The sequence below is a fragment of the Mus caroli genome, unplaced genomic scaffold (assembly GCF_978045245.1).
Source record: "Mus caroli unplaced genomic scaffold, Mus_caroli_1 scaffold_17, whole genome shotgun sequence".
Classification (NCBI taxonomy): Eukaryota; Metazoa; Chordata; class Mammalia; order Rodentia; family Muridae; genus Mus; species Mus caroli.
In genome coordinates, this window is record NW_028227272.1 from 81,673,010 (window position 1) to 81,817,188 (window position 144,179).

A 144,179-nucleotide genomic window follows, 5' to 3' on the forward strand; every position below is an offset into this window, starting at 1 on the left:
ATTACAATTACAGATGTGCACATCTATGCCTAGTGCATCTCTCTTACCCTTTACCTTTTTTTTTTTTTTTCTTGGTTTGTTTTTCCAGACAGGGTCTTTCTGTATAGCCCATGTCCTGGAACTCACTCTGTAGACCAGGCTGGCCTCGAACTCAGAAATCTGCCCACCTCTGTCTCCCAAGGGCTGGGATTAAAAGTGTACACCACCATTACCCAGCCACCCTTTACATTTCTATCTGTTCATTTTTTGTGGGGAGGGGACCTCACTCAAGCCATGTTCATATGGAGGTCAAAGGAAGGCTTGTTTTCAATGTTGCTTCTTTCTTGGCACCTTATTGCTGAAGGCCAGTAAACACCACAGGGTAAACTGAGGAGTGTGGAGTCAGTGGCTGATCACTCAGCAGACTCTTCTCTGAGGGAAAAAAAATCTTGATTCACTGGGGCTGGTGTTCCCTGTGATGAGCAAGATACGCTCTGAATTCTTTAAACACTTTGAGGGCCAGTGAGAAGGAGAAGAGGAAAGGGGGAGAAGTCATACACACACACACACACACACACACACACACACACACACTGAGTAGATAAAGCAAGACAATCTCCAGCAACTTCACATACATACACATGTACAGACAGACAGACAGACAGACAGATTGGATGGATGGAGCAAATCTCCAATGAGCTGCTTCCAACTCTCTTTCATACATACACATACACATGCACACATTTGGTGGGTGAAGCAAGCTCTAACAAATCACATACAAACATATATACACATTAAATATTTGGTGGATAGAGAAAAGTTCAACAGGTTGACTTGGTTGTTGGAGCCTCTCAGCTTTTTTTTTTTTTTTTTGGTTTTTTGAGACAGGGTTTCTCTGTGTAGCCCTGGCTGTCCTGGAACTCACTTTGTAGATCAGGCTGGCCTCGAACTCAGAAATCCACCTGCCTCTGCCTCCCAAGTGCTGGGATTAAAGGCGTGCGCCACCACGCCCGGCTCTCTCTCAGGTTTTTTGTACCACCAAAAGCAGCTCTCTGTGTAAGAGAAAGATTACCTCATAGCCATAAGCTACATATTCTCTAAAATTAATCACCATAAAACATATTCTTCATAAGCAGATTAAAATCATTATACAAAAGGAACTTACAGCAGGATTATTGATTATGCATTCTTCTCTTGAAACTCCCACCTAACTAAACATTTCCCATCTACTGTTCTCTCTGCAAGCTCATCATAACCCCAAAGTAATAATTCTTTTGTCACAGATTAACAATGTTTAAGCAAGCCAGCCTATAGTAGCAATTTTTTCCCTATGCTTGGCTGTTGACAATTTGTATTTACCAAGAAATACATAATTACCTATTTTATTTCTTATCTTTGAAGTCTTGTTCAGCTACACTGGCGAATCATCTGTTCTTTGTTCTTATACTCATAATAGAGCTATTTATTCCTTATTCATAACTTTGTCTTTTCATGGTGCTCACTGAAACCTGTGGCTGCCTCCCTAGATCACAAGATCCAGGAACTCAGGCCCAACCTAGAATGAAATGGTTTCTTTGATCATTAACTTGTCCCAAGCCTATGTTTCTCTTCTAAGAACAACCATGTGTTTGCAAAGCATGAAAACTTACTGTACGTCCTTTCTAACCTATGCAGACCTCACTATTTTACCAGGGAGGAGACCTATTCTGCTCTTGATTCTAATTATTATCTATTTCTTGGCAAAACAATGTTAACCTTTCTATCAACTAATCTAACTTCCTAAAACAATTTAAATCAAGCCAGGAAATCAAACCATCAGATCATTAATTCATCTGAACCATATCATTTTATGAACCTTCATCTTGATGTTGATCTACAGAAAAATGGCCCAATAGAGTGACCTATCACCCAGGAAGTAATCACACTCGGCTATGTAGGCAGTGAGGGTCTTCCCATGCTCACTCACACCTTGCCAGATATACGAGGACCATAGCAGTTACAATCACAAGAAGCACAGCAGGTGCAATAAGCAATCCTGAGATGAAGCCTCTAGGCTGAGCCTCTCCAGGCACAGTCACTGTGAAACCAGTGGAGCATCTTCCAGAAGCTCTCTTGCCCACTGCAGCTCCTCTGTCATGGTGTCTGGACCAGATTCTGAAGCAGACTACCCTTTGTTTCCATTACTCCGATGTCTACTTCAGGTTATCTGGCCCATGCACTTCTGCCTTTGCCTCCACCTCCCAGTAGGAGTGTAGAGATGACAAATGCAAACCATCACATTTAACTTTTCACAAGTTTCAGGGATTGAGCTCAGGGCTTTGGGATTGCGTAGCTAGCGACCTTCAAACTGAGCCATCTCCCTGGACCCAATATTCTTATGAAAGACTCCGAAAGGAGCCCCTCGCTCAGGCCTCAGGACAATAGCGGACACCCAAGAACTCACGACAGACCGAGCTTGTTGCAAACCACATGAGGCTTTATTCAGAGAAAGCCAGAGCTCTGGGGATGGCTCATATCCCATGCAGGGGTAGAGGAGTCGACCTCGAGGGGAAAGAGGTCTCACTTTTTATAGGCCCTCAGTGGGGGAAGGAGAAGGGGGAGAGTAGGGGATTTCCAGATCTAAACAATGTCTATTCTCAAGAAATGGGTATGGGAGGGGTACAAGGAAAGAGTCTAATGAAGGTGCAGCAATGGGCACACACCTGGTCAGAACATTGGCAGACACACAGGTTCGAGGAGTGGCCAGAGCATTGTGCACCTCTATTTTTCTAAACCAGTGAAGCTAATTCTGCTAACACTGACGTCTATCTTGCCAATTTCAGGGCTTCTGTGTCCTTTTACATTCTGCCAGGATCTTTCACTTACTTTGTAGGGAGTGGAGAATCCTGTGTGAGCCCTGAAAGTATGTGTCTTGTTAACAAGGGTATGGCCATGTCAAGGACTCTGTACCTTGGTCCCACGGTAATGACAAAGCTCTACCTAGGTGATGTTCAAGAGAAATGGCAACGTCTTCCTCAGAAGGTCTGAGTGTGAGTACTTATGAAGGTTTCACAGTATGTACAAAACTCGAAAAGGCAACCTTCACCTCTGGGACGTTGACAGCCAGAGACTGCTCACCTCCAGAGATCTCCTACCAAGCAAGACCAGCTAACCCCTCCTGCTGAGATGTGCCTAATAAACACACTAGGGTTCTGGGTTGCAATGGCAGCAGATGCCCACCAGATCTCAACTTAAGATTTTATCTCTCCTTCCACAAGCACAGCCAATCTCTCAACATGCCTAGAGGAAACCATTATCATTATATTTTAGAATGTCCTGTGGGATGGGATCCAAATGGAAGAATGGCTGAATATATCCAAGATCCATTGAGCATCTCCTTATTTAGGTTATAGCACCTCTGTTCAATACACTGAGTTAAACTGCCTAGTTCCCTGTAACACATGAAGAGTGATACCCTCTGTCACTCCCATCAAGATTGTTTAGTTGACCTAAGCAAGGCATAAGGTGGGTTACACTTACATTTATAAATGTAAGTGTTACAGCTCTGAGCAAAAGCTTTCTCTAATACAAGTGTTGGAACTCTTTAGGCAAAATCCTCAATGTAAAAGTGTACAGCTATGAAGGGAAAGGTATCCTGGCAATCGGGAGCAAAGGAACACCACAAAGTCATACTGAACAACAAACCCCACACAACAGATTCATTGGGAACGACACAAGTGGACGACTAACCGCCTCTACCCCAGCAAGAAGCAAAAGGGCGCTGCGTGGGAGGGATGCTTAAATAAGGTTTGGGGTGGAACAGAGTTTTCCAACATTGTGGTTGGTGAGATTTCAAGTCCTGAGCTCAGGGCAAGGCCAAGGATTGGTGGGATTTTGTGGTCTAGATTGGTGAGTTTTGTGTTCAGGGAATGGTAGATTTTGGTCAGCTTTTAAACCTGGAAGTGGGCTCGGACCTTTTACCCTACAATAATCAAATTGGCAAATCCCTTCCCAGTCTATACAGGATTTGTGCTGAGAAATTGCTTCAAAGCAGGGCCCTTTCCTGACCTTGTAGGATCGCAAACAGATAATAAAACCAGGGCCTTGTTTTCCTAACATATCAAGTGAAGGAGATGAGAATGTTGGTTAGGGCATGGGATTGAAAACCATCTCTAGCTGGGCATCGTGGCGCACGCCTTTAATCCCAGCACTCCGGAGGCAAAGGCAGGCGGATTTCTGAGTTCGAGGCCAGCCTGGTCTACAAAGTGAGTTCCAAGACAGCCAGGGCTATACAGAGAAACCCTGTCTCGAAAAAAACAAACAAACAGAAAAGAAAAGGAAAGGAAACCATCTCTAGATTTCCCAACTCGTGGTGATTCTGATTCCGTGAACACCCCTGTGTTTGACACTGGTAACCTTTACTTTGTTTTGTTTTTTTTTTCCCCAAAGAAATTCTATATAAAATATTTTCCTATCACTTAATTCTCCGTCATTTTGCTAATAAAGACTCCAGCGACTCAACTGGTAATAAATATGCTTTTTAAGTAAGAAAAAATGTCAATACCTTTATTAACCGATTGCTAATGAACTTCCCTTAAATTGAAAGGTCAAAGTTTTTCAGTGATGATATCTAATTTAGGAACAAAGAGCACAAAAGAAAGACTACCGGATGGGCAGGCATTCAAATATATGCGCCCACGAGGGCCATTCTTATTCAAACTACCACACATTTTCACTGCCTGGAAGACCTTTTACTTGGCCCCACCTCCTAAAAGTCCACAGCCCCTCCCAGGATCATCCCCTCTCTGGACCAAACATCCATGTGGGGACTTTTGGGAGGAAGCAAGGTCATCTCGTGTACTGGGGGTGGTGGAATGCTGAGCCAAGGGACACTCACGTCTGAGGTCTGAGGAGGTGACATGCCCTAGGGAAGCTGGGTAACGAGGGACTTTCAAAAAGACCTTGACTCTTATTCATAGAAGGTTAAACTTTATCTGTGAGATAGTTGAGAATTCGCGTGGTACTGGAAACAGGAGATTTGTTTTCTGCTCTCTGAAAATCACAGCGTGGGCACACTTCCCAGCACCTTCTCCACACCCATGAGGAAAAATAACCCTTGCAACACAGAGACACCAACTCTGAGACCCTGTGAGAAGTCACTCGGTTTAGACCCAGCCCTTTCCTTCGTTGTTTGTTTTAAGAAATACGCCTCCACACCTCTTCAAGGCTATTTGAATTCAGAATTAGAGTGGGTGGAAGGGAGAGAAATGGTGTTGAGTCCCAAAATACCAAGTCTCCATTTGTGTTTACCTGAAAAATCCTGTTTATAAAATTAAAGCGAAAGTGAGTCTGACAAGCGGGAGGGGGTTTGGGGGATGGGAGCAGAGAGCAGAGGGGCGGGGCTTCAGAGGGCTATGGGTGTTTATTTCTGTAACTAGTTTCAGTAACACTATGTACATGCTCCCACTTTTTCCTTTCCTTCGGGCCTCTCTCACCCTCACCTACAGCTAATTGGAAGCATAATCTTGCTTATCAGGTTTGTGAAAAAGCAACAGACTTCGCTGTCCATTCCTACGTTCTGTCTGCCGTCCAGTTCCTCGGTGGTTTACACCTTTGTCTTTTTCATGGACGATAACAATGGCTTTAGGCTTGCCTAGGGCACTGTTTCTCTCATCTCCAACCTACCCTTCATGGTCTGTGATAACAGAAACATTTTATGCTTGCGTAATTCTAGATCGCACCTCCTTTTCCACCAAAGTGTCTATTGGAAACAACAAGTGTGGCAAGTAGGACCGAAGAATTGAATTTTAAAATAAAATTAAATTCAAAGTTATATAGTCATCTGGTTCTACAGCCTACTATACTGGATAATGAAAGACCCACAACGTGAGAACTCCCCCACGTTCTGACTCAGGAGAGGCGACACCCCAAATCACACAAGAAACGGTCTTACTGCAACTGCAAGAGGATTTTTATTCAAGAGCGTTCTTGGGCCCATGGTCATACACCACGCAGGGGTATAGGACCATGGCGCCCCGAGTAGCTGAGTAAGGGGGTATTTAAAGGAAGAAACCACAACTCATGGAGGTGGGGAGGGCGTTGTTGGAAAATACCAAAAATACCAGTTAAGAGTCACAAGGAAGTATAAAGTCACAAGTGTCAGGTTATCTCTCAAGACAGTTTCTAAGAGCAAGAGCCCCTAACAATCTAAGAGCCCCTAAAGATAGCACATTTGCATTGCAGGTTCCAGTAATGGTCAGGGTGCCATTCTTTGAATTGAACCCAGGAAGCAGGTGGGTGGAGGAAGGAATGGCGCTATCTGTTTTATGACCAGCACCTGGAGCACTAAGCCACAAAGGCTACACTCCCAAGCCTGGGCCCAAAAGCCTCGAATTTTGTTTTTACTTTGCTATACTTCTTCAATAACAGAGTTCTAACATACGGTGCGTATGCTGGTCATGGTCGCAGAGGCAGGGGGATTGAAAGTTTGAGGCAGGAGACAGTCTGGAAGACAAAGGAAGCTGTGAAAGTCAATGAGATCAAACTGTGTGTGTGTGTGTGTGTGTGTGTGTGTGTGTGTGTGTGTGTGTGTGTTGGGGGGCACATAAGTAGCTACAGTAAGAAGTGAGATGAGAGCCAGCTGGGGGAGGGTGGGCGGCACATGTCTTGAATCCCAGCAGTTAGGCTGCAGAGGCAGGCAAATCTCTGAAGCTCTGTGTTTAAAGCCAGCTTGGTCTACAGAGTGAAGTCCAGGACAGCCAGGGCTACAACAGTGATACCTTGTCTGAAAGACAAAATAAGGAAGGGAAGGGGGAAGGAAGGAGAGGAGGAGGAAGAAGAAGAGGGTGGAGGGGGAGGGGAGAGAGGGAAAGGAAAACCCAGAGGAAGAACACAGGAAAGATAAATCTAAACTGTAAGGAATGAGTTAGGAGCAAACCAGCCATCCCAGGTGGCCTTGTTAATAGTGCCTGAGCTATGTGGTATGACACTGCTTTAGTTAACTTGTATCTTCTCCTCCCCTACCACATTGCTTTCAAAGGACTCATTTCCTGCAGCATGACGTCCAGAGTCAGTAGTACCGTGCTGAATAGCATTCGTATGTAACCCAGTCTTTTGCTTTTCCACCGCTATGTCCTCGGTCCAATTCCATTTATATTCTAGGGCTGGAGAGTCTTGTTTCTCCTAAGCAAACCCCAGTTTTAGATCTCCCAGCTATCACCACTACTATTTGTCCTACCTGAAATGTCCCCCCTTTACTTCTTTCCTTTCCAATAGTCCATATTTGAAGACCTAAGAAATGCAGCCCTGACCTCATGCCCATCAGGGAGACCATCCCCTTTTCCTTGACTTTGGGTGAGCACCTTTCAGCCCAGTTTTCCTCGTCTGTAAAGTGGGAATGCTAACATTTCCTCCTTTGGGGAAGATTAAGTATTGCTACTTTTAAACTCTACCATTAAGAAAGCATAAAATAAAGCCAGCTGTTGTGGCCCCCATCCCAACAGTTATCATGTGATGTTAGAAATATTTACAAATGGAACTGTCTCACTCCTGGAGACTGTGAGTTTATTAAGAGCAAAGCTTGGTCTTACTCAGTGCTCTCCCTGGAGATACACTGTAGCCATTGGACAGATGCCTTGGTCAGCTTGTTAATGAATGAGTCAATGACTAAATAGAATGTCACAGAATAAGCTCTCTGTCTTTTTTTTTTTTTAAAGGAAGAACAAAGAAGACAGAGTTATAGCAAAGATGAGGGAGAAGGACTATAACAACTTCGTCTTTTAAAAATGTATTAAAATTTTGGGTCAGCTGTGATGGTATGAGGAAAGAGAGGGAAGCAGATCTCTATGAGTTCAAGGCCAGCCTGGTCTACAGAGTGAGTTCCAGGACAGCCAGAGCTATATATAGAGAGAGCTTGTCTCAAATAACCAACAGCAACTATGATGGTTGACATTGCATTTAAAGTTTATACTTACTTGAGAGATCAAAAAAAAAAATGCCTCTAACATGCAAGGTCTTAGCTTGTACAGGCTCTACCCTACAAGCCCACTTCTCCCAGACATTAAAGATTAATTTTAAAGAGACTGATCTTATAAAATTTGCTGTTCTAGCAAGTAGTAGGTCATAATACTAACTTCAGTTTCTGCCTTCGTAATCAAACTTGATTACTCTGCTCAAAAAATATGACTAGGACCAATACAAAACATACATGTTAAATTAGACCCTACCTATAGATATAATCTTGTGGGGTTTGCCTTTGTATGCCTGAGGCTGCTTTGTCTAGAGGCTGCATCTTGGGATCACTCTCAGGTGCTGTTCTGGCTCCCCATTGGATGCTAGTACCAAAAACAAACAAACAAAAACAAAAAAAAAGCAACCCACCTTCTTCCTATTAAAATTTATTTATGGTCATGGTGAATCTCTGAGTGACCCCAGACCCATAAAACACCAACAACAAAATGACAGATTAATCTAAGAAATCAGATTAAACAGTCTCTAAAGAGGCACATGCATCTCTCACCCTCAACATCAGAACTACTGAAGCAAAGAATGCCAAGGCAATGGATATTTCCCCAAGGCATTTCATCCCGAGAGAAGGAGGAGGCACCATCTAGAGGGGCCACTCAGAATTCCCATGGTTCTAAGAACTTGTCTTAACCATCCTATAGGATGAGACTGAAGACCAGACAATAGCAATGATGGCTTAGATGTGGGCTGCATAGATGTGTGGATCCTTGGCCCTGTATTTTATCTCATGTCAGGACCCCAAAGACAGACTTGGGGTTCACTGGGACTCTACAATGTGGCTACATCGAATCAATCAATCAATCGATCGATCAATATCTCTCCCTTTCTCTCTCTTCTCAGTTTTCACGACTAATTTGACTCAATTGGATTGTCAAGGACAATTGACTTAACCCGTCTCTGAGCACAGGCCTTAAGTCTTTTTTTTTTTTTTTTTCTTTTTTCCGCCTTAAGTCTTAAGTTAGATGACACCCTTACTCTCTTACTGTTTGTGCGTTTGGGCTACCAGCTCCATTTTTTGCCTTTTTTTTTTTTTTTTTGCCTTTGCTTTTTTTTTTTGCCCCCAGGGGTCTTCTATCCCCTCCCCTTCCCCATGAGGGCCAAAGCTTTCATCACTGTTGCCCAGGCAACAGTGGGGATGCCTCATTCCTCACAGCTCTGCATATCTAAGTATATCTTAAGCCTTTGTCCGCAAGGCTGGCTCAATTCTTTGTAAGTGGTCCATCACTAAATCGGCCATCCTCTACACATAATTATTCATTATTTAGCTTTATTTAAAGAGTTTTTTAAAAAATGTCTTCACCTGAAAACGGCCTTTACACAGACGGGACAATTTTCTTGAATGCCCGAGACCTCAGTTCTGGAGAGGAAATGTGAAAATCGCCTTTGCAAGTGCACGCTTCCGAAGTGCGGGTCAATTTTAAAGCACGCACTGGAGCATTCATAATGGATTTCCCTTTTAAAAGCACATGAGACCAAAAATAAACCTGACAAAAGGGCAGCTGTAGAGTTTTAACATGTGGAAAACTCCACAGGCGGCAGTTACATAACGGGGAAGAAACAAGATAAATATTTCACACCGTTAGATGAACTTCCAGATGACAACGAAGAAGCCAAGAGCCCAGAACACACCTTAACTCTCTAAGGGGTTGGGGGGACGGGGAGGAAGGACTTGAAGCCAAAAGAGGATAAGCCTGATGATAAAATTTGGGACCTGACTTGCAACTTGAGTGATGGCTTTGTCCCCGTCCGTCGTCCCCCACCCCCGTCCCCCACCCCCGCTTTCTAGAGGCAGGGGCTGAGCTCATGCCCCTATACTTTAAGAGCGCTTTGCCAGCGGTTTTGTCCACTAGATAGAAAATTTCCAAAAAAAATCTCCCACGCTAGGCAAAACACTGAAAAGTAAGTTTTTTTTTGCGCCAAGAGAAGGAGAGACATGGCGAGACAGACCGAGCCACCACCGCTCCCAACACACACACACACACACACACACACACACACACACACACACACCCTGCCCATCCCACCCGGCTGCGCTCTTCCCGCCCCCAGTTCCTCGCCCTGGGGACAGCTGGCAGCCTATAGCGGGACTAGACACAAAGCGGATCAGTCTGGGGGCGGGGGGCCGACCTGCAGGGTTCTTCCTCAAGAGGCTAGTCCTCTGCCGCCACTCGCTTAGGACCCTGCGGACACCGCGTCCCGCGTCCACGCCCTCCCCTCAACCCTCTTCCACCCTTCAAAAGAAGGACTGTCCCAGACACCACGTCCTAGGGCCAGAAGACCTGCCCCCACGACAGCCGCTGGAGACACCCCAGACCGGAGAGACTGACATCGGGACAGGACCCGCCCCTCTGCTTCCACCTCTCAGGGACCTCCTCTGCTCCGCCGCCGGGCGAAGTGCTGGGGGACCCAGCCGCCTGTCGCGCTCCTGCAGGGGGACCCTCAGCTAGGCAGCCAGCTGGCGCCCGCGTAGATGGCGAGGAGCCCCCAAGGCCTCCTGATGCTGCTGCTGCTACACTATTTGATCGTCGCCCTGGACTGTAAGTCTCTGGGGTAACAGTCTCCCACCCTCCGGTCTCGCTATACCAGCCTCCCGGACCCTCGCCTGCAGGCATGGCGCTCAGTGCTAGGGGGTCTGTCTCGGGGCGCCAGGTTTTGCAGTCTGGGAGCACGGAGGGTAATCTGGATGAGGGCAGGCTCTGGGCGGGGAGAGTGAAGTCCTGTGCGTCTTGTAAATAGTGTTGGATCTGGGCAGTTAAGAATTGAAGAAAACAGACGATCCTCATCTCCTTGCAAAGTCCGAGGAAGTTTGCAAAGACACCGGGACGTGATCAGAATGCAAAACTCTCTAAGTATTCAAGATGCGAAGAGCCCAAGAAAGATGGCATCCGGGGTTGGCAAAGGCCACTCTTAAGTAGCTGCGGCTGAGGGATCAGTGCTTTGGTCCCAGCTGCCCCGGGCAAGGTGCTGGGTAAAGCACTTTAGAGGCGGTAGCGGGTGAAGTTAGCTGAGCCCCAGTAGCTTTTCGCCTTTACGCCTGCAAAACCGGCTTAGAGAAGTCTTGTCTGCCCGCTCCAGCCAGCTGCCGTGTCCTCAGGGGATGTCCAGCCAGCAGGACTGGCTGTTAGGATTGTTAGAAAGGCGCAGGAGATGAATGAGCGATCTGGCAGCTGGCATAGCCGCGGAGGCGTCCCAAAGCCAGTTTAGTTTCTCTGGGTGCTTTGAAAGAGGATTTGCGCGGGTGCTGGCCTAGTGTGATTTGAAATTTGATTTTTGTTTTCTTCGCGTTAACTTTTTAGGAAAAGGTAGGAAATTACTATCGACTTTTAAGCGATGAAGTCCTTGGTTGTTGTTGTTGTTGATGATGTTGATGATGATGATGATGATGATGATAAACACCCTCCCCTCCCCGTTATCTTTTGTTCTGTTGGTTTCTTCACTCGGGAGCGTTAAATGTGTTATGGTTGAGGTTCAAGTTCTAGTCACAGTACTTAATAGTAGTTCAATTATTCTGCCCGACGAATGTCTTAACACTAACGCTAAGGCTTTTTCTCAGACCAAAGTGATGGGAGCTCACAAAACGATTTGCCGCTCAGTACCCGAATGGGGTGCCTGCTGACTCAGGGGGAGGTATATATCAAGCCAGGAAGTTGAGATTCGCAATGAAATCTTTATGCATTCTGAAATATCAGCTGGTATCAAACGGAACACTCGGGTTGAGAGGTAATGTACTCAGTATGAAAATCAGCGACGAAGCTGGAATCTGGAGGTAGCGTAACTAAAAAAAAAAAAAAAAAAAGTTAAAGTGAAAAGTTGTGTGTTCCTCTGAGCTTTTAAGTCTCACTTCAACAGGAGTCATTAAAAAAAATAGTTTTTCTCTGTTATTCCCATTCTGTCATCAAAATAGAAACAATAGATACTGTTTGTCATTCCAGCGTAGTCAATCCAGAAGCCAGCGAAGGCTTACTGAATGTGTAGAATGAGTTCTTCCATATCTAGGTTATCGGCAGGCTCCACTAACTCTGATACCTGTAAGGAAGAAGTTGGGTCGCAGCGCGGAACCTTTCTCATACCATTCCCTCAGTGCCAGAAAGTCTGGCATTTCAAGGGTGTTTTTTAACACATTTAAGACTTTCAAAAACAAGTCAGCTGTAAAGAAAAGGGACATTAGCATAGAGAGTTCCCATATGCTCTATGCCCAGTTACCACCATTACAGTCTTATTATAATATAGTGTTCCATGGGATACTCTGCTTAGATCGTCCTCATTCTTATGGAATGCCCTTTTTTTGTCCCGGGATACCACATTTGGATCAAGGGTCCTCTCCCTTTATGCTCCTCTTGGCTGTGGCAGTATTTCAGACACCCCTGGTTTTTTATGACCTTGACAGGTGCTGGTTAATTATGCTGTTAAATTTCCTTCAACTGGTATATCTCAGATGCTTCATTTGTGGTTAGATGACGTCATAGGATTTTTGGAGGAAGAAGGAAGAGAAAGGAAAGACATTTTCAGCCTCTCCTAATCCAGGGAACATGACCTGTCACTATGCTTTTAACCTTCATGGCCTGGTGGAGGCAGTGTGTGTCAGCTTGCTGCAAGGGCTCCCTACTGTGTTATCCTCAATTCCATACTATACTGTTTTAAAGGAATGTCGATATTTTCAGCTCACACTAACGGACAGAGGCTGGGTTGGTTGGTGATACATGACTATAATCTCAGCAGGCAGGCAAGAGGCAGACAGACCATTCAAGGCCACAAAGGATTCAAGAACAGCCTGGATTATGGTGAGAATATCTCCAAAAATTATCAAGGAATGAGGGCGGCAGTTGGTCTCGGAGGTAGGAAGCAAGGGCTAGAAATGAGGACTTACGTGACATGAACACACATGTATGAGCATGTGCACATGCACAGAGCACATATACACACACATAGGAATGTATTTCATTTTCTCCAGGGTCAAATTTCTTCATAGATTATTTCGGGCTTGTATGCACTAGAAATATGTCTTCTCAAACTTCTTTACACACCTGTTTTTAGGATCTCATTTAATCACTTATTTTAATATCAGCCTGGGCTTATTAATAAATACACAACTAATATGTGTTTAGGTGGTGATAGAATCGTATTTTTTATTTATTAAAGAACTAGAGCATCCCTTATGCTGAAATTGCACCCTAGTACTTTAATATCCCTCTCAGATACAGCTGCACTGCTGCTTTGTCCCAGCCCAACCATGTGTTCCTATAATATCTTACTTACCACATTCTTCCTACATCTGCCAGTTTCTAATGCCGCTCACAGAAAGTAGTCTAGGAAATTTTTTGTTATTTTGTGTGTGTGTGTGTGTGTTTAACATGAGTTATTGAACTATGGGCATTTACTTTTGTATTTAGTTGATGTATTGGTCCCCTATCAGCTACTGTAACAAAGTATCCAGGGTGATCATGAAAGACCCACAACGTGAGGACTCCCTCACGTTCTGACTCAGGAGAGGCGACACCCCAAAATCACCCACAAGAAACGATCTTGCTGCAACTGCAAGAGGATTTTTATTCGAGAGCGTTCTCGGGCCCATGGTCATACACCACGCAGGGGTAGAGGACCATGGCGCCCCGAGTAGCTGAGTAAGGGGGTATTTAAAGGAAGAAACCACAATTCATGGAGGTGGGGAGGGCGTTGTTGGAAAATACCAAAAATACCAGTTAAGAGTCACAAGGAAGTATAAAGTCACAAGTGTCAGGTTATCTCTCAAGACAGTTTCTAAGAGCCCCTAACAATCTAAGAGCCCCTAAAGATAGCACATTTGCATTGCAGGTTCCAGTAATGGTCAGGGTGCCATTCTTTGAATTGAACCCAGGAAGAGGGTAGGTGGAGGAATGTCGCTATCTGTTTTATGACCAGTACCTGGAGCACTAAGCCACAAAGGCTACACTCCCAAGCCTGGGCCCAAAAGCCTCGAATTTTGTTTTTACTTTGCTATACTTTTTTAATACTTCTTCAATCATATTAGAAAGAGCAAAGGTTTGTTTTGCCTCCCACTTCCAGAGATTTCAGTCTCTGTCTGGCTTTTGCTTTTGTAGCTATATTGACACAGCACGTAGGGAACATGAGGAAGACAGTTCTGGCCCCAACAAGGGACCCAAAGAGAGGAAAGAATAACGTTCCTGTCCAAGAGCACACTGACAATGGTAGGTGGTAGAACACCCAGGTAGCTTCACCCCTTACAGGTGCCACCATTTCCCAATAGCACCACAGGCCTTTAACACACAGGTCTTTGGAGAATACTCATCCAAGCTATAAACAGTTTCCTTCTCCAGTGAGGCAGAACTCTTTTGATCTTTCACTGCCGTTCTTATTCTCCTGTGACTGAACAAAGCACCCAGTCTTTGTTCTAGTAGATGTGAGTATATATCTGACAATCAGATGACTTGAGTCCATGCAGCCTGCAATGACAAAATATCATAAACTAGGTAGTTTATTTTTAAAAGATTTTTTTTCCTCTTACAGTTATAGATGCTGAAAGTTCACAATCAAGACAGAAGCATGTCCAATGTCTGATGAAGGCCCAGTGTCTGGTTCATAGATGAGTCCTCATGGCATCCTCATGTGTTAGAAGGGGCAGGGCAGCTCTGACCTATTGTATAAGGGCTCTAATGTCCTTTGCAAGGGCTCCCTTTATGACCTAATCCCTTTCAAACAGTCTCATGTCCTAATGCCATCTATCATATTGATCATATTGGTAATCTGGTTTCCACCTATGGCTTCGGTAGACGTTAACATTCAGACTATAGAATGGAATGGGGATGACATTGGATACAGATATGGTGGACAGCATGAAGTGATGATAATCCTGTAAATCACTAAGACCAACTTTAGACTGAGTGGATGGAGCATCACATTTCTGTAAAGTGATAGGCTGTTATTAAAAAAAAAAAAAAACAGGAGGAATGAGTGGTACTGAGAATGGGGCTCTCGTGAGTATTTCAATCTCTCAGAGAGCACTTCTGGTCACTTAATAGACCAGTTGCAGCTGGGTTTTCAGATGTGGATTGGACCCCTAGCCAGCTGCTTGGCCTGAGTCTGTAATCTCTCATAAAGTAATCACAGATGTGGTAGGAAAGAAAGGTCTGGGTCCTTCATGGCATCATAGACTCAAGGGGGACCACTGACTAGAAATGTCTGCCTTCTGTGAATGTTGTCAAGGACGAACATCACAATCAGTTAGCTGAAGGGAATTATGTGAGCTGGTGCAGTCTCGATTATCTGAAGAGCATAAAGGTCACAAAGGAGACTTTGTTGGCGGAGCTGACAACCATTGAAGGACTATGTCAGAGACTGCATCTCAAAATGGCTCAACCAAAAGCTCCTGCCTAAAACAGAAAAGGTGAGCTGTCATTGACCAAGAACTTGCATTTATCCTTTCACCTGTGCGTGAGGAATGAAGCCTGCCAAGGACCAGCCAGCCTTGGCTTGGAGCAGCATTCTTAGGAAGGGATGTCTGGGAGTGGCGAAACAGATGATTCAAAGTCAAATTGTGGGTTACAAGCTGATGGCCTATGTTCTCCTTGAGACAGCTTTCCAGATAGCTCTCTCTATATTTGGCTTTCTCTGGAGAGCTCCAGACAGCTCTCTGCTCTAAACAACCTTTTTTTTTTTTTTTTTTTAATTCCGAAGTAGCTCATAACTTGCAGACCAAAGCCCTGTCTTTTATTTACATATCAATTCAGTCATTACCCCAGGTTCCCTTTTGATTAGCCCATGAATCAGCACCCCCTGACCCCAGCCCCTTGATTCTAATAAAGAGACAGCAAGCCCAAGCACAGACAATAATATAGCTGGGCGGGACCCTGCACCCCCAAATTACCATTCCTACCATACCTGGGCCTGGACCTAAACTCCCTCCATCCCAGACTGACCTTGAACTCAGTAATGTGTTCGCGCCTTTGTAAGCATAAACAAAATACTAAGCAGGGTGGGATCTTGCCCTGTGATCGCCACTCCCTAAATCTCTTTATCTCCTCTTTTCTGACAAGCTGGCTCACAGTACAGCTGCCCCTATACCTTTAGGTCTGTGAAACTCCTTGTAGAGTTCATATTGCATCCTTATATTTTGCAAAGTTGAGGAATTATATATTTTTGAGCTCATGTTTTCAGAGTCCTTTCCCACAGCCCTAAGGGCTGTCCCGAAGGTCACAGCCTTCTACCATTTGGCTGAGACATTAGACACAACCTCACCTCCCAGACCCATGCTGTCTCTGATTGTTACAGAGACATTAACCTTGGCTGAGAGGAGAGGACATTCCTCAATGGAGGAGCATGAAAATATGTACATTATTATACAGACAAGCCTTAAACCCACAGCAGCCTTCAACACTTGTGGAGGCCCACGCCCTGCTGGCTCTGTTCCCAAGTTGTGGCGGGAACCAAGTCATTCAGTCCCTTACAAGGTCAAGCAGGACTGAACTGGAGCCCATAGAGAATGTGGATGTTGGCCACCCACACCTTCCTTTGTGATGGAGTGTTCCCAAGGGGCTTGTCAGCGGAGGAATAGGCAAAAGCTGCTGTCCTTTTTCTTTCTTTCTTTTTTTTTTTTTTTTAAGTCAAGGACCACCAAGGATAAGGTTGTAGTATCAAATACTTTGGTTTGTTTGTCTGGCTGCCTGTTTGTCTCATTGGTGGCAGATTGCTAAATCCATGCTACAGGACTCCTAGAGGAAGGTGAGGGTGAATTTAGAGAAGAGGAATTCAGACTGGCTTAGGTGTTTCCTTTGACAAGGCTAGGTAAGGAAGTCTTAAAACTGAGTACTGCTTTCTTGGAAGGCCTTAGTGTGCTTAAGTGCAGGATTCAGAAAACGTATCCAAATGATAAGTTGTCCGTTGCTGTGGAGATAAAGGCCACGACAATACAACACTAATTCGTCATGTTCACATTCTGGAAGTCTGAAATAGACCTCACTGGGAGAAAATCAATGTATCAATAAGCATGACTCCTTCTGCTAGTCACCATGGAGAACTTGTTTCTCAGCCTTGTCCAGCTTTTAGAAGCCACCACAGGGCCCACCCATCTATCTTCAAAGCCAGCACTAAGGCCAAGCAGCTGCCTCTGTGGGTCCCATCCTTTTCTCTGTTTCACCTGAGTAATTCAGGCTTCTGTAGTCATTTCAAAGTCAACTAATTAGCAACTTCATTTCCATCATACCCTTAATTCCTCCTTCCAGTGTAAAGTAACATTTATAGGTTGGGGTCGTAGAATATGGGCATATATATGCACTGCCGAGGTGTGGTTAGTGTCATGGTCAAGAACATCTTCTAGGGGGAAGCATGACTTTCAGCTGTAGACTGTCGTTCACAGTAACTTAAAGCTATATTCTTGCTTTGCATTTGACTATGTGGTACAGTGGTAAAGAATGTGTACTATGGTCCAGAGTGATGGCTCAGTCAGTAAAGGCACATGCTGCCAAGTCTAATGCCTTGAGTTTGGTCCCTGGGACCTATGCTATAGAGAAAATTAACCTCTAAAGGGTGCCTCTGATCACCACATGCACCCCCATACAATAATAAATAAATATTAAAGAAACCACGACATGTTCTGTGGTGATGAACTCTGTTCTGCTCCCCAGCTAGGTGCCCTGATACCAATTATTTAATTTCTCTGTCAGTTCACTCATTAGTGATGGTGATAATCCCGATAATGACACTGACCTTATAGCAGTTGGCGGGGAATTAAATGTGCAGCAGTTGGGGGAGAATTAAGTGTGTTGACACAGTTAGGAAATTGGAGCAGCCAGCCAGACGTATTATACACACGTAATCAGTTAAAAGTTACATTTGGAAGAAGGCATACTGTGTGGAGTATGGAGAACACACAGGTAGGGGTGACTATCAAGTTGGCAATTACTTCTAGAATTATTTCTTAACAGTTTATTAAAATACACACATACTTAATCAGACAATTTATACGCCCACAGAGAATTGTCTTATATTTGAAAAGTACTTAAATCTAATGAGGAACTTGAAAAATTACCCTTGGATCTTTATGGTTCTCCTGCTTCTCCCTTCCCTTCCCCTCCCCTTCCCTCTCTCCTCTCCCCTTTCCCTCCCCCCACCCCTCTCCTTGAGCCTAGCACCTGGGACATGTTAAACATTAAGTCTACCAGTGATCAACTTCTCAAGTCCCTAAGGAATTTTTAAAAATATGTCTGCCATAGGTGTGTCCAACTTCCTGTTCACCTCGGATATGAAGCAATTAGCTCTTTGACTACTATTTAACTTCTTCAGTTTAGTTCCCTTTCTCAGCCCTCGGTCCATCATTCTTCAGCATTTATTTAAGTGTTTCTAAAAGTCCCTGAGTTAAGGCCCTTAGGAAGGTTATTTTGTTTTGTGTATAGTTTCTCTCTCTCTCTCTCTCTCTCTCTCTCTCTCTCTCTCTCTCTCTCTCACACACACACACACACACACATACACACACATATACACACACACACATATACACACCAACACATGAGAGAGAGAGTATAAATATCCATAAATATCCACCAGTTTAAATAGATATTTAAATGGATAAATACATGTCTGTTCTGCTCAGTGGGCATGTCACCAAACAGCCACCTTTGGATAGGCCAGGGAGTGGGTAAGAAGTGTTCTGTGGTTTGAATTGTTCCTACAGTTTTGAGCACCTGAACAAGGGACCACACTGGCCCAGTGCTGTGAATGTGAAGTATTCAAGAGTACACATGTTTCGCTGTTCACTGTCTTGGCTCCAAAAGTCTTGAACAAAAATCCTTGTGACCTTAACTGACAGGAAATTTGGCTCTTTATTGGAATCTCTGTCTCTCTGTCTCTCTCTTTGTCCCTCTCATCATCATCGTCTTCTTCTTCTTCTTCTTCTTCTTCTTCTTCATCAACACCCAGCTTTTAATTAGTTGTATAAGATTTTATGTTTTGTTTTAGTTACCAACACTGGCCTTTTCCTGAGGGACAATTCATCTAGGGATTTTTTTTTTTTTTTGATGATGATGGTTTATCTTTTACTCATTGACCTCCTTGACATGAATTTTTTCAGTGCTCAAAATTCTTGGGTTAATGCCAGAAGTTGAAGATTCTACAGGAGACACAGGTACAATGAAAACAGTGTATAAATTACCTTCAGGTCACAAGGTGCACACAGAATAGGAACAGATGTTATATTGAGAGTTGGATCTTTTCCCTAAGATATCTCATTATGTCTGTGCAAATATGCTAGGAACCAAAACAGTTCTGGTGCCTAACCTTTTAGACAAAGCAGTGTTTAGCCCATAGAGTACACCACTCCTAGTCTCCTTCTTGCTTGGAGTGTCCAGTTTGCTTGCTCTCAGGTCTGTTGCACTGTTTGATCTGTTCTCAGAACCTCTTCCCATCGTAAGGACCCAAAAAATATTATATATATATATATATATATATATATATATATATATATATATGACTTAGTAATCTATTTACTTATATAATACATATGTAAAAATAACATATACACATGGTAAAGCCACATAGCATGCAAAGGCCTCCTTTGTAGCATCTGAAAACTGCTGGTGACTTACAGGTAATTGCTCTTAAGTTCTTGCATACAGGTTCAGGAAATAGAAAACAACTTCAGTGAAATACAAATACAACTATGTAGTTTCTTTACAAAGGAAAAAGACAAGCAAGGCGCTGCACACTGAGACAAATAAATGGCCATCCATCCGTGCTAAGCCAGTTTGGGCTGTGTAAGGAATTCCATGCCGGTTGAGGCTGTTTGCAGAGACCATGTCTCAAAACGGAGTTAAGATCAAAGTCTGCTACTTTGTGTCTCCTAGCAAATAAAATGATACTGTGTAGCATGGTAGAAAACCTTCCTACTAAAGGTTCTTTTTGTTAACAAGGCAGTGAAGCAAACCCCTATGCAAAGTTAGGCCTCGGGCTTGGGAAGACAGTGCTGTAGAGAGAAGCCTTCAATGTTTTTCTGCCAAAATGCAACAAAAGCAATCCACTCACAAAACCAAATAATGGCAGAGAGTAATTAACACAATGGAGGGAAGTAGACTTCCAAACCAGCTACCAAAGCTGAGGGGGGAAAAATGCCAACCTAGATCCAATTAGAAAGTCCAGGGAAGTGTGTGTGTGCTGGAGCCAGAGAGCACCCAGGCTACAGCTAAGACTGACAGACAAGGGCAAACGGCTGCTATTTAAAGAGACCAGACAAGAAGTAATGACCACAAGTAAAAAGAGAAAGTGGCTAGCTGCTGGAGAAGTGCTAATTTTGAAAGGGAGGCTGGTGTTTACATTTTAGAAAACTGCTCTAGAGGTATTTTAAAATAGGGATGGGTTCTGAGTAGCAGCCGATGTGACTCAACAGAATGAACTGTGACTCCACTCAATTTTTTTTTTTTTCTTTTTTGGATAAACCTAAACCTGCAGCCATTTATATCATAAAAAATTAATAACATGCTGGATAAATGTATTTGGAGCTGTGAGATCATTTCAGTTGGGCTCATAATGGTTTGAGAACAGGTGAGGTGTGTGTGTGTGTGTGTGTGTGTGTGTGTAGCTTCTATTAGTATGTATTTTTGTTGCCATGTGTTTTAATCCTTAGCTAAATAAAAATATGTAAAACTGGAGTTTGTTTTGTTTTTTTGCATCATAAAATTATATGACCTTTTCCTGATAAGAATCCTAGGACACATGTTAAATGGATAAATCCTGATAGCTCATGTTGTGGTGGGCCAGAAAACAGACAGGGCAATCTTTTTTTCTTCCCTTTTATTCTGCCCAGGCCTGTAACCAATGGACTGGTGCCAACCGTTTCAAGATAGGTCTTTCCCTTCAATAATGCTCTCTGGAAATGCCCCCCACCCCAGACAGACTCTCACCAGAGGCTTAGGTGTTTTTTATTCTAAGCTCTTTAATTATGAAGACTATCCATCATACCTTCCTACAGTTAGAAAGAAATGTATTCACTGGCCTGCCTTTCAGAGCTATAAGACATTTTACTTCTTGTCTAATTGTAGAGGCACACACATCTCTTGTGTTGGTTAGGACTGGCAACAAACTCAGATGAATCCAGCACTACATCTCGGTGAAGTGGGTCTTTGCCACTCAACTAGGATTGCAAAAAATCTGCGTCCCATCATTGACAAAAGATTATTAAAAGGGGTGAAAAATAAGCCTGATAAAGTGGCCTTTGTTTCCAAAACTCCTCGTAATGTTGTTAGACATTCTTGCCAAATATTCATAACATATTCTGGCATCAACCTGCTCCTTAGTGAGAAAAACGTCCTCTGATCCATCTGACTCATGACCTCCCTTCGAGGGTATGGTTATCTCCCAAATGGCCGAGATTAGGTCCATCCTGAGACACTCTGCCCTTGATATACCACTCCCTGTAACTGTCTGAGGGTCTTAGAATGCTTGCAAGTAAAAATGTCACTGTCTGGGGCAATAATCTTCAAATATAATTATTACAAAAGACCATGACCCAACCTAAACCTTAGATATTGCCCCTGATACAGGAAGTGTTCACTTAAAATTGCACAAAAAGCCGGGCGTGGTGGCGCACGCCTTTAATCCCAGCACTCGGGAGGCAGAGGCAGGCGGATTTCTGAGTTCGAGGCCAGCCTGGTCTACAAAGTGAGTTCCAGGACAGCCAGAGCTATACAGAGAAACCCTGTCTCGAAAAACCAAAAAAAAAAAAAAAAAATTGCACAAAAAGGGTTTAAAATACAAGGTACAAACTTCATTTTGTTAAAAGTGCTCTGTTTGCTTGTTTGTTTTTTGTTTTTGTTTTTTTAATATTTGGAACTTTCACACGTGAATACAATGTATCTAGGACCAAATTGACCTCTAACTCTTCCTGACCCTGTCCACACTCTCCTTTTAGCTTTATACTCGACTCCTTTTTAAGTATTAATTTATTTTTATAACTCACTGGGTTCAACTAATGCCACCCATACACGGGTGTGAGGCTGGAGAGTGGACACCCTCCTAGAGGCCACGCCCCTGAAGAAAACCTGACTCTCCCCCGCCCCCAGTCCCCAGCATCTTTCAGCTGGAGGTGCTGAGGAGGGAGGCAGACTCCTGAACCCCTCCCAATTGCTTCCTGGAACACTGAGTCCTTTGAGAACGCAGGGGTCCTCTGTAGGTGACAAGGCTCCAGTGCATTCATGACTGGTTTTAGAGGCAAAAGGAACCGACCAGAGTGAGTTCTGTGGTTGAAGGACCGCATCAACCTTTTTATGCCCATCCTCCGTGCTTATATTGATTGCTAAACCCAAGGCCACCGTGCTAAGAGAGGCGGGCCTCTGGGACATAATCAGGTTGTGAGGGAACAGCCTTTGGGAATGGGTTTAGCGCCCTCACAGAAAAGACCAGAAAAGAAAAGGAGAGGAAGAAAGGACAAAAAGAGATAGGAAGTAAATGAAGAAAGAGAAGGAGACCTGGGGGCCTGGCTCACTTTATCCTCTCTCTGTTGTGTGACAACAGAGATATGTTTTCTAAGCCTGTTTATAAGGAGCTGACCCTCCTAGACTTCATATCTGCCTGTCCCTCTGTCTTGGACTTTCCTGATTCCAGACCATAAATAATAGAATTCTGCTGTTTATAAATACCCAGTCTAAGGCTATTTATCATAGCAATAAGAACAAACTAACATTAGCTTCTAAAGCTTCAGTGGGGTGGTCTATATTTTAAGAAAAATATAGAGAGCAAGGAAGGAAGGAAGAAAGAAAAAGAAAAGAGAATTATCTTTATGTAATGCTTTTTTAAATGTATTCAGTCTATTTCAGTCTAACAGAAAATGAAACCCCTTTAAAAATACTATCGTCGTCTGGAACTTGAAGATCCCGCGCATAGGACAAAGGCCATTAGTCCCCACTGCATGTCAGCTTGTAAGTGTTGTTCTTGCTACCAGACTTCTTGCTGCACTGCTTTCAAAGGGGGCTTCCACATTCGGTCCCCAGGACATAAAATTGCTGAGACAACAGCGCGCATGGCGTGCACCCACTGATTGATGGCAAGAAGAGTCGAATACTTTAAAGTTGATTTATTCTCAAAAAATATCTGAAAATTTCCCCTTGGTTTGCTAAAAGAAGACAATTTGACTGAGCCTTTCTTGTCGACCCTCTGGCTCGTCTGATCACAAAAGAAAATACTTACAGAGATCTTCCTATAGGACCATACAGCCAACATCTGACATAAACTCTAGCACACTTAAAATGATTCATACTTCCTGAAATAACTCATTTAACATTCTAATTCATTAATACTCAAATTTTTTTTTTTTTTTTGGTTTTTCGAGACAGGGTCTCTCTGTATAGCCCTGGCTGTCCTGGAACTCACTTTGTAGAACAGGCTGGCCTCGAACTCAGAAATCCACCTGCCTCTGCCTCCCGAGTGCTGGGATTAAAGACGTGTGCCACCACGCCCGGCCCAATACTCAAACTTTTAATGTTGAGATCCATACAGGTTCTCTCTCTCTCTCTCTCTCTCTCTCTCTCTCTCTCTCTCGCTCTCTCCCCCCCCTCTCTGTGTGTATGAGTGTGTTCCGATAGGTGCACAAGTGTGTAATATGCATGTGGAAGCCAGAGGTCAGCTTTGAGTACCACTCACCAAGAGCTATTCACCCTGAGTTCTGAGAGAGGGTTTTCAGTTGACCTTTAGCTTTCCTAAGAGGAAAGTCTGGTTACTGACTGCAAGCCCCTGGGATCTTCCTGCCTCACATCCTCAGTCTTGACATCACAAACCTACCACCATGCCTGGCTTTCCCCTCACAGGCCCAGGGATTGAACTGAAGTCCTCATTCCCACAGCAAGTGCATGACTAACTGAGCAACCTCCTGAGGGCCATTTGCAGTCTTTATGTAAGTGAGTTGACACACTTGCTTTAACCTTGAAGACACACAAGCTCCTTGGAATGTTTTCAACAAGATAGTGGTTGTGGGGGAAAGTGGAAGAAGTCAAGGCTTTGGTTGCCAAATTAGAAGCAGTCTAAAGCCTGTGTCAGCGACATCTACACATTCTCCAGCCATTTATGTCAGAAGCTATTTCCATACTGGGTACCACTTTCCCCAAATACACTGTGAATTCATGAGCAAGGGATGGGACCAGCAGAACAACTTTCACTCCAGTCCTTTTCTGCGTCTCACTTTTAGAGTAGAAACAGCATGCACCAGCCTTTTCATAGAACATACATTCTGAGCCTTCGTGATTTGAATAAGCAGCCGTGTCTCTCTCACCTTCACCATTTCTGTGCTCAATGATTTATCTCCAGTTGGAAGATACTAAAAATCTTCTAATCCGTAGCCAGAGCACTTGTGGGTAGACTTTTATTATGAGGACCAGAATGATGTAGGAACCCTTACTAACTATTAGAAACTGTTACACAACAGTTGTGAAGGGGACTAGAGAAATACTGTCTTTATAGAACAAAGCTATTTCATTGATGTGTTGACTTCCAACTCGTCTCTGCAGAGGGACAGGGGGCACCTTTCACTAGGAGCAACACTGGTCCTACCATCTCTGACATGGCTGTCTCAGAGTGAGGGGTAGTAGGCAGAATTACTTTCACTTCTTAAGTTCATTGATTTCATGAATTTTGCAAGTAATATATACTTTATTAATAATACTTTATTCATCATCTAAATGGTTTGTGTAATAGATCTACTGGCTATCCCCCTTTGGATACAAAGAATCTCTTTATGCCTCAGTCATAAATGTGAAATTTGTTCAAAAAGCATAATATCAATAAAATAGAGCTAACATTCTAAGATTGATGGCCTTAGAAAAGTTACTTTAATTCACTTGGGGTTTGTTTTTCTTATTTGTACAATAAAAGAGTTTGATCTAATGGGGATTCGTGACTTCTGACATTTGACTTAACATTTCTGAGTGGGAAAATATACCATAATTAGTCTTTCAAAAGTGTATTTCCTGTATACATGAATTCATTTTATTTTTAAATTTGAAACTATCTCCTTCAGAATCATTACGGGTTAGAGAGGTTTTTGGGAAGAAGCGGAAAAAGTGGGAGGAGGGCGTCTGATGTTTGTTTGGTGGAGTGGTTTGCATATTATGCTGATGAGTCTCTATTGGGAGCAATAGGCAACAGGAAGATCCTGGATAGTTAGAAGACTGAAGCAATATGATAAAAATGGTATTTATGGTGGTGTCTTAGTTAGGGTTTTACTGTTGAGAACAGACACCATGACCAAGGCAAGTCTTATGAAAAACAACATTTAATTGAGGCTGGCTTACATGTTCAGAGGTTCAGTCTATTATCATTGAAGTGAGAGCATGGCAGCATCCAGGCAGGCATGGCAAAGGCAGAGATTAGAGTTCTACGTCTTCATCCAAAGGCTGCTAGTGGAAGACTGACTTCCAGGCAACTAGGGTGAGGATCTTAAGTCCACACCCACAGTGACACACCTACTCCAACCAGGTCACACCTATTCCAATCAGGTCACACCTCCAAATGATGCCACTCCCTGGTCCAAGAATATACAAACTATGACAATGGTAAACAATAATTTTTACTCTGGAGAGGAAAGCATTGTACTGCAACTCAATGAAGCATTAGATAAGGGATTCCAGGATTAAAGTAGCAACTGTTCAATTGGTTTAGTACAAGTTAGAATTGGCAGGTATTGTGTTCCATTACTGCAGTCCCAGATGCCAGGAAGATCACAAATTAGAGGCCAGCCTAGAACTGCACAGTAAGATTCCCTTACCATTATCAAACTGATGATGATGGTGACGATGATTCCCAAAGCTATTGAAAATAGAAATTAAGATTTAGTGATTGGTTAGATTCGATAAGCAATCATTAATAAAAGAAAAATAGAAGTTTTGGGGCTGTAAATGCATAGAACCAGAGGAAAGATGGTGTGTGTTTAGTGGATAAGGAATGGATATTTTTTTCTATTTCAGAAACTGTGTGGGTCATTGGAAACGAGACAGGATAAAGACAGAGAACTAGGAAGTCATGGAAAGGAAAGGAGCCCCTCATCCCAGTAGAATGTGGCCGAAGCCTTAGAAGCCAAGAGTCATGAGTTCTAGCAGAACATTTGCTGTGAAGGTTAAGGATAGTCACAGTGTTTCCTTTATGCAGAGCTATTTCCAATATAAATGTTTAAACAGCAATGAATGCTTAAGGCCCAAGCATATGCGACTCTTCTCCTTTCCCAGATGGAAACCTGTTATGTTTTAGGAATCTCACAAGAAACATCAATGGTAAAGGGCACATCAAGGCCTGTGTGTAATTCTTATGACTCGTGATTTTACCTTATCAGGCTACAGTCCTATCTGACATACCTATGGAACTACCCCATAATCTCACTAACGGTGAAGAGGGACTGGGGGCTTAGCGATTCTTCGAGACATAACATGGGAGCCCCCAAAATAGTACTTATAGTGATGACTAAGACACTTTAAGCACCATTCTTTTTGTTGAGAAAACCATACCTATATATGGGCATACCTCCCCTCCCCCCCCCCACACACCTCTGAGTACCTCTCTTCCCCACACTCTTGTGCTTAAATCTTTGTTAAAATCTCTTCATAAACTCCAAGTCTACTTTATACTGGGTTGTCTTGATATTATTTTCTACAGTGAAGTCCAGAATCTTAACTTTACCTAAGATCTCTAAAATTAATTCCTCAAACTGTCACAAAAGGCAGCATGGAATAGTATCTTTGGGTTCCAATCCTGTGACACAGAGGATGAGAAGTGGTCGTCTATACACACCCTCTGTTTTAAGGTGGTAGATCAAGACAGACATATGAGAGCACTCTATAGAGGAACATGGGATGATTAGCAGGAACAAAACTGCACTCTAGGGGATGTGCTTGGTTAAAGATCATGGAAGAATGAAGGGAAGCAGGAAAGAGTGCAGAGAAATAATGCACTCACAATACCAATGTCCTGGTCACCTGACAGGAATTCTGTGAAGCCACTTGTCTGCAGGTCAGGGAGAAGGGAGGGAAAGGGGTGGCCAAATGAAGGAAGGAGCACCCAGAGGACTAAAGGCAAAGAAGGAGCCAACATACCACGTGTCCCACTGTTCAGAATACCCTTCAGAGGGATCTTTCATTCTTCAGTCTCATATCAGCATGACGCTTGGGCACATAAAACGATTGTATCTCACTGCTTCATAAATGAGAGCCCCATGCTCCCCTTTGATCTAGAGTATGAGGAATATTCTGGAAAGCACGAGGAAAGGGAGGAGGCTGAGATTTCAGGAGAAATGATGGTGTTTATCTTTGGTGTCCCTTATCAGTGTGAAAGCAATGGGTAGAATCTTTCTTTCCATATGTAGATTTATAGTCAGCATGAGTACCTGCAGAGATGTTGTAAGTGTGCGTGACTCATGTTCTGTCCTAGTAATAGAGGACTCTACTTAGGAATGTGGTGGATGGTTTAAAATATCTTAGTGCATCCTTAAAATATTTTTGAGCACTAAGTATTTTTGGACCATAGCTGTCTCAACATAATTAAATGTCTTCTGTATTCACAAACCAATCTCAAAGCAATATTAAAATGAAGCACAAGCCATAAACCTACAATAAATATTTTATTGTAGGAACTATTTAACTAAATGGAATTTCTAGATATAAGCACATCCAATATTTTGAGAGATTTATTATTCAATTATGTCATCTAATAGGATCACAGATTGTATTAAAAGGGAAGTAGAAAAAGGCCATTAAAGATATATATTAAAGAAAACATTAATATTTTCTTTTTCAGAAAACTTTTTATTGATTCTTTGTAGAGGAATTTTAATCCAACAACATGGCTTCTCTGGAAATGGATCACATCCAAAGATATGATCCAGCCACAACTCAGACACCCAGGAATACAGTATGACATGCCTGGAATACAGACATGCCCTTAGCACACACCTTTAATCTCTAACACTGAAGATAAGGTTAGTTTGTAGAAGGAAGCAGCCGTGTCTGAAAGTGACCTCTAATTGAGGGGCAGACAAAGTGATGAGACAGAGAAAGATTTGCAGAATGAGTCAGGGAGAGGACATGCACAACTCACAGAAGAACAGCAGAGGAAGAATGGGTACTAAAGAGCATCAAGAGAGCATAAAGGGGTGGGGTAGAAGGGGCATCTCAGTTGTGCTCCACCTGCCATCATGCTCCACCTGCCAGTGTGCTCCACTTGTCAGCACCACATGGCACCTATTAATATTTTCTTAAAGTTAAATGTTTTTTGTGGCATAGGTTTCCTAGGTTTGTGCGCTCTCTCTCTCTCTCTCTCTCTCTCTCTCTCTCTCTCTCTCTCTCTCTCTCTCTCCTCTCTCTCTCTGTCTCCCCGCCTCGTGTGTGTGTGTGCGCGTGCACGCGCGCGCGCGCGCGCGCGCACAACTTCCATTCAACTCATCATTTCTCTTTTTGTACTGTGAGGGTTCTTAGAACCAAACTAAGATATGGCAAGTGCCCTTACCCATGAACCATCTCCCTGGCTCCCCTACCTTTTCTTACGTCTACATATGTGCAAAGTTTTATAGCTGCAGTGTGCTATCTGAGGGAAGGATGCAAGCTGCATTTTGAAACAAAAGATATCTTTTTTCACTAATTCCCTTTGGTCATATTTCACAATGTCTTTTGTATTCTACCACTTCCCAACTTTAGTTTCTGTGGCAACAGGATAAATAAGAAAGTACTTGGAACTATTTGAAAGTATTGTGTCCAGGATTTCTAACTTGGGTCCAGACTATTGCAGTTTAGTTATTATGGCTGTCTGTGTAGCATCTTTTAAAGTAGAAAAACACTCAGAGGGTGATTTAATAATATGTATGTATTGTCGAATATTTCCTTAAAGATTTTAAGATAACTTTAAAATATAATAGTACATCCTTGAAAAACTAAATATTGAAATATACAGTAATTATCCTGTTAAATAAATGAAAATTATTTAACATTTTCTCAGGTGGAAATGTGATCCCTTATGTGGCTTAGATTGAAAATCTGGAATGGTCAGACAGAAAATAAGAGTCAAAAAGCCTCCAACTGTACAAACAGTGGCTGTGAATAAATCCTGTGTCCTCTACAGTGTGCCTTTTGTAATTGTGAAAACAAGTAGATCCCACAGAACATAGTGGAAAGGATGGGTTTTAGTCTTTAAAAATCAACTTAAAGTCATGTTCTATTACCATGTAGGTTTAAAAAAATGTTTCATGAAACAAAACTCTCAAGGTTTTCTAGGTAAAAGTGTGTTCATGAATTAAACCAGGAGCTATCAACAAGAGACAGAGAGTGTTGGCCATTTGGCATGGTAATACAGACGGGGTGGGGGGCAGTGGGGGGGGGAACTCCACAGGTCCCATTCTTACATGAAGAGTTATAGGTAGTCAGTGGCTGTTGAAGAGGAAGAACTAGTCTCCTACAGGAACAAGCTCCCATATAAGACTGTTCAATCCTATGGAGTCATCCCCGGATACATGGACATGCAGGCAATGTTAGACTCCATATATATGTATATACATATGTACATATATACATATATATGCATATATATATATCTATATACATCAAAGAATGATAATAGAAAAGAGAATTGTGAATTTTAGGGTGGGGCATAGGTAAACAGTTGGATGGGGGAGGAAGATAGGAGTGGTGTAAATTCAACACTCATGTATGTGCCTCCCAAATAAAATAAATGTATGCTCTGAAGCTATGGCTCAGCAGCTAAGCACACGTGGAGAGGATGCAATCACATAGGGGTTTACAACCAACTGTAACTTAAATTGCAGGGAATCTGCTCTCCTTGGACACTCATACACATAAAATGAAAATAAATAAGTCATTGAAAAAAATCCAGCCATCCTTAAAAAGCAAAATGATTAAATTTTTAAAAAGGAGGGAGGATTGTGCTTTTTGGGAGAATTATTTGAGTGCCATTGCAGTAAGTAGATGCTGTGCAGTTACTGGGCAGCGGCGGGATTTTAATCAGCATTTAGTGGATCAATCTTGTATAAAAATGAAGAATTCCCCTCACATGCCCTTCAATCCTCATGATTTCCCAAAATCCAACTGCATATTCATGTAAGGGAAAAGTGTGTAATTATCGAAGCCTGTAATTTGCACTATTTAACCTCTAAGCAATTTTGTAGGTCTCATCTAACTAAATATACAAATTCCTATTTTAATATCTGTAGTGATGAGATTCTTAATTTTATTTGGAAGGGTTTTTGATCCTCTTGATCGAATCTAGATATAACTTTCTAAGATATAATTTTCCAGTATAATCATGAATGATCATTGATTAATTGAAATGTCTACTGTTTTGTTTTCTTCCTATTTCTACTTAACCTTAAGGAATGTCACATTTAGGTTTTGAATATATATATATATATATATATATATATATATATATATATATAGTTTCAAAGGGTGTAGTCAGCATCTTTTACAGAGAGCACCTGGGCTGAGGAAATGGCTCAGTCGCTGAAGTGCTTAAGTTCAAGCCCGAGGACTTGAGTTTGATTCCTTGTGACAACATAAAAAGTCAGGTTTGGTGAGTCACACTCGTAGTCCTAGCCCCAGAATGGTAGAGACAGGAAAATCTCTGGGACTCACTGGTTGGCCATTCTAGCTGAATTGTCGAGCTCCGGGTTCCAGTGATAGACCATCTCTCTACAGACAAGGTTCACAGCTTCCGAGGAACAGTATTTAAGGTCAGCCTCTGTCTCCACACTCACGTGCATACACAGCGCATGTACCGGTACTCCCCTCCCTTGACTTCCACCAGCGAGCCTTTCTTGATGTGATGGAGTCAGAGAAAGCCTCTACAGCCAATGTGTTGTTGAGAGGAGAAGCAGAATGCCACGCCCAGGCTACTGCAAGAGCGCTTCGTGCTCAGACCTTATTGGTGGGAGTCGGAACAGTTGGAAGCATTCAGGTTGTAGCTGCACCTCCAAAGTGGAGTGAAGAGAGCTTACTAATAGGTTGAATTTGTCTTCAATCAGTGGAATAATTAAGGAAAACTTCCCAAATTTTGGCCAGAGCAACTGCAGCAGTTAAGAGTGTCACTGTCTAGGGTGGGAAAGATGGAGTAAGCTTAGAAGATAATATTTAGATACAGGGTTGGGAATGTCTAAAGTCTTCAAGTGGCGAGGCTGAATAGACACTTGTATCTGAGCCCAGAGATCAGCAAAGATGTCTAGACGGAAGATAAATATTTATGAGTTGTTGGCACGTGTTGGTGCTTACAATTTTAGGATTGCTGGATCACATCGTTGTGAAAAGAAAAATGGATAGAGAAGAGGAGGTAAGCCCAAGATCAATGGGAAGAAAGATCAGAGAAGTCCCGTTTTGGGTGCTAAGTGCAGAGCTTGTGTGGAGAAAAGTGTGATGAAGTGGGCAGTGTGGAAGCGCTGTCACCATCATCGATTCTGTTTCACAGGTGCTACATCAGGCCAAAACGCCAGGAGCTGTTAGAACATGTCATCAAGAATGAAGGAAGAGAAAGAATGTAAACCCAGGCCCTCCCACTGAGTGGCCACTACAGTGAAGCTGTCCTAACCATTTTTTTTTTAAAGAAAGAGGAAAGCATACACCTACCAGTTGGTTGTGTTTTTTTTTGTTTGTTTGTTTTTTGTTTTGGTTTTTTCGAGACAGGGTTTCTCTGTATAGTCCTGGCTGTCCTGGAACTCACTTTGTAGACCAGGCTGGCCTCGAACTCAGAAATCCGCCTGCCTCTGCCTCCCGAGTGCTGGGATTAAAGGCGTGCGCCACCATGCCCGGCTCAGTTGGTTGTTTTGATAGTCCATCCTAGTGTGTGATTATTGTGGAGGCACTTTGGAACACTAAATTTGCATGATCACATTGTATAAAAAGCATCAAGCATCGAGGAAAAGGGAAGAAGCCAGAAGTATTTATAGAGAAGCTATTATGTTCCAGGAACTAGGCTAAGCAATTAGAGACTTTAATTGAATCTTTACAAACCAGTGAAGGAAGGCATCGTTCCCTTCATTTTATCTGAAAGCAAACCAACTTTGTATCTTACCCAAACTGACACGGATCACACTTGATCTTGTTCCTTCTTGGTTGGTTCTAAGAAGCCAGGCATATACCTCTAGTGCTAGCTCAAAGGGCTGAAGCCACAGGATTCAGAGTCTGGGGTCAGCCCAGGGAACATAGAAAGATTATACTTCAAAAACTAAATAAACGAGGTTTGTTTAAAGATTGCACTCTGGGCTTGCAAGATGGCCCAGCAGGTAAAAACCACGCCAAAGCAAACCAGTGCTTCCATTATGTGCATGGGTGTGGAGTCATTCCCTTGTGAAGTGTAGTCTCAGGCTGGAGATATGGTTCAGTGGGTAAGAGCACTGACTGCTCTTCCAAAGGTCCTGGGTTCAAATCCCAGCAACCATGTGGGATTTGAACCACCCATCATGAGATCTAACTCCCTCTCCTGGTGCATCTGAAGTCAGCTACAGTGTACTCATGTATAATAATAAATAAATCTTTGGGCCTGAGCGAGCCAAGTTGACCGGAGCGAGCGGGGTTGACTGAAGCAAGCAGAGGTCCTAAAAATTCCCAACAAACACATGAAGGCTCACAACCATCTGTACAGCTACAGTGTACTCACACACATAAAATAAGTAAGTATATCTTTAAAAAAGAAAGAAAGAAAGAAGTGTAGTCTCACTATTTTGCTCAGACAGGTCTTAAACTTCTGGGATAAAAGCAAACCTTAATACACACACACACACACACACATACACACACACACATACACACACACACACATACACACACACACATACACACACACATACACACATACACACACACATACACACACACACATACACACACATACACACATACACACACACATACACACACACATACACACACATACACACATACACACACACATACACACACACATACAACACACACACACACACACACACACCAGGGTTCTCTGTAGCCCAGGATGGCCTTTATAAAAGTGTCTATGTAGCTAAGGATGAAGTAATGTCCTATCCCTCTGCCTCCATGTCCTAAGTTACTACAGTCAAGCACCATCATGCCTGGCGCAACATTCTTCTGTGCATACATCTATCTGAATGGAAAAAGAAAAAAAGTTGAATTGGTAGAACAACGTAGGCAAAACATACAAGGATTTAGAGTCTTTTGTTTGTATATTTTATGTACTTAGTTTTAACTGATATATAAAAATATAAGAATGGTACCCGTCAGAGGAGCTAACAAGCACTGTTTTGTTACATATAGACATTATGCAATGTCTAAACCAGGTTAAACACATCTATCTCCTCAAACATCCTTTCTTTATCATAAAATTTCTAAAATAAAATGTCTCCATCATACAAAGAAAATCCTTTCTTCTAGCTTTAAAAGAAAAATACAATGATATTGCTGCTGCTTGCAGTCATCAATAGCACACCAGAACTCCTTGCTTCTCTTAAAACTTCACTTAATACCTGTGGACCAGTATCTTCCCCATCCTACCCTCAATTTCTCAGTGGCCACCTTTTGCAGATTCCATGTAAATGTGGCAGCATATAGTGCTTATCATTCTGGCTTGGCTTATTGCACCTTACATAACCCCTCTCCAGTTCATGTTTCTACAAATGACAAGATTCCTTTTTTATGACTGAATAGTATTCCAGAGTGAGTATGCGCCACATTTTTTTACTCATTCATCAGCTGATGGACAAGTAGGTTCTGTCACTTCCTGTCCACTGTGAGTGTTGCTGCAATGGACACTGGAGCACAGATGTCTCTCATGTCTGCTTTATTTCTGGCGGATATGTATCCGGTATTGAAGATCTGTTTGAATATATCAATATACAGGTAGTTGGTTTTGGTAGTTAATAGTAGTAAGATATAGGAAATATAGGTAAGGTTGGTAGCTATGTTTACTTCTTTGACTTTAAGAATCATCTTTGGCTACTGTAGTTCTCTTAATTCCATCTCCTTTTTTTTTTTTTTTTTTTTTTTTTTTTGGTTTTTCGAGACAGGGTTTCTCTTTATAGCTCTGGCTGTCCTGGAGCTCACTTTGTAGACCAGGCTGGCCTCGAACTCAGAAATCCGCCTGCCTCTGCCTCCCAAGTGCTGGGATTAAAGGCGTGCGCCACCACGCCCGGCTAATTCCATCTCCTTAAAAGATGGCTTGCAAATGAAATAAAAACATTTAATGTATGGCCACTGTACTGGCTGGTTTTGTGTGTTAACTTGACACAAGCTGGAGTTATCACAGAGAAAGGAGCCTCCCTTGAGGAAATGCCTCCATGAGATCCAGCTGCAAGGCATTTTCTCAATTAGTGATCAACAGTGGGAGGGCCCATTGTGGGTGGTTCCATCCTTGGGCTGGTAGTCCTGGGTTCTATAAGAGGGCAAGCTGAGCAAGCCAGGGGGAGCAAGCTAGTCCCCTCCAGGGTTTTTGCATCCACTCCTGCCTCCACATTCCTACCCCTTGTGAGTTCCTGTCCTGACTTCCTTGGTGATGAACAGCAGTGTGGAAGTGTAAGCAGAATAAACCCTTTCCTCCACAACTTGCTTCTTGCTCAAGATGTTTGTGCAGGAATAGAAACCCTGACTAAGGCAGCCACTTAGATTCAGCTTACCTAAACAGGAAAAGGTCCTAATCTTATCTTAATACTTTTAAATCACTAACATGTCTGCCTTGCCTCAGCCGTTCCCATTCAGATTTCACTTTTGAAAGCTTGTACCTAATAATTCTGTTTATCCAGATGAAGTGTTGGATTCCACCTCAGCATTCCATCAGCAGGTGTTAGCAATAGCCTCTGTTGGCTTCTTCACTCGACCAAGATTTTCTTTTTCGGAATAAAGTAGGAAAATTAGCAAAAAGTTGTTATGTAGGCCTGATGGTTTGAGGTTGTTTTAAAGTTAGCTACAGAGCATTGTCAATTCTTATGGACGTATTCTAAAACCACTGGCAGAAGTTCACACACACACACACACACAAAGGCAGACATGATTATTTCCACTACAGTGAACAGCTCCTGCTGACGTCCTTGGAGAGGACCCTGTTCCTCTCCACCCATGGCCCCACAACTGAAGAATAAAAGTTCTTGTATTTCTCTCTTACTTAGATAACCTGCTAGGATGAAGAATAAATATTTACTTTATACTACAATGATTTTTAAACTACTGTATTATTTAAATTAATATACTTCATTGAAAGCATGATTCAAATGATGAAGTATGATGGGTTTTTTTATATTAAAAGTGAAGTACAGGCAATATCTTGTATAAAATCATTATGAAATTGGACATAAATTATCTTATATTTTAAAATAAATATTTAAGTCATTATGTATTTTTAGAATAACTGGTAATGGTTGCAGTGCTAGGACACATTGCACTGGTTCATCAGGAGGAAGCCGGCACTGTAGAATTTATTATGGACATTATCTACCTATGTGGCTAGAAAGTATCCCCATGAGGTAGGAATTAGAAGTTAGATAACATGGGCATCTCTCTTCCAGTCATTCAACCATACTAGATCTAGGGAGTAGGAGGAAAGAAAAAAGGGGGGGATGGAGAGAGAGAGAGAGAGAGAGAGAGAGAGAGAGAGAGAGAGAGAGAGAGCCTAGGACATAAGAAGCACTTAACTTTGCTTAAGAAAATACTAGAAAAAGAAAGAAAGAAAGAGAAAGAAAGAAAAGAAAAGAAAAGAAAAGAAAGAAGAAACTAGTGGTGCTGGCATGTGGAGCACACTGGCAGGTGGAGCACGGTGGCAGGTGGGCCTGTTAATAAGCACATTTTTGTAAATTTTTCAAGAATAGTATGTTTCTTTTTTATTTCTTCACAGTACTAGGAATTAAACCAAGGGCCAGGTGTATGCTAGGCAGGCGCTCTTATGTAGCTATGTGCCTAGCTTTAGGAGGACTCTTTCTTATACTGTCTTTCACAGAGCATATTCTTATGGGCTTCTTACTAACAGGTTTATTTAGCTCCCCAGTTCGACTACCATAGGGCTTGCTTGGATAGATGGTCTCCAAAGACTGTGGTCTGATAATTCCATCTTTAAAACACTGAGGACTGAGGTCTATCGACCTTCGATCGATAACGTAGAGGGATGTCTATATTTTATGTTGCAAGTCTCTGGTGAGATGAAGACTTCAAGAATCTGAGCCTTTGCATTTCCCACGTGTGGTACCAGACATAGTCGACTGACAGAAATGCTTACGGGAGGCTTCTGCAAGCCAAGGGAGACTGCCCTGCTTATTGTTGCTTCAGGTTTCCTTTGATTAGTCTTCAGGAAGCTGAAAGGACAAGAACCATTTATTTTAAAGGGCAGAACGTGGAAACAATGGTCTGGCATTGTTGGCCTGTCATGGTTGTGATCAGTAGGCAAAGATCATTCACATTTAACTACCCTTATTTCTCGTAAATCCAGGGATTATAATTTCCTTTTTCTTTTGATAAAGTCACTTCTCTGACGTACTCTCATTTAAAAAATGGTCCTAGGACATCGCCATCCTAGGGGGCTCACGCAAAACGGACAGGTGCTCGGGGCAGTCAAACAGCAGATTTAAAAAATGGCTTGATGAATATTTGCACGTATTTGAATCTCTGGGACTTTAGGATCTGTGTCCTGAAACAATGAAAGGACATCAGGATAGTGTGCACAACTAGAGGAAGTTCCCAAGTTTCAAAATCACTCAAACCAAATATTAAAAAACTGTAGCAAAAGTTTTAATGCCAAGTATGGCGTGGGAAAGATCACTTGTCATAATTGAGGTGAATCGGCTGTTTGGGATGTTCATGACGGGATTTGTGGTGGAATCAAAGGGACAACTTAAAATCTGGAAGACCCCAGCCTCGGCGGCACAGCGCACAGTGAAGCAGGAGAAGAACACTCATGCTCATTAGGATAAAAAAACTCACCAGGTTTCCATCGCCACTGCTATCAGTTGGATATTTTATTATTATTTATCATCTCCAATCAAAATTATAACACAAAGGAAGTCCAGATTTGTGGGAAGACTAATGTCTATAAAACACAACCCAAGTCTATTATAGGCCAAAGTAAAACTTTTTCATTGTGTGTGTGTGTAAATGTGTGTCTGTTTTTTCCTTCTACTATGGGGTTCTGGAATCAAACTCAGCTCACCAGTTCACACACATTCACAGAACATGTAGTTAGAAGGGGAAAGGATATGTTTTGAGGATACAGGAAGATTTAGAGGGGAGTAAATGGAGATGGATATGATCATATTTTATTTTATGTGTATGCACTTCCTCTTGATGTATGCAATTATTAGACTAAATCAAATTCATATTTAAAATGAAAGAATTAATAAATTCATAAAGGTTTTAAAATTTCAAATACATGCATGTAAAATTTATGAGTGAGTACAACTTGTGAATAAAGTTATTTTCCATAGAACTTTTAGTGACCTTTGAAAATTTTTAAAAATATTCTTTTTCTTTTTCCTTTTTGAGACAGGGTCACTCTGTGTAGTCCTTGCTGTCCTGGAACTCACTCTGTAGACCAGGCTGGCCTCGAACTCAGAAATCTGCCTGCCTCTGCCTCCCAAGTGCTAGGATTAAAGATGTGGGCCACCACTGCCCGGCTTAAAAATATTCTTTAAAACAAGTTTTTGTTAAGTAGAAAATTAGAATTGACAAAAAAGAAGAAGAAAATCATGTTCCTATTTGAGTCATATAACCTAGCTTCCAAACCTCCCAGTCTCAGATTGTATTGAAGTGTTCCTGGATAAATGGCAATCTTCAAGGCAGCTGAAGAAATTAAACACTCTCGGTAGGCATGTGGAGTTTGGAGAGTTCAAAGCCAGGACCATGTGAAGGGAAGCAAGAATTATCTCTCCCGCTTCTGCTCAGATCTCCCCTTTAACTGATTTCCAGAGAATATCAGTCTTTATTGTTTTGTCTAAAAAGCCCAGTTAACATACTTCAAAAAACTCAACAAGATTTGTTAGTCATGACCAAGACCTGCTGTGGGACACTAACTCAGATGTTTCAAAATGTCCTTTGTAAGTCTCAAAACCCTTCACGTTTGGAGACATGATTATTACAGATATATCCAGAGCTGCTCTCATTAAATGGAGGACAACACAAGGAGGTCCTGCCTTTTCCTATGCTCCTTGATGAAAATATGGTTTAGCTGTAGTCTTGACCCATCTTCTGCTCTCTGAAGGTCCACGCTCTGTCTTTGAACCCTAGAGAATAAAACTGGGGAGGGAAAGATGTCAAGAAAAAAGGGCTCTGGGGGAGGCACAGGGGTTGGGGAGAGGCTTGCATGGGAAGGAAATCCATGGGAAAAGCAGAAAGGAGATTTAAAGAGATTCCCTGGACCTTTTTCATGGTTCTTGAAATATAGGAGCCAAAAGGATTGTTTTAAATTTGCTCTGTGGTGGCCCTGACTCCTTCCTCTGTATCACTGAGTGCAGTGGCTTGCTGCCTTCCTTCTACACCTTAATGTTTGTGTCCCTTAGTACTGAGGGGGGGGGGGAAGGCAAAAGAGAAGAAGCCACCACACAAGAGGGTTTTTTTCCTTCCCAGAAATTATCTTTGATCATTACTAAATTTCAGTTTCCCAAGAACGTTAACATCCTTGAACTCACCATTCTCTGTTCCCCTTTAGTCTGTTGGCTGATTTCTATACATGGTTCTTAAGCTAGCCTGACTGGAGCAGGAGTTTTCATCCAGGAATGATTTCCACGCCACACTTCTGATACAGATTTATTTGTCCCTCTTTACAGTTTTAGATGTCAGGACAATGGGCAGGGTGAGCCCTGCCTCTAGTGGATAGAAGCCAGAGATGGTATAAGCACCAGACAGTGTATAAGACTATAAGAAACTATCTGACCCTAAAGGCCATAGCATAGCAATATTGAGAAACCCTGTCAAGAACCTTCTGAGAGTCCCATGGTTCTTTTATCTTTGGGCACTGGTGTAGCTGTAACCAAGACACTTGAGAAAAACCTTAAGGTGGGAACGTCTTATTTTAGCTCATGGTTTCATGATTGGCTGGACCAAAGAGCTTGGGCAGAACCTTATGGCAGCACAGTTATGGGGTGGACAGCCTTCTTCAACCCATGGTGAACAGAAAGCAGTAGACAAGAAAAGGCCAAGGGCAAGTTAGCTCCAATACCCCACCCCAGTGACTAATTTCCTACAACTAGGCCACACCTAATAAAGTTTCCAGGGCCCCCCAAAGTACAACCACAAGCTGGGTATCTATCCTGGGGGAACATTTCATAGTCGATCTATAACCACAGATAATTCATAGGAGTTAAGTGAATATATACTTAGGAAGCACTGGAGATGTTTGCCTGACACATAAGAACTATGTACATGCTAACCATTATTGTTTTACTCTAGAGTAGCCTGCTGACTCACTTCCTCTGTCTACCACAGGTCTGGAAAGCAGGTGTATTTTAGTAATGGTGGTTTTCTCAAATGCTTGCCTAAGCTGTCAAATTTTTCCATGACCTGTGGGTTTTTTTTTTTTTTTTTAAGGTGATGAGGCAAGGGGTGTCTATTTTTTTTCATGCTGAATTTTGGGTATTTATGTGCCCTCTTGAGACCAAGAACATTGATGAATGTAGCAAAGGGCAAAGGGCAAAGGGCAAAAGGGACAAAAAGCCCAAATCATCGAAGTGGGTGGCAGATGCTCAGCCTGTATGGATGCAAAGATCCAGATAGATCCTGGGAAATGTGTGAGCTTTTGGCAGCAGCCACCCTGTGTGCTGTGATGATGCCCTTCATTGTAATTAAATCTGTATAAATAAGAGAAAGTTTGCATCCAAGCTGATGTGTGATTTTTGCCCATGAATTTGTGGTGGAAGTAGAGAAAGGAGATACAGGTGTCTAGTGGAAAGAGAGGTTTGCCTCTCTTTCTGATAGCCAGAAGAGCTATCAGAACTAGTGATAAGGATTTGTGAAGGGTTTTATAGGAGGGAGTTGTTGTTGTTTGTGTTTGAAAAAAAAAAAAAGTAATCGAGCCAGTGAATAAAAGACTATAAGCCGGGCGTGGTGGCACACGCCTTTAATCCCAGCACTCGGGAGGCAGAGGCAGGTGGATTTCTGAGTTCGAGGCCAGCCTGGTCTACAAAGTGAGTTCCAGGGCAGCCAGGGCTGTACAGAGAAACCCTGTCTCGAAAAACCAAAAAAAAAAAAAAAAAAAAAAAAAAAAAAAAAAAAGACTATAAAAAGATGGTTGAGTCTTCTCTAACAAGCTATTTCTGGATGGATGGATGGATGGATGGATGGATGGATGGATGGACTGTGGGTGGGTGGGCAGATGGATAGGTGGGTGGATGGATATGTGAGTGAGTGAATAGATGGATGGGTGGATGAGTGGGTGGGAGGGTGGATGAATGTTAGGTGGGTAGATATGTGGGTGGAGAGATGGGTGGGTGAATGGGCAGATAGATGGATGGGAGGTGAATGGTGGGTGGATAGATGCAGGAATTGGTGGATGGACACTATATTGCACAGATAAGGTAAATTAAGGGCATGCTTGTTTTCAGAGGGGCTGAGGAGAGTGCACTTCTGATGTCTGTTCTGCTTGGGAAATATCTAAAAGCCTAAGCCACCACAAAGAAAGGAAGGCGACTGTGTGGCATGTTTTCCCTGTTCTCATATTTTAAGTTTTATGTGGTATGAATTATGTAACAATGGTTACTCCGTTTAGACTGGCTTTGTAGAATGCTGTATCCCAGTGAAATATTTGAAAGCAAACTTCCGTATTGATTACCCATTGATTTTATTCTTTTCAGATCATAAGGCAAATGGATTTTCTGCATCAAAAGACCACCGTCAAGAAGTCACAGTAATAGAGTTCCAAGGTATAGCATCCTACAGGTTCAAGTGCATTGATCTGTTTGCATGACAATGTTATACGCATGATGCTGTCTAGTTTTTAGATCTTCTGCCCACTCCTCTCGGTCTCTCTGTCTGTCTCTGCCTGTCTGTCTGTCTGTCTGTCTCTGTCTGTCTCTGTCTCTTTGTCTCTGTCTCTTTGTGTGTGTGTGTGTGTGTGTGTGTGTGTGTGTGTGTTTGGTGTCAGTTTTATCTTTTATCTCATGTGGATTCCAGAGACCAAACTCAGGACTCTGGGCTTCTGTAGCCAGACTTTTAACTGCTGAGCCATTTTACTGCCTGCTCATACCTTGTTTTTCTTCTTGTATGGTCTGTCGCGTTCTTTTGATGGCATTTATCTTATACTTGGAGCTTCTCTAGTGGCCACTCTGGCAGCCATGTTATAGCCAGTCAGGTTTTGGTCTGTTCACCTGAAGAGGAACTTTTGGCTTTCAGGCATACTGTCTTCAAAGATTAGCAAGATAAGGGTTGCTTAGATGCTCTGTTCGGTCTCCTCAGCGGTTGGCAGTATGTGATTAGGTTGGTCAAAGGTAAAGCCCTTGGCTTTTTCAGTTAAGGTCTTTGAGTTGTAATATACTACATAATTAAGCTGAGACAACACACTTTCGTGTGGGTCAGTTTCAAAGGAGGAAGGTGGCTAAGAGGAAGTAAACGCCCAAGAGTGATTTGATGTCTGGCGCACTTGCAGGAGGGTAAGCAGAGCTAGGCAGTGTGCCAGACAGGAGACTGGAAAAGCAATGAGTTCTCAGCAGAAGAGTGTGACCTCCAGAGTCAAAGAAAGTGAAGCTCCGACTTTTAGCTTTTCCCCCAGGTCTGGTCAGGTCCAGTCAGCCGCAGGCCATACCTGGATGGGTTTGAATATCCCTATTAAAATGTCCCGGAGCTCTTGACTCTAGCTGAATATGTATCAAAAGATGGCCTAGTTGGCCATCACTGGAAAGAGAGGCCCATTGGACTTGCAAACTTTATATGCCCCAGTACAGGGGAACGCCAGGGCCAAAAAGTGGGAGTGGGTGGGTAGGGGGGTGTGGGGAAGGGTATGGGGGACTTTTGGGATAACATTGAAAATGAAAACGAGGAAAATACCTAATAAAAAATTTAATAAAATAAAATGTCAAAATGGCACCCTTTGTTCTTACACGACTTTTGAAACACTGAGGCAAAATCAGGACAACTTTACCAACTGACATCTTAAAATGTAAACACTTCAGTGGTACTCAGTATCTCCAGGACATTCGTGAAGCCACCACCCCTCTCTAGACTCAAAACGCTTCCTCCACTCTGAAGTGACGTCCTGTGCCTACTTGGCATTACTTTTTAAAGATGTGCTTTATTTTTAATATAGAAAGATCCTTCCATAATTTATTGCCATCAAAAGTTAATCTCAGGGATGAAGTTACTATGCCCAATGAGAAATTGCTTTATGGCAAGGCCGGTGCCTATCATGTACAAAGCTCTGGGCTTGATGCCTCCGTGCACAGACAAACAGACAGACAGACAGACAGTCTGACTCCAGAGTAACTGCTTACTGTTTTCTTCCTTTGTTTCTGTTCTTTTACTTAGAGCATGCTTTCACTCAATTTTATCTGTCCCTTGCTTATTCCAACTTGGCTTTCCATTAAGCAAAAATCAATTTCCAGTTTCTCTCTTTCTTTCTTTCTTTCTTTCTTTCTTTCTTTCTTTCTTTCTTTCTTTCTTTCTTTCTTTTCTTTTGGTTTCTTCGGGACAGTGTTTCTCTGTATAGCCCTGGCTGTCCTGGAGCTCACTTTGTAGACCAAGCTGGCCTCGAACTCAGAAATCCACCTGCCTCTGCTGGGATTAAAGGCATGTGCAATTTCCAGTTTCTTACATATTTTTGTTTAGGGGTATTTTTTTGAAGTAACCTTAAAGTCTGTGACATTTTGTGATTTGTACATGTGGAACATATTTCATTCAGGTTTTTCCCCCTAACATGATTCTCTGATGTCAAAAGATTGTAAATTAATCCCTGTTCCTCGGGACTGCTGGTCTGTCTCTCTTCCCATGGCACGGCCAAAAGCAGATTAAGCTGGAAATTGGGACAGCACTGCCAGGCTTGCCCATCTCATGAGCAGTTCTCTGCAGCATCTGAACCTGAAAGCTATTAGTCAGCATTTAATGTCTTTTACAATATCTAATTTCTTAAGCAATAATTATTTTTTCGATGAAGATTAGACAGATGTTTTGACAACATAATCCACCTTAGAAGAAAATGTTTGCACCTTTTTGTGCATTAAGTGTGTCTTGTGTGCAAAAAATATGATTTATGTCAAAACTGTTTTACTATCAAAAACAGAGGTGAAATTTTAGTTCAGGTTTGGGCAATATAGGTATAAGATGTGGTGGTGCTGTGTATGGACTTCTATCATATGGAGGCAAGCATACAGTTAAACCTAATTTCCCCATGGATGAAAACAACAAAGACCCTTCATAGAGCATGTGCAGTACACAAGATATAATGTACATCAAACAATATACATGTTTGCAACAATATGCATATTCATGTGTATATACATATACATATATGTATATATAATTGTGACATGAATCATTAGTTTATCATTTCAGTGATATAAGTATGATGGCCACATCATCTTTGGCCTTTTATGTGACAAAAGGTCTAACTTGATGGCCTGTGCTGCGAGCGACCATGTCCACAACCCAGAAGCCAGATGTGGAAAATTCTGCTAGCTGTGAGCTTTGAATTTTGTTGAAGACAAGAGGGAAAGTTGTCCTCTAGGTTCTTTATCCTGGGAGGTTAGCTTCATGATTCAGGTGCTTACACTGTCTATATTAATACTGAATGTCAAGGTGCTGATGACTTAGGTCCTCGGTCTTGACCCTTCTCTTATGCAGGACGCTTTTCTCAGAGGCTGTTAGAACTAAGTTCCCTGCTTTCTAAAGCTTTGGTCTGACCTTGCCTCCTGAAAGAGGCCGTCTTTGATTTGTACACTGTGTCCTTGTCCCTGAGATTCCTCATCCCCCCTGATGCTGCTTTCGTCTCCTTCAGTCTTCTGGTGGACTTGTTGCTTGTGAGCCTGACTTTCTCTGCTAGGTCGTCAGATACCAAATGGCAAAGGATTCCTGCTCTACTCACTGACCATAGCTCAAGAACAATGTTGGCCATGCAATATTACTGAGCATATATTGGAGAACTGGATAGATCACTTCTTCACATTATATATGCTCAGTGAGAAGGAGACTAAAGTGTCAAATCAGTAGGTAGGGAGAAAAAAAGGGTCCCATTTTCTACTAGGATTTTCTCAGTTTTTTTCCACGAAACGGTGAGGGGAGAGTTAGGAGAAACTCACCCAAAGCTATGGTATTTGTGTATGTGTGTGTTTGGTTAAATATCCAAGATAATGTGGCATGGTGTAAAATTATCTCTTAAGATATAGGAGTAAGTCACAGAGAAATAGTGAAAACGAAGGTGGGTGTGTGTGTAATTGTTGGAAAACTCAACAAAACTACAGGAAGGAAACCTATCTAAAACGCAAGCCTCCGGAAGTCACCACCCTTTCTCCTTAATCAACAGAACAGAACTGTTTCCTCAGACAGGTCCCTTAGCACACATTTGTCTTTGTAGCTAGTTGTAAACACCTCTGAAAATGATCACTCTGTGGTGCGGAAGCTTAAAGCTTCCAGCATCCTAAAAAAAGCTCCTGGTTCTGTTTTTTCCTTGCCTTTCTTTTCCCCAGCCAGTCTCCTACTACCTTTCTATTTTATTTCTGTCAGTAGAAGTACAATAGAAAATGTACACACACAGCAAAGGCTACACATAACAACTGAGACCCCTTACTACTGTTTGTTTGTTTGTTTGTTTTAGGTCAAGCCCCAGGCCTTAGGGGTAAAAAAATACTCAGAAATATGAAGTTGACACTCCAAGGAGCCTGGTTGAGAAATACTTCTAAATTATTTATAACTGGAGTTTCTGCTTGGCAGCTTGGAGTAGCATTGAGACCAGTGCTGGTCTACTGTCTCCTAGTCATCTTGTTTGGACAGTCAAAAAGGGTGACTCCCTCAGAGGTTTCAGGGATTCTTAAATGATGCAAGTGTCATAAATTCACTGTAATAAAAGTGACCTTTGCCACTGGAGTCAAATTGATGAGAAGATTAATCTTTTAATAGTTTATCTAGGTTGAGGCAAAGTTATAGGCAGTCATTTTGCAGTAGGAGCCTATAATATAAAATATAGCCGCATATTAATATATTCATAGAGCGAGTCACAAGGAAGCTGAGGAGAATGTAACCTGTGAGGAGCATCTGTCCATTTTCCCAGCATAGCCTGGAATGAAATAAGTGTCTTTCTCAGGCACAAATGCAAAGCACTCTCCCTAGACCTTTATTTATTTATTTATTTATTTATTTATTTATTTATTTATTTGGTTTTGTTCAAGACAGAGATTCTCTGTCTTGGATATCCTGGAACTAGCTCTATAGCCCAGGCTAGTCTCAAACTCTCAGAGATTCACTTCCCTCTGTCTCCCATATGCTGGGATCAGAGCTAGTCTCAAACTCTCAGAGATTCACTTCCCTCTGTCTCCCATATGCTGGGATCAGAGATGTGTGCCACCACTGCCCAGCTTAGACCCCACTCTCTTTTTTTTAATGTTTAATTTCTTATTAAACAATAAATATTTAATTTTTTTGTAATTGATTGGAGTAAGAAAAACTTTCTAGAACTCACCCTCCTGTGACGTGACCAGGTCTGATCTCCTACAGCATGACCTTGACATATACTACTGGTGTCTGCTTAGACCCCACTCGTGATGCCCACCAATTTTTGCCTAGAATGATCTTATCTTACCTGCATCTCCCAGCAAACTGTAGACTCGGCAGATGCTGGGATTTGGAATAACACGTAAATAATTAATTATGCGGCTGTTTGTAAAGCACAAACAGTGTTTAGACATGTATGTTTTGCATATGTTGCTACTTTTGAGGACTCACAATTCTGTGAACTGCTATCCTATTTCAATGGTGAGGACTCAGATTCCACAGCTAGAGAAAGTAGGATTGTGCCACATAATTATCACAGAGAAGAGCCGTCATGCTCCCAATTCGTCTTTGGGTTAAATCAACATGAACCCTACAGACATGATGTATTTATGCATGTGTTTGTTTGTCTGGGTAGAAGTGAGTGGATGAATGGAAATGAAAAAAAAAAAAGGTAATTTAGAGATGTTTTAGTGGGTTTTTTTAGTTAAATAAAGGTGCAAATTCATAGGAACCATTTAAAAAAACCTATTTTTTCCTGTTGTTCCTAGAGGCTATTTTGGCTTGTAAAACCCCAAAGAAGACTACTTCCTCCAGACTGGAGTGGAAGAAGGTGGGACAGGGGGTCTCCTTGGTCTACTACCAACAGGCTCTCCAAGGTAAGAACGTGTAGGCTCCAGGAGGCCAGAGTGAGACGACACCAGGCACAGCCCAGATCCTTTAACTCAGAAATGGGGACAGGACAGGACAGGACTGATTACTGAAAACGTGTTCCTGCAAGTGTGAGATAAAGTGAGTAGTGACTGAGACTAAAATATCACAGCGATGAACACTAGACAGAGCAAAAAAGGTGAGGTTCCCTGAGCCCTGGGACCATTGCTCGCTTAACACAAAAGGCGATCATTCTGCTGGTCTAGTAAATTAAGCTGTTGATAGAAGGGGAAAAAGAAAAAGGCTGATCTGAGATTGGTCCAGGGATGATGGTGCATGCGTTTAATCTCAGCACATTTCTGAGAAAGGCAGGAGGATGTTCTCTGTGAGTTTAAGGCCAGCGTAGTCTGCATTAGCAGGACAGCCAGGACTATAAAGAGAGACTCTGTCTCAAAAGAAAAAAAGAAAGAAAGAAAGAAAGAAAGAAAGAAAGAAAGAAAGAAAGAAAGAAAGAAAGAAAGAAAGAAAGAAAGAGAAAAGCAAACAAACAAAAAAGAACAAAAGGTATGAGATTGGGATGTATGGTTTTTGCTCACCAATACCAGCCTTGCCCTGTTTTCCCATTTCTCTCTAGAAAGCAAGCCTACCACTGAGTAACCTGGAGAGTTAGGACTGTATATGGACTAACAGTTACAGTGGAGACTGGAAGGTTAGACCATTAGCTAAAATAACTGTTAGCAAGTACTTGTCACTTTTTTTTTTTTTTTTTTTATTTATTATATGTAAGTACACTGTAGCTGTCCTCAGACACTCCAGAAGAGAGGGCGCCAGATCTCGTTACGGATGGTTGTGAGCCACCATGTGGTTGCTGGGATTTGAACTCTGGACCTCTGGAAGAGCAGTCGGGTGCTCTTACCCACTGAGCCATCTCACCAGCCCCTACTTGTCACTTTTTGCACATGTTTTTCACTCTCTACTCTTCCTGCTAATTATATAATTTATTAATTAAAATGTGATAGTGGTGGATGAACTATGGCATTAGTTTGTGTATTGGTAACTTTCCTGTCGCTGGGACAAAATGCTATGGCAAAAGCAACTTAAAGAAGAAAGCATTTATTTTGGCTCACAGTTCCAGAGGGGGAGAGGCCATCGTAGCAGTGAAGGCAGGGCAGCCAGAGCAGAAAGCTTGCTGATCACATTTTTATCTGTACGCAGAAAGTAGAGATGTACAAAAGGAAGTGGGTGAAGCTATAATCCTTCAGGGCTCAAGTCCAGTGACGCATTTCCTCTAGCAAGGCTCCACCTCCTATCTGTTTGATAACCTCCTAAGTTACAGGGCCAAGTATTCAAAGTCATGAGCCTATGAGCCGATGAGGGACATTTCTCATTCAAATTATCATATCCACTGAAGGCCACATGCCCGTCTACAGTGCCAGTTACTCCACAGGTAGAGGAAGCCAGAGCTCTATGAGTTCAAGGCCAAGCTGGTCTACATAATGAGTCCTAGGATACTCAACACTTCATGGTAAAACTCTGTATCAAAAATCAAATAAATAAAACATGTCATCTGATTCTATTCCATTGAGACAGGACTGTATGTTTCAAATGGCTAACAGTGAAGGGATTTTCACTTTAGTGTTCTACAGCTATCAATTCAGGCACCTGCATATAACACAAAACCCCATTTTATTTTATTTCTTATTACATGCATTTATCTTGGGGGATGGGGAAATGTGTGCTGTAGGCTAACTAGCAGGAGTTGGCTCTCCTTCCACCATGTGGAACTCAGGGATGAAGCTCAGCTTACTGGGCTTGGCAACAAGCACTCTTACCCACTAAGCCATCACCAGTCCACAAGAGCTAACTCTAATTCAGTGCTTGTTAGTGTCAAAGTCAAATCAAGATAACATTTGTTTGTTTGTTTGTTTGTTTATTTTTTAAGATCTTTGCCACTTACCTTTTCTTCTCTGGTATCATTTGAATATATATATATAACATTTATATTTAATATTTTATATTACATTTATATATAAATATATAATATATACTTTTCTGGCCAGTTGAATCAAGGTCTTCATTTGTTGATGGCAAGGCAGGCAATTGATGGAGTATTTTTTTTTTAAAGCAAACACGGTGCCAGGTGTGATGGTGCACACTTTTAATCCCAGCACTTAGGAGGCAGAGGTAGTAATCTCTGAGTTCAAGACCAACCTGGTCTACTTAGAGAGCCCCAGGCTTGCCAGGGCTATAAAGTGAGATCCTTTCTCAGAGAGAGAGAAACAGAGAGACAGAGACAAAGACACCGAGGGAAAGATTTTTAAAATGTCCTACAAAATGTATAAAATGAACATGTAAGTTCAAAGTTTAAAATTAAGGTTTTTTTTAACCAAGAAAACAAACGCTTTAGTTTTAAACAAAATGACTTGAGGAGGATACTACATAGAAAGTTGCTTGATTATTTCTAATGTCATTGTCTTTTGTCTCCCCCCCCCCCCAAAGGTGACTTTAAAGACCGTGCTGAGATGATAGATTTCAATATACGAATCAAAAATGTTACAAGAAATGATGCTGGAGAGTATCGCTGTGAAGTCAGTGCTCCGACTGAACAAGGCCAGAACCTCCAGGAAGATACAGTCATGCTGGAAGTACTAGGTACAGCACACACACATATGTAATGGCTCTCAGCTGTCCCGTCCTCGTCCCCCAGCCCCGCGGAAAGATTTTGGCTTTGTTTGTTTTTCAGCAGCCTGGATGGTATTACATAAGTTTCCTGTCTCCTCTCCCTTTCATCTTCCGTCTAACAGAAGCATACTGGATCCTTTTTGTACTTTGAATTACTTGACACTTCCTTCAGTAATTAGCCAGTGTGAACCCCCAGTTTTAAAAGTCCATGCTAGGGTCTGGAGAAATGGGCCAGCAGTGGTTAAGAGCACTTGATACTCCTGCAGATGACCCAGTTTGTCCCAAGTCCATTTCCCAGCATCTATATGGTGGTTCAAAAACTTCTGTCACTCCAGGTCCTGAAGATCTTCTACCCTCTTCTTCTGACTTCCATTAGCATTGCATGCATTTGGGGCATATACATACATACAGGCAAAACATTCATACACATTAAATATACATAAATAAATCATTAAAGCCACCATGTTGTGTGGTCATATCCACATTTCTATATTACTGAGAATGGATTTGAAATCTTAATTATATCTTCCAGATTTCTTCATAGTACTTTATAAATATAATTTTATATAAAATATATAAATAATAATTTTAAGTACTGAGAGACCATGTATGTATACTGAAGATGGGAATGTTGTAGGACTGCCAGGATTCTGCCTACCATCTTCAGTCCTGAATTTTCAAGGAGATTTTTTTTTTTTTTTTTAGGTTTTTTGGGCTTTTTTTTTTTTTTTTAAGACATCCAATTTATTTATTTATTTTTAACTAGAGAATGTCCTCAGATATTGTTACGGATATGCATCAGATTTTGTTACGGATGGTTGTGAGCCACCATGTGGTTGCTGGGACTTGAACTCGGGACCTTTGGAAGAGCAGTCGGCGCTCTTAACCACTGAGCCATCTCCCCAGCCCTTCAAGGAGATTATTAATAGTTATCTACGGTCTTACTTAGGGTTTTCTTGCTGTGAAGAGACATCACGGTCATCCAACTCCTTGTAAGGGAAAGCATTTAATTGGGGCTGGCTTATAGGTTCAGAGGTTCAGTCCATTTATCATCATGGTGGGAAGCATGGCAGCATCCAGGCAGACATGGTACTGGAAAAGGAGCCAAGAGTTCTACATCTTAATCCACAGGGAGTAGAAGGAAACTATGTGTCATACTGGGTGACCTCAAAACCCACCCCCACAGTGACACACTTCCTCCAACAAGGCCTCACCTACTCCAACAAGGCCACAACTCTTAATAATGCCACTTTCTATGGGACAAGCATTCAAGCACAGGAGTCTGTGGAGACCGCTCCTATTCAAACCACCACACCCACTACATTCTATTTAGTTCAAGTCTCTAAGACCCAAATTCCCCAATGAGACCCTACTTTTTTCCTTTACTTAAAAAGTATTATATAATATAATACGATAAGATAAAAGATCCCACTTCTTAAAGTTTCCACAACCTCTTCGAAAGCATCAAGAGCTGGAAACCAAGTGTTCAGACACATGAGTCCATGAGTCACTCCATATTCAGATCTTATTGTTCTGCTCCTGAGTTCCAAACACTCACGGATATTTAATAAGGGAAATCCAGTAAGTCTAACTTCAAAAGTCACTAGTCTCATGGTTCAAACCCTGTTCTAAAGTCTGAAGTCTTAAATTGTTCAGGCAATCGCTTAACTGTCAACCCTTATGAAATAAAATTAAAAAACAATGCAGTCTTCAGAATAAACATTCCTATTCCAAAAGAGACTAGTGGGGCCTAGCAAGGAAAGGCTGGGCCGAAGCAAGGCCAAGACAAGGAAAAGTACCAACTCCTCAGCCGCATGTCTACTACCCGGAGCTCTTGCTGGTGTCTTCTGGGATCAGTGACTTTGGACAGCCCCATCCTGGGGCACATGTGGCTTCTCCTTGGCAATAGCTCTGTGTTGGTGCCTGAATGGTTTTTCATTGAGAGCCTTTTACAATTTTAATATCCCAGGTTTTCACTACAACTCGGGCTTTGCCTTCACGGCTTCACCCACTGCTCACACAGCCATTCCATGCACAGAACTGGACAGGCTACGCGGATATTGCAGCAGCTCTCTGGGATGCTGGCATTGTTGCCAAGAACTGTATCCTGCTCCAGATGTGTCCTGACTTTCTTGGACCACAGATCCTTGTGTGCCTTTGCTACTGAACTCAGGAAAAACTCTTCCCTTGATGCCCGTTTTACAGACTGATATCTATGAGACTGTGTTTTCAGGAACGCTCCTTCCACTTGGATTTGAATTGTTACAGTTTGGAGCTCTTCTTGATAAATGGGTTTCCCCTCAAGGCACCCTTTCTTCCTCCGGGGTGCCAATGTGTTTAACAATTACAACTGCTTTGTCTGAACCCCCTTTGGCCTCCCTGCCTACAGTTTAAATGTCTCTGTGCACCTCTGTTGCTAACCTTCACTTTCACATCTTTCTACCTTTCCCTTGTAAATCTGACAAGAATTGCTGGGGTTACCATGGCTACCATGCACAGCTTGCATGCTAGGCTGTCTTGACATTTCCTCTGCCAAACAACTTGGTCCACCACTTTGAAGCTCAGTCTCACTCCAGTTTTCAGGACACTGGCGGAAAGAAGCCAGATTCGTTGTCAATTTGTCATATTAATGCACTCTACTCTAATTTCTGATATAAGTCAAGTCCTTGACAACCTCCCCCCCACCCTCCAAGTCTTAAAAAAGCAGTCTTCCATCGCCACACTTCCAAACAGGAAGACCAGAATGACCCATTAAGCTCCGTTTATAGCATTATTGCACTTTACAGCTCCAAACTCTATTACAATCCTGCAAATCAGTTCCTAAGGCGTATGAGCCATGCGGTCAGGGACCACTACAATGGTTCCAGTTCCTGGTGATAATTTTTGTTATTAGTCACTTTCCTGATTTCTGTGACCACCTACATAATAAGGAGCGACTTAAGGAAGGCTCATGTTTTGAGTAGATGTAAGTCCAGCATGGTGGGGAAGCCGTGGAGATGGGACCAGCTCCTCGGTGAAAGTGGGAACATGAGGCTACTTGCTCACATCTTGGCAGACCAGAAAGCAGAGAGGGGCCAGAAGCAGGATTAGGCTATAAACATTCAGGGGAGTCTTCAGTGACACACTTCCTCACAAGTGTCCTAGAACCTCCCCCCAAACACCAGCAGCAACTGCGGGCCAGGTGTTCAAACACATGAGCTACCCCATGGAGGATATTCATACTCACACCGCAACATCCTACTTTATGAAATGAAGAGACTCAGAAAAAAGACATGACTGGCCCCCTCAATCCATGGCTTTTGAAGTTCAAGTGTACTGATAACTACTGGGTAGTAGATGAGAATAAGGGGAGCAAATGAAGCATAGGTCAGATATAAAAATGGCCATATCACTTTAACCTATATTCCTTTGGCCAAAGTAATGTATATAACCTACCTGGGAGCCAGAAGGGTGAAAATATGGTATATTGAGGGCTCAAGAAAAAAAGAAAACGCATACAGTGGCCCCATCTGTTTCTCAGTCGTCCACTCGATACAGGCTATTGAAACCCATGGTCAGCTAATGAATAGTCTGTACCATTTGGCTTCCATTGTCCAGTGGCTCCTGCTGTTCCTGCCTGTGAAGTGCCCACTTCTGTTATGACTGGAAGTGTGGTGGAGCTACGATGCCAGGATAAAGAAGGAAACCCAGCTCCGGAGTACATCTGGTTTAAAGATGGCACAAGTTTGCTAGGGAATCCAAAAGGCGGCACACACAACAACAGCTCATACACAATGAACACCAAGTCTGGAATTCTGGTAAGGTCATTTCAGGCATTAAACTTCTGTCGGTCACCATGAGAAAAAAGGTTAATAGATCTTTAAATTATACATAATAGGAGGTCAAGCTCATTGCTTACTAAGTGGAGAGAGGGGGGTGGTAGCAGGCAAGAGGATGGTACATGTGCTAAGATATGATGGAACAGACTACTTACTGTGGGAAGTGGGAAGATGGGGTTGGAAACCGGGGAGCCAAGCAGACAGGGCGTGACCAGCAACTCAGGGCAGGCCCACCCTTTTTCATGATGGATCAGGCAGCACTCTATAGTACCTCCCTCTATGTCCTGGAAAGTCACCAATCTCAATCTCAATCTTAACCACAGAGGAAATGCACCAAAAACTCGGAGATACCTGACCCTCAGGGCTAACTGTGTGGAAGCAGTGACCATAGGAAAACCACGCTAGGGTGTCCTAGCCATTAAACTTTCTCCTGGCTCCAGATCCTTCACTGTAGTCTCTGCGACTTACCTCTCTGCTGTTACCTCATCTGTAAACTTAGCCCAGATTATCCGATTGTTCCCTTCCCTAGAGATAACCGATATAGCTCCTTAAGCAAGCTGTTCAAGCTTCATGACTATTTTTACTTTTCCATCTGTGATTTTTTTTTTCAGAGTAGAGGAAGGATCATTTAATTTGAAACCTTTTGCTTCCAATTGCAATAATATTGTGTTGGGTTTTAAATATTTTTGTTTCCAACAATGCAAAATCACGACCACAAGTGTTATGAAAAAAAAAAAAAAAACCCTTATAGGTAAGGTAATACTAACGAGTCTTAGGAATTTGGAAACAGAGGTAGGTCGTCTCCATTTATTCTTTCTCCTGGTGCAGTATCAGTAGAAGTCACATCCTCTGGTCCTCAGGAAAGCACGCTGCCTCTGTAGCTAAGTGAAAGAAGGAGTGGCGGGCGCTGCCCTCAAAATCAGGTCATGTGCTAGCGTTCCCAGTCTTCAGGAGCAGTCAGCAGGTCCGAGCCATTTTACACTGTGAAATTGGGCACTAAACCTGCCTTCGCACGCTGCTATATTTACTCTTCAGATTTATTTTTTTTCTGAGTGGGTGATAAAAGCCCTGAGGCAGGTCTGAAGTGCTGGTGCTCTCTCCTCAGGGAGTCAGCCCTTGGGGTATGTGGTAAGGACACCTTATGCCCAAGGGCAGCTTAAACTGGAGCGAGGAGCTCTTCCTCCTTCTGTCAGCTCCCTCCCGGTTCTTCTTTCCCACCAGAAACGCTCCAAGGGTATAAAACTGCTGGTACAAATGATAAAGTCTTTCCCACCAAATTCTTACCTCTCATTATATGGCAGGGAGAAGTAGTGAGGGTTGAACTTTTGTTGTTGGGTTTTTGATTTTTTTGTTTGAGACAGGATTGCTCCGTGTAGCCCTGGCTGTTCTCAAACTCATGGAGATGCGCCTGCCTTGGTGTCCAGGGTGATGGGATTAAAGGGGGTGCCACCACCGCCCAGGAGGGTTGAACTTTTCTTTTCAGAATTTTCAAGGACTCTGGACTTGCTGTAATTTACAATCCTAAAAACCTCAGTTGTGGTTTCGTGGGCCGGGAGCTACTTACTTCCTGGCCATAGTCCTAACTCTGGGGAGAAAGTGCTGTGGTTTGCTCCTGCAGTGACCTCACTGTGTCTGAGAAAGTACACTCGCCCTTTCACTTCGGAGGTCTTCTTTTATGAATGGCACTTCCCAGAAATTAGAGATGCTGAGGGGCCACATACCTGTGATGCTGGCTGCGTGAAGACATTAAAGTGGGAATCAATGGTTTGAGACCAGCCTGGGCAACATAGTGGGATACTGTTGAAGGTGCCAGGAGGAATGGAGAAGAGGGAAACAGACTTCCTCAGGTATGCCTGTCTTTCTCTGCCAAATTAAACAGGCTACTACAGACCTTGCAGGTTCTGGTAGATACCTCAATTCACAAGAGAAATATAAGTTTCTGGGTCATTACAAAAGGACAGATCCCCTTGTTGACAAACTTCCATATTAGGAGCCTCCTCATAGATTTACAGCCTAAGGGTCCGTTTATTTTTCCTCGTATACATAGCAATTCAACATGATTTCCAAGATGGACAGTGGAGAATATTACTGCGAAGCCCGGAACTCTGTTGGACACCGCAGATGCCCTGGGAAGCGAATGCAAGTAGGTAAGCCTGGGGACTTGAGAAGGACGTGTGTGTGGACAGAGTATGGAAGAGCTGATGGGTAAGGGAGCAAGGGGACAGACACGCTGGAAGAAATGTTTAAAATGAGCTTAATATTAAAAAAACAAAAAACAAAAAAACAAAAACAAAAAACAACCCAACACTGTTGCTTTCTGTCTGTCTTCTACTCATGGCAAGACAATTTAGCCTATATATATATATATATATATACATGTTTTTAATTTATCAAAATGCTTTTCTAAGCAATCTGTCTTGCAAATCACTGTTAAGTGTGCTATAGTATGGACTGCTGGGGTCCCACCGACTTGATACATGCAGCAGAGACTCTTTCTTCCTGGAGTCACACTACAATAACACAGCAGCACGTGTGTGCTGTGAGCACTATGTGAGTGTTAGCCATCTGGGTCACTGGCAGTAAGTCATGGATGAGGGCTGAGTCAAGGCCCTGACACACTGAGCTTATACTAATTGCAGGCTGGGTTTTCCGAAAGACACACGGAATAGTTATCGAGCTAGATTGTCCAAAGTGTAACTACAACATATTGTATTTCACAAAATGACTTTTGGAATTAAGAGAGGGAGAGCGTTAATCTTTTCTAGGATATATGATTTTCAGAGCATACCCCCTCCCACCCACAACAATAAGGATCAAACCAAAGGCTTGATCCCTAGCTGTGAAAGGCAGGTTTCAGGGCTGGAACTCAGGTGTCCAGGCTAGATGGCCAGCACCTTTACCCACTGTGCCATCTTGCCGGTCCTCACATTTAAGATTTTGTAAAAGCTTGGTTCTCTGAATATTTCCAATCCATTTGAGCCATGCATTGAAATTAACTAGGTAAGTAGGCTTCAGAAGCACACAGTTATCATTGGCATAGCTACCAAGGAGAGTTTTTATGACTGTTGGATTTAACGACAGCATCTGTCCGTCTCCTTAACAAGAATGCACACATGCTTTCTTTCACATTCCAGATGTTCTCAACATAAGCGGCATCATAGCAACTGTGGTGGTGGTGGCCTTCGTGATTTCTGTATGTGGCCTTAGCACGTGCTATGCTCAGAGGAAAGGCTACTTTTCAAGTAAGTTAAATTCGTCCTTCTCAGGTACATGATAGTCTCTATGTTCTTCTGAACAGCGAGGCTTCTTTTCAAGGTATTGTTTCCCCTATGAAGTTCTACCAACTCTGGAGAGAGTACTTTTATGGCTGCTGTGCTACAATGTTCACAATGACGCGCACATGCGCTGTGATACACCTCGGCAACCAAATAACGCGCCCTTTTTTGTGAAATTCTGGAACTCTATGGACTGTGTGAGAGTCATCCTGAGAGCATAGCAGCACGAAGATATTCAGTGTAGACAAATGTTTATAGTGCAGTAACCTATGGTATGAGATCCTTATATTTTATGTTAGAAATTAATGCCTTTCATTAAAATAAACCATCAGTGAAATGTTTTGGTATAGAACTGTGTAATATCTAATTTAATACCAGGATAAGAAAACTGCCAGCCACAGGTAGAAACCTAGTTGGGTGTGTTGGTATCTGCCTGTGGTCCCAGTACTGGAGGGTAGCCCAGTCACGAGAATAGTCAGTTTGGGCTATATAGTGAGATCCTGTTTCAAAAACATCACAAAACAAAACCAACGAGCATACACAGGCCCTGCGGAGTTAGAGCTGCTTCCAGACACGGCTCTTAGTGCTTCCTGGTCAGAACTTTTGTAACTTCAAACTACATTTGATTACGCAATTGGTCTGATGTAAATTTTTGATTTTTAAACATTTCATTATCTTAATATATGCCTTCAGTCCCAGTGTTTAAATCTATGAAACCTTAAAAGCCTCCTGCACTAACAAAAGGACGTGAAGTTGAATTTTTAAATGAAATACTAAACTATAGCATGAAGATGTTTTTCGAGACAGGGTGTATCCCTGCTGGCTGTCCTGGAACTCAGTTTGTAGATCAGGCTGGCCTTGAACTCAGAAATCCACCTGCCTCTGCCTCCCAAGTGCTGGGATTAAAGGCGTGTGCCACCATCACCCGGCTAGAGCCATCTTTTAATAATGGGTATCAGTTTTAGAATTTAGGTTGAAAATGATTCACATTGAAATGAAATCCAAAGGCGCTTCCAATATCATTTATAAGTAATTATACATCATTTCTACATTATACATTAGCATTTATACATCAAAAATATTTCCATGAAAATTGATTCAAGGTAATTCTTTCTGCATAGCTATTGGGTATGGAGCTCACATGTGGGGATTACAGCACGCACAGAGGTGGAGGCAATAGCGTCTTAAGTTCAAGGCCCATGTGGTCTGCAAATTAAGACTCTGTATCAAGAAAGAAAAAGGGTGAACTGTGTTGTGAATGAGAGCCCAGACTGTCCTAGCCTTTCCTATTCAATCAATAGACTCTAGCGGTGTCCCCCTGCTGGTCAATAGTGAAAGTGTAAATGAAATCATGCAAAATTCTTGTCATTTTTACCTACTTAGGAAAAATACCTGATGATTTTTAAATGAGGAATCAGTAAATCTATTTCTTAAAATACTGAAAGAGTCGACACAGGTATTAGGAGCTGTTCATTAGCTTAGATTATTACTTCCTTCTTCATATGGCAGAAAACCTGTTTTTGAACTTCTGTTTGGAATCAGCATTAGCAAATTATAAGCTCTGGCCATGACCAGTTTATATTGTTTTTCTTTACTGGGCGGGTGTGTGTGTTCTGGTACCGAGGAATGAACCTAGGACATTGTACATGATAGACAACCGCTCTGCAACTAAACAACATGGCCAACTTTTTAAAAAAATTTTTTTTTTTTTTTTTTTTTTTTTTTTTTGGTTTTTCGAGACAGGGTTTCTCTGTGTAGCCCTGGCTGTCCTGGAACTTACTTTGTAGACCAGGCTGGCCTTGAACTCAGAAATCCACCTGCCTCTGCCTCCCAAGTGCTGGGATTAAAGGCGTGCGCCACCACGCCCGGCTAAAAAATTTATTATGTATTTACTATATTTATCGGCCATACCACCCTGAATGTGCTGGACCTCATCTGATCTTGGAAGCTAAGCAGGGTCGGGCCTGGTTAGTACTTGAATCGGAGGCCAGTTTTTTTTTTTTTTTTTTTTTTTTTTTTTTTTAACTTTTACTTTGTATTTTGAGACAGGGTCTCACTAAGTTGCCCAGGCTGGCTTTGAACTTACGATCACCCTGCCTTAGCTTCCCAAGTACATGGGATTCCAGGGTACACCACCAGGCTCAGTTGCCTACCTGGTTGTCTCTAGGGCCTGTAAGCTCATTTTTTAGCAAGGCAAATTTGTAATTACTTAATAGTAGTAACACTACCTTGAGACAGTCAAAGATATGTGAACCCTACACGAAAAGACTCCTATTCTTTTCATTTATAAGCTGATGAGACTTTAGTATTATTAAACTTTAAATATTAATGACTTTTGGTTTTTTTTTTATCTTTTGTTTTTTTTCAAGATAGGGTTTCTCTGTATAGCCCTGGCTGTCCTAGAACTCACTTTGTAGACCAGGCTGGCCTCGAACTCAGAAATCCACCTGCCTCTGCCTTAGTCCTGGGATTAAAGGTGTGGGCCACCACGCCTGGCTCTTAATGACATTTTCAAAAGCTTGTTTTCTTGGTTATATAATTAACTCCAAAGCATCCTTGATTTTATCCCTCCCTGAGCCCTCAAAGCCCAAACATTTGCTGTATGTATGACCCTTTATAGGAAAACTTGCATTTAGAAGGTACAAATGTTAACAGGTAAGGCTTAAAAGAAAATCAACCCAAAGCCACTGTGGCTAGAGCTGCATATGAATCCTTGCATTAATGATCTATACCTATTCTTTTGCAGAAGAAACTTCCTTCCAGTAAGTATTCTTTCTTAATGCTTACTTTTTCTTCCCGTCTTTTAGTTTTAAACCATCTGTTAAATGGCAAAAGTAGTTTATTTGTCTAGAGTAATCCTGTGAGAGGCTAATCAGCTTCATCAAGAAAAACATCCTTCAGCTGTCCTGGGGCCTACCTGTCAATGACAAGAGGAGACATATGGTCTCTAACCGTGAGGACATTTCAGTAGTACAACTTTAAAAACACATTTCTATGTATCACTAACTAAACTAAGTTTTCAAATGAGCTTTCACGTAGCAACTGTCACACTTAACTGAAATGTAATCAGTTTCGTGCCCTACACTGCTCTAGGCGCAGCCACTATATTAGTTTAAAAGGTGAGGCAAACACCCACAAAATCTGTATTGGAAATCAGTATCAAAATTAGCATCATTGTGGAGCTTCCATTGCACTAACTAAGCAGGAAATGACTAAACCTGTACACTGGGCCGCACTCCAGAGTGTGTGACAAGAACGAGGGAGAAAAGAGCAAGTAAGAAAGCAGAGAATACAAGGTCGGGGAGTGGAGACTGCCATTTTAAATACAGGATCGAGAAAGGACACAGGCAATGTTTGCTGAAGACTGAGGGAGGAAGCCAGCCAAGCAGATATCCATAATGGTGTTCTTGCAGAAGGGAGAGAGGAAAACGGAACAGCTCCAGGTCAGGATGCTCGGGATATCTCATGATATGAAGATGAGCATCGTGCCTAGAGCAGTATGGGAAAGAGAGGCAGGGAGCAGACGGAAGTACTGGGTGGGGGCGGGGGGGGGGGGACTATGTGGAGACGTTGCCCAGCAGTTCTGAGGATTTTGAGGCATTTGGAAGTCCAGGAAGGACTGTAAGCAGCTTTAAACGTTTTAATTCTTTAACGCTTACCGTGGTTTCTCTGTTAAGAATAAACTTGAAAGGGGAAAAGGTTAGGTCAATTACAGAATGACAGCCAGGGAGCCAAGACAAACATGGCATATGCTGTATGCTGATGTGGTGGTGTTGGAGTGCTTGACGGATTAGTGTATAGGGGATATATTTTCAGCCACCAGTTGATCCAGATTCAGGCTGGTAGGAAGAGAGTCACATGGGGGTGGCTTCGGGGTTACAAGGACATACACTTTCCTGAATGTGGAAGACTGCAGATGGTGTGGCTCGGAGGAGGAGCAGAGATGTGCGGAGCACCGCAATGCTCCGCAACTTTCAGTATTAGACAAGCTTACTAGACTGTTAAGTAGAGAGCGTCACTGATAGTATGCGTAGGAATCTAGAGTTTGGGGGATTTACTTAAGTGTCTGTTCTGCTCGAATGTATGTCTGTGTGCCCAGTGCATACGGTATCCATGGAGACTAGAAGAGGGTGTCAGACCTCCACAAGTTGGAATTACAGACCGTTGTGAGCCACTACGTGGGCGCTGGCAGCTGAACTCTGGCTCTCTGCAAGATCAAATGCTCTATATCACCAAGATATCTCTCTAACCCCTTAACCAATGATAAGAATGTTAAAGTCCTGCAGGAGACACGGATAAGGTCATCCAAGCCCCAGCTGTGCTGCACTGGATCTGTGACTGAGCTCCCTTCCCACATGGACGTGGCACATCCCTCTTCACACTCCTCCTCCTTCTCCGCTGCCATGGCTTCTCTTAGACCCTTTGCCGACTCCTGCTGTCACTGAGTTCCTATCCCTAGATAGATAGATAGAGATAGACACCTTGGTGTCTGGATCTCGTGATATCCTAGTGCAAGTACAGGATCAAGTCTAAGAGATCAGGATTAGCACAGAGGCCAGGCCATTCAGGACAGAGCATGGGACATGTAGCCACTACCCAATCCCACCCCAGCCCCAGCCAATTGTGAGCACTTATTTTTTTTATTAAGATGCGAAGTGATTGAGGGTTTTGAGCAGAGTGATCTATGATCTTAAACAAAGAGCGAGGAAGATTTACACTCTCTGAATTTGAGCCTCTGTGAAATCCGGCAGGAATCTTTAGAATCCAGGAAGGAGCAGTTTATTGCCTTTATACCTTCTATCCATTCATAACATGTATAGTTTTCAAATTCACTGAGCTTCGACTAGAAGCCTGTCCAACACACAAAACTTGCCGTGGACAAATGAAATGTCAGGTGATAATAATCCAAATGTTTAAAAACATTTAATGTTAATACAGTAGGTTGAAAATAAGTCTCTTGTGTGTGTGTTCCACAAAAATAAAATAAAATAAAATAAAGACAAAATTACCTTGTTAGCCTTAGATTACATTCTGCTGCTAGGGTTTGACATAAACCTGTCCGTTATTGCATGGCTTGTCTGGATACTGTCTGTAAGTGTCTGGCATCCAGTTTGGGCTGCTGGTTTTTCTTCCTGCTTGGCTGAGATAGTCCTGCTGGATGAGGATGGGCACCAGGATTGGAAGGGGTAATGTAGTAAATGCTGTCTTTATGTTCTTCAAACAGGAAGGGCAGTCCTGCATCTAAAGTCACTACGATGAGCGAAAATGTGAGTACTACTGAAGCATGTTTATTGAATAGGACATTTGGGGACTGTGGCAGGAAAGTGAAGCAAGCATGTGGATATTGTGACCTCACTTTTAATACACTTTAGACTGGTGTCTGCTACTGCTACATTAAAAGACCTAGGTAACTGTTAGTCTCTTTTCTGTCTGGGTTGACACAATGAGGATGTGTGGCATTTGCAGAGCAATTACTGGACGTGACTTCATGCCACAGAGTCTGGCATTCTCAGCCATTGTTGCTAGATGAGGAAACTGTTAACCTTGGGACGTGTGCTCACGGGCTAACCCTGGCAAAGGTGGAGACCAGCCTGGCCAGGATATGGCTCCCGGCATGCTGTTATAGAGCTTGCCCTTGGTTGTTCCAAACGCTTGGAAATGTTAGGGATATAAAATATCATATGTAACTGCTGAAAAGGAGCATTTCAAAACCCTTAAAAGGACATTATCATCTAGTTGAGATTACTCGGGAACCATCTTTTGGACCAGCTGGACTACTCTTTGGTAATTTAATAGAGGTGGGACATCCAACATTCTCACAGGCTTAAACACTTTCTCAAGGAAGGAGGACTCCCAGAACGCCTTAGTTCTTCAGGCAAGGGATTCTCAGACATCTTAGAGCAGACCTCAGGTGACGGCACTTTAAACATTTAAGTTTAAACATTCTCAAAGACACTAGTATTTCACACCCACACACCGCTCTTTAACCTCCTGCCTCATAAGTTATTTTAAAAGTTACCTACTTTAGGATAAATGACTAAAGTTACTGATTTTGTAGTTGACTACGCAGAGCATGCTCTTTAATTAGGGGACAAATATCACATCTTACCTTCTACAATTTACAGAGAAAGCCTTTACGACTGGAATAAAATAATTCTATCAAACAATAAAAGGGACTTTGTCTCTGAATTAAAAAGAAAAACTGTTTCTTTTTCCCTCTTAGTCGCCCTCTCCAGCTGCACACACATCTCTAGTTCAGCTTTGCTCTGCGGTAGGTAGATGTGAGTGTTTCCCAGTTCACAGTTTTGGCCGCACTGCTGTGAGCTCCTGAGCACGTATTATCAGTGAGCAGCAGTAGTGCCCTAGCTCCAAACAAGCCAAATTCCCCTGGCTCTAACTTCAATCCAAGTTCTTTATTCTCAGCCAAGTTCAAGTCTCTTGGCTTCTAGCATTTACTTAACTGTCCATAAAATTAGATTTACTTAGATACATACTGTAACTTGACTGTCCATAAAACTAGATTTAGTTAAGATACATACTGACTGTAATTTGAAGAATCTCAGTTCAATATTCATCAGATTTATATGAATGTATTTAAATATCAGATAGCATGTCGTTTTTAAACTTACTTTGTTTTCTTTTTTTTTTCTAGGATTTCAAGCACACAAAATCCTTTATAATTTAAAAGAATTCCAGTTTTGAGCTGCACCTAAACCAGTTGTCACACGTTATTAAAATATTATAAAACTTGTCTTACACTTGCAAAGTGATGAAGAAATGAAAGTGGGAATTCATCATAATATTTATGATCTCTAACTCACAAGAGATATTTTAAGCAAAATGTTCTTGCCATCACTAAATTACAATCTGGCATCTTGTGTCTGACCTAAAGTGAAATGTCTGGTAATATTCTGAGTTTTTGAAATGCAAATGAATGTCAGTTTGGAGTTGACTATATCATACTGACTGTAAGGCTAATCCAAGAAGCAAGAATATACTCTGTGTTCTCTCCATGCAAGGATGGCTTATGTGTTCAGGAAGTACTCTAACGAATGGAAACCATGCTCGCAAACTTCCTACCAGAATCCTCTTCTTACCTCTAAATAACTTGGGTTCCATTGTCCTGTGTCTCTATATCTCCGGAAGGGAATCCCAGGGCTGGGTCTTACGTCTAAAGATTTGCACTTTATATTTTCTTTCACTTCTCAGAACCAAAAGCAGCATGGAGGGAGCCGCTACTGCCATTTCCTTGGAGGCTTTTGGAGAGGCTCAGCAACCTGGACATTAGAATGCACTACTAGAGCCTCCACAACTCCACAGACACCCTTTTTGTGCTTGAGTGGTGACCTGTTATCTGTCTCTAAAAGCAATTCTGAACTGGGCTAGTTCCTCCCTGGTGAAGATGAAGGGTTCCCAGTTAGCTTATGATGGAACAGGGGCACTGGGGAGTGAAGCATTTGCCCCATGAGGCAAAGGTAGATGAACAAGCTCATTTTGAGTCTTGATCCAGCAAAGGCACAGGGGAAACCATAGCTGAAATGAGATGGGTCTAACGTCTTCTGAACTGGTTATCCACAAAGGCCACCAACCAGCTAGTGTCAGAATTGGAAATTCCCAGGGCTCAGCAGGAAACCCAGTCCTGTTGGGGACTACTTTACCCATATTAAAAAAACAAAACAAAACAAAACAAACATAAACGCAACCGGGAATGTCTAGTTCTGGGTAAATAAGCATGAAAGGTCATTTACTCCCTCTATGAGCTTTGAACATGGTCAAGTTGGCTTTGTACCCAAAAGGCAAGGCAGATTCTCAGGATTCGCAAATGGGTAAGTGGTCAGAGAGTACCTGGTAGTATCTGGTCACAGGGGTGATGCCCACTGCCATACTCCTCCCCTTTAACTTTGTGGCCTTGAGTCCTTCCTAACCAGTAGACACCTTTCCAAAGGGCTGACTTGTGTAAAATGGCTCAGCCCTCAAGCTCAGATTCACACTTAATTGAGCCAGCAAGCGACAAGGAAAAAGACAGTACATAATTCAACCCACATGGTTCTTGTTACAACCACTTTATGTAGAGAACAAGTGTGTCCTCAATGAAGGTGGGATTCGCCCACAGATCCAAGCTCCTTGCTCCTGGTAGCCAACAAACACCTGTGGTGTATAAGAAATCAGGGTAAATGTTGCCTAGGCTGGGACTATGAGCTCTGCTTTGATAGGAGGACTGCTATCCTTCTGCAGTGCCAAGCAGACATACAACTCTCAAGGATGCCTCTTCAGGCCCACCTAGCATCACAAGGCCCCTGCATCAATTTAAACGACACAAATCCACCCGTGAGGACAGTTACGCAGTGCCTTACCTTCACCAACACATGAGAAGCTTCCTTTTAAGACACTGAAGCCTAAAGGTTCACTTTATGCAGTGTGAACATCTAACAAAGTCCGTGCCAAACACCTACTAGACGTTCTTAACTACTGTATACAGCTACGCAGAAATCATTGTATTAAGAATGCTTTCTTCTACACAAAGGACCTAACTATGCACACTAGTCTTCTAGCTATTAAGTCTATCCGGGAGTCACTGCCATGAAGCCCCCCTGTCTGTTTGCTGTTTTCTGTGACTTGAACTCTAACATTGTGTCAAAATCTAATTGTAGTTTCTAGAACATGTTGATTTTATTTTTCCGCAGTGAAAGTGCAGTAAGGTTCTAGAAACTATGTGAACGAGTTTTGTTTTGGTATTGTTGCTGTTGTAACTAGATCCAGCTCATTTTCCCTGGGGATAGGGGTTAACTCAAGCACTAAGGCTGGATGTTTATTTTTCAATACAACTTTACAAAGAACTTCCTTCACTCTACAACTCACTTTGTTTGATTAAAGTTCACGCTACAAAAATAGCTATGCACAGCTCAACTTTTTAGTCTCATTCAACAGAGGGGGAAGTCACTCAGCTATTGTTCAGGAACCCCAGGAAACTCCTCCCTCCCTTCCACCTGCTGCTGTGAGGTGGCAGCTCTAGCAGTTTGTCTCTCAGAATGGATAAAAGTCAGAAAAAAAAGAGGGTAAGCTACTTACTGGCTGTTTTGTGTATGGCAGAGGTGGGGTTGAAATCCGCCAAGATCCCCAAACCTATCTTTGTCAAACTTCAGCATTTAAAAAGAAAAAGATAGCTGGGCGTGGTGACGCACACCTTTAGTCCCAGCACTCGGAGAGGCAGGCGGATTTCTGAGTTCAAGGCCAGCCTGGTCTACAAAGTGAGTTCCAGGACAGCCAGGGCTATACAGAGAAACCCTGTCTCGAAAAACCAAAAAAAAAAAAAAAAAAAAAAAAAAAAAAGATGCAACAGAATTTTATACACAACCAACCCAGGACCCACTTTCGTTTGTTGCCTTATTATTCAGCAAACTGAGCTATGTTTGTCTTTACAATTAATTCTGCCCTTTTGTATACATTTGTACTACTTCCCCAGACATTAGTCCTTATCACAAGCTATGGAAATTCTATTTACTCCCGAAGGATCAGTCAAATTCAACTCTCTGTGAGACAGACTTCTCCCATTTTCCAGCTGTGAGTTTTGTCTCTGAATTCTGATGGCATTTGATTCTTTTGTGATATTTATTGATTTCTGTGTACAGGTAGGTATGTATATGTCTGACATCTCTACCAACCTGAAACCCTGAGAAAAGACCCATGTTGTACAGGTCTTGATAAGCCCTAAGGTATTTAAGAGTATCTGAAAGTGGTCAATACCTGTGAAACACAAAGAGATTAAATATAAACATCTACTTAGGAATTAATAAAACATTGTATTCTGATACAACTCATTTATGTTCTATGAATTATTACTATATGAACTAAGGATAGACAAAAATTATTTTCCCTTTTAGCAATTAGTTGTCCATTTCCACACAATTCATTTTTACGCACGGGTGGTTTACCTACCTGTGTTTGCACTGCATGCGAGCCTGGACATAGAGGGAGGAAAGCAGACTCCCTGGAAATGGAACTCCAGATGGTTGTAAGCCGCCGCCGCCTAAGTGCTGGAAGCAAACTCACGTCCTCTGGAAGAGCGGATTGCTAACCATGAAGGCATCTCTCCAGCCTTATCCACACAATTCTTAAATAGTTTTCATCTCTTGTTTCTTGTTAAGATTTGGAACATTTTAGCTGTAATAACTGGTAAAGAAATTTAAGGTGAACTATCATTGGTTGGTTTTACTTCCTCAAATTTGAAGAAATAAAAACAAACAAAAAACATACTATGCTTTTTTGCTTTCTGAAAAAACTGCCTTCAGAATAATGAGCAGTGTGTTGGCAAAGGCCCCCTTGAAGATTAAAGGTACTTTTTACTCTTTTTTTTTTTTTTTTTTAGATTTATTTATTTATTTATTATATGTAAGTACACTGTCGCTGTCTTCAGACACTCCAGAAGAGGGAGTCAGATCTAGTTACGGATGGTTGTGAGCCACCATGTGGTTGCTGGGATTTGAACTCCGGACCTTCGGAAGAGCAGTTGGGTGCTCTTACCCACTGAGCCATCTCTCCAGCCCCACTTTTTACTCTTTTTAATGATCAATTTTCTACTTTTAATGTGGCACCTAGAAATGCTCTTAAAGATACACAAAAATTTAACATGTTCCCATGATATTTAACTACTGCTGCTCAATTTCTGTTGTTTTGAAACAGAGTCTCAATATGTAACCCAGGCTGGCCTTGAACACTCAATCCTCCTGTCTTCATTTGCTTTGATTACAGGAACATGATTTTATCTCAATTTATTCATTTTTTAAAAAAATTATTTGCACCGAGCGTGGTGGCGCATGCATTTAATCCCAGCACTTGGGAGGCAGAGACAGGGGGATTTCTGAGTTCGAGACCAACCTGGTCTACAAAGTGAGTTCCAGGACAGCCAAGACTATACAGAGAAACCCTATCTCGAAAAATCAAAAAAAAAAATATATATTTATTTATTATATGTAAGTACACTGTAGCTGTCTTCAGACACACCAGAAGAGGGCATCAGATCTTGTTACGGATGGTTGTGAGCCGCCATGTGGTTGCTGGGATTTGAACTCGGGACCTTTGGAAGAGCAGTCAGTGCTCCTACCCGCTGAACCATCGCGCCAGCCCCAATTTATTCATTTTTAAACCGACTTTTCCTTCCAAAAAATATTCACTGAATTGGATTCAAACCATTGAATCGCCTGAAGTAACTGAAGATCCAAAATATCTCTCTAGATTTCAGGATAATATATAGCAAAGAAATAAGCTGTAGTCCTGAAGACTGGCTTATGTAGCAGTGTTAGCAGGACTGTTCTGCTGCTCAGCGACTCAAGTATTGCGCTTTCTACAAAAGATGATGACGGGACTGGGTATGAATAGCCCTGTTACTTGAAGACAGCTACCTTGAGATTTCTAGTCTCCAACTCCTGCATTCCATAATGGCTTAAGTGTTTATAGCTCTATTAGTGATGAGAAGATCTGAGGAGACGTAAGAGTCAGACTGAGAATAACTTGGTTAGAGACCTCACATGTATGAGGATTCTGAGTCTCCAATTGGCCCTCAAGGGAGCTAAAGGTTTAATAAACACGGACATTTTCCCTTTAGAAGTCTAACTTCCTTGAGTGCCACCTATAGTTGCTGAACCTTGATGTAAAAGCCCCTACTTTACCACATCCCCAGGAAATAACTATTGGCTCTTTTACGGCTGGGCAAAAGATTGTTTTCTATAGTACATCTTTCAAGGCCTTTGGTTCCAAGCCACCATCTCTCCTGAATCCATACATCTATATATATCTCACAGGCAAAAATGAATGGTACCAGTTTGAGCTGACAGTGGCTACGACACAACAGACATTCTGTACATAATAAGTTACAGATTTCCTAAGACAGCCATGGCAAAGGATGTAAAACCCACTGCTTCACGAAGACAAATGAAGATCCTCCCTACCCAGCACACGCTCGCTCGCTCGCTCGCTCGCTCCCTCAGGGGATGAGCTCCACCATGAAGGAGGGCAGCACAGCACTGCACACGGGAAGAGTCTAGCTAGGGAGAGGGCAGTTTCATCCAATTTACCCAACATCTCCAGCTGGTTCATCTACCAGAATCAAACGACTTAGAAACAACGGAGACAGAGCACTGCCTCTCACCAAAGAATTTAAAGGACATTTGATAACTGTGAAATGAATGTTTATTCGAATTTTTTGATTAGTTGTACAACTAATTCATGACAAATTATCACATGGATTTTATATGTTCCTCAGGACTGGGGTTTGTCGATGACTTCAAATTTGGGATCTAAAAAGAGGGAAACATTTCAGGCTTAGTCATACTGCAATAACAAGATTAGGCATCATGCTGAAATTTGTCAGTTTTAAGATTTAAAAAAAAAATCTGTTTTTAAACATGTGCAGAGAAACACAAGAGGTGATAAACTTTCAACACCTTCTGTGATTGGGGCTCCCTATTAATCTGTTACATACACGCGCTGCATAATTAGACCAATCGAGTGAGAGAGGTCTCATAATTCACGAACATTGATCCAAGTGCTCTCTCTCCCTGCTATAGGAACCTCTCATGCAATTGTCATTAACTTCCAAACACCCCAAAACCTCTCTAGGATGAGTGACAGCATGCCATTAACAGGAGCATAGTCCTAGCTCTAGAGAAAAACGGACATATTCTCCACCTACAATAATCCCCAAATTTTGTTTGTGACAAAACTTACCATCAAATTTGAAGGTAGGAAACGTATCCATCTCTCCTTTACCATACATTTGTTTAAGCTTATAAAGCTCTCTGTCCAGATCTTGCTGATACTCTGGGCCAACATCAACAGGTCCTCCAGATGCCCTGGTGTATAATTGAACAAAGAAAACTAATTTATGCACAAGTTAAAATGAAACCAACTAACCAAAAAACCCTAAAACTACTCTTTATCATCAAGTCTTAATAAGGTACACAGGTAGGGAAAAAGAAAAGGTTAGAAAAATGACTATTCTCTCTGCATCACAATTCAAATTATTTTAGAACAAGGTTTCAGAGAGGAGGTACTTCAAACAAGTCTCTAACCCTCATGGTTTGTTAGCATCAAAGACACTTACTAAGCAGATTTTTCTCAGGATCTGAGTTGCAGTATATGGAAAACGATGCAGTCCAGATTTGGAAAGGAAAGGAAAGGAAGGGGCTGGAGACAGAGACAGCTCACTGACTCGGAACACTCAGTGCACTTGCACAGGACTCGGGCTCTGCTCCCATTACCCACATAGTGTGCTCACAACTCTCCATGAACACAACACTGTCCTGACCTTCAGAGCTACTAGGCATACATGTGGTGTGCTGACATGCACACACACACAGGGGCCAAACATACACATTAAATATGAGGTAACAAGAGTTAATTATTACGAATACATGGTTTCTGAAGCTGTGTATTGTATACATGTGTGAACACCAGAGGTCCACGAGGATATCCACTGACTTTATCTTTTCCTATCTCTCCACCTCACTTTCAGAGACATTGCTTCCTACTGAACTTGAGCCCATGAACTGGCTGGCCTGGCTGGCCAGAAAGACCTCAAGGATGGATAATGGTCAGATTAGGCAAATGCTGCTGTGGCTACTGCATCTGGCTTTTACACTGGTACTGGGGATCCAGGAGCTGGTCTCTCTTTATTATGTAGCAAGCACTTTACCAACTGAACTGTCATCCAGGTCCTCAAGACTTTTTTTTTTTTTTTTTTTTTTTTTTTTTTTTTTTTTGGTTTTTCGAGACAGGGTTTCTCTGTGTAGCCCTGGCTGTCCTGGCACTCACTTTGTAGACCAGGCTGGCCTCGAACTCAGAAATCCGCCTGCCTCTGCCTCCCGAGTGCTGGGATTAAAGGCGTGCGCCACCACGCCCGGCTCCTCAAGACTTTTAATGACTGCCTGGTTAGCTGCCTTTATCTGGCACTGACACTTCAACCCTCTGCCATTTGTCTCAGTTAGGGTTACTACTGTTATGATGAAACACCATCAGCACAGCAATGTGGGAAGGAAAGGGTTGATTTTGCTTTAAGCTTCCATATATTGTTCATCATCAGAGAAAGTGAGACCAGGAACTCAGGCAGCTGGGAACCTGGAGGCAGGAGCTGAGGAAGAGGACGTGGAAGGGCGCCGTTACTGTCTTATTAAACAAGGCTGCCTCAGACTGCTTTCTCATAGACTGCATGACTTTCAGTCCAGGGCTGTTCCCCCAGTGGTCTGGGCCCTTCTACATCAATCACCGATCTAGAAAATGCCCCACAAGCTTGCCTATGGTCTTTGCTTATGGACACATTTTCTCAGCTGAGGCTACCTCCTCTCTGATGACTCAAACCTGACCTCAGGTGTCAGGCCGACATAAAACACCAGCATAACATTTTTCTTGTTGCTCTTTTTTGTTTTTTGTTTTTTGTAGACAGGGTTTCTCTGTGTAGCCCTGGCTGTCCTGGAACTCACTCTGTAGACCAGGCTGGCCTCGAATTCAGAAATCCACCTGCCTCTGCCTCCCGAGTGCTGGGATTAAAGGCGTGAGTCACCACCACGCCCAGCACCAGCTTAACATTTTAACTCAATGTCATCATCTACAGAGTTAATACTTCAGACTGAGCAGACTCCTCCTGTATCCTATACCTCAGGGATCAAAAGTGTGTAATCTCCAAACAAATTTTGTGCTTTCTAGCTTTGATACCTTACGTGACATCATTTTTCTACCCTAAAAGATACAGATAGCCCTCTACTCCCATTTACCTGTCCGGTCTTTAAAACAACTATTTTTAACCTGGTAGAGTCTCCTAGGGGTGTCTTCCAAAGGTTATTGAAAACAAGCAAAATCATTAGTAAACTTCTTTCCTTCCTTTAACACTGGGGAGATAATTTATAGCTGCCCAAGAGACACTCAAAAGGGCAGAGTGAGCCAAGCACTGCCTTCAAAGCCCTAATATGATCTTCCCGAAACACCTTTCACACTGTCTCCAGTTAGGAATGTTTATTCCTTCCAACCCTCCAAACACTCACCCTGCACCTCACAAATTCCCTTATATTTACTTGTTTATAAGCTTTCTACTTCTATCAGACTTTTAAGAATCTGAACAATATGGCCCGTATCAGTAAACCTTCTCTGTAAATGACAGATGACCAAACAAAAGAATTATAAACTGCTGTGTATTATTTTCCTAAGATTTCGGGGTTAAATGAAATGATAGCTATACTGGACATTCATCTCAAATATGTAGTTTGTGCCTCTGTTTTCCCAAGTTTTACTTCATGCTACTTTGAGTCTTTTGATAGATCACCATGGAAACAGACTTAAAGAGAAAAATGCTGTTATACACATGCTTCAAATCACATCCCAGAAGGGCTGAAAACCAGGTGAAATCCTGATTGTATGCCTTGCCCAATCATTCTTTTTTTTCTTTTTTTTCCCGAGACAGGGTTTCTCTGTGTAGCCCTGGCTGTCCTGGAACTCACTTTGTAGACCAGGCTGGCCTCGAACTCAGAAATCCGCCTGCCTCTGCCTCCCAAATGCTGGGATTAAAGGCGTGCGCAACCACGCCCGGCTGCCCAATCATTCTTAAAGTAATTAGTGTCTAAGATACTTAATTTTCTTAAATAGTTATTAAATGATTTCAAGATCCTGCGTACTTCTGTGACTTATTTCATTGTAATGACATAATTGTGCCTATACTTCAAATGACAACAGACTTACTGGAAATGCCTCCTGGAGCCCTTACAAAGAAGACACAGTTAGGACTTACATCTTGAAGTTTACATGCTCTGAACATTTATATTCAAAATGGGCTTCGTCATCTACCCACTTACTGTCGCTTTGATTTGTACTCTCTTATCTTGTCCACGAAGAGTTTCTGTACAGGATCAAGTTCCTTATTAAAGGCCACAGCTGTAACACCAATGTTCCTCTTGAGATGCACAGAGACTGCTGACCGAAGGACAGAGGAGAGCCTGAAGATCCTCTGCAGAATCATGGCTGAGTCTCTGAACTAGAGAAGCATTAGAAGTTAATGTGCTTTTCATACAACACCTGAAATCCATCATGTGCTGAGAACTCAATTCTATGAATCAGGTTACAGCACTAAATTGCATTGGAACGCAAGCTATGTCTGACCAGTCATGTTACCCTTCCATTATAAGGCCTTTCCTTCTTACCAAGAGGCCCTGGGACCTAGGAATAGCTGAGAGTTCTGTTAGAGTTAAACAGAAAGAGAAAACACCTGATTTGGGGTAGTGCCTTTCTTTTCTCCCATGATCTTAGTCTCGGGCCTGAGGAAACAGTGAGGTGAGGCTGTTTAAGAACAGTGCTTCTCACCAGCAGGAAAAGACAAACTGCCTCTACTGTGCCAGCTTCCATGACCTCTTGAAGGGACAACGAGAGTCAAGACAGTTTTCTTAGCCAGGAGTGAGAGGCTGGAAGTTTCCACTTCACAGACTCATAGGAAGGAAAACAGCTTGCCTGCTAACAACGCAGGATTCCAGCCCCTTCACACTGGAACCAATCAACTTCCAAAAGAAACAGCAAAGAAAAACAACTACAAGGCCAAGTGAGCCCTGCAGTAACAGAAAGATTAGATGATACAAGCTCATCTGAGTTTACTGAGGATCTAGGTCAATCGTTTAAACATCGAGCTTAAAGCCTCTCTACTCTTCAGACCCTTGAAGCTAAACCAAATAATTTTCTAGCTCAAAGCACTGATAGATGCACTAAAGGAGGGGATAATTCTTTTTGAGAGCTGAGTAAAATAGGAATTTAAAGATCAAAATCAAATGTATTCCAAATTACAAAAAAAAAATATATCCAAGCAAGAGGTCCAAAAGGAAGAGATAGAGAGGCTGAAACTTAGATGAAAAAATGTCTTCCCATCTAGACTTAGCTTATAAAATGAAGGGTGCCCCAAACGCTAGTGAGCTATCAACAGGAGAGCCACAGCGCAATGAACAGCTTCGGAACATTTCATGAGACAGTAAAATAAAGACGACCCTCTCCGGCCACACTCCTATAATATCCGCTGTGCTACAGTGCTCACGGGGTCTTACACTCCAAGCTTCTCAGGATGGCGTGATAAAGGCCACACAACCCCTGAGGAAATCCGGCCAAAATGCTTCCCATGCTTCCACCAACTAGTTATCTGCTGCCGACGCCTTACTTCTACTAGATGAGAGAGAACCGTGGTAGTGAGCACAAGGCCACTACTTCCTATTTAGAGAAAGTACGGACAAGAATTTAAAAATCTTTATGTTAATTTGACAGAGTAATTTGTCTTGAATTTAGTAGTATCACCAATTACAAAAATGGTGGTGGAGGGGTAGTGTTGTTTTGTTCCGTTTTGATTTTAAAGCCAGGACTGGCATCAAGCTTATGAGGCTGGCACTGGGGAGGCACGCAAAGGCCAATCTTCTGGAGCTCACTTGGCAACCTAGTCTTTTTGGCAAGATCTTGGATACTGACTGACCCTGTCTCAAAAGCAATGTGCACAATCTGAAGATAAACAGCGGAGGCTGACCCTGGCCATTGGAGAAACACGGGCAGAAGTGTCCACATATATATGCACACATAGATACATAGATGGATGGATGGACAGATGGAAGGGTGGACTGACAGAAATGCACAGAGGGGTTTGAGTGGTACCACTAATAGTTCAAGAATCGTTAACTACATGCCAGCTGACTGGCATAATGGCTATTAAACATATGTGAAGGGAGAGAGTGTGTAATTTTTGCCACAAGGGCACAATTCCTGTCTGAAGATAATTTTGGCTGTCCTGAATAAGTTGAATGAAGGTGGCCTATAGTGGGTAAAGTTTGGGCACACTGCTATACTCCCTGTAATATGAAAGATAGCAATCTTCCCTATTCTCATTTCGAAGAGTTATCTAAAGTATCAATATCACCAATTTCAACAAACCTGGTATAACATTTAGTACTGCTGAAAAAAAAAATCAAATAAGCACTGAGTTTTCATTCACCGATCCCGATAAAAATAAAACATTTGAGGAAATCAATGTCATTCATACTCTACCAGAGAATTATACAGGCGAAAGAGCTACAGGCAAGTAGACAAGACTTTATAATAAGGAAACCACACTCAATTCATCCTGGAAATCTAAGAACACTCTTAAGACATAATCAGTAAGGTATCAATAATTCTTTAGCCTTAAAAATACTATAAAATACTTCCATATTGTCCACTTAGGAAATACTCTCTGAAGTGTTAGGGGAAGGTGTTTCTTTCAGTCTTGCTTATAGATGATTTAAAAAAAAAATATGTCTAAAGGTTGTTTACCTAACATTCTACCATCAACGTGCTCCCAATCTAACTGCAAAGACGGTCATTTCTTCTACAAGACAGGGAAAATACATTTTCACTTTCAATAATGCACCATCCAAACAATGCTTTCCAATTCCCACTTCTAATTTAGCGTACTCTCTGAACCCCAAACATACATGTGCACGTTCTAACAGAGACCACATTCTCGATTACCAAAACTACTTGTTGCTTCTCCTTCACTGCCTTTCACTTTGTCAGATTAAATAGAGAATGCGATCTGTTCATGATCACACAGAAGACAAATGTCATCCTAAGTGTCGAACACCATCTGGGACAAATTCTGTACTGAATTAATATCCTGTACTAGTTTGCTGCTTGTCAGAGGTCTGATATTAACAATATTGGGGAAAGCATGGGGGGAGGGGGAGGAATCAAAGTTCAAACCCAGAGGTGTAGTCTTGGGAAGGCGCATGGCTCTCCTATTTATAGCGGTTGACTGACCAGCCTAGCCGAAGGCTAGTAGTCCCTTTGCTGCCTGTGAGTATCTAATCATAAAGTCAATCGACAAAGCATGACTTCTAGATTGGATATAAACTTTTAGGATATCACCATCGCCCTTTCCTGTCTTAGGAGGCTCGATCGCCGCCTGCATTATTCACAAGCCTGGGCGTGCCGTGACCTTGGGTTGCCCCAGGCTGGCTGCAGGCTCACCACCCTGTCTTTTCTGCTTTTCGTGTCGGCCCGCTCTGCTCCCAGGAGAGCATTCAAGGTCTTATTTAGTGGGCGTAAGGCAAATTTGAATACCCAGCAGGGCCGAGGTCACCTGTGACCCCCAGCCAGGCCAGGACGGTGCCAAGGACACAGGGCTGCGCTCTACTCCCAGGGCAAAGGTAACGGGCAGCCCTCTCTCCTCGTGAAGAAACCCAGAAGCTCAGTCCCAGGAGGCCGAGCTAGCCCAGTTACCCTCCCAGTCACCTTGCACTGAGTCCCGAGCTTCCAGAGTCACCGCCGCCGCCACCGTTCTACTTCCGGCCCTGGCTCCGCCTACACACGCCTACCCGCCATCGCAAGGCACTATGGGCCGCGGCTTCAGTCGTTCGACGCTCACCGGACAGGAAGCGCCTCGAAGGGAGTCTGCGACCGGACGCCTCTAGGTGAGACAGAAGCCAAACAGGAGGAGGAAGTGGAGGGTAAGTGCTTCCGGGTCCCTCAGCTAAGACTCCGCCATCTTTTCTACACTTTAACTTCACCCCCTTTTCCCTCTTGGAGACACTGCACTGTACGCATGCGTTTTCTGGCCTGTCCCCTAGTTCAAGCTCCCTTCGGAGTCAGCGTCCCGATCCTTGGGGTTGGGGAGGTGGCTGTAATGTGGGGGTAAAAGGAGCGCGTAAAAGAAAAAAAAAAAAAAACCAAAGCGGCTGGGGGGCGTTTGTGCCTCGTGAGCCCCGTCGTCGCGGGCGTTTCGGGCCGCGCAGCCTGCTGGGAGTTGTAGTTCCAGGCCCAGGGGTGCCTGGGAGGCGGGAGAGGGGCTGGGGTTCCTTAGCGCCGATTCCACGGGAAGGGCCCCGGGACCTCACCCTGCTACTCGCGGGAGCCGCGCGGCTCGCCTGGAGAGGCGCTGTACCTGGAGCCCGCGCCGCCGCCGTTCCCAGCCGGCTGTGGAAGCGCGGGCTAGGGCCACGGGACGGATTCCGGAGCTGGTGAGTTGCGGACGCGGGCTGGCGGGGAGCGCGGGCCCGCGCGGGCGGCCTGGTTCCGGGGCTTGTCCCCCCCCGCGGCCGCCTCTGTGTTTTGTTTCCGCTGGGTCCCCGGCGCTGCGACTCCCATTTCCGTTCGTGGAGACTTGAGGGAGCCGGGTGGGGAGGGGCGGGAGAGGCTGTGCGGGGAGCCGAGGGGAGGGGCGCGGGGAGCGGCGTGGCCGGGGCCGCGCTGCGGGACGCGGCGGAGTCGCCCGTCGCTCGGGCGCGGTCCAGGCAAACAGCCCCGGGTGCTCCCGGGTCTCTTGGGAAGATGCCAGACCTGTCTGTCACCCGAGTCAGCCATCCCCGCACTAGCAGTACGGATTGCCCTTCTGGAACTGTCCTAGAGTCGCATCGGTGCAATCGTTCTGATGCATAGGATGACTTTCTGCGTCTTTCCCGAAGATGTCAGTGAAAGTTACTGTACCTTGCCAACTTCCCCCCACCCGCCCCCCTTTTTTGGGGGTTGGTGTAGTGCAGTGAACACAACGATGGAGTTTAGGGGATTCCACCCCTAGGGTCCACAGCATAGAGAACGGTGCCAGCGCATCGTTTCACGGTGATAAACAGTCATTTGAAACTAAATCCTTAGGTAGGCCTGTGAGATGGTTCGACAGGTAAAGGCACTTGCTGCCGAGCCTGACTGTTCAGCCTCTGGAATCCAGATGGAAGGAGGAGAGAACTGTCTGCTCTCTGACCTCCACAAGTGCGCATGCGCATCTTATAAGTGTTGTCTGTGTGTACGTGTAAGTTTGTGTTGGGTGTCACATTCTAGCCTGGCTGATCTTGAACTTGCTTTGTAGATTAGACCGGCCTAGAGTTTAGAGGTCTATCTGCCTCTATTTTCAGAGCGCCGGCATTAAAGGTGTGCACTACCATGCCTAGCAAAATAAGTGCATTTTTAATTGGTTATTTTATTTATTTAAATTTCAAATGTTGTCCCCTTTCCTGGCCTCTCCACCTCAATTTTTTAAAAACCGGTAGATTGAGCTAATGACACATCTGACCGCTGGCAAGAGTAAAACATTTATACAGATCCCCCATTGATTGTCACATTCTTAGGTACCCCATGCCACTAGACACTGGCCACTTTGTTAGCATTTCTTTTGTATTTGTATTACTACCTGGATGCCAACTGGATTTAAGTCCATTTTATCTTTACTACAAGTACAGAAGCGTAACTTGGGGATACATAGTCGTGACTGAGTCAGCTAAGTAAGTACTGAGTGAGGTAGTAAGTTTGAGGAGCCCAGGGGAGCCAAGTACTGGATTAACCTGAGTCTCTGGCAACTGTACAACAAACCTACAGGACCGAAAAAAGTAATGATAGTTTTGAGAACTCATATGCCTTTCCCCAGAAGGAGGATTTTTGGGGGAGTGAGGGGATTTCAGACAGGGTTTTCCTGTGTTTGGCTGGCCTTGAACTCTGATGCACTTGCCACTGCTTCCCAAGTGGTGGGATTAAAGGCTTGGACCACTGCCTTCTGGCTCAGTTTTTAACTTTTTAAAAAAGTAATGAATTCATTCACTTTATATCCCAATCGTCTCCCTCCCTGCCCTCTCCTCACCCCATTACTCCTTCGAAGGGGAAGCCCCCCTTTAGGTCCAGCCCCTGCCTGTGCTTTGGTGGGTGGTTCATCCTCCATGGGTCCAGGTTAGTCTTCCTTAACCCCTCCAACTCCCTCATTCCCATTCCCAACTCGTCCATGAGACTCCCTGAGCTCCGCTGATGTTTGGCTGTGCGTCTCTGCATCTGTTTCCATCAGCGGCTGGGATGAAGCCTCTGAGGAGACAGCTATGCTAGGCTCCCGTCTGCAGGCATGGCAGAGCATCATTAACAGTGCCGCGGCAGTGTTTAACTTCTAATCAGATTGGGTTTCTGTCCTTTCCTCATGAGACACAGATGTACATGCTATCCCTTCCCAAATGTCGACCATATTTCCTAGGCAATGCAATGCCGTGTGGAGAGTTACATTTACACTTCATTTTGGAATGATGTCCGTTGATGCTTTTCTTCATACCCTGGAGTCTTTAATTTACTTTGGTTGGAGTTTCCTTTTTCTGTGCTGTGCTTTGCCAGTGTTGATAGTTTGTCTTAACCCTTTTTTTTTCTATCAGTTAATTGAAGATTTGATCTATTCCACTTATTAGTCCCTTGTCACTTTAAGGCATTGTAGATACCTTTTCTGTTCTGTAACTTGAATTTTAATCATTATGTAATCAAATCAGATTTCTAGCTAAGCAGTTGTTGTAATCGATCTCCATGCTCAGCTTCAGGTTTGAATCCAAACTGCTTTAATACAGTTGATGTATCTTTTATTTGTTTTTGTAGTGACTTGAATTAACTTACTGATTTAGACTAGGCCAACATGTAATTCTCCTGAGGTAATTGTTGTCTCGGAGGCTTACTGCCTCTGCCTGCTAACCTAGGCCTAGCCTTGGAGGATTCTAGCATCCGAACAGTCTTATCTAGGCCTAGAATGTTTTCAGCCTCTGAGACTTACTGCTGAATAAACTCATCCTTTCTAGCTCTCTCTGAGCTCTGGCTGGCTGGTTCACTCAGCTGTTCTGGCTCAAACTCCTCACCACGATAACTGATCCAGTGTGGCTTCTCTCTCAGCCTCTTCTGAGTTCCTGCTTTGCCTCAGAGTAGCTCTAGCAATCTGTTCTGGTCTTCTGGCTTCTTACTCTCCAGCCTGTTCTGTCTTTACCTATGTCTGTCTATCTTGTTATCTCTTCAACCTGGCTATAGCTGTCTTTGTAAAGCTGTATCCTCTCTTCTTTTTACTTCGTGCACTGCTCTTTTCATGAGCGTTGGGCACGTATTCTGTCAAATCTTTCTAATTCATTACATTGTCTGCCACCGTATTAGACATCACTTACAAACATGGGTCCTTCCCTCTACGAACTAACAACTTTACCTTCATTGTTTGGATTAAAGGTGTGTCCTAAGGGCTTGTCTATATTCCTGCTAAAGGAATTAAAGCTAAGGGCTGAGCCACACTACAACTAGATACAGGCCCTCCCCCCAAGTAAAAGACTCACGGTGTGATTAAATACCAACAAGTTCCAATACATAGAGTAATGGAGTCACCATATCAGGCTAACAGATGCCACTCTAAACAAACTGGCTTATAAATGCTGTATGTGAGCTTTTACATATAGAGAGTACCTCTCTCCCTCTGATTTAATTCAGTCTTGGTCTCTTGCATATCATTTTTGTTTGTATACATGAAGTTTAAAAAAGAAAATCTCTTAACATTTAACTCTTCCAGGACTGAACTTGTGAAATTCTTCAACCATGACTAAGAGAGAAGCAGAAGAACTGATAGAAATTGAGATCGATGGGACTGAGAAAGCAGAGTGCACAGAAGAAAGGTTGATATTTCTGAATTGATCAATTTTAATATTATCAGTATGCCAAGTTATAGTCAAGGAGTAGGCCAGTGTGCTTGTTTTTAACCTGACCTCACAGTTTAGAGGAATAACGTTTTGTAGTTTGGTTTTTGTAGTCCCCATCTGACTTCGTAGCTCAGAGAGGAAGGCATTTCTGAAATACAGGCAGCAGTGAGGTTAGTTGATCCATGTCACATGGTTACAGTAGTCTGCACCCACCCCATCTAAGGATACTCTTTTTTTTTTCTCCCATTTAAGTGCTGGTGACTTTTATGACAAAGACCATTTAATTCAACCTGAACTTACTTAACAATAGTTACTTATGGATAACTGTAGAGGATGACTAGAAAGGATAGGCTGCTGTGCTTATAGCCAAAAATATGCCAGTAGTCCTCACTTAGTCAAAAAAAATTTTTTTACATTAACCAAGTATACTATTATTCTAAAGCAATATTATCATTAGTGGATTTGATTTATAAACTTTAAATGTTTTAAGAAAAAAATGTGATGTATATGTGGTGTGTGTATGTTCACTAAATTTCATAAGTATATCATTATACTTGGAAAATATGTAAATATAAAATGACATTTATCTTTATGCACACTTATGCATTTATATACTTGTATGTATGTGTTAAATGTGTGCACCTGCATGCCAGAACACACATTCAGAGGTCAGCCTCAGGCATTGGTCCTCATCATCCATCCCATTTAGACAGGATCCTCCTGTGTTTGCTGCTGCATAGGCCCATCCAGCTGCCTGTGAGCTTCTGGGGAGTTTCCTGTCTTGTCTCCCATCTCACTGAAGGAACAGTGGTGAGATGTGCGCTACCATACCTGGCTTTCCTTGAGCTCTGAGCATCCGAACTCTGGGCCTCAACATGGACAGCAAGGGCTCTGCTACTCAGCTGTTTCCCTAGATGCGCACTCATGTTTGATTTTACTAGGAGATTTAGTTTTACTTTTAATTATGTATGTGGATGTGACTATATGCAGGTGAGTTCAGGGGCCAGCAGGGCAGAAGCTTCATGTAGGTGGCCCTCAGGTAGGAGTGAGCCGCCTGAAACCGGCTCCTGTCCCTAAGGCTCTGCTCTGAGCCCCATGGCACACAGACTTCTAGTACATGTTTTTGATGACTTTAGAGAGGCTTAAGTCATATTTAAAATAAATATGCTGTGAAACTGAATTCCTTAAATACTACTGTTTCAGTCTCTTCCTTGCCCTCCTCCTGTAAGCATTTACAAAGAAATATGTACAATTACTTATCAAGCTTCAAACCTATTTGAATTCTGAAATAACAGTTACAAGAGCTCTAAGTAAGTTTTCAGAGACAATATAATTTTCTAAGAATAATACCAAGCAAGGCTAATTATAATTGGTTAGTATTTAAATAAAATTAGAAGTATTCAACTTATATTATTACATCTTATTAATTGATTAGTAGAAATGATATATATAAAATTCTGGTTTGGTTTGGCTTGGTGTTGATTTTGATATGGGCTCATGTAGCCATGCTGGTTTATGATTCTCCATGGACCTGAGGATGGCAGATGATCTTGCCCTCCTCATCCCCCTGTGTCTGCTTCCCCAGTGCTATGAGTGCCACCATCCCAACAAAGTGTGCAGACTTCTAAGGTCGCAATATATAGCCATGCTTCTGGGCCTTCAATTCTTGAAACTAACTTGGGCTATGATATAAAGGCAGACATTTCCCCTTAAATAGTGTGTCTCCAGTATTTATTTATGTGCTAGTGCATGCATTTGTATGCATAAATAAGCGTGTTTTCTTCTTTCTTTCTTTTTTTTTTTTTTTTTTTGTTTTTTTTTTTTGTTTTTCGAGACAGGGTTTCTCTGTGTAGCTCTGGTTGTCCTGAAACTCACTTTGTAGATAAGCGTGTTTTCAAGAGTGCTTTAAGTTTCAAATTAGCTATGTGAGATTTAGGGTTCATATTGAGACCACTAGTTGAGTCTAACACAGCATCAAAGAAGAAATGAGTTCAGACTGTAGTAGGAAAGAAAAGAGTCTCAAAAATCATGTGTGCTTTTGCTGTTGATTTTATTTTGAGCAAAGTGTTAGGGTAGAATGTAATTACTAACATTTATCTCCGTTAACATTTAGCATTGTGGAACAAACCTATACCCCAGCTGAATGTGTCAGCCAGGCCATAGACATCAATGAACCAATAGGCAATTTAAAGAAACTACTAGAACCAAGACTGCAGTGTTCTTTGGATGCTCATGAAATTTGCCTGCAAGATATTCAGGTAAGGCTGATCTCTTACAGGTAGCTATAAATAGACTTGATCTATGTTATAAAATTTGAGCACTTAGAAATGAAAATTCTTTCAACAAATTTCTTGTATCTAAAATTTAAAAGGTTGAGTAATAAAATTGGAATGAATGAATAATAAACCACACATTCCTTTTTACATTCATGAGTACTGAATGAAATTAAAATGGAAATGAAATTAAAGATGGAGTGGTAGGAAGCACATTGACCCTTGAGACTCAGAAGTGTGTGCTGCCTGACTGAACTTTGCTGTATGGGAGCTTCCTAACCTTTAGAGTGAGTGAGGTCCCTTGACTAAACTGTGTGTGTTTGCTTTAGAGTTTACTGGGCGTAACATTTAACTCCGAGTTACTGTTCGCTGGCATTAAGTGCATTAGGATTTCCCACTATAGTAGTATGATACGTTTAAAGCATCCTCACAGTGAACCAGTTCTACATTTCCCCAGGAGATACTACTACTAGGTAGTAAGACTGCTTAAGTAGTTTTCTATAACTTCTTAAACTCACAAATACTATCGTCTATATACTTTTCTCACATTAACAATATGAATGTATTTTGTCAGTGTTTGAAATTTTTGCTTTGCTTTATTCTTTACTGTCTGTAATCTTCCTGCCTGTCTTTTGATACCATTTTTCCAATATATTAGAAAGCTTTGACCTGTTATTTTAAAAATGCAGATCCTCTTCAGTTACTTTTCACAAGATTCTAATTAAAATATGGTAATGGAATTTATGCATTAGTTGCCATTTACCATATTTGAATCTTTTTCTTTCAGTATATATATTTAGTAAATGTTAATTGTGATTGGCTATTGCTCTCAAAAAATTAAGGACTATGATTGTATGTACCTAAAACAACATGTTAAGTTTTCTTCTTTGTAGTGAAAGATAGCATGGTCTTTTCAAAGCAGTTGGTACTTAGTATCTTATTAGAAGTGGAAAATGACCAAGAGTTCAACATCAAGATATTGTTCCTACTTAATTCTCATCTGTCTCCTGTGTGGGCACTATTTATAAAGATCCTTATTCATGTTTTTCCAGACAGTTAAGACAGATCTTTTAAAACCATAATATTTACTACATGAATTGAGAATTGAAAGTGGTCACTAAAAGTGAACTGTATCTAGAAGACAGAACATATAGGGTTAAGTTCTTACAGAACACTTCCAAATAATCCCACTTAATTGTATCAATCTTTAAAATGTACCATTGTTTTAGTGATATTCTGCTCTGAATACCTGGTTTAGCCATAATGAAAGAAGGCCTACAAGGTACTTTCTCTCATAGTTTCTCAATGCATGGAAGTATGCATTGTTAACTTGAGAGCTGTCATTAGGTCTGTGGGCACTTCATATCCCTTCTGGCACCTCTGCTCCGCTGAGCAAAGCATGCCAGCTTGTTACTCATGTTGGTGCAAGTATGCATTTGACATCACAGTGCCTGCCGCTTCTAGGGATACCTTTGTATCGTCAGATAAATGCCAGCTTGAAAGCTCCTCCAACAATCACTGAGTTGTACTTCTTTGAAGAATAAATTATATGCTGAAGCCTTGTCCTTGTCATAGTGTACTGAGAGCTTTTTAAGATAGCTTCTAGTGGATTATGCTAGTATCACTACATTATAGCTTCTAGACTCGGGAAAATCTTGAGGTTAAAGAGAATTTTTAAGTGATAGGAAAAGATTTACAGCCGGGCTGTGGTGGCACACGCCTTTAATCCCAGCACTTGGGAGGCAGCGGCAGAGGCGGGTGGATTTCTGAGTTCTGGAGGCTAGCCTGGTCTACAAAGTGAGTTCCAGGACAGCCAGGGCTATACAGAGAAACCCTGTGTCGAAAAACCAAAAAAAAAAAAAAAAAAGATTTACATTAACTAGTAAAAACTGCCACATTTAGTCAATACAAGGTGTTACATAATTTGTTTTGTTCCTGCTCAAATTAAATATGAAGTCCACTTAACACTGTAGATTTTATGTATAAGACATTGTAAGTAATCGAAATTGTGATTATACTGTGGCTAAATGCTTAGTAATGAGAGTGATAGGAGACTTGCATGTTCAACAGTATATATGCAGACATATCTAGACATAGGCTGCAAATGTAAAAGCCTATTCCAAGCTAGTGATTGGGTGTCAGAAGTCACAGTTACTTCTGTTCCATTAGTAAGCCAAGGTAGAAAAATGCATTCACGAGAAGGGGATTAGAGTTGCAGGGCTATGGATCTGACTACAGTAGATCCGGGAGTCAGACCATACAGCCTTTAGTTGTATTACCTTTGTGAACAGTCTTTAGAGTTAATCTTAAGTTTTAATAAGTGATATTAGTTACAAGGGAGATATGACATGGGTATGTTAGCAAACTTAGATAAATTGTCAGCCACTAATTAACATCCTTTCTTATCATTATAAACATTATGCATGATCTTGTATTTTACATGCATTTATAGAATGAAGAAATGCCTAATTGTGTTGTTTAAGGTCCCAGCAGAGATTGCATTGCTCCCATAGAAAGCTGCCACCTCAAATAGTCTTTCAGTGGCAGGGAATGGCTATAGAAGGTGTGCCTGGGACATGCGTGGCCCTGGCTGTAGTCCTCAGTATAGGAACCGAGAAGAAATGATTTGCTAGGGTTTTGCTGTCTTCCATTGCGCTCTCAATGGAGAAACTATTTTTAGTTTTAGCATACAAGTGTATGACAACTTTGATAATTAAATGCATTCTTATGATTTAATTAGTATGCCCTGAAATGGTACAATGATTTATACAAAACCATAGACAGTAATTTATTTAATGACTGAGCTAAAATAATTTTACTTACCTATGTTAAGCTGGATCCAGACCGAAGCTTATTTGATCAAGGAGTGAAAACAGATGGGACTGTACAGCTTAGTGTACAGGTAATTTCTTACCAAGGTAAGTTACTTTCATTGACTGGTATTGAAAAATTTGCTCATGTTATGCTGGTCTTTTAAAATTTGTCTGCTGAAGGTATTTAAGATGGGTGTCCAGATAACCTGTGTGACCTTCTACTTATGCTTTTGCTTAGTAGTTCTGTCTGTCAGGGTGAAGCTGGAAGTATAGGACGCTGCATGCACGGCACAGACTGCTGGGCACTGAACAGCAGCAGTAAAGGAGGAGAATCACCATAAAGAGCTATTTTTTTCACATATTTTTATTCTGCAAGAATTTCATGCTATTTTTATCATCTTCACCACCATTTCTGCCCTGAACAGTTTATCATATTTTTAATAAACACTGTATCTTACTACAATTATATACCATTGTTCTTAGGGTGTAATTTCTAAATTAATTCTGATTTATGAAATAGCTTTAAGTTTTGCATAGCTACATCTCCATTCAGACTCTTTATAGTAGTAAATCACTCACTTGAGTTTTCTTTCCTGTCTACAGGAAGCACAGTTTGCAATAACAGGGCTTGAGTGTCTTTAGGATTGGGGTCAGTGATTGGAACGTAACAAAGTCAGCAGAGTTGTAGGATAGGAAGGCAAAGGAGGAGGTGGCTCAGTCTGTTAACTGTCTATGAGTGAGCTTGAAGACCTGAGCTCAGATGCCCAGCACCCTGTAAAAAGCTGACACAATGGTGCTTACCTAGAACCGTGCGCGGTGTTGGGGAGCAGAGAAAGGAAATCCTCGGGGCTTGTTGACTGTCCAGTCAGATGAATTGGTAAGGTTCAGGTCCAGTGAAACCGCCTGACTCAAAACTCAAGGTGAGAAAGACAAGGAAGATGTCCCAATATCAAGCTGATTTTCATGTGCATGCATCCACCCATGTGCACACACACAGAACCCCACACAAATAAAGTGAAAAGAAAGCAGACAGAGCTCAGCACAGTTGTTTGTAATCTTCACACTTGAGAGGCAAAAGCAGGGGATAAAAGTGTGGTACGATCCTAAGCTCTGTAGTGGGTTTGTGGCTAGCCTGGGCTGTATGCAGTCCAGTTTATTTGTGTGAGTATGGGCAGGGGGTAGGGGAGCGGCTCATCTGAATGTTTAGAAAACCGTAGACTGTGAGGCTGCTCAATGGTTTCTGGGTTTTTAAATTCATGTCAATACTTTTTTTTATCTCACTATTATAAGTGGCACTTTTCCCATGTGGTAATTGTAGGTAAAGTTATTGCTAAAATTCACAACACTAAGTTAAAGCATTTTTACATATTCTTTACATAGGTGTTTAATTTCATTATACTTGCTTTTACTGTTTTCCTTCAATACACATTTTTATTTTTCAACTATTTCAAGATAAATTGCAGACACGATTCTCTTCTATCTCTAAACATATCAGCACCCATGTTTCCTTAAACCCAGGGCCTTAGGGTGAGCATACAGCTCAGTGCTGGAGTATTCTTTCATGTGTGTAAGGCCCTGTATGTGATCCCCAGCACTGCAGGTAAACAATACGTAAGCATTCTTTTATAAATCACATTATAATTACCAAAACCAGAAAATTGATTTGACACAGTATTATCTTTGTTGAATTGTATTTATTGGCAATAAGGATCTTTTCACGTTCTCACTATTTCAAGAACGTCACTATTTTATCTCATTTGGAAAAATAAATTTCATTTCTTTGTGACTTCAGGTTTTATTTACGTTTATACTTTTGTTTCTATCTGCTGTTAGGAATCGAGCCAAAGTTGAACATTCTTGAAATTGTTAAGACTGCGGAAACAGTCGAAGTGGTCATTGATCCAGATGCCCACCATGCAGAAGCAGAAGCGCATCTCGTTGAAGAAGCCCAGGTGATAACTCTTGATGGCACCAAGCATATCACAGCCATTTCAGATGAGACCTCGGAGCAGGTGACGAGATGGGCTGCTGCACTAGAAGGCTACAGAAAAGAGCAGGAGCGCCTTGGCATCCCCTATGGTAATGAGACAGCTGTTGTTTAGGTGCAGGAAAGGTTAAGTTAGTCATACAAAACACCACTGGGATATGATAGAACATTTTAAATGTAGACTTTATAGAAAGAATATTGATTTTTATATATTTAATTTGTTTTGAACTGTAACATACTCAGAACACATGATGAACAAATACTCTGCTGATTTCTAGGACCACAGAGAATTATTATAAGAAATTCTACCCTTAGCATGCTCACAGTGTAGTGGAAGAGAAAGAAGATAATTGAAGAGAGACGATTGTCATAAAATTTGAATTAATAGTTAATAAGTATAAGTGAATAACACAAGCAAAGCATGTCATTTGAGCCTTAAAGAAATCAAGCTGGATAGTTTGAGGAAAGCCAAATGGAGCAGAGGCTGTAGTTCACAAACTCAGTGCAAGCTTAGGCTTGTGTAGCAGACCTTTTCTCAAAACACAAACAGGCATGTCGTAGGGATCCTGGTCTGAAGAAAGAAGGGGCGGGTTTATGCTGAGAACTATGCTTCCATGAAGGTTGTTCAAACAGGAGACACTCAGATCAAGCTTAGGCTGGGATGGATGCAAGGACACTATGTGGGATCAAGAGTTCTCTCTGACACCATAGAATTGTTCTTGATTAGTGAAAGTAGTAACTGAAGAAATGACTGAGTGGAGAGAAGACAAGAGCATGTTTTTGTCGTTCGTACTATAGCAATATTGTCCACATTAGCATAGGTGGTGGTTTCCTTCGTAGTTAACAGGAAAAGACAGGTAAACAGTGATGAAGACGACAGATTGTGGACATGAGAGAGGATAGTCAAGCTTCAGTGTCTATGGCAATAGTTTTAAAACTAGTTGGTTGCAGAATCGTTACTAATGTCATGGAACAGTACTGTATGCTACGCACTGTGGTAAATTCTGGGCTAATGATACAGAAGAACTGAGCAAGCCTTCCTTAACCCTAACCTCAACGCCTTATGCTTGCAAGGCAAGCCCTTGACATCTAAAGTAGATTCATCACCATAGGCATACATTGGAAAGTATTTGAGGATGATGGCATTTTTGGTATGAGAAAGATTTGTTAAGGGAAAGTGTTGATATCACTTGACTTTGAAGTAAAGTCACAATCAGTTTTAGGACCACAAATCTTAGGCTGGAGATACAGATGCGGTATGGAGTTCATTCATATTGAAATTGTAATTTGAAACCATAAAAGCCATAGTCTTTTGAGAGAAGCAACATGGAGAAGAACACAGTATTACTAGTTCCAAGACTAACTAGAACAGGGGAAGGAAAAAGGAAATAGGAAAACCAGATGCCAGGTGTAGTGGCACACATCTTTAATCTCTGCACCCCAGTAGCAGAGGCAGAGAAATCGTTTTGAGCTCCCAGTCAGTCAAGACTGCATAGTGAGACTCTCCAAAATAAAACCCCAAACTAATGGCACAGCTGAAGACAGAAGGAAAGAACTTTACAATATCACTGCTATAGAGGGAGAGTTATAGGCAGTTAAGACTCTTGAGATGCTTCTGAGGACGTCAGGAATAGGAGTAGCATCTAGTTTGGTCATCAAAGAATTATTGTTCAACTTTGATATAAAATAGTGTTGTCTTAGATAAGCTGAATTGTAGTCAAAGTGAGAACATTCATTAGAACTTTTTGAGGCAATAGAGAAGAAAAGCATTAGGGAAATAAATGAATCAGATGGCTGATGCTCGTATTATTAGTCCCTCAGTAATAACTACTTAAGTATTTGCCCTGCATCACCTATTTTATTTAGACACTGCTTGAGTTGTATGCATTCACCAGCATCCTTTTCTAAGCAAATACTGCACTACTTTGAAGGAGACTTAGCCTTTGAGGGACTTAGGAGTCCTGAGGAGTGGTGGCCTCCTAGAACCAATTCCCCACAAATGCCAAGGGATAGCTACATGCAGTTCCTTATTGTAACAAGTAGAAATTTACTTTAGGCTTCTGGAAGCTAGTGTGGATAGTTTATTTGACCTTCGAGATAGAAAGTTAGGAATCACCTGAGAAGAAGTGCCGAGAAGTAAAGAAAGGGCCATGAAAGCTCTGAGTAATGTTCTGAGTCTTTGCTGGATTCCCACAGGCCTTCTTTAGTAGCAGAGCTTCAGGAAGTAATTCATAATGAGCATGGGCAGCAAGAGCTTTGAGACTGTGACTCAAGGTCCTACTAGGAGTGGCACTTACTTAAAAGTACATTTAAAACACTTGCGATCATCTTTGATAATATTCTGCTTTTTCTATACCTACATGGAGTTCCTTGACTAATTAATTAATTCCAAGCAACACTGAAAGAGAATTAAATAGTTACAGCTACTTAAAGTCTTTGAAATATGGGCCCACCTTGGGAAATTCCCGAAAGTTCATATTACTATGAACCAGTTTTCTATCTTGATAGCAGCTTAGATACTTCTTCACTCATATGGTTTTATGTGTGGGCATTTTTAGTATTGGCCATTAAACTAATCTGAAGATGAAATTAATAATTGTAGTTAGAAATTTACTCAGAGATGAGCTGTACAATTAAAAATTCATGTTTTTGCCAGATTCCAACATCTAAGACCATGTAGAGTCTAAAATATAAACATATTCACATACAAAAAGTATTAGAGATTGTATCTAAGGCTATCCAGTTCTATAGCTCTCTGTCTTCTCCACATTGGCCCACTCCTTTGTTTAGTCTTCTGTCACAAGTCTGATAGAAAGAAAGAAAAGCCCCTGAGAAGGCAGCTGTGCACTTGCGCTGCTGCCGTGGGCCCTGCTATCTACCGTGGGCCCTGCTCTCTGCAATGGGCCCTGCTGCCGTGGATCCCTGCTCTCTGCCGTGGGCCCTGCTCTCTAGCTGCAGCTGGGTTCTTCTTCATGGCCTTTTCTCATTACTTTGTTACCTCACCTTGGAGTGAAGGAGACTTAGCTCACTTCTCTGGACAACAGCAAGGCTTTGCTCTCATGCTGGGGACGTGCTGCTGTGTGTGGTGCCATGTGTATGGCTTGGTTTGCTTTGTTGTTTGACGTGAAGGCTTCCTATGTTGCCAGGATGGACTTGAAACGTGTCGTCCAGCCTAAGCCTTCCCAGTGCTGGATCGCAGGCATCTGGCTTCCCTCTCCAATTCACAGACTGATTTGTAACTTTGGTTTCAGTTCGTCTAGTCACTTTAGCACTGCTCATTTGTGGTAGAAGCATGAGTGTAGTGAGACAACTGTTAAGTTTCTGAGCCGAGTACTGACTTCATTTTTGTTGTTTGATTAGCTGTCTGGCATTCTAGCCCAGGGTAGCCTGTGTAGCCCAGGGTAGCCTGTGTAGCCCAGGGTAGCCTGTGTAGCCCAGGGTAGCCTATGTGGCCCAGGGTAGCCTGTATAGCCCAGGGTAGCCTGTATAGCCCAGCTTGCCTTTGTCCTCACAGTGGCCTCCTGCTCAGCCTCCTCTCACTGTCCTGGTTTTAGTTACATAGGTTTGAGTTACGTAAGAAGAGTTTCTTTCTCCTACGCCGAGTGGTCAGCTGTTGGCTTTTCTCTTTCTCACGGATATCTGGACGCCGTCTCCATGTGTCCAGAGCTGGCCTCTCGGCCCTGGTCTCTGACATCAGCTGGCTCCTCCATTACCCATTTTTATAGCTTTGGCCAGTGTTCTCTAGGCACCATGCTTTCATTCCGTTCACAGATTGTCTAGAAAGGGTTCTGAAGAAGACGCTCGACTTTACACTTCCAAACAGTATTTGTTTCCCTCTGCTCTGCTTGCTGATGGTACTGTCTGCATAGCACGTTAAAGCTCACTTTTACATTTCCTGACACCGTCCCATTAGTGTTGTAGGAAACATTCAGAGGCAACGCATTGTGACTCTTTCATCTTCTCTTTGTGCCTGGTCTTTCTCTTAGTTTGGTTATAGTGAGAAAGAATATTTTCCTTCATTGAATTTCATGCATTACTATTTATCCATTGTAACGTGTATCCTTAAACGAATAATCTCGCCATATACTAAGTGAGTACCCCTGCTGACTTGTGTCTAGAGTCAGCACATCCTGAGCAATATAATATAAATTTTGGAGAGAGGAGTTCTCGTTTTATATTGGGATCCTCTTGTACAGACACTTTTGGTCATAATTTCTCTTTACCGAATAAATTGGTTGTTGCCCAGCTTGTTGATTTTAAGAACTAGCTGAAATCTCCCCTTCATCTCTGATTTTATATCTGAATTTCTGTGTTTGCACATCTTAAAAAACGCAAACAAAACAATACTGATTTTCTGGTATTTCATTATTACTTTGAGAAAAGAGACAAAATACACATAGCCAATTCAATATACTAAACTAGTTGTCCTGGTAGTATTTAAGGAAAACAAATCAGACTGATATTTTCCCACCTTACTTGATACTAAAAGTTTCTTACAAGTTTTGTTTTTTTGTTTTTGAAAATGCTGTCTTTTTTCCACTGGTTATTTAATTTATTTTTTTACATTTCATATTCTATTACCCACCCTCCGACTTCTCCATATCCCACACCTCCTCCTCCCCCACCCTGTCTCCATGAGGATGCCCCTACCCTCCACCCCACCTGACCTCTAAACTCCCTAGGGCCTCCAGTCTCTTGACAGTTAGGTGCATCGTCTCTGAATGAACACAGACCCAGAAGTCCTCTATGTGTCTTGGGGGCTTCTTATAAGTTTTTTAAATGTAAAATGAGTTTGCTTTCTTAGATATTTTAAAGGGAGGTGTGGTTCATGGTAGCTTGGCTAGCCCAGAGCCACCTCCGTTGTTGTCAGGTAGCACTCCTGTGCTGAGTGGCTGGCTTTCTCGACTCTTGTCTGCTGCCTTATTCATTCTCATATATTACCACATCTTCATTATCCACCGTTCCATCTCTCTCCCTTTCTCTCCTGCCGTTTGCATTCCTTCCTTTGGACCCTGCATTCAGCCGCTGCTGCACTAGAAAAACTGTTCTTTCGCTGTGTTTCATCTTGGCTTGTGCTGTAGGGACGACTTCTTGGCTCTCGTCGGGCTTCCTGAGGCCATTGTGCTTCTGCATAGGTTTGGAAACCTAGAACTCCTGTAGATTTTTTTTTCCTTTCTGAGATGAGAGTTGACTGTTGGCCAAGCTGCCCTCAAGCCACTTCAATTGGGGTTACAAGAGTATGGCCACACCCAGACTCTTATAAAAACTGCTTTGTCTTCACCCGAGTGTAATAAGGAATCTGTGGTAGACCCTGGGTGTCTGTTTGGGTTTTGTAAGCATCTATGGGCTTCTGTTTTTACTCTCAGTTACTTTTTCTAATTTTCTATGTACATTCAGAGAAAATAAGCTATATTGTCATCTTCTAGACATCCTCCCTTCTCTTCTCTGTGGCTTTTAAGCCTATATATTTTTCTTTTGTCTATTTTTTTGTTATAAATTATTCCTTGACTAATTGTTACTTTTACACACATTTTCTTACAAAATAACACTCATTTATTGGGTATCTGGTCAATACTATTTAAGAAAACCATCATCTTAAAGCAAGAGTACCAGTGCCAGAATTAACCAAGCATTAAGTGCCCACAGGTAATATCTTCAATTAGATGCCAGGAATATAGTTATACAATCTTTAAATATGCTGGCAGTCTTTAATTTTCTGCTTGCAAATTTGGTTAGCTTGTAAAAATAACAGACAAAAATGAAATAATTTGAGTATGTTTTATATACATTCAACAAATGCCTATTCAAGTCACCGTGGTTGACTGAAGTCAGGTTTAGTACACAGTCCTTAGAGTTATGTACTTGATGCCACTAGGGGGACCGTTGAGTGAACAGGAAGCTAGCATGCCATATCGTGAGTGCCACCAAGGGTGAGTACACAGTGACCAGCTTGTTAGTGGAAGGGATCGGGAAAGAATGCATTGTACACAATGTGAAAAGTGAGGATGGCTCTCTAGTATACCATGTAATATTTTTCAAGGCACCAACTGTACAGTGCTACAAAATAATATTTTGAGCTTGGGCAGTGTCCTCCATTATCTCCAAGGTAATATACTTTAGCTGTCATTTGATGCACCAGAGAACAATTTTATAGTTTGTTTTTCATGACAAAATTCCAGACTAAGTGATGTAGAACCAAGTGACTCCTTGGTTCATACTTGGAGACTTGAGATTGAGAAATGGAGAAAGAATAGAGGAGAGAAGGCAGCATCAGCATGAAAGCTCTTCACAAATCAGTTTGCTTCAATTGGGAAGTCGCCTGTATGGGTTGTATATGTGTATATATGTGTGTACTGAGAAATTAACTGTAAATGTATCTAAGATGGAACCAGGCTAAAGGTCATATTTTTCTTTCTAGATCCTATACACTGGTCCACAGACCAAGTCCTGCATTGGGTGGTTTGGGTTATGAAGGAGTTCAGCATGACTGATATAGACCTCACCACACTCAACATTTCGGGAAGAGAATTATGTAGTCTCAACCAAGAAGATTTTTTTCAGCGGGTCCCTCGGGGAGAAATTCTTTGGAGTCATCTGGAGCTTCTTCGAAAATGTATAAAATTAGAGTTATTATCTATTTGCATTGTAACTAAAGCTTAATTTTATTTTTGTAACTTTGTTTTATTTTATTAATTGTTAATAAGCAGACACTTAAGCTATAGTAATTAATGTTGTCATAGGCGGTATGAGGAGTTCTTATGTATTATCTCAGCACCTATAGCAATGCCCTAGACTCTTACTCCCCCCCCCCCCCCCTTTTTTGTAGTTTTTATGTGAGACTGAGGCTGTAAGATCCCTACAGATGGTTAGACATAGGGAGTATCCAATCTAAGATTCTAACCTAGGCTTACACCGCATTCCACGGTCTCTCTTGTTTGTATGTCTTTTTGAGACAGGTCTTGCTATGTGCCATGGCTAGCCTCAGCTTAGGATCCTCTTGTGCGCTTGGCTAGAACTGAAGTTGTGAAAATCTCACATGGGCCTCCACCTTTAGCCCTTCTTATACATTCTGATCATTGCCTTGTCTTTCCCTAATCCTCCCCTGCATTTCTAGAAACTTTAAGATCCTTGAATTGCAGGAGATTTCCCTCCTAGTCTCTTTATTTGTGGGATTAGGCATTTTTATATGTTTTTCCTAGTTGAATAAATAAGTTTTTTTTTGGGGGGGGGGTTGTTTTTGTTTTTTGTTTTTTTTCCAAGACAGGGTTTCTCTGTGTAGCCCTGGCTGTCCTGGAACTCACTTTGTAGACCAGGCTGGCCTCGAACTCAGAAATCCGCCTGCCTCTGCCTCCCAAGTGCTGGGATTAAAGGCGTGCACCACCACACCCGGCAATAAATAAGATTTTTAAGAGAGTTACGGAGTTCTGTAGAACTCCAGAGCAAAGCTTCTCTGAGGAAAACTTAGAAACTACCTGGCTGACCAAAAAGTTCAAATAAGTACATAAGCTGAGTCCACTCTATATTTTAACATGTTTTAAGGTGTCTGCTAAGCCATCTTAACAGCAGTCCATCCTTTCATACTGTTTTATATGTTACAATCAATGCTAGCCAGACCTCCATCATTTCCTGTTTATAAGTGGACTAGAGTCTATTCCTTTTGCTAAGACTTACGTATGGAAATGTCACAGCTTGTCCTTTGTTCTGCTATACACCTGATGAGGAAAGAAGATCTTAAACAGTAATTGGATAGATAGCATTGTTACCCAAGCTTCGTCTCTGCTGTTGAGGACGAGATGAGCTTTATTACTGCTTTCCTCTTGAGTGGACGCTCACTGGTGTTTTTTGAAGTGTCACTAAGAGACTGACTATATTCATTGGCTGTGTGGGGTTATTACCAGCTTCAGTTGTTAAATGTGAGTAAATTGAGTGTCAGAGTCTCAACTGAGTCGTTCTTGGAACTACAGCAATAGTTAGAATAGTCTCTAACGCCATGGTTTTCCCAGTCTTTCCTAGATCAACTCTTAGTTGTACCTGTCGCTTTCTAATTCACCTGGTGTTTCTCAAACTGTGAGTTACTACGAAGTTTCTTTTCCTAGTCAGGAAACAAGAGTCTTGCTCTCCTCTTTCTCTTCTGTGCAGTAGACTGGGTTTCCTCAGAGAAGCTTTCCTCTAGAGTTTTCCAGCCTCTATTAATAGCTCATAGAATTGCTTGCCTGCCCAGCATGAGTCCCTGCTCTGCTCCAGTAAGGAAGTGGTTTGGTTTTAGAATCTAAGGTCCAGTTCTGCATTTATAGAGTGGACGTGATCTGCAAGGTGTTTTCTAAAAGAGTTCCTATTGTTCCCAAGTCTTCTCAGAACAGGGTTCTGAGAGCAGAACGTCTGTGGCATAGCTCTGAACAGTGCTGTTTCCGAGGACAGGACTGTTACGGAGAAGCCTGTCTGCCGCTTTGTCGGCCTTAGTAATCTCTGGTGAACCTGTCTGGACAGTGAGAATTCTTTTTGTACCTTGATTGATTATCACTTGGCCCCTGCATGCAGAGCCTAAGTTAAAATTTCTGTCAGCTTTTATTATATTTGGGGAAGATAGATAAGAAGTGTTCCAGGCATACAAATTCTTCAGCATGCTGTTGATGTGAACATCTGTCTGTCAGCAAAGAACAAAGTCTTCAGGGAAAAGGACTGGTTGTGCTTCATACCCCTAGGGCTCCATGTTCCTCAGGACCTTGCTTTTAGGCATTATCTTTCTTCTCTCATGCATGGCCAAGGTTTGGGGCACTGTAGAGGAAGTTTGGTATTCAGGATTCCTATATTTTCTTAGATTACTTATTACTTCCTGTGTTCTGCTTTCTGCCTTGAGAGTCCCGAGAACCACACCAAACTCACGTCTCTGAGAATCAAGGGTTTGGAGCTGAGTTTATAGGTAGCCAGGGTCTGGGCTGTCTAGTGAATGGTTCCTTTCTAATTTGTCACCTTTAAGCTGCTTATATTCATGTAGTGGCAGAATGCTTTTAGTTTTTTGTTTTTTAAAGATTTTATTTATTTATTTTATGCGTATGAGTACATCACCATTGCTCCCTTCAGACACACCAGAAGGAGGAGTCAGACCTCATTACAGATGGTTGTGAGCCACCATGTGGTTGCTGGGAATTGAACTCAGGACTTCTGGAAGAGCAGTCAGTGCTCTTAACCGCTGAGCCATCTCTCCAGCCCCATACTTTCAGTTTTAATAGCACTTTTCATCAATGAGACTTTAAGAATTACTGAGAAAAAAAAACAAAACGAAGCTTTTAGCCAGGTGGTGATGATGCCCACTCTTAATCCCAGCGCTTGGAAGGTGGAAGCAGGTGGATCTCTTATGACTTTGAGCCAGTCTGGTCTATAAAGCAAGTTCCAGACAGCCTGGGCTACACAGAGAAGCCCTATCTTGAAAAACAAAACAAAAAACTCCCAGAGCTTTTAAGAGAACAGTTCTGAGTAGAATGTTCAGAACTAGAGGTCTAAATAAAACATAAAAAGCCTCAGTTTACTGAAAAGTTAACTTTGTAGTGTGCTTCTTAAAAACATTTTTCATTCAGATTCATAATGGTCTTGTGAGGTGTGTGAGATCTCATTCAGATGTCAAGAATTAATACCCAGGGTTTGACATTTTGCCTAAGTGGTAGTGATTGCTAAGCTCTAAACCCGTAATCTCTCTGAGGCTAGTCTCAAATAATTAAGCCCTCAAACTTAAGAGACCCAAAGAAATTTCTGTCTGGTAGGTTTCAGACTTCATCTTACTTAGTCTCCCACTCTCCTCAGCTCTTGCATCTCAAAACTGAACCCAGGCAGGACTCCCTTAGAGTCTTCTTGGAGTCCCAGTCTTATGACCCACCCAGTCCGAGGGTGATGACCGACAGGTTCAGTTTCAATATAGACTAGTTGTCTGAAGTGCTGGAAACTGGGATATTTAATATGTGAAGGAGTTAACAATGGCATTTGGTCTGGGAAGACCAAATAGATACTTACTGAAGGCTTTTGTAGAAGATTCTTTTCAGGTCTGTTAGTCAGGGTTCCCTAAGGAACAGAGCTAACAGAATGAACAAGTATATGGCTGGAACAAAAGTCCTCCATTGAGAGCAGTATTTTAAAGATGACTAATCAACCTGTAGCACTTAGGACAGCTGAGATTTTAACTTTAGGAGTATTAGCGTACTAAGTTTCAGTTGTTGAATATATATCTTATTTATTTATTTATTTTACTGGTTTTGTTTTTAACCATGGAGCTTTTTTTAAAGGCTGTCTTTGCTAAATTCATTTTTACTGTGTTGGGAATGTATTTTCAGTTTCAAATGAAAATGAATTTTTTGTGTTCTTCAGATGTTTTGGCAAGCCAAGAGCAACAGATGAATGAGATAGTTACAATTGACCAGCGTGAGTATTCATTCCTGTAGAATAAGAAATGTTTCTTATTAGATAACTTCAAGTTAAAGCTTTCAACATAATTTTCTGACTACAGAGGGCGGAAGCAGCTGAACCAAGTGTAGGCTTTGCTTGCCCTGTTCCTCTCTCGCTAAACTGAGAACTGATTACCCTCAACTCTTCTTTCAGGATTTGATTTCTACAAACTGTACCACCTTAAGTGCTACAGAGCCATGGTTGTGTACGTGCTTGAAGCTTGTTATATGAATCTTTGATCAGCTGAGTTATTGATCACTCGATAGACTTAGCTTTGATGATACTTGCAACTCTGTTTCATTCATTTTGACTGCTGAGTAGCATGTGCTGCAAATTTCACCAGATTTAAGATGGTATTAACAATTTCTATTCTACCCTTCCATTTCCAATGAGCCCCAGCCTTTCTCACCGGCCTTGTAAACTTCTTATAGTCTTAAAGACAAGTGTGAGTTCTCAATAGTTTAAATTTTCATACTGTTTAAACCATTTTTTATAAACAAGTGTATTGTAGCTTTCTGATAATGAATATTTGCCATTTTAAGTTGCTACTTTGGAATAGGAAAACTAGCTGTCTGTAAGCTAAGCTTCAACAAATTGAAGTCTTAACATAATCACAGGAACGTCAGTTTTATTGATTGCATTTATTTTTACTTTCTGTATTAGAAGAAAAATATATTTTTCTTTTTTCCTTTTCTTTTAGCTGTGCAGATTATTCCAGCCTCAGTGCCTCCCGCTACACCGACTACGATTAAAGTTATAAACAGCAGTGCAAAGGCAGCTAAAGTGCAACGGTCCCCAAGGATTTCAGGAGAAGACAGAAGTTCACCGGGGAACAGAACAGGTACTTTTGCATGAACTGGTGTTAGTAAACTTGTCGATTTAGATATATTCTAAGTTGGACTGATTCTCTGGCAGTGTTAAGCTAATATTTATAAACTGAGAAGTTTGTTTTTTGCTTTGGTTGAGGTTGGACCAGAGGGCTTGTGCACTGCCTTTACCTGTGTTAGCTTCTAACATGACCTATGCTTATTCTGCTTACGGATCTAGGAAACAATGGTCAGATCCAACTATGGCAGTTTTTGCTAGAACTTCTTACTGACAAGGATGCTCGAGACTGTATTTCTTGGGTTGGTGATGAAGGTGAATTTAAGCTAAATCAGCCTGAGTTGGTTGCGCAGAAATGGGGACAACGTAAGAACAAGCCTACCATGAACTATGAGAAACTTAGCCGTGCATTACGGTAAGAATTTGTTTTTTGTTTTCTAATATCAGACTTCTCTAAAAATGTAGCTTCTTATTCTTGATATAAACCTGGTAGTGAATGAAAGTAAACTACTTTATCTTAGATTGTGTGCATCCCTGCATGCATGTGTGAGCGTGTGCACGCGTGTCAGTGTTGGTTGCTGAGATGGCTCAGTGAATAAAGGTTTTCACCCCAGAGCCTGCTGCCCAGCGGAATTCTCTTCTCTGAACCCACATGGTAGGAGATTAGCCAGCTTCGGGTTCACACACACACACACACACACACACACCCAGAGGAAATACAGAGAGCATGAATGTACAAGATTTATTTTAAAGATTTATTTATTCTTATTTATGTGAGTACACTGTAGCTGTGTTCAGACACAAACCCAGAAGAGTGCTTCCCATTAGAGATGGTTGTGAGCCACCATGTGGTTGCTGGGAATTGAACTCAGGACCTCTGGAAGAGCAAGCAGCCAGTTATACTAACCTCTGTGCCATCTCTCCAGCCCCTTTTAAAAAGTTTTTTTAAGCTAAATGTTTTATGCATTATATTAAAAATTACTTAAGAGTTTTTCTTACAGCCGGGCGTGGTGGCGCACGCCTTTAATCCCAGCACTTGGGAGGCAGAGGCAGGCGGATTTCTGAGTTCGAGGCCAGCCTGGTCTACAAAGTGAGTTCCAGGACAGCCAGGGCTATACAGAGAAACCCTGTCTCGAAAAACCAAAAAAAAAAAAAGAGTTTTTCTTACAATTTTGAGGTGCATAGACCTTTATAAAAAGGTTGTTATAAGATTGTTTGTTTAAAGTGATTTAAAAGTATATCATTTTTGTTCAAAACCAATCTTCTTATTAATCTTAAATATTTTTTTAGTTTGCATTACAAAGATGCTATTTACATATTGAATATATATTAAATTCACGAATTCCTGTTTTGGCAATTACATTTACAGTTTTATCATTCTACGTCTGCCTAAATCTGAATATCCAAAGATTTCCCCTAGTTCACTTTGGATAATCTTAAGTGGAAAGACCTCTACTCCCGAGTGTTGGTGAGGCTATGGGAGTGCTTTTGCACTGTGGCCAGGGGTGTGCCATGCAGGATTCTGTCCAGGGTGGACTGCAATTTGTGCCCTGCTAAGTTACCAAGCAACTTTTCTTAGTAGACCACAAGCAGACACGTCTGAATGTCCATACAGAGCATCCTAAATCAGAAACCATCCCTGTATCCATCAGCAAACAAACAAGTGAAGCAGTTGTGATGTACTCAAGTATCAAAGAGGAACTGCTGCCTCAGATGACAGTACTGAGTCCAGAAGAGGTCTGCGTCCAGTGGACTGTGTGGTCACTGTAGAACATAGCTATAGCCTATGAGTGTGTTCACTCAGGATAGGAGGGGCTGGGTTCAAAGGACTGTATGGTAGGTAACTGTAGAATAGAACATGTGAATGTGGTCACTTAGGATAGTGTGATAAAATAGGAAAAGCAAACTACAGCATCTATGTATGTTCCTTTAAGGAAAAAATACAGAGAAAAGCAGTGGAGTTCCTGCCTTGAAGCAAGCTTGTGTTTATACTTTTAGACTAAGGATGCTTGGTAAAGGACTTAGTGCTCAGTTATTGGCAGTCTGTTCTTAGACCTGAGTGAGAACTAAATGGTGAATTGGCATTTCTAATGTTAACGTTTGTGTTTCTTCTATCTATATGGTAGAGCTCAAAATGTAAGAGGTTTTAAAAACTAGTTTCACAAAGGTAAGTGAGGACATCATGTAACACCATAGGGGGAGAACAGATGCGGCTCCTGCTTCTGTATGGTATCATGTGATGTGTGCTCCAGACCGAAGAAAGGAAGTATTAGACATGGTGAAGGGAGTGTGTGTGTGTGTGTGTGTGTGTGTGTGTGTGTGTGTGCGTGCGTGCGTGCGTGCGTGCGTGCGCGCGCGCTTTTTTCTTTTACCGAGAAATGACGATTACACCAGTCCTAATTACATTCTAGAAATATGAAACCACTCTTTTTTCCTTTTCCCAAGTGTCTATTTTATCATAAACTTGTATTTTTAAACTGCATGACAAGTAGTTTAGTGGTTAGTCAATTCAAATTTTCTGTTGATGTGAAGTCTGATGTACAAAGGTAGCTATAAACTCCGCGGCTTCTGCCTCCATAGAGAGTGTAGTCAAGTAGCCCTCTGAGTAGACTCCGAGTCCGCTCTGCAATGGCAATGTCTTCATGATGCCCTTTGCCTCTTTTCCTGGAGCCTGTTTCTTCTGACCTTAGAGTTATTCTTTTGGGATCCCTCATGGTTTGGAGAATTTCTCCAAAATGTGGCAAGCCTTTATATAATACATGGAAGATGAAGGTATTTCTTTATTGTATTAAATATATCATATTAGATTTTATATAAAACAAAAGTGGACTTCACAACCAACCACCTGTAGCTTTTTGTTATCTGGATTCTTGTTAACATAGCTTATATTTTATAGAGAGTTAACTGTGGCAGTCATTGTAAGCTAAGCACTTTATAAAGATTATCCCTCTATTCAACAATTCTATGAGGGTAAGTACTGTTTTAACCTCATTTTCTAGATGAGGAATAAAGGATTAAAGGAACTAGGATGGATGGTCCAGTGGTCACGAGGCCTTGCGGTGTGTCTCTGACTTTCCAAGGTGCTTTTGTTTGTCTTCTCTTTAGTATGTTCTCTGTTGGTTTCTAAAGCAATGTTATCAGAGTTGTTAAAAATGTATTGTGAAAATTTCATATATAAGGTTTGGGAGTAACGAGGTCTGAAGTTTTGGTAAGTAATGTTCTAGAGTTTGGTTTGTAATGTGAAGTACTCTGTGACGTCAATGTTAACTGCTGTAGTGGATACAGAACTCTGCTAGGTTTCTGTTTGCAGAAAAGTCTAAAAAGTAGGGAGTACAAACTCTTCATCTTTTACGAGGTCCTGATGTGGTTTCTCTTTTTAAAGGTATTATTATGATGGGGACATGATTTGTAAAGTTCAAGGCAAGAGATTTGTGTACAAATTTGTTTGTGACTTGAAGACTCTTATTGGATACAGTGCAGCAGAACTGAACCGCCTGGTCATAGAGTGTGAACAGAAGAAACTGGCACGGATGCAGCTGCATGGGATTGCCCAGCCAGTCACGGCAGTAGCCCTGGCAGCCACCTCTCTACAGGCAGACAAAGAGATTTGAGACCTGGGACCTCCTGGGGAGTCTCAAGGCTTTTCTTAAATATTTAGAGCAAGCTTTGCTCTAACCTTTATTACTGAATTTGAATTGTATTTCTAGAGTGTACAATCTGATGCATGATTTTTTTATAAATATTTCATACTCTTGTGAATTTGGATCTTTTTACGTTGAGCATATATTTTAGAATATGTTAAAGGATCACCACGATGCCTGCGATGTGAGAGCAGGTTCATCGGGGGTAGTTTGCTAACAGTCAGGAAAGCTAAACTGGTCAGTATTAATGTCTAGCCCTACCAAAAAATAGCCAGTAGCGTCTGAAGATGAAAGGAGGGAAGCATTTCCAGGAAACAGCCTGGTGTAGCCACTGGGGGCGTGAAGCTGTTTCCTCTCCGCTGCTTTACACAGAGCCTGAAAAAGGAAATTCTCAGCTAAAGCATGTGTGCCTGTTTCATCTAATCAAGCAGAGCTAAACAGTCCTATCAAATACAATTACATTGGTAATTACTAAACTATCAGGTTATTAATTTATATATTTACAAGAAAAAAGGCAGTTAACTGGCAAAAGAAAGTGTTGGATGAGGCCCAGGTCTAAAGCTGGCTTAACTCAAACCACTATTAATGGTTTTCTGTATAGATTATTCATTATGTCAAGCCAAGGACTTAAATTATTTTGAGAGAGGCATTTAATTCTAATAAACCAGCTATTGTAAAAATTCCAAAATGATATCATTCTTTCTCTCAGATTTTAAAAAGTATACCTCAGAAAGAAAAAAATGGTTTAGCTTTTACTTCCTCTTTTTTAAAAATTAATCTGTAGTGCCAGATTATTATGCAACACCGTTTATATATTCCCTTCTGTGTTTCTGATAATGAAGACTTTAGATCAGGCGACGTGTTTAACGTTTGAAGTAAGTTCCTTGTGAGTAGTTATGAAAGGGTTCGACTGGGCTCTGTAGGCGATCTTCTTTAAATAAAGTTTCCCACTTGTTTCATTTTTTTTCTTTTGAATATTGCATATATGACTCAAAAAATACTGTACACATGACTAGCTAACCATTTCTACATATATGAAGACAGATATTCAAGGGGAGATTAATATTTCTAAAATTTTTAAATAAGTCTTATATGAAATGCCTTACTGCTTGCTAACACTAAGAAGAAATGGCTAAAAAAAATTTTTCTGCGTTTATTTTAAAGTATTATCATGCTATGAGAGGTTAGCATATAGTTTTCATAACAGAAAGGAGTTCCTCAGGACAGGATAAAGGCTACTTTATATACACCTCTCTCATTTGGTTTTCTTTCAGTTCATTCCCCAAATTGGCTTTAGAAAGAGTTTGAGGAGAGAAAGCGCATGCAATGCAGCCTGGTGGTGCAGCCAGGACTGAGTGTTAGGGAGAAGACAGAGGGTTGCTTACCTCCGACATCATGACTTCCAGTGCTGGGCTGTCAGACTTCAACAAGGGTTGCTAGTTTCTTTATATTAAGTCCTGTAAGATTATACAGTAAATAGTTAAAAAGCGTAAAATCCTATTTTTTTATATTTGCTCTTTGTTTTTATAAACAACAGTAGGCAGGCAAATTATTAGTACAGTTTGGTCACCATGAATTGAGAGAGTAGAGTATAAGAATAATCTCTAGGCCCTGACTTCAGACAACAAATAGGCCTGGGGGCCGTAAGTCACTGCTTCAGAACAGGGCATTGCCGCAGTACATCAGAGCTTGAGAAGTCAGACTTACAGTGTGTTGGAGACATTATGTTAAAGCTTTAGCCAAGAGGACAGACTTTGTGTATCATTCGGAGAAATGTGTTTTTAAGCAAAGGAACATTTATATTTGTTCTAGGTCCCTACAATTAAACATTTCCAAATCCTTAACAAAACAAAACAAAACACAATAAAGGTGTTCTGTAGCTTTGCTTCCTTTGGAAGCTGGTGGGTTAGTTGTGATTTGAGCACAGTTCTCAGACCTTAGGTGGTGGTTCTCTACGCCTCCTGCATCCTCCATGCTATGCTCTGCTCCCCACACAGGAAGGAGAAGGCTCTCCTGACCTAAGCTCTCTCACTCTGGCTCCACTGAGAGCTCAAAGATGTGTTGTTCTTATTGAGGCCCCAGTTTGCTATCATCTATTAAAATAACTCATGTTATAAAAGAATGTTGATTCATGGTAATCCTTGCTCAGTTTTGTCGTGCGTTTTTCATAGAACCTAAGATAAGGTTAAAAAGAAGAGAAAATGGCCTGACCACCTTTTGTACCTTATAAGTTCAAGAATAATGAAATGTTCCAGTTGTTAGAAAGCGAGTTTTCCATGTGATGTTTGCATTGAGGTCATTTTATACCTGTGCTAGCCTGAGGTCTGAGCTAGCCTGAGGTCTGAGCATTGGTGCTGGCATTGGAAGGTGCAGCCAGTTAGGCAGAAGTGCTGGCTGTGGCTGAGCTCCTCATGATGAGTTAGCCAACTGCATTCGTTTTAGTGTTGATCCATGTAAATAAAGTAGGAAAAATTATTCAGTTTTTCTCCCCAGATAAACAGTGATGCTGAAGTATGGTTATTTCTTTTAAAGAGTGTACCTCCAAGTATTTTTGGCAAGTTCTGTCATTTTCTGCATTTGCCATTTATGCTACTGCCTTTTATAAAGAACTAGTGTATCCTTGAAATAGCACAAAAATGTTTTAAAATTTATAATTGCAAAACAAACCTGTGACTGACTTAATGTCTTCAGATCTAAAGGCTATTAAAAAAAAATGTTGATATTCAATATTTCACTTACTCCCAAGAAAAAATACTCTTGAGTCTTTTGTAGAAGGGAGGAGAATTTTTGCATACATTTTTACTCTTTAAATAAAGACACTTATACTATCATAATAACAATTATGTATTTCTTTGTTTTTTTGTAATTTTACATAAAACAGTTATTTTCTATTTTTACTCAGATAAATATTTGTGCATAAAATGTAAAAATAGTAAATGAGAAAAATTATTATACAATAAATTCTTATGTTGAAAATTTTTTGGTTTTTGTTTTCTTCTGGAAAAAAATTCAGAGTCCTGGGATCTACTTCTAATGAATGTACATATGATTTCTCTGCATTTCCTTTCATGACTTAAAAAGCTATCAAAGTAGTGATTCCCCAAAGTATCTCTCTGTCTCTGTTTCTCTGTCTCTCTCTGTCTCTCTCTCTCTCTCTGTCTCTGTCTCTCTCTCTCTCTCACACACACACACACACACACGAAATAAAAATGTAGTTGGGGAGAACTGATTCTACTGGATTGTGAGTGGTGGGTATGAAAGTCGCATATTCTCATCCCAGAACTAGGGGTTAAGAATAATAGCAGGTAAGCCAGTAAGGGTGAACACCGAGAGATGGCTCGGTGGTTAAAAGCACTTACTGCTTTTGCAAAGGATCCAAGTTTGGTAAGTCCAAGGGATTTATATAGCTTCTTCCTGGCCTCTACAGATACCTATATGCACATGCAAACACCCACAGACAGAAACTCTTAAAAATAATAACTATTAAGCTATTATATTTAACTTTTTTTTTTTTTTTTGGTTTTTCAAGACAGGGTTTCTCTGTGTAGCCCTGGCTATCCTGGAACTCACTCTGTAGACCAGGCTGGCCTCGAACTCAGAAATCCGCCTGCCTCTGCCTTCCGAGTGCTGGGATTAAAGGCGTGCGCCACCACTCCCGGCTTTTTTTTTTTTTTTTTGAGACAGGGTTTCTCTGAGTAGCCCTGGCTGTTACAGAACTCACTCTGTAGAACAAGTTGGCCCCAAACTCAGAGATCCTCCTGCCTCTGCCTCTCAAGTGCTGGGACTAAAGGCGTGTGCCACCGCTGCCCAGCTATATTTACACTCCCCCCCGCCCCCCCCCCACCCATTTTGTAGTCAGGGTCTGACTGTAGTCAGTAGTCTTGAGTCCAAGCTTGTGGTCTTCCTGCCTCTGGTTCCCGAGTCCTGCAGTGACGGGATGTTTCAGACAAGACTTTACAAGTTAAAATGTGGTTTGCATCTTTGTGGCCCAGCACTGTAAACTTGAGCATGCTTACATAAGAAACTCATGTCTGTGAACTGCATTATTTTAGAATATGCAGTTTCCCTTTAGTTGGGAGTGATGAGAAGCATCTTATCCTTAACTAGGGTGGCTGCTACATCAATCCTGGGACCAGCTATATAAGCATATATATCTGCTTATAGTAAAGAAGCACAAGGAGGACCTATGTGTGGTAGTGGAGACTGGTGCTCAGTCCACGGAACGGTAAAAAGTGCTGAATCCATGACTCGGTGCTAAACTGAGTAATGACACTGTAGGTGTGTCAAACATTTCATTTACCATTTCACTTATTTTCCTTAACCCTTTCATGTGCGTTATCAGCCCTATCCAATTTGCAAACGTGTCAAGGTTACTTGCAGGCTAGACCTGAAACCAACCATGATCTTTTTTCACTGGGAAAAGTCTATCCCAGTAAAGACTACTAACAGCTTTCTGTGGTAAGCAAATGACTCACACCCTGGGTACCTTTCGTGTGTCACGTGGCTTAGTTTTATCTAAAGTGAGATATTTGTGTCAGATAGAGCCAGCCTTAACTCAAACGTAGGTGTCACCGTTGCTACTGAATCACGAGGTGAGAAGTTGTTACCTCTCATGAAGGATGGATGCATTTGTCTGGTGATACCCGAATCTATACATCAGTCTTAGCATCTGTTGTGTGACAGAACTTCCAGGGAGGACACAGCACATCTCCTGACCCCAGATAGGGAACACATAACAGACCAAAGTACAGGGACCACCAGAGTCTAACTGGTGAATGGGAATACGGGTGAGAGGTTACTTATGGGAGCAGAAATGACTCAAAGACTGCTGCATCACCAAAGCCCACTTCAGTGTGGATGACAGCCCACAGAGCTGGGAACCTGGAGCACACAGCACACACAGCCTGCAGGCAGCTCACCAGATTAGAGAACAGCCTTTACAAGTTAGCCAGGTAGTGGCTGCATATGCCTTTAACCCCAGCACTGGGGAGGCAGAGGTGGGAAGACCTCTTGAGTTAAAGTCCAGACTGGTGGTCTACAAAGGGAGTTCTAGAATATCCAGGGCTACACAGAGATGGGGTCCAGAAAGGGGGTAGGGAGGCTCAGCTGAACTAAATCTCTACCAGGAGGCTGGGCTGGTTTCAGAGTCTTCCTTGCAGCTCAGCATCCTTGCGTTTAAGAGGAATGCTCAGCTTTTCTTGCTTACTCTGGCAGGAAGGAGCCCAGTGACAGGGACTACTTGAAGCTGTCATGAGGTGTTTACCTTCATTGAGTAGCTTCCTGCAATAGGAAGTGTTTCGATCTGGAGGAAGTGGTCGCACCACAGCGTTCCAAACACAGCTCAGAGGTTGCCATAAGCCCCATAATGAGATGCATTAGGACCGCTCTTGGCAAAGAAATCGAACCATGATCTGATAAATCCCCAAGATGAGGACTGGTTTATAGGAAGAATAAAGCAAAATGTGCCTGTCAGTTACAGGGATGTAATCAGCAAAGTACAAGGAAAAATGACACAAAGATAATGATTGAAAATGTCTCGTACAGATAGAAGCTGCAGAGATGGCCCAGTGCTTGAGACGATATGCTTTTTTAGAGGTCCAGAATTGAGTTCCCAGCATTCATGGCAGGAGGCTCACAACCACCTGTAACTCCAGCTCCAGGATATGATGTGCTCTCCTGCTTCTATAGGTACACACACACACACACACACACCACACACACCACACATACACACACACCACACCACACACACACACAACACACACATACACCACACACACACATCACACACCATCCACACACCACACACACACCACACACACATACACCACACACACACATCACACACACACCACACACACTACACACACATACACCACACACACACATACCCCCGACACACACACACACCACACACACCACACACACACACACTACACACTACACACCACACACACACCACACACCACCCACACACTACACACACCACACACACACACACACACCACACCATCCACATACCACACACCACACACACACACACCACACACCATCCTCTTTGAAATGTTAATTACAGAGATAAAAGGAATGTGTAGGATAAAAGAAATGTATGTCTTCTTATATGAGTCAAATACTGCATGATCTTTGGACCCTAATTACAATAATCTTTGGATCTCAATTACAATAAATAAATGATCATAAGTGAGAGTTGAGTAACTAGAGAACACTGGATATTCGGAAATCCTGAGGTTGCTGTACTACATATTTTGTGGTTATAACAAAGGGGAGGCAAAGGGAAAGGATGCCCATTAGAAATGTGCTTTGGGTAAATATGAAACGCTGTGACATCACTTATTTGTTTCCTGGTATTTCAGAGAGGGGACTACAGATAAAAATACTGGTTCAATTCAAGGCTGAAGACTTGAATCTGGGTGAATAATGGGTGATCATATTATTTTATTGCATCTATGAAATCTTTCATCAATTTTTGTGCACACTACTCTAAAGAAACTTACCTGAGGGCTGGAGAGATGGCTTAGCTGCTGAGGGCTAGGCTCACAACCCAAGATACGAGAAACTTACCTGGAACAAGTATCAAAACTGAGGACAATTTTAGTAATGTTCGTGAAAAAAAACCCAACAGGGTCACAAGCTGTAAATCTCAGCAGCCATCTGGAGGAGAGAGATATGGGAGAGAAAGTCCTGTCTTTTGAGTTATGGTCTGAGAAACAGATTCTCAGCAATGGAGGTCAGCAAGCACCTGCGAGACAGTAGTCGTCTGACCAGGGAGTAGGGAGGATGTCCCTTGAGAGGACTAAGAAACCCCGAGTGTCTGGGAAGGCACACTAATGCTTCTGACCAGTATCAGGGTAAGCTACACTTTCCCGAGTGAGTTCTTAGGGAAGCAGATGCGCTCTGCAGTGCTGCCTTCAAGCACCCAGGGTATGAGGGAGGACCTCTGGAAAGGCTCCATAGATTAATTCATTATAGGGATACACTAGTTTTTCATTAGCATGACTTTTTAAAGATCATTTCACTGGTGTGTGAGTGCATGTCTCTGTATGTGTGAGTGTGTGTGTGCGCGTGTACACCTGTGCAGGTGTCTGGAGGCCAGAAAAGGATGTACGATGCTCTGGAGTAGGGCTCAAAGGCTGTTGTGAGCCACCAGGCACAGGTGCTGAGAACTGAACTTTAGTCCTCTGAGACAGTAACAAGTGCTCTAAACCACCAAGCCATCACTCCAGCCAGCCCTTCTTAGTATGTCTTTGTGTGAATTGGATTTACTGTGCGCTACACAGAGCCAGGTGATTGATGGACTCAGCTAAACAAACTTTTCGGGAAGGATACAGTAGTGCATACTGTTTAAAATTTTGAAGTAGATCAGAATTTCTTATCTCTACCTAGGACCAAAGATGTGTTTGTTTGTTTCCTTCCTTCCTTCCTTCCTTCCTTCCTTCCTTCCTTCCTTCCTTCCTTCCTTCCTTCCTTCCTTCCTTCCTTCCTTCCTTCCTTCTTTCCTCCCTCCCTCCCTCCCTCCCTCCCTCTCTCCCTCCCTTTCCCTTTCCATCTCTTTCTTTCTTTTTCTTTACAAGAAGAAAAACAGCTTTTTTAAAAAAGGATTCACAACAAGATCCTGATGTCCGTACCTTGTTATCCGGTGTTTAAATCCTCAAGAGTGGCAAAGCTGATATTTCCTCAGCTAGGGGGTTACCAGAGAAAAACAAGGGGTAGGATCCAAAGCCAGCCATTCTGGAGAGATCCATCCTCAATGGCCTTCGAGGCTACTTATACCTTTGAAGCGCTCTCACATTTACCCCCAATAGTTGTGACCCTAAAGTCAATTAGGAGATGGGGTGCACCTGTCATCCTAGCACTGTGCATCTATTAGTGTGGCCCTCGAGTCCACTGCATCCAGGGACTGAGAACTGACATGGAAGTCACACTGCCAATTCAGAATTTTCATTTGGACAAGAAATAGAGCCTCTGATAGCTAAGTGGTAATGTGACCACTTAGTGTATTCAAAACCCAAGTGTGATGGATTTTAATGCCACATAAAATCAAACTGAGAAGTAACTTTGTGGAACTTTATGTCAAGTATCTTCTTCAACTATGGGTTAGGACTCTGTCTAGAGGTCCCTTATCAATACCAATGAAGAGTTAGGGGAAAGGACTGAAGGAGCTGAAGGGGTTTGCAACCACATAAGGAAGATCAACAGTATCAACCAACCAGACCCCTCAGAGCTCCCAGGGACTAAACCACCAACCAAAGAGTACACATGGAGGGACCCATGGCTCCAGCTGCATATGTAGCAGAGGATGGCCTTTTTGGGCATCAGTGGAAGGGGAGGTCCTTGGTCCTGTGGAGGCTTGATGACCCAGGGCAGGGGAATGCTAAGGGCGGTGAGGCAGGAGTGGGTGGCTGAGCAGCCTTATAGAAGCAGGATAGGGGGTTTTTGGAGGGAAAATTAGGTAGGGGGACAACATTTGAAATGTAAATAAAATAACCATTTAAAAAAAAATGTCCAAATGCAACCAAATGCAGAGGGCCTGAAAAGTGTAGCAACAGCAAGAGGTCCCTGAAAGTAGGATTTCAGAGTTACGTCTAACTGAAACCATGCACCAAGAAACAGGCTTGAAAGATAAAATATTAATGACAGCCTGCTGTTCTCCCCTTTTTCTACCTAACACCCATGCTGTCCATCAGTGTGTTACATCAGTCAAGTTACTTCTAAATGAAACCGCACTGAATGGAAGGCGCTTCATGCGGTGCTCATGGGCTTTGCCCTATGGGACATCACTCAGCTCTGCTACTGAACACTCAGTTTACACACTTGTGTGGTGTGCACGTACAGACACCCTCAAAAAGCTGCCAAGCATGACCTGGCATACTTTGGCTCCGAGGAAAAGATCGTTGAATGCCATGACTTGCAATGTTTTTGCTTTGTACAGAAAGGTTTCTACTCCTACAACAACATAACATAGTAAATTCGGAAAAACTTGGATTCTTCCATATCCTCATTCCTCAGTATATGTCAACTTAGTGACTCTTTGGATTGTATCATATTCAGATGTTTGGTTTTGGAAACTGTCATTCGGGTCTCTGATATTCACAAAAAAACATTAAATGAGTTATGTTTTAGGATTAGGACAAAATGTCCAACAGTTTCTGAAGTGAACCTAGAATGGCTCTGTGCTGTGTATTTATGAAGCGGCACTGTCAGAACTGATAAAAATAAAAATATTCTTCAACTCTGAAAAATAATGGAGAATCTGTGAACCAGGAAATATCTAATATCCAGCTGAGACTTAGGTAAAATAAACAGAGACATTCATCTCATTACTATGCAAGTTTCCTTTCTTCTATAATAAATGATAAAGCCATATGTATGTCAAGGAATTGCTTGCAAATACATTTCTTTTTTTTCTATTTTTTTATTTTAATTTTTACATCTCAAATGATATTTCCCCTTCCTTGTTACTCTTCCATCAGCCCCCCTCCCCTCTCCTCTTTTCCCCAGTTGCGTTTGTCTTTAGGAGGGCGCTCTTCTACCCATTCACCCACTCCTGCCTCACCCCTCTAGCATCCCCTTATGCTGGGGCATCAAGCCTCCATCCCCTCCCATTGATGTCAGATAAGGCCATCCTCTGCTACATATATGTCTGGAGCCATGGATCCCTCCATGTGTACTCTTTGGTTGGTGGTTTAGTCCCTGGGAGCTCTGGGTGGTCCAGCTAGTTGATATTGTTCTTCTTATGGGGTTCTTCATCCCCTTTAGCCCCTTCAGTCCTTCCCCTAGATCTTCCATTGGGGTCCCCGGGCTCAGTCTGATGGTTGGCTGTGAGGATCTGCATCTGTATTGGCCAGGTACTGGTAGAACTCCTCAGAGAATAGCCAAATTAGGCTCCAGTCAGCAAGCACTTTGCATCAGTAATAGCGTGGGGGTTTGATGTCGGCAGATGGGATGGATTCCTAGGTGGGGCCATCTCTGGAAAGCCTTTCCTTCAGTCTCTGTCTAATTTTTTTGTCTGTCTTTCCTTTAGACAGAAACATTTCTGGGTTAAAAATTTTGAGATGTATAGGTGGCCCCATCCCTCAACTGGGGGACATGCCTATCTACTGGAGGTGGTCTCTACAGGTTGTATATCCCATTTGTTGGGTGCAAATAAATTTCTTTATGATTATCAATATAGGTATGGTTTCTACACTTATTGTATATACCAGTATATATCATGACCTGGGTCATGCAAAAAAAAAAAAAATGAAGCAAAAAGGAGTTGTAATTAGAAAAAGTTGAAGGATGTACCTATGAACTATCGTAGTCCATGACAATCTCAGATCTCATCACAAAACCCATGGTCATGCAGCAAGGGTGTTGGTAGAAAAAGTGAAGAATGTCAGGCTGTCTTTAATATTTTATCTTTCAAGCCTGCTTCTTGGTACACTGTTATAGAAATAGCAGGATTACTCTCTAGCCAACACAGTTTTCAGGGGTTCAAAATTCGCACTAACATGTCCTGCTTCATGAGCTGGAAAAAGCAGCTGCTGAGCAGAATTCTTATGACACATTCTTGTCAAAAAAAAAAAAATCTCAGGACTGAGCGGCGAAATTTTCGAAGAGTTATAAGCTTCTGAGGAATTTAGCAAGGAGAAGGCCGACAGCTCTCGGAGGGAAAAATCACTTGCCTGAGTCGATTGGAGTTGAAATATTTAGTGGTATGTATCTGATAAGCTTTTACTCCTGTTAAAATCCCCCCCCACTCCCCCCCCCACTATCCATTTGGCATACGAAGTATTAGCATGTTATATCCCTGTTGAGAAGGAAGCCACGCCATGTGTCTTTGGAAAGAGATCAGAGTAAGTTGTTGTTGCTGTTGCTACTGTTGCTGTTGTTGCTGATTGTTGCTGTTGTTGCTGTTGCTGTTGCTATTGCTGCTGCTGTTGTTGCTATTGTTCCTGCTGCTGCTGCTGCTGTTGCTGTTGTTGTTGTTGCTGCTGCTGTTGCTGTTGTTGTTGTTGTTGCTGTTCTGCTGCTGCTGTTGTTTTTATGTTTCACCTTTGCCCAGGAACATGCAGGAATTCTCTGTGGCTATTTGGATTTCAAGTCATCTGCAGCATCTCTGACCCCAGTTTTCTTTTTTAGGGGAAAAAGGGTTAAATTTGTCTCTTCTGGTGGGGCTTGGTAGGAGAGAATTAGATACACTGGGGAAACTGAGTACATTTCTTGGGAGAGTCAGTCCCAGTGTAAGTAGTATTCTAGAATCACAAAGGGGTTAATGTCAAGAGAGGCTTGCTGAAGGAAGCCTTTGAAGGAGGGTTAGAGGGACAGGGACAAGGAGAGTGGAAGCTGAGTTCCTTAGATGGTGGCTGCTTGTTCCACAATGACATTGCCAGAAGAAATGGTGGGGAAGCCAGGAGGTGGATATGTAAACAATAGGGGACAGAGGAGGTCATCATACAGCAGACTCCCAGCCTTAACTGACCCCACCCCCACCCCCGCCACAAGGGATAAAGCTGTTACATTCACTTTCTCCATGGCTTCTCTTCTGTCCTTCCTGTTCCGTTCTTTGTCTGTGCCAGGGACACCTCTGATGGCACCAACCTCCAATGACCACCAGCACACCAGGTACACTTTCTCTCATACTCTCTCCATTTCCCAAGCGTTCGTAGTTAGAAGAGCGATAGCGTTTGTCTTTAGGGACACACATGGACCATGGTTCCTCTCGTCCTCTGAGATTGAAATGCTTTGTCTTTATCGATTCTGGTCTTTGTTTTGGTTTTGCGTGTAGGTGTGTGACCATGTTAGGGTTATGTACCTAGGTGCACACAGCACATATGTGGAGGCCAGAGGAAAACATCGAATGACAGCCTTTAGGAACCTTTCATCTTTTGTTTGAGATAGGATCTCTCATCAGTCATTTCTCTCCCTTGGCCAGGCTGGCTGGCCAACATGTTTAGAGGGATCCTCCAGCCTTTGCCTCCCATCTGGCCATTGCTAGGATTATAGGTACACACTACTGCACCTAACTAATGCCTGGCTTTTTCATGTGAATTACAGGGAGCCCAACTCAAGTCCTCAAGTCTATGAGATGGGGACTTGACTGACTGAGCCATCTCCCAACCCTAGCCCTTATCTTTTTTCCTACTGCTCCTCTACCTTCAAAAACCTTACTCTCCTTTACTCTCTTAGTTTGACAAGATCCTTCTTGAACAAGCTTTTTGAAACTACACTCACCTGATCTCTACCTGAGCCCTACTCTGGGGCTCAGTATTGGGCTCCCCTCCTTCAGCCTCAAGGTAGGCGACTATAGCTTCACAAATCATTGGCATGACTTGCAGGTATTAATAAAAACAATTATAACGACCGCCCAGAATCCACAAATCTTGTCAAGTATTTGCAAAGATGTACAATAAATAGGACATTTCCTTCAAAATATGGCAAAGTTAATCTTTTTTTTTGTTGTTTTTTGGGACAGGGTTTCTCTGTGTAGCCCTGGCTGTCCTGGCACTCACTTTGTAGACCAGGCTGGCCTCGAACTCAGAAATCTGCCTGCCTCTGCCTCCCGAGTGCTGGGATTAAAGGCGTGCGCCACCACACCCGGTGGCAAAGTTAATCTTTTCCATTCATTTCTACTTTTTGTCCAGTCTTCTTTGCAGTTAACAGAATCCCTGTCAACCTGAATGCTCTAAAGAGCATTACAGCGCCCTTCATCCCTCTGTTCTCCATCTTACACACCATCTAACAGTGAGGATCCGTCACTAACCACTCACAAATCCATCCTCTGCTGGCCTTGATGCCCAGCCATGGGTTCTCACTTAGATTTCTGCACACATAGATAAGGCAAGTTAGAGTGGATGCATTTGTTTTTAATGGACAGAGTCTATGTTGTTCAGGCTGACCTCATTTTCCGGGGCTCAAGCAAACCTCCTGCCTTACTTTTCCAAGTTGTGGGAGCCAAAGGCACATGCCCAGTTTGACTGAATCAGTAAATGTTGAATCAACCTTGGTTCTGAGGTATTTCGGCCTGTTGATGGACTTGGTTTTGCTAATATTTGGTCGATGGTTGTCTTTGTTCAGAAGGGATACTGGCCTGCAATTTTCTTTTCTTGTATTCTTTGCTGATCCCAAAAGTCAGGAGAAGTATGCCCTTTTCTAGTCTCTTGTAACTTTCGTTTAGTGCTGGCAATGTTTAAATTTCTGATAGAATTTACCAATGAAAACTGCCTAGTCGCTTTAACCATTGTAAAAATTTAGAAGAAAACTTCGATTCCTTACAAAATGGTACTTATTGATTTGAGGCAGAAACAGTATTATGTATGTACCGAAGTGGCTCACTTTTGACACACGCACACATCAGCAGGAGGAAACTGTATACAGCCAACTTTTAAGAAAGATACCAAGTATGGTAGTACACGTCTCTGATCCTCTGGAACACTTAGAGTCAGTCACAGATGGCTGAGTTCAAGGATTACATAGTGAAATTCTATCTCAGAGAAAGAGGGAGTGGGGAGGCAGCCTGTATAACAGTCACCTCCACTCTCATCAGAGATTTTGGGATTGGTTTTGTGTGGAGATGTCTATATCAAAATTGAAAAGAAAATTGTTTTTAAGAAGTAAGTTTTCTGTATGACAAAACTTCATTTCCTTTCTTGTTGTTTACCCGTAAGTTTCAGGGGCAGGGGTGGGAGTGACAAGTCTTTAAAGCCCGAGTCTTGGAATTCTTTCACATCAGCACCAAGTAGGAGCTTTTCTTAAACAATTACTGTTTGTTTTTAGGTCTCCCTGTGTATGCTCTTGAGTGAGTGTGTATGTCTGTGCACGTGTGCACACTTGCTACATGCCTGTTTGTGGAGGTCAAAGGACAACTTCATCTACCATGTGAGTCAGATCATTGGACTTGGTGGCAAGCATCCCTACCCACCGAGCCATCTTGCTGACCCACAGGTAGGGTTTTAGTATGTTGGCAGGAGCTTCACAGGCTGATAGCAGGCAGCACTCAACAGGAGGTTGAGACGATTTGGACTAATGAGGTAAAGCCCAAACGTAGCTTTGTGCTCTGGGGAGTGAGATTCCAGGACACAGTTAGGGGAAAGGTTACTGGCCACCGGGCTCTGAGAGGGACTGGGTGATGGCTTAGCAGTTAGGCGTACTGGCTGTTCTTCCATAGGTCCCCAGTTCAAGTCCCAGAAACCACATGGTGGCTCACAAACACCTGTAATAGGATTTGACGACCTCTTCTGGCATGCAGGTAGGTGTACATGCAGATAGAGTACTCATACATATAAATCAATCAATCAATCAATCCTTTTTTTTTTTTTTTTTTTTTGGTTTTTTGAGACAGGGTTTCTCTGTATAGCCCTGGCTGTCCTGGAACTCACTTTGTAGACCAGGCTGGCCTCGAACTCAGAAATCCGCCTGCCTCTGCCTCCCGAGTGCTGGGATTAAAGGCGTGCGCCACCACAAAACAGAGTTTGCAGAATATAGAACACAGCTATCAGGCACCATTTGAGGGGGTACATAGAAGGTTCTCCCACACTTATTGGCTCACTGCCTTGAGGACACAGCCTACTGATGGCCGAAAAACGCATATTTGAATAAAGCTCAGGAAGCAATCCTCAGAGCAGACACAGGATCCATGCTCCCACCGCCGCAGAGGAAAAATGGTAATTTTGAGGCATTAAATAATAAAATCTGAAAGTACTAATATTAACTGGCTATTAATTTGTGTCATGATTCTTAAAAAGAAATCCACTTTTAAAAACCTGAAGGCTAGGGATCAATTTCACATGCTCATCAATAAATGCCTCAAAGTATTTAATCATATCTCATGGCCACTCACATACACCTTTAAAATTATTTTTATTCTTTCTATTGAATTTTTGATAAGTCCTTCTCCCCTAAGGCTACTATTATTGAGTTATATGTCTAAATAATAAAAATGAAACCATGAGAGTGAGGTTTCTGGGATAAGGTGAGGTCCCAGTTCCGGAGTTTTCCAGCTGAGGTCACTGTGGCTAAGGCATCCACGGCTGGCACAAGACTCGAGAGGAAGAAGGATGCAAGTCGGAAAAGCGTGGCCGAAGCACAAGGACAGGGACGCATTTTGGAGATGATGATAAATGTGTGGTGGTGTCTATTTTCCTTTGGAATCAGTGACGGGGAGAAAGCTTGTGCCTGAGCTGATGAGCCGGCACAACAAACGTACAGACTAAGCTGTAGTGATTCTGCAGGTGGTCGGCATCACTGGCCTTTGCAGTGACGCAGCGCATAAATCACTAAATCAGCCTGCATCATATTGCAGTCACTCGCAGATTCCCTGCGTTGGAGCTCATTAGCTGGCATCTGAGCTTGGCAGACAGTTGTAGAGGGAAGCCTCAGGCTACCTTTCCAGCAATGGGTTGAGGTACAATCCTTCTCCCTCCATGTCACCAGGACACGACAGGAAGTCCGAAGCAAGCCCAGGGTTATTTATTAAGAACAGATACCCCAGTTCAAAGTGGCTGAAAATTCTAGGATAAAAATGTCTGCCTGGACACATCACAGCTCCAAAATAAACAGTGCGTGCTTGAGCCCCCCCAGCTGTTTCGGTAGTCACACATGTGACAAAATGGCAAGGTAAAGAAATTTATGTAACTAAAAACTGTTCATCAACAAGGACTCCCTGGGTTTTTTTTTTCCCCCTTTGAAACGGGAAAACATATTTTTCAGATCTTACTCAGCTGTGCAAGGAGGTAAACAGATGTATTCCTTCACACTCCCTGCAGAGCATATTGCACTGCTCACACATACAAAGCGATGGAGTTGAAGCTAAAACAAATGTTGTCTGTTATGAAACCTGTCTCCGCAGGGATATCATTTCCAAGGAGGGTCTCGTTTAAGACCAGTGCTTGGTGTCACGCTTTGTGCGAAAGGTGATTTTTTTTTCTTATGAACACAGTATTATTCACATTTAAACCTTGGCTTAGTGAGCAGTTATTCCTCACCTCCTCCTTCTTAAACTTAGAGGATTTTATCTATTTAAAGTTCTGTTGTTCCTGTCGAGGTGTTGAATGGCTCCAGTGAAGGAAGAAGGGTCTGGGTGAAGTTGAAGGGAATTCCAGGCATGGAGGCAACACACAACACATCCTTGGAATCCGAGAGTTGATGACGGTGCTCCCCATGGAAACAGCATTCATTTGGAATTCTGCCAGAGCATGCGCACTATGTTCAGCACGTCCCTGTCAAGAGGCTGGAGGACCCTGCTGATGAGGCTCAGTGGCCCGAGAGAAAGAGAAGCCTGAGGAAGGGTTTGTGCCAAAGACACCTGCATCTTGGATAGTCTTTTAGCAACCCCACAGACGACTGTCCCCTGCTGTCCATGGGAATGACTCCAGACACAGGCACCGGACTTTGAGGGCGCCCAACACGCATAGGGCAAGAATTTGCATATAATACAAGCACAAACTCCCTAGGTCGCCTCTACACTAATACGTAGAACGTTGTGAGCACTCTGTAAATGGTTGTTTAACGGTGCCATTTAGGGGTAGTGACAGGAAAATGGTTTGTTCTTGGTCACTAACTGTTAACAGTTGTCAATTAACCTCTCAAATCGACTAGGCAGGGACGTGTTTCTCGATACTCGCCCCAATGTTTTGGGTTCCTGAATGAAACACACACACACACACACACACACACACACACTGTTTAATGTGCCTTAACAGCTCAATGGCTGGGCCACTCCCAAAACTCCACGTGGCTACACTTCCCAATATCCCTGAGTTTTACTGTCCTAGACCCAATGGGTGGGGGTAGGGACCGGGGCTGTTTTTCCCTGCTCTCTCTTCTGCACTTCTTAGGCCTGGTCCTTCTTCTTTCCTGTCATGGCAGTTCTCAATTCTTCTGTAGGTCCCCTTGCCCACAAATCCTAAAGTCCTGCCTCTGTCTTACTGCTCAGCCATTGGCTGCCGGCCACTTTATTCCCCAATCAGAACCAACTGGGAGCAGGGACCCTCATCATCTTGTGCAATTTTGCGAACCCAATTAACATAATACAAGCATTAGACGAAATCCACAACAACTACCAGATAAAACATTTTTTTGTTGTTGTTTTGAACATTCTCTGTAGCCCAGGATTTATATTCATTGCATAGCTGCAGGTGGCCTTGAACTCCAATCCTCATGCCTCCACCTCCCAAGTACTGATATTATCAGCTTTTATGTCACGATTGGCCAGATGTAATTTTTCAAACAATTTTTATACACAGTTGGTTGAAGCTGCTGGTCTGGAACTTGTAGAGATGGAAGGCTGACCGTATTTCTGATCAGTCACTGAAATATTGAAATGAGCTGTAAAGGCTCAAGGGAATGTGACCATTTAGCAAAATAACAATAGGCTCCAACCTAAGACCCAGGGTTTCCCACGCCATGGATTTGCGATGAGTGTTTTAGTTCCAGATCTGAAATTCTTTCCTGTGGAACAAATCTCAAATCCAGCAAAAATAGAGTTACCCTATTTTTTTTTTTTACTTGACTGCATTTTATTTATTTATTTTTTTAATTACATATTTTCCTCAATTACATTTCCAATGCTATCCCAAAAGTCCCCCATAGCTCCCCCCACTTCCCTACCCACCCATTCCCATTCTTTTGACCCTGGCATTCCCCTATATTGGGGCATATAAAGTTTGCAAGTCCAATGGGCCTCTCTTTCCAGTGATGGCCGACTAGACCATCTTTCGATACATATGCAGCTAGAGACAAGAGCTCCGGGGTTCTGGTTAGTACATCATGTTGTTCCAACAATAGGGTTGCAGATCCCTTTAGCTCCTTGGGTACTTTCTCTAGCTTCTCCATTGGGAGCCCTGTGATACATCCAATAGCTGACTGTGAACATCCACTCCTGTGTTTGCTAGGCCCCGGCATCGTCTCACAAGAGACAGCTATATTTGGGTCCTTTCAGCAAAATCTTGCTAGTGTATGCAATGGTGTCAGCGTTTAGAAGCTGATTATGGGACGGATCCCTGGATACAGCAGTCTCTAAATGGTCCATCCTTTCATCACAGCTACGAACTTTGTCTCTGTAACTCCTTCCCTGGGTGTTTTGTTCCCAATTCTAAGAAGGGGCACAGTGTCCACACTTTGGTCTTCATTCTTCTTGAGTTTCATGCGTTTAGCAAATTGAGTTACCCTATTTTTGATACTACTACTATACCAGTTATCACATCTTGCCAGGCAGATCAGTATTGTAGCAAGCTGGACCCTAAAGAGGACCCTTTAATCAGCCCCCCACCCCCGCCAATGCTCAGAGAATATCATATAAGAGGATGCAGATAAAAAAACCATAAAAGCAGGAACCTGGGGAAAGAGTACTTCATTCTGTTTGACTCTTGAGGCACAGTGTCACTGAGCACCCGTGGACATCCTACATCACATTATGCAGACAAGGCTGGACTCCAAGTCACAGAGATCCTCCAGCCTCCATCTCCCCAGTGCCATGGCTGAAAGCATGCACTGCCATGCCCTTTGTCAATCCCGTGTTCTGGATAGGACATGACCACTGCCTCCATGAGCTCTCACCGGGTGTGGTTGAAAGGAAAGGTCAGAGGTACTGTATCTGAGTTGAGACACCAGTCATCTAAAATCAGGAAGGTTTTAAGAAAAAGATTTTCTTCCTAGGGGAGAGATTCATTTCCCCTCATAAGCAATTGCTATATAGAATTAAGATTCCTGTCTGGTTTTATCATCAAGGCCCACCCAGTGAGAACTCCATCTAGTAGGACTGGAAAACACATCACCACAGAGTTCTCATGATTGGATTTCTGTACCTGCCTTTAAGACGTTTAACAAAACCGTTTGCTCTTGGAAAGGTGAGAAGACTGGATTTGTGGATAAGTGTCCCAGTTTTCAACATGAAAGAAAAGAAAAGAAAAAAAAAAGAAAAGAACAGGTGAAATGGTTCAGTGTGTAAGGTAATTACCACCAAGGCTGCGTGAGATTCACAGGACAAACTTGTTGGAAGGCGAGAACTGACTCCTGCCAGTTGTTCTCTAACTTCCATATGTGGGTCATGTGACAATTGTATGCCTAAACACACACACACACACACACACACAGACATTTTTAAAACCACCATAACACACTCACTACAGTACCTAGTAGTTTGTTTATGTGCATTTTCTATGTCATTGTCCCACTGGACACGGGGTTGTAACACAGCATTTATTCACCAGAATACATAGCTAGCTTTTCTGATACATATCAATGTTGCTTGAAACATTCTAAACACCATAAAATATTCTCATCACTAAAACCAAGTTTTTAAGACCCTTAGGGCCTCTGATCCGGAATTCACAGACCCTCCCTCCTTTCCCTCATATGGACACTAACATCACTTTTAGGGGATACTCTTTCTTTTGAAAATGTGTCAATGACTGACTAAAGATGCAAAAAAAGGGAAAGGTATAGGGACATTCCAAGACAAAAATACGACAAGTAGATTTGAATCCTGGCAAGTCTCGAGCTGGGCTGAGGAACATAGGAATTTGCCATCAGTGGCATAAACCGATCCAGAAAAGCCAATGGCCAGTGTTAATTCACCGTAGAAGGAAAGGCTGGTGTGGCTCCTCTAGCCTGCATATGTCATTCAGGATTTCTGCTTGGGGCTCCTGTTTGACACTCAAGTTTCTCAGACAGCAGATCCAAGGGCAAAGCGATGCTTCAGCAAGAACCTGTGGCCACACGCCCTCTAGTGTCTGAATGCTGAACTGCAATAACTCCTGTGAGGTCCTCAGGGTACCGCGGGGGTGGGGGTGGGGGGTGGGGCGACAAGTCAGACCCTCTGGATAGGTGGGCAAAAGCCAACACAGCCTTAGAGAGCTTGCCGACCAAATGTCTGGAATGTTTGAAGATGGGTTATGCAAAGAAAAGAAACTGGCAAAATGTTCATCAAGTAACTCAAAAACAGGAGAGCGGTCTCAAAGAAAACGAAATATTTTCAGCAAAACTATATAGTGAGCAGTAGATCAGCCTGGACGTAGAGAAAATTGAAGGGAATATCCTCAAAGGGAGAGGAAGGGAAGGAGGGAGGGAGGGGCGGAGGAGAGCCGATAAATTATATGAATAAATTCCCTAAGACGTGGAGTAAATATCACTGGGCACAAGAGGAGGGGAAAACAGTATATGCCAATATTCATTCACAAACAGTCGTTAGGATGAAATGCTACATCCACTCCAGTAGTGACAAGCGCGACAGGCCCCCAAAACCTGGGCACTGTCCCGAGGAGAAAGGTTCACGCAAACTTAGTCTCCTGGAATCGTGGCATCCTGTATAAGGAATGCTCCAATGTCCTTGCTTTAGTTGGTAAACAGATCTGTGTGCTTTCCCTTAATATTGCTTTATTACACGTGCTCCTAAGGATTGCTATTTTGACATATAGCTAAGTTAGATTCGAGGCAGTCCTTGATCCAGCCTTGGGCATGGATAGCTAAGTCACTGCCCTACACAGAAATTTACCATTATCTAGGAAGATGGAAGTTTGTGATCTAAGGAGGAACCAGAGTAGATACTTAGAACTATAGATAGCTGAGTTACACCCATACACAAGTATTTACAATGGCCTAGGGGGAAGGTGGACTATACAATAGACTAGAGTAGGAACTATGGCAAGGGCACGAAGCCCTTGTCCCTGACTTCTAAGATTAGGTGGACCTTAGGTGGAGCTGTTTTTGATCCCAGTTGTTAACACTGAGTTTTACCCCAGTTGGTTCCTGCCAGTTCTTCTGTATTTGCATTCCTCTGTTTTGTGTAAGAATCCAGTAACCTCTTTGTACCTTGCCGGTGTGTCACCCAACTTCCCTATTTTCTTCTGTATATAAAGTTTGTTCCTAAATTTGACAAACTACATTCAGATCCACACTCCCTTGTGTCGAGTCTGTCTGTCAATTCCCACCGACTCCTTGCCCACCTGCACCAGAGACCTGTTCCACGCAGACAAGGGACCAAGAGGGTCTGCGGGGCAATGAAATGCTATCCTGTATCTCCAGAAGATCCTGAAAAAAAAAAAAATGAGTTGAGAAATGGCTTTAAATAAAGTTACCCAAACACTGAATTAAAAAGACAAAACAACAGCAACAACAACAAAGAGGGCTGGAGAGATGGCTCAGCGGCTAAGAGCGCTGGCTGGCTGCTCTTCCATAAAACCTGGGCTCAATTCCTAGCATCCACACAGAAGTTCACGAATGTGTGTAGCTCCAGTTCCAGATGCTCTGACACCCTCACACAGACATACATGCAGGCAAAACACCAAGACACACAAAATAAAAATTAAAATTAAAAAAAAAAAAAAGGTTTCTACAGGAAGAGCAATCCACGTGCCAACGGATGTCAACTGAGCACAAATCTAAACAATAAACTATAGCAAAACTCCGAAGAGAGTCGAGAGTTGCCCGGAGAAACCCAAAACCCTGCACATTAACTGCAGTTTGTCACGGTGTATTCCACAGAACACCATCTCTTTCCGCACATCTTCACTTGGGAATGTTTGTTGCAATGCGGCATCAGGCCATCAATACTGGATCTTCACCGGGACTCCTCTCTGTTATCCTTTTGTTGCCCTGTGCCATGGAGATCTCGAAGCCTGAATCTTCAGGACTGGTCCTTTCATATGCTCCAGCAGTTCATAATGAGGTAGATGCTGAGGTGGGCCAACTCAAAGCCCTGGATCTGGGCCTGAGTGGTAGCTGAGTTAACCGTTAACCTGGCAGCTCTATTACCACCAGGTCAAGCTCTCCAGCATTGTCCCAGCTAGCTCGCCCAATACTGTAGTCAGCAGTGGGCAGGGCCAGCTTTCCGTTTTTTATGCCCTCGGCTGGCTCACCTGTGCCTTTTTGCCACTGTATTGCAGAGGCAAAGTACAGCGCTCACTCCAGGAGGAGACTCTTAATAGTCAACCAAAAATGAGCATCGTTGAGTGAGATGAAGTCTTTTACATTTTTAGGAGTTCAATCCTGGGCAGCTGGGATATTTAACAGAGAAGATGTGGAGAGCAATAGGACCATAGAATTTGAGATGCCATGAACCATTATCCCTTGTGTCATCCATTGAAAAATTCAAATAAATTCAATTTATTTTACATTAATATTTACAGACTATTCCATCCCCCACTAAAAGATCAACTTTAAAATTAATGAGTTAAAGACCTTTCTAATTCTTTGCATAATTTTCTTTTTCTTGTTTATTTATTGTATCTGGCTAATAGTAATAAGACATAAATTCTGCAGAGGATAGGAAAAAGTCAGTAACAGAAGCTAACTCTATTTCATACATTAGGTACCAAAAATGAGGAAGTGAAATGAAGATAGCGGCCAACATATGAATTGCATGAGGTAAACTGACTAAAATGTGTGCAGCCTGTCTGTGCAAAGTCCTACTACAACACTTGACAGACTCCAAAAATAAGATGCCATGTCCCTGTGTTGAAAGATTTGCTCCTGTTTGTATCACAGTCTTCTCAAGGTAGTCTGTTCTGTTGGGTCAGTGACAAACACTCGAGAGAACGTCTTGAAATGAGAAGTAGGTTTTTTTTTTGTTGTTGTTGGTGATGTTGTTGTTGCTGCTGCTGCTGGTGTTCACAATCCCAGAGGGTTCAGTTCACAGTGAGAGTGCCCTGTGCCTGTGGGCTTGCTGTGAGGTAGAACATCATGGCAGCAAGAGTGTGCCTGAGCCAAGTGTTCTGCTCCTAACATCCAGGAAGCAGAGACAGACAAGTCGCTTTGCACAGGCATGTCCTTGTGACCTGCTGTCTCCAGCCAGGCCTGCTTCCTAAGTCCCCACCACTTCCCAATAATGTCATCAGATTGTGACTCCATCAGTGAATTGACCCGTTGATGGAGTCAGAACCCTCGGGAGCCAGTTATTTCCAAAACGTCCTATTAACTGCTGTTTGATTTTTTAACACAGGAGCTTTTGGGTCAGATTCAAGCATAATGCATTTCTAGTCAAAATCTCCTGGGCTTTTTGTTGAAAAAAATGATTTTTATGTAAAAACAGACAACAAAAGCAACAAACCCAGAAAAATCAGGATTGTTTGGAAAAAGAAAAAACACAAATTGATTTTCTGACTTATAATCTACTCTTATTAAGATAGTGTGGCCCTAAAGGAACAATCAGTGGAATAACGTGAAGAAACCAAAAGTGGATCCTTTGTCTATGTGAGTAATTTGTTTAGATTCAAAATAATTGGTTTTCATTAATTTATTTTCATTATGGCATTTTCATACATGCACTTCATTGTCCTTTCCTCGTATCTGCTCTGGCCAGTTACTTTTAAATAGTGGCTCTCAACCAGTTCTTTTTTTTTTTACAGGGATGAGAACCCAATCTTAAGTGGTCAGTCCTAAAAACGTGCAAATAAAAGCAACACTAACTGGACTCAGCTGTGTGTGTATGCACACTGTTTTGAGTGTGTGCATGTGCATGTATGTGTGTGTGTGCTTGACAGTGTGTGTGTATGTGTGTGTGTGTGTGTGTGTTAAGCATAAAGAAGTTCATTAATTAGAGAGGGATGGCTGTGGGGGACCTGGAAGGAGTTGGAAATGGAAAGGATACAAATAAAGAAATCCCCTCAATTTTTTTAAAATGTGGTTCTAGAACGTTGAGATGACCCTAGTTATAGCATCTATGAAAAGTAACCCAGAATCACCCATAGAAATACCAAATTTAAGCATCTGAATCTCTGCAAACTAAAACTTCTAAAATGACTTTGAAGTGGAGGTAAACACTTCCTAGACTACAAGACAACCGAAGCAAATCAAGACGACATAAATTGGATTTTATCAAAACGTATAACACATGCCATGAAAAGGTTAGGAACGGTGTGAAGAATGTCCTACAGCGTGCTTTTATGGCAAAAAAAAAAATGTTTCTAGAGTAGACAAAGAACACATAAATTCAATTTAAAATAAACAGATCTAAGCAAACATTCCAACCAGAAAGATATAAGAAACATCTATCCTAATATCTACCCAGGAAGATGTTTGTCTTTATTCTTCATCAGAGACATGAACTAGAGCACAAGCCCCATCCCACTGCACACCACTAATGGCTGAGACTCAAGACAGATGACGCCCATTCCAGGAGGGATGGAGGAAAGCTGGGACTTCTGTGTGGTATGGATTGGGAGCAGTAAAGTCAGTATGATACACAAAGACACAGCAGTTAAAAAATACAATAACAAGCCGGGCGTGGTGGCGCACGACTTTGATCCCAGCACTCGGGAGGCAGAGGCAGGCGGATTTCTGAGTTCGAGGCCAGCCTGGTCTACAAAGTGAGTTCCAGGACAGCCAAGGCTACACAGAGAAACCCTGTCTTGAAAAACCAAAAAAAAATAAAAAAATAAAAAAATAAATAAAAATACAATAACAACAACAAAAAAAAACTTGTTCTGGGGATGTAGCTTAGCTCAGTTGGTAGAGTGCCTGCCTAGCATTACTGAAGCCCTAAGACTGACTTCCTGCATCACCTGCCCCCTCTCTCCTTCCAGCCTATCCCCTCTCTCAAACACATACTCCAATACCCCAACACCACCTTCACCACCCAACAAAAAGTGCCATAAAGTCAGACTCTATAAATCAATGAAATAAAGTTCAGAGACCATTTGTACATATGGCCAAATAAGAAAGATTATTGAGAAAGCCAAGGTTGCTTCATCAGGAAAGGCTAACCTTTACACAAGCTCTGCAAGGGAAATGAGCGCACACAGGGAGAAGATGGCTTATACCACACAAAACTCAATTCAAAAGAGACCAAAGAGCTAAAATTATTAAAGTTCTTGGGAGGAGAGAGAAGGGAACCTTCATAATAAAAGACCTGGCAATAATTTTGTGGCTGTGACACCAAGAGTAGATAACAAAAGTAAAAATAAATAATGGGATGTATAATAACTTTACCTTTCTGAATTTCTAAGGTCACAGCTATCACAGTAAAAAGGCAACCAACTTGCAGAATGGGAGGATTATTTTCAATATTGTATACAATACAGGTTCATATCTGGACTGTATAAAGAAAACTTACAGTTTACCAACAAAAGTCAAGCAATCTCAATTTTTAAAATGGGCAACAAACTTGGGCCCTTCTCCAAAAAAGGTGTATAACAGCCAACACGCATCAGAAGAGAGCTCAGCCTTACAAATTAGAAAAAGGGAAATCATAATAAGATAATCTTGCATTCTATACGAAAATAGCAAGGAGTGCCGGACATGGAGAAATTGGAGCTCTGTGCACCATCAATGCAAATGCAAAAATGGTGCAAATGCCATGGAAAACACTATTTTCTTCTTTATTATTTTATTGATTTGGGTATGTGTAAGGACATACATGTGCAGACGGCAGGACAACTTGCGGGAGTCAGTTCTTGCCCTACATCTCATGGGTTTCAGAAATCCAACTCTGGTCGTCAAGCTAGGTAGCAAGTGCCTTTCCCCACACAGCCATCTCGCTCGCTCCTGTTTGGAAAAAAAATTATATTTGAAGGCTGGAGAGAAGAATCTAGCACAGTCAATATCATAAAGACAGACGGGAGAATGGTAGTTGCCGAGGGCTGTGGGGAAGGAAAAATGGGAAGTCAGCTTCAGTTTTGCAAAGTAAAAGGACCTTTGGAAATTCGTTGTTAAGGTAAATGTACAAACACACACTGCTTAGCAGCATAACTACATTCTAAAAAAAATACATCAGTGGATAATTTCATCATAGCTTGACTATTACAGAATGCACACAAAGCAAGCTGACAGTAAATTATATTCAACCAGTACACACTGCAGTACACACTTTCAGGCTGTAAGGTCCCAATGTACTGCTATGTATATGGTCTGTTGTTGACCAAATGCTTATTGTGAATCCATGACTGTACTCAGTACCACAAAACTATGCAATTAAAAGTATGCCCTTAGATCTAGCACTGAGACTGCTGCTAGGGTTGGGGCCAGCGGGACTGGAGACCTCCCCACCTAGTGACTCCTCCCTTCTGGGGATAACCATGGCTTGATCAAGGCAGGTCTCTTTCTTCCAGTTTCCGTAACTCTTCCCTCCTGCCAGTGACTTTGTTTCTAAGGCTACCTGGAAGATCCTCTCCTATAATAGATTCCCTCAAACATGCATCCATCAGTCCTTCATTTGCTTCTTATGTATTTTCAGCTCCCCAAGGGGATTTCCCATCTCCCTGCTATTCTTGGTGTCAGAGTCCCCTAGTGGTGTTGTGGAAGCATTCATCCCACATGTGCACATCATGGTCATTAAGTTTCTATATGACAGCAGAGCTATGAGATCACACGACGAGGTTTAGAGTCTGTCTTTGCTAATGACTAGACTTGCAATTTTATCTAAACTACTCTCATTCCTATTCTTTTATTTTCTCACCTGTAGAATGGGCAGAATAGTGACACTTATTAATATCGAGCTATCAAATGCCAGCAGAAATAAAGTATTAAACTACTGTTGCTACACAATGATTCCTAGTAAATGCTGTAGACGAACACAATGTGTACTGTTTGGTGACTGACAATGACATTTGTGTTGGACAATATTGAATGTTAATTTGTGTTTGGGACTCATCTGTTTTCTTTTAAGATGTTTCTGTGGAAGTCCTTTTTCAATTCGTGATTGCCTTTAAATATTTCCTAATTGATTTTTTTCAAACTCTGTGTAAGCTAAGAGTAGTTGCTCTTTCTTTATTCCTTTTCAGTGTCTATAGACATCTGTTTAAGGTAGTATTGGTTCTTCTATTTGTTAATAGCACCCTTTTTGGTAAATTATGTCTTTATATTTTATTGTACCAGGTTACACTATAAAGAAATAATTTATAAATTTTACATCATAAAACAGTGTAATTTATATATTACAGTTAATATAAAATATTTTTTATCCAAGCATATATCTCCCCAGTTTCTTTCTTCCTCTTTGTCCTCGTTGTTTTCTAGATGGTTTAGCTTCATGCTATTTGTACATGCATGCTAATGCCTTCTTACACCTTTATTTTTATACCCAGCAAGGATTCTCTCATTATTGTATCAGTTGAAGTTTGTGCTTTCTATGTTTTCTCTTGGCTTCCAGATTCAATGTGAATTCATTTTAGTAATTATTGACTTCTTTGAAATTGTCCTGAACAGTGTACTATCAACAATGCTTATTATTCAACTGGGGGCTACTTAATAAATGACAGTCATGCTTCTAAAGAAATAACCCTGAATGATTCATGAAAATCAAGGAACTACCCAGTCTCCTTAATGTGTAAGGATACTGTCATTTCTAGAGAAGTGCTCACTGAATGAAGAGCTTATATGTTGAAAAGCTGCAAAGGTGACACAAACTCGTACTTTTTGAGACTGAATGATGTTTCGTGTCACACCATCTTTACTAGTTACTTTCTGTTGCTGTGATACATGCATGACCACACCAACCTGCAGAAGGAAGAGTTTATCTTGCCTTATCATTCCTGAGGGATAATAGTCAATAGTCCCTTACTGTGGGAAGCAGGACAGCTAGTGGCAGACACAGGGATAGGAGCAGGAAGCCCAGACCTCAGGCCTTCAAATGCAAGCAGGAAGCAGAGAAAAGCAGAAGTGATGTGGGGTTTTAAGCTATCAAACAAAGCCCACCCCCAGGGACATGCTTCCTCCAGTAAGGTTGAACCGCCCCAAACAGTGCTACCAAGTGTTCAATGTCTGAAAAATTTCAAGTTCCCCACTGTTTTTTGAGACCTTGACCTGAAGGAAGCAGCAGTGTTCACTCTCAGGTCTCTGATTGCTTCTGAAGCACGGTGAACAGAATTTGTCTTCTCGGACAATCTTACTTAATTGGATCGGTATTGATCTCTGATAAGCTTTCTTCCATTCCTGCCTGGCCCTCTTGCCGGGTGTGGATATATTGAACACCATTTCCAGAAAGGGCCTTGCTACAGACACTTTCTAGGAAGCAATGATAATCAGAAGTGTTTCCAGTGGGTAGACCTCCAGCTTTGGACCCTCCTCAGCAAGCCGGCTGTGTGCAAATAGCCACTTCTGAAGAAATCTAATGGAACTCATTTCTTGTCAGGGTCATTTGACTTTTAGAAGACAGCCTCAAGTTTACGAAGATGTTTTTTATCTGAAAGTCATTGCTGTCTTCTAATTCCGTTCTCTGAAGACGCTAAAAATAGCCAGCACTGACAACTTGTATTTTTGTTGTGATCCACTTTCCTTTAAGTGGCTGAGGACTATTTTTGGAGTCACAGGAGATGGCATCTGTGCAGCTGAGTCCTTCAGCACTGTTTCACCTCTCAGGGTTTGGAGTTTTGGCTTCTGACATGGAATCCTATATTCTTAAGGTGCTTTATCTTAAGGTGCTGATATAGCCCAGGTCTTCTTAGTTCTGGTTGAGTGTGAGGCAGAAACTCTATTGGTTTCCAAAAGAACCAAGATGGAAGACAAGCGCAGGAATGCCAACTTATTGGAGTCTTTCATTCCGGCGATGGAAGTTCTGTGTGCATTTCTTTGAGGACTTTGAAAGCTAACCTTTTGCTTGCAGATTAATAACCAGTGTTTTAAGGGAACATTTTCTAAGCCTGCCTTCTTAGTAATCCTCAGATAGCTATAAATTGAAGTTCTCAAAAGGAAAACAATAAGTTCTGCCCATATTGAAGATTCTACAAACCTGACTGGCTATAGACTGTGGTGACTCTGGAGAAATGGAACTATTTGGAGCTTTCTTTTTTCCCCTTCTTAGCCATTTAACATCTATTTTTGTGCATAACCTAGCATTCTTTTACCTGTCAAGTAAATTCTCTGGAATATATAAATTTATTAGATCACTGTCTTTCACTCATGCAAAAGCTAACTGCTACCAGTTACTAACTGAAACCTTTGTAGAGATTTTCCTTTTTTTGGCTATAGCCTGCTTGCCAAGTGAGATAGTTTTTTTTTTTTTTTAATAATTTGTTTAGTTTTACTTTATGTGCATTGGTGGTTTTGCCTGCATTCATGTCTGTGTGAAAGTATTGCATTTCCTAGAACTGTGGTTTCAGATAGTTGTAAGCAGCCATGTGGGTGCCGGGAATTGAACTCGGATCCTTTGGGAAGAGCAGCCAGTGCTCTTAACCACTGAGCCATCTTCCCAGCGTCCCCAGTGTGATAGTTTTAATTGACAACTTGCCCTAACTGAGAATCACCCTGAAGAGTTTCAGTGAGAAACTGTCTAGATCAAATTGGCATGTCTGTGGGGAAATACCTTGATTATGGTAGTCGAAGACCCAGCCTACTGTAGGAGGCTCTATTCCCTAGGTTTGGGCTCTAGACGATATAGAAGTGGAGAAAGAGCTGCATACTAAGCATGCATACATTCATTTTCTCTTGTGCTCTTGACTTCAAGTACTTGTTCTAGTTGGAAAACACCCAGTTGAGGAAACCTGAATCTGTGTTTCCAGGAAATGGCCATTCATATTTCTCAGAGTAAATTCTGTAACCTTTGAGGTGAAGGCTGTTGTGCACTGACCTTACCAGTCCTAAAAGTCTAGTAGTGTTTAACAAGTAGCCTTCACGGAGTCTGATGAGTTGGAGTATTTCACTCAATTTCTGTCTACACACAGACAGAGAGTCTAACAGTGTTTGGAACTCAGGCTTTTGAAGGAGCTTCCTAGATAATGGTGGAGCTGACGCTGTACTTGGTAAGGCACAGCTGAAAACCAGTCGGGGTGCCTTTATCAGACACAGGGTAGTGAGATTCAGAGAAGAGGGCTGAGGAAGGAAACAGGATTTACAGACATGCTGCCACAAGCTGATGGCTAGGAAACAACAGAAACAATAGCAAGAATATTTTGTCTCTTGGACCTTTGGAGGTATGGCAGCCAAATAGATGCCTTTATTTCAGATGTTTTTGCCCCCAAAACAGGAGGGAAAAATGAGTTATTGTATACCCCATTGATCTTGACATGTTGCTATATGAGCCCTAGAAACTAATATAAGATGGTTTGATTTGTGGTTTCATTCACAATTTTAGCAGTCCCTTTTTAATATTTGATAATTTTCTTTCTCTCTTGTTTTGCGATGTGGTCTTACATAAGAACTCAGGCTTGTCCACCAGCAGACTGCTCCTGTTTTGGGAATTAAAGCATGATAAACACATTTGCATCTGCCCTTTACCACAGTCTGGTACCAAGATTCTCAATTTGAAATGAGTCTCCATTATCACTTTTTTCCAGAGAACTTACATTGGTTTCAAACTCTCTATACCCCAGTTTCTCCATCGCCAAAATTGGTTGTGATAATGCCATCTCCTTGAGCCAATAATATTAACAGAATATAAGAAAATATAGCAACATTATAGTGAGATTCCATGTCACTCCTGTCTGAAGGCTGTCTGTCATTCAGAGGGAAAACTGAAACTGCGAGTGAGCGCGTAATGAAAAAGAACTCCTACAGTCTCGATGGGAACATAAACTAGTGTAGCTGCTATGGAAATCATCTTACAGTTTCCTCAAAAATCTAAAATTAGGACCATTTTCTGATGCAGATAGCCTGCTTCTGAGCACATATTCCAGGGACTCTAAGCCAGCCTTTTCCTGTTTATTTCAGTGCTGTTCACGCTAGCCAACTGATGGATTCAGTCTAGGTGTCCATGACCAGATGAGGGAGTAAACAATCTGTAACACACACACACACACACACACACACACACATACATACATACACACACACACACTTTCTCTTTCTCTCTCTCTCTCTCTCACACACACACACACACACACACATACATACACACACACACACACTTTCTCTCCATCTCTCTCTCTCTCTCTCTCTCTCTCTCTCTCTCTCTCTCTCACACACACACACACACACACACACGTACTATCCAGTAATCAAGAAGAAGGAAACTTTCTTATGATCAGGGAAACGGATGGAACCAGAGGATCAGCCTGCTGAGTGAAATATGTGAAATTAAAATATTATTCCTCATTTTTATCTATATGTAGAATAAGACTTTCTAAAAAATGACTTGAAAGCCGAGGGGAGAATATTTATGACAGGGACCATTCCATTAGGAGTAGAGAGAGAGACAGGAAAGGGCAAAGGAATAGTGTCAAAAACATAATCTACGCACTTGAGAATACTATGACGAAACCTGCCATTTTATACAATGCACATATACTAATGATAACACAAGAAGGTGCTGAAGTGCCTTAAGCAGCACTATGTAATTGTGAAGTACAGATTGAAGCTCTCTAATCTAGAAATCCAAATATAACACTTTTGTACCCTGACATGACAACCCAGTGAAACATTCCATATCTAGTCTCATAAAACAACTGTGATTGGCTCCAAGCAAAATTTTGGTGACTCAACCCTGGTGGCCTAAGTTTGATCCCCAAAAGCCTACAATGGGAGGAAAGTACTGACTCCTGAGGGCTGTCTCCCCACCTCCATACTCATGCAAGGGCACACATACTCTTATGCTCACATACTATACATATGTATACGTGTACACATATACATATATACACACACACATATATATATACACACACACACAATACATATATACAAGCATACATATATACACATACATTCTCACACACATAATATATGCACACATACATATATAATACATAAAGTAAAATAGAGAAAAAGATGGTGATTAAGGTGCAGTCACATTGAAAATATTTCATTCCTGTAAGCATGCATTTAAGTTATAGATAAAATAGAAATCAATTTCATGCTTATCTTGTGGTCCCATATGTAAATACTTCATAATTTTTAAAGCAAATTTGAAATACTTCTGGTATAAAGCTTTGCATAAGGAATGTGCACCTCATTGTACTCCTTGAGGTGTTTCTCCAGGAATTTATAGTTTTCATTCACCAGCGTCGCACTATAGTCCTTGGGGAAGTGTGCAGTCACCAAAGATTTGTAAGCGACTTACTCAGAGTCGAATGAATGCAGAGACTGATTTTGCCTTGAGTTCTTTCTGGTTATTTATTTTCACTCAAGAAATCAGTTTTAAAATATTAATGTGAAGTCATACAAATAAAATTTGTATAGACATAAATCTACATTGAGTCACAACACAGATATCAAAGGACGGGGTTAAAAAAAAACTCAGATTGGCAGCTTTCTACTGTTGGATATGAATCTACAATGTACACGAGAAAGCCTTTTACTAAATCAGCATCTCTCTCAGATCAGCAGAGATGAACAAGCAGTGTCAATGTTATCCTAGGAAAATGGTTTCCCTACCTATCTCTTTCTTTCTTACTATGACCTCCTTTAGTATGGCTGGAAATTACTTTTGGTGGTTGACACCCCCTTGAGATGATTTGTCCTATGCCCATATCCATAGTTCCTATTATTATACCCAGTATATTCCATCTGGTGTAACCAGTAATTGACATCAGTGGCCTTAGAATCAGAGCAAGTGAGTGCAGTCATCGATGGCTCTGTGAAGGGACTTGGCAGGGAGGCTGGGCAGGGGTTTGCTGCAGTAACAAAAATTACTTAACTGTCCTTCACTAAGATGAGGGCTCATTTCTTCAGAGAGAGAGAGAGAGAGAGAGAGAGAGAGAGAGAGAGAGGTGGGGGGTATGTGAGTGTATGTGTGAGTACAGGAGCACTCATGTATGTGTGGAAGTCACATGAGAACATCAAATGTCCTCTTCTATCTTTCTCATTCTCTGAGTACTGGCTGGTGGCCAGCAAGTCCCAGAGATCCTGTCTCTGCCTCCCACAGGGCTAGGTTTATATGAGTGCCTATAGTTCTACCCAGTATAATTACATCTGGTATAACCAGCATGTTTTTATCACCATCATAAGTACCATTATAATTTCTAATTTTGTAGTGATAATAGTGTTTAATTCTTGATTCCAGCTTCACAACCCCTAGTGCCACTGTAAAGGCTGTAGATCTTCTTTTTGTTGCTGTTGCTGCCTGTAAACCTCTTTAGGTTTCACATTTTGTAGAAGATATTTGCTGGATCACACCTTCTTTACTGTTCTTTATATATGGAATAAACAGAATTTTCCTCCCTTTGTTTTTGTGTCCATGGGCTGTTCTATATTTTCAATCTCTCCAAAGGCTTCAAAATATTCTTGAAATATCCTGGGCTCAATCTAATCAAAAAGTCCTTCGAAGGGACTCTTTTACTTTAAAAACTCTGGCCCTTTTGCTGTGGAGACTGTGTTCTTTCAGTCTTAATACTCGCAGTATCTTTGGAAAGCACAAATTCAAATCCTCTCAATCTTGCAGCGACTGGGTCTGCTTTGATTGTGCAATCTACAATTCCCCCACATTGAGCTGTATATTCGGTCAGACCTTTCTTGTTTGAGTCCCAGAGTGCCTGAGCTCCTGGAAAGATTTCACCATCATCTTGCTGATCCTTGCTCAAGTTGATCTTGGATCTGTCTGAGAATTCCTCTGTTTTTCTGTATTGGTTCACGTTCCCAGTGGTGGCAGAGCTGTTGGCAGGGCTGTGCTGGTACACAGGGGTGGGGAAGCATTGCGTGTAGCTGTATTTAAACAATCCAATTCCAGTTCTTTTTTGAGTGCCTTAAACTCTGTAATTTAGAGACCAAGAGCTGCAGGGTACTCGTGTTCACGACTCAAACACAAAAAAGACCTCCACAGGATCTTGAGGCAGAGCCGCTGAGTCTTGTACTCACCACAGAGTAGATGGTGGGAATCCAATTTCACCTCCACGAGTTTAGTCAATGGAAGTTGCAGAGCATTTCAACACTGAAAGAAATTGACTGTAGATCCTTTGCCATGCTCCTCCAAGTTTTCTGAGCTCTTACAATTGAAGAACAAAAAGTATGAATATGTATATGTGTGCATGTGTGCATCTATACATATACATACATAACAGGTATTAATGCACACATATGCAAATTCACACAGAGACATATACATACATATACAATGTGTCATCTGTGCATAATATGGCCTTTGTACCTGGGGACTCTCCAAGCAGCAGTTCATTAATTTGTTAAAATAAGGATCCCTTTCTTAGAATTACCTTTTTGTGCTCCTTGTATTGAAAATGTCCTTGTCCAGCGAGAAAAGGTAGGTCAGCATGTTCGCAGTCTGTTCAACAGCTCTAGTTCTCCCACAAGGCTTTCAAATAAGGATGCAGAAGCTGGCCAGATTACCTTGAGATACATTTCCATAGAAAGACAATATTGGGCATTAGGTCCAAACCAGCCGAAGAAAACCATTAATCTTCCTATCCAGGAAGGGTAATTGGATCCGAGTAGCCCTAGGAAATCCAGCCACTCTCTCTAATGGCTGTGGAGACGAAGCTCTCAGACTCTCAATCCCATGATTTAAAAAAAAAATGTGTTCTAAATGTGAAATTAGTGTGTACACTTCTTTCCACCTGATACTATCTTTGAAAGTTATGATGTTTTCATGTTTTTACTTAATCAGCAGAGGAAAAAAAAAAAAAAAACAGGACATCGATGACTACCAAAGCAACCAGGAAATCCTGTCAGTGCTGAACTTAGTTTGTCATATCTGAGGCTCTCAGTACTTAATATAGAGCATACTGTTGCTATCATTGCCCTTTATGTCCAGTTTGAGCATGGATTTCTTGTCCAATGATGAGCATCTGGAAGGTTAATCTTTGAACTGTCTTCGGTTGTTACTCTCTAACAGCAGCGCTGGCTGGTCACCTGTTGATATAGAAAGCCCTATAATCTCTAAGCCTCCCTGTTCTAGGAAGGACAATGGGAGAATGCTCTAGTGTTCTCCCCACTGTTCTTTGCACTGAACACGAAGTTATCAGAGAGACTGTATATGTACCTGACAGGTAGTCTGAGAGAGAGGCCTAGTGGCCATGTGTTAGTGTATCCTAGTGCAGTCTGGGAAGCTCAGCTTCTGGGCAGATGGGCAGCCTTGCCTGGGCTTCTCTGCGACTCCTGCGTGTGTATTCTGTGACTACTGAAACTTTTAGTTACATGAGTAGGACCACTTCTTTCCTTTCTCTTTTTCTTTTCTTTCTTTTCTGTCAGTGCTTTAAGTTTGTTTATGACAATGTCTCATGTATCCTAGGATGGCCTTAAATTCCCAGGTCACCTGTTTGCATTGGCTTCCCGGGACTGTAAGAATGTGCAGCTATGTTTGGCTGGACTCCGTTTCTAAAAATAAATAAAATAATATATAATACACCATGAAGATTGAGATATTCATGCAAGAAGATCTACATTTGAAGGGAAACCCTGCCCCAGAGACCTTCCCAAGAACAAGACTCTGAGAGGTCAGCAGAATGCTATGCTAGTGGACGGCTGCTTGGAGAGAAAAAGAAAAAGTCCTGAGTCTCAGAGCTGCCAGTGTTTGGGGTGTAAATAATTCACTATGTTGTCTTAAGAGTACTAACACCTTAACGGTCAACTTAAGAATTTTTAAGAAATTCAACAACAAGCCAGTAAAATCCAGCACGTAGCTATAGATGCTGACATAGGTGTTAGGGATAGACAGTTCTTCAATTATTTTCCATGACCTCCTCTTAGTTTTACCTGAATGGTGAGGCATTGGAGCTCACCTGGAAGAGACCAAGTTATGCAAAAAAACTGTCAGAAAGAAAGGGTGAGGACTGATGCCCTGTTGCTTGGAAGGTGAGTACAGTATTGATTTGTGGTCAAGAAACAGATCCATCTAAAGAGGGCCCTTCATTTTATTCCTGCTACACTGCCTGGAGAAATTAACACAGAGCGCCCATGACTACAGCGTAACCACTCGCGCACATTCTGTACATTTCATCCATAGACAGCATCCTGGGACAGTACTTTCTACGAGGCCTATGTAATGGGCAGAAGGAAGAACATTTCTGTTCACATGTACTATAAAGGAAGGATGTTGGAGTTTTCACCTTCATTTTGTGCGAATAGAACCATGTAGAATTACATAACATGGCAGCCTTGAGTGTTGAACGAGTAGAAGAATTGAGCTTGCCAGTTAAACACACTTTGGTGTCAAATCACTGGATCAATTTTCCCACTTTATCCATTTTTAAGCTATGGGGAATGAAGTTTTGATAGATGGATGAGGCTTTTAAAAGGGGATGCCAAGGACAGCATCATAGATTGTCCTCTGTATTGACTCTCATTTTAAACATTTTGAAAAATAGATGCTGTTAAAGGTGACCTGAGGTTTATAGAATAGTTGGTAGCATAGTTTAATGGTTTTCACGTTGTTGACAGGACTTGCCCTGATATCTGCACATACATTATTGACATGGCTCCCTTGCAGTAATTAGTAGTTACTTCTAGCTAGAAGTAACTCAACTCCATATTTTCATATCTTAATATTTACCTTCCTTTCCTTTCTTCGTTTCCTCCCTCCGCCCTTTCAACCTCTATCCCTCCCTCCCTCCCTCCCTCCCTCCCTCCCTCCCTCCCTCCCTCCCTCCCTCCTTCCTTCCTTCTTTCTTTTCTTTTCTGTTTCCATGAAACTACAACACATCATCGGGGTTCCTTGACTTTCTGCTGGCTCTGGCACTTTTCACACTGACATGACCTTGACAGTTGTGAGACTTACTCATCATGCATTTTATAGCACACAGCCCAGTCAGAATTTGTCTGATGTTTTCTCCATGGCCAGGGCAGGATTATGGATATTAAAGGAAAGAACAGAGGCAAAGCTCCACTTTTATAGCACCGTGTCAAGGCACACAGTGTCAGCATCTTTTGTTGGTGTTGCTGTTCTCCGTGGTCAGGTAGAGGAACTGTGTCTCCATTGTGAAGACGCTGCTGCTTTTGACCCCATTTTTATGCCATGAGAACATTAAATTCAAAGGATAGCTCACATTTATTGAAATAGATCAGTCATTTCACTTACATATCGATGGCACTTTGCTCTGTGAGGGATGGAGGTGGGGAGAATCTTACTTTATCACTCTCCGTCTTATTTCCTTTGAACGCAAACACTGAACCTGGAGGTGAGCTGGTAGCCAAGAGACCCATGAGAGTGCCCTCTGCTTTGTCTTCAATATATGCTCCCAACCTCATACCCAGCCCCAGGCATACATATTACAGTCACACTTATGTGGTTGCATCTGACTTCTTTCTTCTTTTTTGAGGGTAGGGGGAGAGAGGGAGAGAGAGGAGAGGAGAGAGGGAGAAGGAAGGAGAGGAGAGGGGGAGAAAGGGAGGGAGAGGGAGAAAGGGAGAGGGAAAGGGAGAAAGGGGGAAGGAGGAGGGAGAGGGGGAGGGGGAAAGGAAGAGAAATTGTGGCTGGTCTGGAACTCACAGAGATAACAGAGATATGTCTACTTCAGTCTCCCTGAGTATAAGAATTGAAGGTTTGTGCCAACACGAACAGCTCAATTTGACTTTTTACCTGAATGTTGATGATTAAACTTGGGTCCTCGTGCTTGAGTGAGAAACACTCTTAACCTCTGAGCCATCTCTCCAGCCCCTGAATATGAGTCCTAAGCTGGTCCAACCATAAAAATGAAATCATAGATTTGAGAAAGTGCATCCTTGGATTCCAGAAGGAAGTTCTGATTCCCGTAAGAGAATCCCTGACAAGAACTCACTTCTCTGACAAGTATAGATTCTTCTAATACAGTCTCTCTAGACTATATACCCCTTGAGAAAACAGACATAAACTACAAAGGGAAGTTGAGAAACTGACTATATCACATAGAAGTTGCTGCTTCTTTTTATGGGATGCTGGAGTGGAGGCAGATTCCCTTGTGAGTTGTCTTATGACATCACCCCCATGGCATACCGTATAATTAGCATCTACACCAATGCTTTCCTCTCTTAAAAAGCACTTTTGTACCCCTCTTGGACTGGCAGATCATTTCTCAATATGCTGAAATTGCATTTTATTAAAACCATCAGCCCAAGCTAATGCAGCTGTTTGTGGGCTTAAACAGCTGAAATCAATGAAAAAAAAAATAGATCCTAGATTACAGAGGGACAGAAAACATTATTAAAGGAAAACCACAACTGACTAGAATATGTGGGGATAGTGGGTTTCGCTGCATGGAAACTTTTACTTCGCAGTTAGAAAAGCTGCTTACTGGGCCATTTGGTTACAAAACAAGGACTCCCAGATCTATTTGGATCAGAAGAGCTGTTCTTCATGACAAAGTATAATTTAAAACAGACCTGAACACTCATCCAGTGAATATGTGGGTTTTCTTTCACCAGGTAGCAAAAGAATCAGAATCTAGAAAGTCTCAGTTCCCTGGGATTGTGAGACAATGGGGGGAGAACTCCTGATCAACGATAGGGACACTAGAGAAGAGGCAGTGACCGAGGTGTCCGCTGGGGTTGAACCTTCAGATCAGTGCTCTCTGATTTCATCTGTTGCATAGTATGCCCTTGTATGCCTGCTCTTACTGCAGAGTGTCCTGATATTAGAGCATAGTATTTTGAGTCATGCCCTGCCCCGCCCCCAGGCCCCAGAGAGCTCTAAAATAGTCTCAGTAGGCAAGAGTCAGAGGACCTGAAATGATAGTTCAAGGGGACGAAAATGATAGCTTGGTCTGGGATGCCTTAGCCATTACAGGTGAATGCACCAGGATCCCTACATGGAGCGTGAGCTTTGAGTTATTTGCTCTGAATCCAATAAAGACCTGAAGATGACCGGCTCTATGAATAAAGTCTATCTGTACAAAGATTTGCCAATCTTCTTGACAATCCCAAATATGAATATTGAAGGAGACATTAGTAACAGTTCTATACCCTAACGCCATTATAGATTGCTTTCCTAAATTCTAGTAAGTCTATTGTTAGAACAGTGTTCAATTTTCAAGTCAACTCTTGCTTTGATAACTAGCAGTGTTTCAAATCTGTGACTTTGTTCAACGCTATGTAATCCAAATACAACACGTAGAAGGACATTGTGTGGTTCTTTTATGGGTTTGTTTGTTTCGATGGTTGATTTGCTTGCTCTTTGTTTTTTGTTTTCCATTGCAAATAATGAAATGAAGCAGCATCCAGACAGAATAAGGCCCTGTACTTTCAGTGTCACAGAATGACTGATGTGTTGTAAATAAGAAACTGAGGGGCTGGAGAGATGGCTCAGCGGTTAAGAGCACTAACTACTCTTCCAGAGGTCCTGAGTTCAATTCCCAGCAACCACATGGTGGCTCACAGCCATCTGTAATGGGATCCAATACCCTCTTCTGGTGTGTCTGGAGACAGTGTACTCACATATATAAAATAAATAAATCTTTTAAAAGAAACTGAGACAGATTTTAAGGCAAAGAAATCCATCTATAAGCTAAAGAAAATAAGACATACACACATAGATTAAAAAGATACTTATCATTCTAGATATATTGCTATGTTATTTGAATAAAATACGTGTTGTAAGAGAGAACTTTGGTTTTAATGCTCTTGGAAATGAGGCACATGTCTGTGTATTTGTGAGGAGAAGGAATGGCAGACAAAGCAGAGCGTCACGTTGGAATCCTTCCTCATGCAGTAGATGCTCTATTAGGCTAAGATTCTGAGAGTCACGTGGGGGCAGGGAAGGTCTTGGTGGTGGCCAACAATTTTAGGTGCTGCAGTGTTTTCAAAAATCAGTGTGTGCATTGCTGTTTTCATGTTATTATCCCTTAAATTATTTATTTATTTTTCTTTGGAGACAAGGTCTCTAGCCCACACTGGCATCAAATTCCCTGTGTCGTCAGAGATGACCTTGAACTTGGGATCTCCCTGCCTCTACCTCCCATGTGCTGGGATTGTAGGTATGAACCATCACACCAGGTTTATATGATGCTGGGCATCAAACCCAGGGTCTTGTGCATGCTAGACAAACAATCGACCAATTGAGCTACCTCCCCAGCCCTCACATGCTTATCTCCTGTGGTGTGTTAGTTTTCTCCTGCTGCCCAAACTCAGTGGCATAAAACACCACAAAGTATTAAATTATAGTTCTAAAGATGTGAAATGATACATGAGTTTCGATAGACTGAAATTAAGGGCTGTATGCCTTTCTGGTGGTTCTAAGCAATCAATTTTCTCTCATTTTTCTAGTTATTGGAAGGCACTTAACATTTCTTGGCTCTTGTCTCCTTCTTCATCCTTGAAAGCCACTTGCCGCTCTACTTGATCTTTCTTCCATAGTCACATCCCCTGACTCCAGCTAGGAAAGTGAAAGGAAAGCTTTAAGAGTCCATTCAAGTAAATATGGGTTTAAAAATGACTGACAACCTCAAGGTGTGTTGGCTAGTCTTATGTCAACACGACGCACAAACTAGAGTTATCTGAACAGAGGGAATTTCGATTAAGAACATGCCTTCATAATAGCCAGTTGAAAGGCACTTTCTTATTAGTAACAACGGAGGACCTAGCCCACTGTGGGTGGTGCCATCCCTGGCCTGGTGGTCCTGGGTTCTATAAGAAAGCAGGATGAGTAAACCACGGGGAGCAAGCAAGTAGGCAGCACCCCTCTATGGCCTCTGCACCAGCTCCTGCCTCCAGGTCCCTGCACTGTTTGAGTTTCTGTCCTGATTTCCTTTGGTAATGAACAGCAATGTGGAAGTGTAAACCAGATAAATGCACCAACTTGTTTTTTGGTCACACTGTGTTGTTGCAGAAATAGAAACCTTAAGACACAAGGTCATTCTGTATTCTCATCTGCAAAGCCTCTGTACTGTGAGAAAACGCACTAACAGGTTCTGGAGGACAGGACATCAACACCTTGGGAAGTGCCATCCTTCTGTCACAGGTAGATTATAGATTTCTTGCATCTCACCTATTTTTCTCACCAGAGACACTGGAATTTTTGATGCAAAGTCATGAAGAAGTCTGTGGCAAAATTAGAATTTCATGATTCTTTGCCTATTATAATAAAAAAAAACCTGAGGATTAAGTAAAGGATTAAATTAAATTGGATTTCTCACTCCAGCCAATTATTCAAATTGTCTCATTTGATAGCCTTGGGTGTTACTGATGTTGAATAATTTGATTCCCAGCTTGCATATTTTTCTCCACTTAATCATTTTTTTATGATTTACGATTGATTACCAGGAGAGGCCGTTTTGAGTTGCCAGGGTATAGGAGATGCTTTTCTGGTAAGATCTGCCCAGATTTATAAAACCATGACAACCCACACTGGGGCAGGGTAGCAGGAACTTATTTTAGAGGAAAAAGGAGCAATTTGATAATCACTGCAAAACAACCCATTAGAAATACATTAAGAGCCACACATACAGCACGAATTTCTCTGGCAGCCACATAAAACAGAACAAGAAGTATGAAATAAATTTTATGATCTATCCAAACTATTATTTCAAAACACAATTGACACAGCCACATAGTGACATGATGTTTTATTAGCTTTTTCTTCGTGCTGTAAACCTGAGATCCGGTGGATACTTTATACTAAAGTGTTCTTTTGGTTCTGCCTGCCCCACCCTATTTCAAGGGCTTAGGAATCCTGGATCAACCTGATAGAAACTTCTTTTATTTTGGGACATTTGTGGTTCAGGTTCGCTTTGAACTCCCTATGCAGGCCTTGAACCTATGATCTCCCAGCTTCAGACTATAGGATACTGGGTTTACAGATGTATGGCTTCAGGCCTAGTGACTTAAGGAATGTCTTCTAACAACCTTACTCATTGAGTTCTTTGCAGCATTCTCTACACAGATACAAGTTGGATTCGGAAGTTTGACCTCTTTAGATCACGGAAGACCGATTGGTATTTACCTCTGTGTTCTCCTGCACACAGAGAAATCTAGTGCTCACCTTTCCCGTCTCTTTTACTACTGAGAGAACATTCAATACTGCTTTGGTCATGAGCAGTTAGTGGAGTTCTGATGAGGGGTTTCTGGAAGCCAATGAGGCTTCTTCTTCCTTCTAGGTGCTTTGAGTGTGAAATCTGGACATGTAGTTAGTAACTCAGTGCACCTTGGACATATCCCTGGATGCTCATTCACCTCTTTTTAAAATTTATTTATTCTTTTAAATAAAGGCAAATCCAGGCACCCTTATATTTGAAGCCATTATTAGTGGATTTGTTTTGGGTTTGTGTTTTATTTTATCCCTAAGTGAGGCAAAACTGATCTCCGCCCTCTCCTCCAAACAAAATGCATGTCTCCATTTGATAGCTTCCTGTTAGTTCTACTAACCATGACACTAGAGGGAGATGGGGAAACAAGAGGAAGGAGAAAAGACATCACCTTCCTGTTTTGATCAGTGTTGCCATGGCAGGGTATCATGATGTAGGGGACTGAGTTGTCACAGGAGGAGAGACTGTCCAAGGAAAGGTCAGTAAATGCAACCAGGCAGTCAAGTGAGGTCAGGAAAACTTGACTTGATGACTAGGGAAGCTTTGTTAATCACAAGGCGAGCTTTGGGAGATAGACTGATCTAGCATAGTTTGACACACCAGATCACCAGTTTGAAGGGTACATAGGAGGAACAAAGTATGGACTTCTTTTTCAAAACAAAGTTTTTTCTTGAAAAGGAGGGATTAGACCAAATGTGAATTAGTGGTTTTTTTTTTTTCCTTCTTACAATGAAAAATATTTGTAAAGACTGTTCAGTATTAGAAATGAGCAATTGGAGCTGAGGACAGATGCCTGGACTGACTCGGGCAGGAGCCTCTGCTTGGTGTAGGAGGACCATGTCCAGACTCACTTCAAAGTTATGAGACAGACTCAACTGTGTGCCATAGACTGGCCTCGAATCTGTTTTGTAGCCAGGGCTGGTCTTGAACGTGTTGGTCTTCCTGCATCAGCCTTTCAGGGTCTGGAATTGCAGGCCTGAACCACAAGGGGCAGCAAAAGTCTCTAAAAAT

At 42.0% G+C, this 144,179-nt stretch overlaps 3 protein-coding genes across 6 annotated transcripts; 2 read left to right on the forward strand and 1 right to left on the reverse strand.

Moving 5' to 3' along the window:
- The first annotated feature begins 10,093 nt into the window (after positions 1-10,093).
- Positions 10,094-65,831, forward strand: Jam2 (junctional adhesion molecule 2). Of its 2 annotated transcripts, XM_021185286.2 has the most exons (10): positions 10,094-10,520; positions 40,751-40,819; positions 46,139-46,246; positions 48,738-48,890; positions 52,518-52,717; positions 54,786-54,885; positions 55,873-55,980; positions 58,760-58,775; positions 61,238-61,280; positions 62,666-65,831. In XM_021185286.2, the coding sequence occupies exons 1-10, from the start codon at positions 10,454-10,456 to the stop codon at positions 62,696-62,698; spliced, it is 897 nt and encodes a 298-aa protein (XP_021040945.1). In that variant the 5' UTR covers positions 10,094-10,453; the 3' UTR covers positions 62,699-65,831. The 2 variants fall into 2 exon arrangements, with proteins under 2 accessions (XP_021040945.1, XP_085688586.1); XM_085832460.1 differs by lacking the exon at positions 58,760-58,775 and having other exon boundaries at positions 10,095-10,520.
- Positions 65,832-68,176: 2,345 nt separating this feature from the next.
- On the reverse strand, positions 68,177-75,459 carry Atp5pf (ATP synthase peripheral stalk subunit F6). The gene is made up of 4 exons (XM_021184527.2): positions 75,286-75,459; positions 71,850-72,028; positions 68,737-68,861; positions 68,177-68,306 (listed from the first exon to the last, which is right to left on the reverse strand). The coding sequence occupies exons 2-4, from the start codon at positions 72,011-72,013 to the stop codon at positions 68,269-68,271; spliced, it is 327 nt and encodes a 108-aa protein (XP_021040186.1). The 5' UTR covers positions 72,014-72,028; positions 75,286-75,459; the 3' UTR covers positions 68,177-68,268.
- On the forward strand, positions 75,411-102,383 carry Gabpa (GA binding protein transcription factor subunit alpha). Of its 3 annotated transcripts, none has more exons than XM_021184525.2 (10): positions 75,411-75,500; positions 79,325-79,427; positions 81,565-81,709; positions 84,558-84,642; positions 86,371-86,616; positions 92,943-93,137; positions 96,881-96,934; positions 97,659-97,799; positions 98,006-98,198; positions 101,166-102,383. In XM_021184525.2, exons 2-10 carry the CDS (start codon positions 79,351-79,353, stop codon positions 101,392-101,394), a joined length of 1,365 nt encoding a protein of 454 aa, XP_021040184.2. In that variant the 5' UTR covers positions 75,411-75,500; positions 79,325-79,350; the 3' UTR covers positions 101,395-102,383. The 3 variants fall into 3 exon arrangements, with proteins under 3 accessions (XP_021040184.2, XP_021040183.2, XP_085688502.1); XM_021184524.3 differs by lacking the exon at positions 75,411-75,500 and adding an exon at positions 75,806-76,010; XM_085832376.1 differs by lacking the exon at positions 75,411-75,500 and adding an exon at positions 76,248-76,456.
- The last annotated feature ends 41,796 nt before the right edge of the window (positions 102,384-144,179 follow it).

Bases quoted from the DNA above. Each gene is read 5' to 3' on its own strand.
- Jam2 (XM_021185286.2), top strand. From the start codon at position 10,454: ATGGCGAGGAGCCCCCAAGGCCTCCTGATGCTGCTGCTGCTACACTAT. The intron at 52,718-54,785 runs GTAAGGTCATTT...TCGTATACATAG, and splicing joins ACACCAAGTCTGGAATTCTG to CAATTCAACATGATTTCCAA. The intron at 54,886-55,872 runs GTAAGCCTGGGG...TTCACATTCCAG, and splicing joins TGGGAAGCGAATGCAAGTAG to ATGTTCTCAACATAAGCGGC.
- Atp5pf (XM_021184527.2), bottom strand. From the start codon at position 72,013: ATGATTCTGCAGAGGATCTTCAGGCTCTCCTCTGTCCTTCGGTCAGCA. The intron at 68,862-71,849 runs GTAAGTGGGTAG...ATTATACACCAG, and splicing joins GAGTACAAATCAAAGCGACA to GGCATCTGGAGGACCTGTTG. The intron at 68,307-68,736 runs GTAAGTTTTGTC...CCCTCTTTTTAG, and splicing joins TCCTACCTTCAAATTTGATG to ATCCCAAATTTGAAGTCATC.
- Gabpa (XM_021184525.2), top strand. From the start codon at position 79,351: ATGACTAAGAGAGAAGCAGAAGAACTGATAGAAATTGAGATCGATGGG. The intron at 84,643-86,370 runs GTAAGTTACTTT...ATCTGCTGTTAG, and splicing joins ACAGGTAATTTCTTACCAAG to GAATCGAGCCAAAGTTGAAC. The intron at 97,800-98,005 runs GTACTTTTGCAT...TTACGGATCTAG, and splicing joins TTCACCGGGGAACAGAACAG to GAAACAATGGTCAGATCCAA.